General features: G+C 43.1%; 3 protein-coding genes across 4 annotated transcripts in view; 2 read left to right on the top strand and 1 right to left on the bottom strand.

Annotated features, from left to right (window-relative positions):
• DOT1L (DOT1 like histone lysine methyltransferase) overlaps positions 1-48,241 on the top strand; it is a 218,476-nt gene extending 170,235 nt beyond the window's left edge. Inside the window, exons 19-28 of the mRNA XM_075864436.1 lie at positions 14,233-14,358; positions 15,469-15,917; positions 16,413-16,548; positions 16,707-16,850; positions 28,972-29,086; positions 29,518-30,047; positions 30,948-31,153; positions 41,099-41,169; positions 41,291-41,905; positions 47,398-48,241. Coding sequence (XP_075720551.1) covers positions 14,233-14,358; positions 15,469-15,917; positions 16,413-16,548; positions 16,707-16,850; positions 28,972-29,086; positions 29,518-30,047; positions 30,948-31,153; positions 41,099-41,169; positions 41,291-41,905; positions 47,398-47,405 — 2,400 coding nt within the window. The 3' untranslated portion in view covers positions 47,406-48,241. The remainder of the gene's footprint in view (positions 1-14,232; positions 14,359-15,468; positions 15,918-16,412; positions 16,549-16,706; positions 16,851-28,971; positions 29,087-29,517; positions 30,048-30,947; positions 31,154-41,098; positions 41,170-41,290; positions 41,906-47,397) is intronic.
• Positions 48,242-87,221: 38,980 nt separating this feature from the next.
• PLEKHJ1 (pleckstrin homology domain containing J1) lies at positions 87,222-97,777 on the bottom strand. Of its 2 annotated transcripts, XM_075864429.1 has the most exons (7): positions 97,703-97,777; positions 97,490-97,613; positions 95,732-95,799; positions 95,457-95,523; positions 94,209-94,299; positions 91,572-91,635; positions 87,222-91,485 (listed from the first exon to the last, which is right to left on the bottom strand). In XM_075864429.1, exons 2-7 carry the CDS (start codon positions 97,581-97,583, stop codon positions 91,420-91,422), a joined length of 450 nt encoding a protein of 149 aa, XP_075720544.1. In that variant the 5' UTR covers positions 97,584-97,613; positions 97,703-97,777; the 3' UTR covers positions 87,222-91,419. The 2 variants fall into 2 exon arrangements, with proteins under 2 accessions (XP_075720544.1, XP_075720537.1); XM_075864422.1 differs by lacking the exon at positions 97,703-97,777 and having other exon boundaries at positions 97,490-97,682.
• Positions 97,733-128,394, top strand: SF3A2 (splicing factor 3a subunit 2). Its single transcript, XM_075864411.1, has 9 exons — positions 97,733-97,835; positions 104,367-104,529; positions 105,677-105,748; positions 106,162-106,208; positions 107,267-107,376; positions 107,470-107,519; positions 107,602-107,742; positions 121,297-121,365; positions 127,752-128,394. Exons 2-9 carry the CDS (start codon positions 104,404-104,406, stop codon positions 128,319-128,321), a joined length of 1,185 nt encoding a protein of 394 aa, XP_075720526.1. The 5' UTR covers positions 97,733-97,835; positions 104,367-104,403; the 3' UTR covers positions 128,322-128,394.
• The last annotated feature ends 15,785 nt before the right edge of the window (positions 128,395-144,179 follow it).

Raw genomic sequence — 144,179 nt, 5'->3', positions numbered from 1 at the left:
CAACAGGAGACACAATGGTCTCCTGCTCTGCCATTACGGAAGCCGATTTAGGCCCCGCCGGGAGGCGAAGCCTAAACGGCTTGCTGTCAGTGAATGACTGACAGATCTAATACATTGCACTACATAGGTAGTGCAATGTATTAGAAAAAAAAAAATCTGACCGTTGGACCTTCAAGTCCCCTAGTGGGACTTGAGAAAAAGTGTAAAAAAAGTATAAAAAAGTGTAAAAAAAAGTGCAAAAAATAAAAGTTTGAAAACAATAAAAGTTTCAAGTAATCAAATAACACACAATCCCCCTTTTACTCTTATCAAGTCCTTTATTATTGAAAAATAATAATAAACCATATGTATTTGGTATCGCCACGACCGTAACGACCGGAGGTATCAAAATATTATATTATTTATTGCACGCGGTGAACAGCGTAAAAAAAACCCGTAAAAAACGTTACCAGAGTTTCTGTTTTTTAGTCACTTTGCCCTACAAATATTACAATAAAAAGTGATCAAAAAGTCGCACGTATCCAAAAATGGTACCTATAAAAACTATAGCTCGTCCCGCAAAAAACAAGCCCTCATACAACTCCGTCGACAAAAAAATTAAAACGTTATGGTTCTCACAACTTGGCGACAGAAAAAATACATTCTTTTTACAAAAGTAATTTTATTGTGCAAAAAGTTGTAAAACATAAAAAAGTTCTATAAATGAGGTATCGCCGGAATCGTACTGACCCGCAGAATAAAGGTAACATGTAGTTTATAATGCGTGGTGAACTCTGTATAAAAAAAAACCAAAAAAAGCTGTGCCAGAATTGCGTTTTTTGGTTTACCTGGCATCCCAAAAAATAGGATAAAAGGTGATCAAAAAGTCACATGTACCCCAAAATGGTACCAATAATAACTACAGCTCGTCCCGCAACAAACCAGCCCTCATACCGCTACGTCTATGAAAAATAAAATTAGTTATGGCTCCAATAAGTCAGGAAATAAAAAAATATGCAGTTGTGCCCGAGGAGAACATTTCTTCTGTTTCAAGAGGCGATTTATCAAGGACCTAAAATTAGGGAACCAGGAAGGGAGGGCCCAATCATATCCGATGGAAGCGACGGTGCCCGTATTATACCAGGATAATACTTTCCCAGCAAAATTCCCCAAACTACAAAGGCGCGGAGTGTGGACCAAAAGGGGGATAAGAAATGACACCATTTATCAGTGCGACACCGGCCTGTGCAGAAAGGATTGCTTCACAGCGTAACACACATATATGGATTATTTTTATTTTTTTATACCACCTGACTATGCCCCTTATATACTCCGCCCCGCTTACATGTACCCCCACATTATAAAACACCAGCAATACTCAAACAAATATAGTACCAAGCAAAATCCGCTCTCCAAAAGCCAAATGGTGCTCCCTCGGCCCTGAACCCTACAGCGTGCCCAAACAGCAGTTTCCTTCAACATATATGGCACCGTCATACCCGTGAGAACCCTTTTAACAATTTTTGTGGTGTGTGTCTCCAGCGTCATAAGCTGGGCATGACATATTTGCCACTGAATGGCATATCTAGGGAAAAATATAAATTTTTAATTTGCACCATCCGCAGCGCATTCATTTATGGAAAAGACCTGTGGGGTGAAAATGCTCACTACACCCCTTAATAAATGCCTTGAGGGGTGCAGTTCCATAATGGGGTCACTTATCAGGGGTTTCTTTTTATTATTTCACATCTGAGCCTCTGCAGTTGTGAACCAATACTTTGTAAATCGCCAAATTAGGCCTCCACTCCGCATGGTACTCTTCACTTCTGAGCCCTGTCATATGTCCAGACAAAAGATTAGGGCCACATGTAGGGTGTTTCTAAAACCGGGAAACACCGCATAATAATTAGAGAGCTGTCTTGTTATGGTGGCACAAGCCGGGCACCACATATTGGCATATCTATGGAAAAAAATCCCATTTTCACTCTGCAACATTGAGCGCACACTAATTTCTACAAAACACCAGGGTTAAAATGCTTACTACACCCCTTGGTAAATGCATTGAGGGGTGTAGTTTACAAAATGGGGTCACTTCTGGGGGGTTTCCACTGTTTTGGGCCCACAGGTGCCCAGAAACCAATCCAGCAACATCTGCACTCCAAATGGCGGTCCTTCCCTTCTGAGTCCTGCCATTTGCCCAAACAGCAGTTTATGACCACATATGGGGTATTGCCGTACTCGGGAGAAATAGCTTTACAAATGTTGGGTTCTTTTTTTTCCTTTATTTGTTGAGAAAATGAAAAAATTTGCGCTAAAGCTACGTCTTATTGAAGAAAAAGGACTGTTTTTATTTTCACTGCCTAATTCTAATAAATTCTATGAAACATCTGTGGGGTCAAAATGCTCACTACACCCCTAGATGCATTCTTCAAGAGGTGTAGTTTCCTAAATGGAGTCCCTTTTTGGGCGTTTTCATTGTTTTGTCCCCTCAGGGGCTTTGCAAATGTGACCTGGCCTCCGCAAATCATTCCTGCTAAATGTGATCTCAAAAAGTCAAATAGTGCTCTTTCCCTTCTAAGCCTTGCCGTGTGTCCAAACAGCCGTTTATTACCACATGTGGGGTATTGTTTTACTCGGGAGAAATTGCTTTACAAATTTTGTGGTGCTTTTTCTCCTTTAGTCCTTGTGGAAATGAAAAAAAATTAGCTAAACCTACATTTTCTTTGAAAAAATGTAGATTTTCATTTTCACAGCCTACTTGCAAAAATTTCTGCAAAAAACCTGTGGGGTCAAATCGCTCACTATACCCCTAGATAATTTCCTCAATGGGTGTTGTTTCCAAAATGGGGTCACTTGTGGGGGGTTTCCACTGTTTTGTCCCCTCAGGGGCTTTGTAAATGTAACATGGCCTCCGCAAACCATTCCTGCTAAATGTGAACTCCAAAAGCCAAATGGCGCTCTTTCCCTTCTCAGCCACGCCGTGTCTCCAAACAACCGTTTATTACCACATGTGAGGTATTGTTTTACTCGGGAGAAATTGCTTTACAAATTTTGCGGTGCTTTTTCTCCTTTAGTCCTTGTGGAAATGAGAAAAAAAATCGCTAAACCTACATTTTCTTTGAAGAAATGTTGATTTTAATTTTCACGGCCTACTTCCAATAATTTCTGTAAAAAACCTGTGCGGTGAAAATGCTCACTACACCCCTAGATAATTTCCTTGAGGTGTCTAGTTTCCCAGATGGGGTCACTTTTGGGGGATTTTGACTGTTTTGGCACCGCAAGAGCCCTTCAAACCTGACATGGTGCCTAAAATATATTCTAACAAAAATAAGGCCCCAAAATCCACTAGGTGCTCCTTTGCTTCTGAGGCCGGTGTTTCAGTCCAGTAGCACGCTACGGCCACATGTGGGATATTTCCTAAAACTGCAAAAACTGGGCAACAAATATTGAGTTGCATTTCTCTGGTAAAACCTTCTGTGTTATAAAAAAAATTGTATTAAAAATGTATTTCTGCAGAAAAATATGAAATTTGTAAATTTCACCTCTACTTTGCTTTAATTCCTGTGAAATGTTTAAAGGGTTAAGACATTTTCTAAATGCTGTTTTGAATACTTTGAGGGGTGAAGTTTTTAAAATGGGGTGACTTTTTTGGGGTTTCTAATATATAAGGCCCTCAAAACCACTTCACAACTGAACTGGCCCCTGTAAAAATAGCCTTTTGAAATTTTCTTGAAAATGTGAGAAATTGCTGCTAAAGTTCTAAGCCTTGTAACGTCCTAGAAAAATAAAAGGATGTTCAAAAAACGATGCCAATCTAAAGTAGACATATGGGGGATGTTAATTAGCAACAATTTTGTGTATTATAACTGCCTGTCTTACAAGCAGATACATTTAAATTGAGAAAAATGCTAATTTTTGCAATTTTTCGCTAAATTTTGGTGTTTTTCACAATTAAATACTGAACATATCGAGCAAATTTTGCCAGTAACATAAAGTCCAATGTGTCACGAGAAAACAATCTCAGAATCGCTTGGATAGGTGAAAGCATTCCGGAGTTATTACCACATAAAGTGACACATGTCAGATTTGAAAAATGAGGCTCTGTCAGGAAGGTCAAAAGTGGCTAAAGAGGGAAGGGGTTAAAGAGGCTCTGTCACCAGATTTTGCAACCCCTATCTGCTATTGCAGCAGATCGGCACTGCAATGTAGATTACAGTAACGTTTTTATTTTTAAAAAACGAGCATTTTTGGCCAAGTTATGACCATTTTTGTAGTTAGGCAAATGAGGCTTGCAAAAGTCCAACTGGGCGTGTTTAAAAGTAAAAGTCCAACTGGGCGTGTATTATGTGCGTACATCGGGGCGTGTTTACTACTTTTACTAGCTGGGCGCTCTGAAGAGAAGTATCATCCACTTCTCTTCAGAACGCCCAGCTTCTGGCAGTGCAGACACAGCCGTGTTCTCGAGAGATCACGCTGTGACGTCACTCACAGGTCCTGCATCGTGTCAGACGAGCGAGGACACATCGGCACCAGAGGCTACATATGATTCTGCAGCAGCATCGGCGTTTGCAGGTAAGTCGATGTAGCTACTTACCTGCAAACGCTGATGCTGCTGCAGAATCAACTGTAGCCTCTGGTGCCGATGTGTCCTCGCTCGTCTGACACGATGCAGGACCTGTGAGTGACGACACAGCGTGATCTCTCGAGAACACGGCTGTGTCTGCACTGCCAGAAGCTGGGAGTTCTGAAGAGAAGTGGATGATACTTCTCGTCAGAGCGCCCAGCTAGTAAAAGTAGTAAAAACGCCCCGATGTACGCACATAATACACGCCCACTTGGACTTTTACTTTTAAACGCACCCACTTGGACTTTTGCAAGCCTCATTTGCATAAATACAAAAATGGTCATAACTTGGCCAAAAATGCTTGTTTTTTAAAAATAAAAACGTTACTGTAATCTACATTGCAGCGCCTATCTGCTGCAATAGCAGATAGGGGCTGCAAAATCTGGTGACAGAGCCTCTTTAAACTGGGAAGGGAGGCATAACCCTTCCAATTGGGTATCGAATAAGCCATAGACTCTTGAAACTAATTTTATTAACGATCCAGAAAATGGAGTTCTCATGATTTGTTGCAAAAAGGCTTATACTAGTGCGGTGGAAAGGGAGATATGAGGAAGTGCAGAGTAAGACCACCGCCAACGAGACACTCTAAACCGTTGGTAGAGAGTTGTTGAGATTCCGAAATCACATGGGATGACTATTCGCTATGGTTCTAGGTATCATTTGGTAGTTTTGAAAGCGTTCATAGATTCTTGATTTAATGTTGGCAGAAAGAATTTTACTAATCGGTCTCCACACTTTGAAGAAATGCTTAAAGGGGTTCTCTCATGACAGACATTTATGGCATATCCAAATGAGATATGATGTAAATGTCGTCTGATAGATGTGGGTCCTACCTCTGGACCCGTACCAATCTCAAGAACGGTGGTCCGCTGACACGGTTTACGACTGGTGAGGCTGCCGCTGCATCCAGGTGGAGAAGGTGGTGTCGCTGAGCTACACTGTTGCCGTAACTCCCAAAGCAGTTAATGGGAGATGCGGGAAGCGCATAGCACAACAAGCTACGTTGTTTCCATAAAACAGCCTAGCTCTCTATGCTAAACTGTAGGCGGGTAGAGCGATGTATGAGTGATGTAGCGAACTAATGAGGGCTGGGGGGAGCTGAGCGATCTCTGTTGTGGAGGGTGCATAGTTAGAGGAGTTTTTAATCAATCATGGATGATTCTGGCATTAGCTGTGGTATTGTATAGCCTAATGTACGGGAAGTATACTTCAACATTGTGTATTTGATGTTGGAGTATGTGAAAACCAATTCTGGGCCTTCTGCCCTGCCAAATGAATTTGTGGAAAAGACAGTTGTTTTTTTCTAGTTTTTGGGATGCAGGTAGATGAGAAGGGATTGAAATATATATAAAGTTTTTTTTAATTTAAATGAGATTTGATCTCCCCAAGAATGAGAGCGAAGCCTCTACAAATACCTATATCTGTCTGCACTGTTGCTAGAAATAGTTTAATATTGATGGAGTACAATCTGCAAGTGGTGTGTGATTTGGACACAGAGGTAGGCCAGGGTGTTTTCCAGTCGTTTAAGGGAGAAGTTCCAAGACCATGTAATTGTGGAGGGCCCATTAATAGAAAAGTTTCTGATTTTGTGAATGTTTATGAAAAAGCCCATTGTAATTCCCGCCGTTTCTATCTCGTGTAGGAGAGGTTCCAGGGTATGTTGAGAGAGGGAAATGAGAAGTAAATTTGTTAATGTGGTATGGCTCAATTCATCTGTGCCAAAACAAGCCCTCACACGTATGTAGGTGCCTTAATAGTGGGTCTAATGCAAGATTAGAGGAGTGGAGAAAGGGGGCAGCCCTGCCTGGCGCCTTTCCCTATGGGGCATCTCCCTATTCAGGGGTATTGGTGGTGAGTTGAGATTGTTATTGAGAAGTGTGGTTTGGACTTGGGTCTGTGTGAGATTAAGAAATTGTAGGAACATCTCAACAATTTCTAACGCAGCGTGTTGTGTTTAGAAAATGCCAGGAGACGGTCAACTGCTTTCTCCACGTCGAGGCTGAGAAGCATCAGCATAGGATGCTTTAGTTGTTTAGCGAGGACTGACTCTTCTACTGCGGAGCGCACGCCTTTTACTGAATGTCTCCGCCTTACAAAACCCAACTTGGAGGGCGTCAGGGGCCTTGGAAAGGACCTCTGGAATCGGTGTGCTAAAATCCACATTCCGGAGGGATGTTGAGTGATGTGCCCCAACATCCGTGAGGTCCTGGTTAGGCTTAGAGATATGTTTTAGGGGTAAGTTTATGGAAAAGCACCAATTTTTCCCTATTGGTAGACCGTGTGGAGTAGGAGGGCGAGGAGTCTGGTCACCTGTGATTGACTGACCCTAGAATACGATAAACTGCTCCAATTGGTATGAAAGGTAGTTCCTGAGGAATGGGGCCATTCAGTGTACAATTGTGAATGAGTAGATGTGTTATGGATGTCTCCAGTGATTGTGGCCAGATGTTGAAAAGAGGGGTGGGGAACCTTCAAGATCGTATTTTTGCTCAAAAAGGTCTACTAAGTTCTATGTTTGTATACCAATAGGAAGGTATCAACAATAAGCCAAAAGCCGCATATATTAGTGAAAATACAAAAATCTTTATTATAATTCTAGCTCACAAAGCCCACAATAAAAAGATATAAACGCACAAGACTAGATAAAAAGTTTACCTAAAGAGGCAGGTGGACATCACATGCAGGAAACGCTTAGAAGAAGCTAATGCGAAACGTGCGTCGGAGGGTGAGGTGGGAGGACGTCACCTTTATACATTTCTGGGTCAGTACGCTGGTCTCATTATGTTATAACCATTTGCTCATATTGTGGATAAGTTTCTATTTTTGCAACATATGTTTGGATGTGCAGGATACTTGATTGGAGATGGTTATAGACTCCATACTGGAGCGGTATATCTTATGAAACAATGAGCCTTCAAGTAGTAAATAGTCTATGCAGGTGTTGTGTACTTGGGAAAAGTATAGGCTCATTCAGTTGTATGAAGCAAGCACCAGGGGTCGCAGAGGGAAAGTTGTTGCATCATAGTAATCTATTTTCACGAGGCTCTGGTGTCATGTCGTGCAGTCGAGGTGCGATCCAGATGGGGTGAGAATTCAGCATTAAAATCTACAACTAGGTCAAGATTATCCAGCTTTTTGGTGAAGAGGAATTGGAATGAATTTGAAAAGAGTAGTATAATATACACTGGGTCACGCTCAGTGTGCTTAGCCAAGCTCTGGGAGCTGTGACCTACGGTGGCTGCCCTCAACCTCCATGTGGCTGACATCTCTACTTCTGCACAGTTAAAAAAAAAAAAACAACACAAACAGTCCTACCTATGCTGCTTATACCTCTTAAAGATGATCTGCCAGCTGTATCTCAAAGTAAAAATAATTTTTTATAAAAAGTAATTAGAAAGTTGCACCAAACATTCTGACATTTACAAAAAGAAAACCAAAAAAAAAAAGTTTTTCCCAATCTTGGACATTTATGGCATATCCACAGGATATGCCATAAATGTCCAATGAATGCGGGTCCTACATTTTGGGACCCGAACCCATCTCTAGAATGGAGCCCCCTAAACCCCGTTCTACTTTACTTGGCTCACGCTGCTTCCCGGACACTTCCTGGTTAGGTGGTCAGGAGTTAGGGAAACAGCCGAGCTTCAACGCCTTTCACTTGTTCTTTTATATACATCCCCGTTAACTAAAACTGGTGGGGAAATTGTCTCCTACCACCACCAAGATATTTATTTCCCGAAGCTCACCTATGAGCTGATAGACCTGTTGGAGGCTAAATTACTTTAACTGAAATCTCTTCTGCTATAGCTGCCTTCTCAGCTGGGAAAGCCCCCAGTCAAGATGGGCTCCCTGTGGATATATACATAAAAGTATTGTGATAAATTCCCTAATTTTTGACCATGTATAATGCAAGTTTCGCCGAAGACGCTTTGCCCACTCACGGTATGAGGCCTCTGCAATTGTTTTGCTGAAGCTAGGGAAGCACCCGACCTCATGTGGCTCTTACAGGCCTATTTCGCTGCTTAACTGCGAGTCTAAGATATTGGCTAAAGTTTTGGCACTCCGTCTGGTCTTATTGTCCATTATAGATCCGGACCAGGCCGGTTCTCATACATAAATTTCTGTCTGTCATGACCAGGCAAGAGACTGGGTCTTGGCCTCATTGTTCACAGCCAATGCCTTTTGGTTCTCGGGAGTGGCATTTTATCTGTGAATTTGGCCATAATTTCCACAAGTTGGTTAAGTTGCTCTGTGCATCCCCTGAGGCTTGTATAATGACCCATGGACATTTATCCTCTTATTTGCCCTCTCTCCCACCCTATTTGTTGTAGCATTGGAGGCCCTGACCATACGACTTAGTTTTACCCTTTACGATGCACAGACTGATATTCAACGTCATTGAATCCAAGTTATCGCTATAATCCGATGACCTTATCCTGTTCTTACAGGATGCAGGTCCTTTATTACAATCAGTCATTGATGAGTTTGGCTTCTTTTTAGGCCTCCTTATCAATTAGGACAAATTGCTTCTAGAGGCTATCCCCTCGCTGTGGCCTCTTGTTTCAATACTTATTTATTGAAATTACACGGTCTGCTTCTGAATTTACCCAATATAATATCCCCCACCTCCATAATAAACCCTCTCTTCACGTGCTGCTCCGCAATAGTACGTCCTGCGGAGGGGTTAGTTCCCGTACTATTGCGGAGTAGTTCCCGGTGCACACTGTCCTAATGAACATTGTCCGGGAACCGGGAGGTCAGCTGTCCCCGACAGCTGACACTCCAGCCTTGCCGGTCAGCGGACCATCGCCGCTGATTTAGGCAATTAACCCCATAAATGAGGCGACGGATTGCCGTCACCGCATTTAATGGGTTTGAAGCACATCGGCAGCCCCCACGAAGTGATCGTGGGGGCTACCGATGCTTGTCACGGCAATCGGAGGTCAGACAATGACCTCCGGGTTGCCGTGTACGGAAGCCTCGGAGGAACAGCCTCCGGCCGGTCCTCCGAGGCTTCCTGTCAGTGTGACTGTCACTGTGACTGTCAATGACAGTTAGAGTACATTACACTACGTGTGTAGTGTAATGTGTTCCAGCAGCGATCAGAGGTGCAAGTCTATGTGTGCACTAGTGGGACAAGTGAAAAAAGTAAAAAAAAGAATAAAAATGTTTTAAAAAAAAGTTTAAAAATAAAAGTTATGTTATATAAACAAACACTGCATTTTTTCCCTATAAGAAGTCTTTCATTATAGGAAAAAAATGAACATGTTAAAAAAAAAAGTACACATTTGGTATCACCAACTATAAAACTATAATGTTATTTTTCCCGCACGGTGAACACCGCAAAAAAATCAATAAAAACTACACCAGAATCGCTATTTTTTGGTCACCACCCCTCCCAAAATAGAGAATAAAAAGTGATCAAAAAGTCGCATGTACCCGAAAATAATAACGATAAAAACTACAACCCTTCCCGCAAAAAACAAGCCCTTACACAGCTTTCCTGACTGAAAAATAAAAAAGTTACGGCTCTCAGAATATAGTGACACAGAAAATAAATTATTTTATAAAAAAGTGATTTTATTGCGCAAACGCTGCAAAACATAAAACCCTATATACATATGGTATCGCCATAATCGTACCGACCCGCAGAATAAAATATAATGGTCATTTATAGTGCACGGTGAACGCCGCTAAAAAATAAACAAAAAACATTGTCAGAATTGCTTGTTTTTGGTCACCCGGCTTGCAAAAAAATTTAATAAAAAGTGATCAAAAAAATCGCATGTACCCCAAAATGGTACCAATGAAAAGTACAGATTGTCTCGCAACAAATAAGCCGAACCGCAGCTCCGGTGGTGAAAAAAGAAAGAAGTTCTGGCTCTCAGAATATGGCGATGCAAAATGTGCAGTGTTTCTAAAAGCGCATTTATCAGTGCGACACCGGCCACACATCTATGAATTATTATTTATTTACCGCATTTTTATACCCTCTTATTATACCCTGATGTACCCCGCACAGATTACATACGCCCCCACATTATAAACTGAAATTCCAGCGAAACCCAAAACAGAAAAACTACCAAGCAAAATCTGCGCTCCAAAAGCAAAATGGCGTCCCTCCCTTCTGAGCCCTGCAGCGTGCCCAAACAGCAGTTTGTGCCCACATATATGGCATCGCCATACCCGGGAGAACCCGCTTAACGCTTGATGAGGTATTTGTCTTCAGGGGCACAAACTGGGCACGACATATGCACTAAAATGGCATATCAGTGGAAAATCGCAATATTCACTCCATCCGCTGTGCATTAACCCCTTTGCGCACTTATGACTTAATAGCACGTCATGGTGCGGGGGTTCATGTATGGAGCGGGCTCACGTGCTGAGCCCGCTCCATACGCTGCGGGTGTCTGCTGTGTTTTACAGCTGACACCCGGGACTAACGGACAGGAACAGCGATCGCGCTGTAACAGGAGTCTGTAAAAATAACAATACACTACAATACATTAGTATTGCAGCATATTGTACCCACGATCCAATGAACGCTGGTACAAGTCCCCTAAGGGGACTAATAAAATGTGTAGAAGAATTAAAGTTGTTAGTAGTGAGAAAGAAAAAAGTTTAAAGTTAAAAAAAATAAACCTTTTCCCATTTTTCTTCAAAAGTAATGTAAAAAAATAAACAATTTATCGCTACGTCCGTAAAAGGCCGAACTATTACAATATACCATTATTTAACTCGCACGGTGAACACCGTAAAAAACTTAAATAATTGAAACCACCAAAATCGCTGTAGTTTTAGTTTTTACCGCACGGCGAAAGCTGTAAAAACGAAAACCCCAAAAAATTGAATCAGATTTTTTTCCTATATTTTCCTCTTTTTTTTCAGTTTCCCAGTACTTTTTATGGCACTTTAAATGGTATCAATAGAAACTACAACTCCTCCCGCAAGAAATAAGCTCTCACACCACTCTACTGACGGACAAAGAAAAAAGTTATGGCTCTTGGAAGGCGGGTAGTGAAAAACGAAAATAAGAAAGCAAAAAATGCATCAGTCCTGAAAGGGTTAATTAATTTCTAATGAAAAAAATGTATGACCACATGTGGGGTATTTCCGTACCCGGGAGAAATTGCTTTACAAAAATTGGTTGTTTATTTCTCCTTTATCCCTTGTGAAAATGAGAAAATTCCACATTTTAGTGGAAAAAAAATTGTGATATTAATCTTCTCCGCCTAATTCTAATAAATTCTGCAAAAGACCCGTGGAGTCTAAATGCTCAGTAAACCCCTAGAAAAATTCCTTGAGGGGTGTTTCCAAAATGGGGTAACTTGGGGGGCTTCCACTGTTTTGGTCCCCGCAGGGCGTTGCAAAGGCGGCATGGCACCGAAAAACAATCCAGCAAAATCCGTGCTCCAAAATCCAAATGGCGCTACTTCCCTTCTGAGCGCTGCCATGGGTCCAATCAGCAGTTTATTACGATTTATTGCCGTAATCAGGAGAAAATGCTTTACAAATGTTGTGGTTCTTTTTTCCTTTATTCCTTGTAAAAATTGAAAATTTCTATGCTTTTTCTGAAAAAAATGTTGATTTTCATTTTCACTGCCTAATTCCACTAAATTCTGCAAAAAACCTGTGTGGTCAAAATGCTAACTATACCCCTAGATAAATTCCTTGATAGGTGTAGTTTCCAAAATGGGGTCACTTTTGGAGGGTTTCCCCTGTTTTGGTGTCTCCAGGGCGTTGCAAACGCGACATGGAACCGAAAACCAATCCAGCAAAATCTGTGCTCCATAATCCAAATGGCGCTCCTTCCCTTCTGAGCCCTGCTGTGGGTCCAATCAGCAGTTTATTACCACATATGGGATATTGCCGTAATCGGGAGACATTGCTTTACATATGTTGGGGTGCATTTTTACAGACTAATTCTGATAAATTCAGCGAAAAACCTGTGCGGTCAAAATGCTAACTATACACCTAGATAAATTCCTTGAGGGGTGTAGTTTCCAAAATGAGGTAACTTTTGGGGTGTTTCCACTGTTTTGGCACCACAAGACCTCTTCAAACCTGACAAGGTGCCTAAAATATATTCTAAAAAAAAAAAGGAGGCCCAAAATCCCCTAGGTGCTCCTTTGCTTCTGAGGCTGGTGCTTCAGTCCATTATCACATTAAGGCCACATGTGGGATATTTCTAAAAACTGCAGAATCTGGGCAATAAAATATTGAGTTGCATTTCTCTGGTAAAACCTTCTGTGTTCCAAAAAAAAATGTATTAGAAATGAATTTCGGCAAAAAAATAACATTTGTAAATTTCACCTCTACCTTGCTTTAATTCCTGTGAAACGCCTAAAGGGTTAAAATGTGTCGCTAGAATTTTTTTTTTTTTTTGTTAAATATTATTTAAGTGATTAAACATTTTTTTAATTTTTTCACAAGTAAGGAGATATTATAAATTAGATTCTAATTTATAACATTTCCATGTGCTGGCCACTAGAGGGAGCAGTTCCCAAAATTGCAGCATGGTCAATGTGGTAAAACAACCTCATTGCTTTATGCTGCAAATTTGGGGTAGATACACTCGCTCTAGTGTCCTCACACAATCCCCCCTCCCTTATCCTGGCTAGTGCCAGGAGAAGGAGGGGGTTTGAATCTTCAAACCACCTACACTTTATTGCCAGAACTTACATTTCTAAAGGGTTGGAAGCTTTGGTGCAACAAAGGGGTTTTATGGATGGCACATTTCATTGATAACTCATGACTTGTCATTTGACCATCGTCGTGATAAATATGGCGTTCTGCATTACGCATTTTACTGGTTCCTCCAAATGAGACATGCCTTAAAGGCACAGTTGTCTGATTATCCCAGGAGTTGCTTTTGGGTTGTTTTTTTTTGTTTTTTTTGTTAAATTGCACCCACCTACTTCCCAGGGTAAGTGGTTGTAACGCATTCCATCTTATTTATTAATATTCCCTGCAGCCCCTCAGCTGACCCTGCTGTATATCACCCACCAAGTTTATCTAACCCCACTGCCCTTTCGTTGGACTGAACATTATTCCATCCCCCATTTGTCACCGCTGTGCAAAGGAGGGAGCTGTCTTCTGGCACCTCATATGGTCCTACCCCCAGTTGTATCTTTCTGGACTGACATAGTAGGGGTTGTTAGTTATTTTCTGGGAGCCCCTATACCGTTTAGCCGTAAGCTGTGTGTACTGCGCTATTTGGAGAACAGTGAAGTCTTTATTATGGAATCTCTCTTTATGGCTATTTCCTTACACAGGGAATTTATCTTTAGGGCTATTACCATACGCCGGGTGGATTCCTCCTTCTTTACGAAGTATTTTTGGTTACACATTTTTAACATACTTCCATTTGAGAAGGTTATTTATAATGTCGAAATGACCCCAACATTTTTACAAAATATGGGCCCTTTGGTGTTACTCTAATGACACCCTTACCCACGATGAATCAGACATTGGTTGATCACAGCTGATAGATGCCAGTCATCTCGTGTTCCCGATGATTCTTGGTCTTTAATGTTTGGCCTATTATGACTTGCTGTTCTGCTTTTTAGGTTGTATACCTTATTTCTTGTATTCGTCACAATTTCTCCTGTGCTTTGTAATATTTAAAGCTGAAAGCTCGTTGTGAAGAGTTAAAGCTGGATTGGAATACACTGTCCCTGGAGAATCTGATGAAGGAAAAATTGGCATTGAAGAATCAGATTTCAGAAAAGCAAAAGCACTGTTTGGAGTTACAGGTGAGAGTTAAGTTAAGATAGTCATTTCAGAACGGATGTTTTCCTGCACTTTACATATTTCTTAACATTTTAAATACTAATCCCTTTTATCCGCTTCTAACAAGTACAATGACTGAAGCTGAAAAATGCATAAAAAGTTCTGAGTTATGGATCAAATTTGCTGCTGCCCTTTAGCCATTGTCTACAAATACAGGCACCATACCATGTATGATAGGCGGTGTTCTGTAAATTTAGTTCTCAGAGGCAGCACGTAGTACTTTATAGGTCCATACACAATTCCTTGTTTTAGTTTTTCTTATTCTAGAACTTTAGCTATGAATTGGATTTTAAGGGCCACTTCACACTGTTTTTTTTTCAATGCGGAAACTGCATCAGAAAACGTGCCAAAAAACGGACGAAAATGACTCCCATTGATTTCAATGGGAGGCGGGGACGTTTTTTTCCCACGAGCGGAAAAACAGTCTTGCGGGAAAAAGAAGCAACATGTCCTATGTTTCTGCCTGCAAAAAAAAACTCCATGTGAACTTAACCTTTAGTGTGAGTTCAGACTTGGTGAAGTTGTTGAGGATTTTCGGTGCAGAAAAATCAGCGATAATTTACAATGCAATACACGCAGCAGAAAAAATCTGCATAGAATTCGGACTTTGCTCATTATTTTGCAATGACAAGTGACATCTGCCGCAAAACCCATATGTAACTCCTATCCGCCCGATGTAAACACGCCCTTTAGGCTAGGGCTACATGGCGGCTTTGAACGCGACACAGTTCATAATCACGTTGTCGCGCTGCCTGAATCGCAAGCGAAAAAAGTTATGTTACCGCCACACGACAGTCTGCAGGTTTGGATTTCTTAAAACTGTTGCGAGTCGCAACACAACTACATTCACTTTCATTACTTGAAATGCCGGCACCCGAAGTTGCCCTGTAGCGTAATGTGAACTTGTGCAGGTAATTTGATTTCCTTGCACCTGCTCTACCCTATCAACCAAATGGCTTCAGCTTGCAAAATTTCAAATATGTATTTTTGTTACGATTTACATACAAGACTATTCAAATAGTTAAGAGCTGACAAATCCATATGCCTAACTCTTTACCCATTCTTTGTTTTAGATTAGCATAGTAGAGCTTGAGAAATTTCAAAGGCAACATGAGTTGCTTCAGCTGAAGTCGACCACTATGTCAGAGGATCCGCCACCAAGTAACAGTCGCTCTAGGGGAGGTTTTGTTGCTCGATACCCACCAGAGGGATCACAAACACGTTTGCACCCTGCTCAATCATCCAACATCAATGGCATGAGCCCTGAACCCTTCATTAATGGTCATGCGTCTCATTATGAACTGTACAATTCATTTCGTGATGGAGGGAGTAGACCTTGCTCTAAAGAAAACACACCGTCCCGTGTAGATCACAATGATATGCATGCATCACGGCACAAGGGAGAAAGAACTGGCCAGTCTCAACCAGACTACACACGCTACTCGCCTGCCAAAATTGCTATGAGGCGCCATCTTAATCAAGATCCTGTTCCTAATTCCAGAGGCTCTGACATCACACACAGGTGAGCGTTTTATTATGGATGTTCTTCAGCTTATAAAATGAAAGAGGTTGTACCAAGATGTTATCCCCAGGATAGGTGATAACGTGTTGATCGGTGGGGTCCGACTTTTGGTATCCCCACCGATCATTAGAACGGTGGTCCTTTTTTCCTCTCTGAGTGAATAGAGCAGCATGTGCCTAAGTCTATGGGACTTCCTGAGATAGCACAGAGTACAGTGCTTGGCTATCTCCGGCAGTGCCATAGAAAATTAATGGAGAAGCAGGGCGCATGCGTGACCTGCCATTCCATTCATTCGGTTGTGCGGGACCCCCACTGATCAGCATGTTATCGCCTATCCTGTGGTTAGAGGATAACCTCTTAATCTTGGGACAACCCCTTTTTGTCCACAAACCTCTCCAGTCCGGTATTCAGAGTTATCATTTTAAAATCGTTGTGCATGACATGCATTCTTGGCGTTAAAATACTTTATTAATTTTGTGTAATGATCTCATCTAGGAGTGAAATGGTGAAAGAAAATGGCTTTTTGTCCTCCAGTTCTGGAGTCTTAAATGACATTCAGCTAAGTCCTCAGGAGTCACACCCTTCCTCTCCTGAGGCTGGACAGACTTCAATAGAAAGAGCAACTGATAAGGTGGGTTACCATTATGAATCTTTTTGGTTAGTAATCTGTTCTTTAACGTACATGGCTTCGCTTTTTTTTTTTTTTTTATTTTTTTTTTTCTTAAAGACTTGGCAGTCGACTGGCAGATACCTTGCCTATGTATTAACCGTGTATATTTTCTTTTTCAGATGTCCAGAGATCGCAGCTCTACTCCTAACCCTGAGACCATCACCAGTTTGCCTATTAGTATCCCACTTAGCACGGTCCAACCTAATAAACTGCCAGTCAGTATCCCTCTGGCCAGTGTTGTTTTGCCAAGTCGTGTAGAAAAGGTATGATAATCTCTTGTCCCCTGTGACCAACCTACATTACTCAAAATAAAGTGGTTAGGTTTTGAAATTAACCACACTGTATTGGTAGCTTTATTAATAGTGGTTGTCCAATTGGGAAAAGGCTTTTTTTAATTTGCAGAGGAAATGTTGCCTATTCAAGTGAATAGGCGACCATGTAGTACATGGACTTGTTGTATTAGAGGCTATGTACACCTTTTAACCCCTTAATGACCGCCGATACGTCTTTTTACGGCGGTCATTAGTGGGCTTTATTCTAGAGCGCCGCCAAACTACGTCGCTGCATTAGAATAAAGTAAACGGAGCAGGGAGCCGTGAAATCTCCCTGCTGTCAGCTGCCAGAAGCAGCTGAGGGCTGGGAGCGTCCCTGCTCTGCCGGGTGAGATCGATATTAGTATCGATCTCACCTGTTTAACCCTTCAGATGCGGTGCACAATAGCGAGCACCGCATCTGAATGGTTTTGGAGAGGGAGGGAGCTCCCTCTCATCTCACTGACACCCGGCGATAAAATCGCCGAGTGTCTGTGTCTTCTATGGCAGCCGGGGGTCTAATAAAGACCCCCAGGTCTGCCTGCAGCGAATGCCTGCTAGATCATGCCGCAGGCATGACCTAGCAGATGCCTGTCCGTTTTAAACGGACAGGCAGTAATACACTGCAATACAAAAGTATTGCAGTGTATTATAATAGCGATCGGAGGATAGGGAAGTCCCCTAGTGAGACTAGTAAAAAAGTAAAAAAAGTTTAATAAAGTTAATTTAAAAAAAAAGTGAAAAAAAATAAATGAAAAACCCAGCTTTTCCCCTTACAAAATGCTTTACTATTAAAAAAAACTACAATAAAGCAAAAAAGTTACACATATTTGGTATCGCCGCGTCCGTAACGACCCCGACTATAAAGCTGTTACATTATTTAACCCGCACTGTGAACGCCGTAAAAAATAAAATAAAAAACAATGGAAAAATTGCTGTTTTCTGTTAATCCTGACTTAAAAAAAATTTGATAGAAAGTGATCAAAAAGTCGCATCTACTCTCAAATGGTACCAATAAAAACTGCAAGTCGTCCCGCAAAAAACAAGACCTTATACAGCTATGCCGACGCAAAAATAAAAAAGTTACAGCTCTTCGAATGTGACAATGGAAAAATCTAAAAAATGGCTTGGACATTAGGGCCCAGAATGCCAGCAGGGGGAAGGGGTTAAAAAGTTGTGTGTTTTTGGTTTTTTTTGTACAAATTTTTAATAAAAAACAATGTGTACAACACATTTTTATTAAAAAGAAAATAAAAAGTTTCAAAGGTGTACAAAGCCTTTAAATGTAGCAAGAGACACTGTTTGCAGCAGCTTGCTGCTTTCCCTAATAGAAGGGTCATTGGTCAGATGAGGATGATTAATATCTGGTGTCTGGTGTTTCACTCTCTAGTTGCAGCTTGGTAATGTGACTTAAAGCGACCCTCCTGTCTCAGGACAAAATTATTAATATGTTGGTGTATATGGTGTAATGATATCTGGTGTCCTCCAGTTGTGCCCCTCGGCCGAGGATCCACCGTTTTAGGGTCCCCTCTTGTCTCAAAATAGCCACAGCGCTTCTCAGACTGAGGCTAAGATACTCCTGCTGTCATGGATTGGACAGAACTTCTCAAGTGAGCAGCTTTGGCCAATCCGAGAACAGTGGTAGTGTCTCTGGCTCATAGTCTTTTAAGTGCTGCATCCATTTTGGGACCGCACAGAGAGGACCCTAAAACGCCAGATCCACGGCAAAGGGGCACAACTGGAGGGCACCAGGTAACGTTTCTTCATGTACACTACCATACTTAAAATGTTATCCCAGAACCGGAGGGTCGCTTTAATATCTGTGTTATTGCCAGTAAGGTGTTCATGAAGGAAGGAACAGACGTGCTTAAAACCCCCCATAAAAAAAAGATATGGCTGCTACATGAATTGGGCATAAGTATACAGTAATGAAACTTTCTCCCATGGAGGATAAATTCGTTGTTACTTGGCTTTCCCAGAAACAGACCTAAGAAAACAACATTTTGAACTACTTGACAGACCACTAATCACCAATATATACTGTCAAAGTTCAGATATTCCTTATTACCCTGAGGACAGCTTAAAGGTCCTTTATTAGTAGCTTCTCATCAACCGTATAAAGGAAAGTTGCAGACCTGCGCGGCTCAAAATATGTATAATGAGGTTAGGTGGTAACAGCCCACACTTATTTCTCTTCCAATCTTAGATAGCTTCATGCAAGGCACATAGCGTAATTCGGATTACGGTTGCCACAGGTTACCTCACCAATATTTAGCCTTGTACCATCATATTTCATTAAGCAGAGGGAAATTCCCTGCAAACAGATTTATTATGCTCACAAGATCATGGAATATAAATACACATGTAAAATAAAAATAGCAGCACGCCAAATACTACTTTACGTGGGAAAGATGACTCAAGTGTTCACTTTTCATCTTCTTCTGGGGCATGACCTCTATTGCCTATCTAACAATAAGTACTATACTACTTCGGATGATACCTTTTTGAGACGCACCTACTATATATTGACCTAAACAATAGTTCATTTTCTCATGAGACACTCTCAGTTTAAGGCTGAAAAAAAAACACGTCGAACCTATAATCCTAACTTGTTGATCCAGAAGAAACCCTTAACCCGTTAGTGACCGCCAATACGCCTTTTTACGGCAGCCACTAATGGGCTTTATTCTGATGCATATGCTTTTTCTGATGCATACGCCGTTACGTCTCCCTGCTCTCAGCTGCCAGAGGTAGCTGGGGGCATCCCTGCTCGGAACGGTGAGATCGATATAAGTATCGATCTCACCCGCTTAACCCCTCAAATGCGGCGCTCAATAGCGAGCGCCACATCTGAGTTGTTTTGGAGAGAGGGAGGGAGCTCCCTCTCATCCAACTGACACCCAGCGAGAAGATCGGCGAGTGTCTGTGTCTCCGGTGGCAGCCTGGGGCCTAATAAAGGCCCGCAGGTCTGCCTGTACTGTATGCCTGCTAGGTCATGCCAGAGGCATGGCCTAGCAGATGCCTGTCTGTTTTAAACTGACAGGCACTAATACACTGCAATACAGAAGTATTGCAGTGTATTATAATAGTGATTGGATGATCGCATATTAAAGTCCCCTAGTGGGACCAGTAAAAAAGTTTAATGAAGTTAATAAAAAAGTTTAAAAAAAAAACTGAAAACCCCACTTTTTCCCCTTACAAAAGGCTTTACTATTTAAAAAACGAAATAAAGTAAAACCGTTACACATATTTGGTATTGGCGCGTCCGTAACGACCACGACTATAAAGCTATTTGCATTATTTAACCCGCACAGTGAACGCCGTAAAAAAATAAAATAAAAACCAATCTAAAAATTGCTGTTTTCTGTGAATCCTGTGATCAGTCGCATCTACTACAAAATGGTACCAATAAAAACTACAAGTCTTCCCGCAAAAAAAAAGCTGTCATACAACCGCATCGGCGAAAAAATAAAAAAAACTTATGGCATTTCGAATATGGAGACACAAACAAATAATTTTGAAAAAAAAAAAGGGTTTTTACTGTGTAAAAGTAGTAAAACATACAAAATCTATACAAACTATGCAATCACAACAACCCACTGAATAAAGTTATTGTTATTTATACCACGCGGTAAACGGTGTAGTTTTAGGATGCAAAAAAGTGGCAAGATTTCTGGTTCCTGCTCCCCCTGAAAAAAGTTAATAGAATTTATTGATTAACTTTTATGTACCCCAAAATGGTGCTATTGAAAAATACAACTTGTCCCGCAAAAAACAAGACCCTATACACAGCTATGTCGACATAAAAGTAAAAAAGTTAAAGCTCTTGGAATGATGGAAAAACGTAAAAAATAGCTTGGTCATTAAGGTTTAAAATAGGCTGGTCATTAAAGGGTTAAGTGGCGGATTCCATTTGCCCCAAATTAGGGGGGTAATTCCTAATAGGGCAATCAAATTAAATCCCTGGATGAAAGACTCATCTGCAGCGAACACTCATAAACTGTAATATTATATTTTTCAAGAAAGACATCTAGGTCCCTCTATAACTCAACTAATCAACCATCACAGTAAAGAATCCCCGTCTGTGATGGTGGTGAAACCTTCCTTTGTCCTAGGTGTAAAAAAAAATCTCTGTACTGCCCAGTTATATATTTGAACATTGTAATTAGATCGCCCCTAAGCCGTCTATTTTTTTTTTTTAATTGAATATCCCCAAGTTTGATAACGAACCTTGGTACTGCAATCCACCCATTCCCTTGGTTGCCCATCTTTGCACCTGTTCTAGTTCAGCCTTGTACTCTTTATACACTGGTTCCCAAAATTGTACACGATATTCCATGTGTAGTCTGACTAGTGATTTGTATAGAGGCAGAACTATTTTCTGGTCATAAGCATCTAATTCCTCTTTTGATGCATCCCAACATATTTTAACTGGTTGCCGACACAGGACGAGTGTGCTCGTCCTGAGCGGCAGGTACTTCGCGCATTAGGACGAGCATACTCGTCCTGTGTGACAGCCGTCCCTGTGCGCGTCTGTTCGCGCGACCGAGAGCGGGGCAACGGCTGTAATACACAGCCACGGCCCCGCTCTGACAGCGGAGAGAAGAGAAACATCTTCTCTCCGCTGTTGACCCTTTGAACGCCGCGATGACAGCTGATCGCGGCGTTCAAAGACGGGGGACTGCACATTGATCGCGTCACAGAAAATAACTGTGACACGATCAAAGCCCACAACTCGTATGGCCAGACAGCCCAGGGTCCAGTGAAGGACCCCAGGGCTGTCTGAACATATTTCCTGTTGTTAGGGCATACTGAGGTATGTCCTAACAACTGCCTGTGTACAATCAGTACACAGGCTAATGTACTGGCATATAGATCTATGCCAGTACATTGCAGTTTCAAAATCCAAATGATAAATCCCTTTATGGGATTAAAAAAAAAAGTTAAATGAATGTAAAAAAAAAATAATGGTAGGTAAATAAATAAAATACACAGAAACACACATTTCTTATAATAAATAAACTTTTTAAAATATAAGTCCCAAAACATGAAATAATATAGACATATTTGGTATCGCCACGACCGTAACAACCTGTACAACAAATGTATAACATTAGTTATGATCTGTGTATGGTGTAAAAACAAAAATATTAACTGCTGCGCAACTGCTTTTTTTTCTGCATTTTAATCGAATTAAAAATGTATAGAAATTAAACTATAATGTATTTGTACCAAAAAATGGTACCTACATAAAGTACAACTCGTCGCGCAAAAAACGAAGTCTCATACAACTACGTCTTACAAAAAATAAAAGTTATGAGCGTCGGGATGCAAAGAGGGAAATGTAAAAAAAATTGCTCTGTCCTCAAGGCCAAAATTGGCCGTGTCCTTAAGGGGTTAAGCACTGTTGTGGTTTGTTTACTATATTATAACATGCTATATCATTGGACATACATTGTAATATAACACCTTAACGCACCAGGACCCACCGGTACGTCCTGGTGCAGGGGGAGAAGTATGGAGCGCGCTCCATATGTTGCGAGTGTCTGCTGTGTTTTTCAGCCGACACCCAGGACTAACAGCCAGGAGCAGCGATCGTGCCGTTCCTGGCTGTTTAACCCCTCAAATGCTGCGCTCAATCGCACCTGCAGCATCTGAGGTGTGAAAGAGGGGGCGGCCCTCAGACAGGTCTTGACAGATGCCAGTAAAAATGACGATCTACTATAATGCATTAGTATTACAGTATGTTGTACCAGCAGTCCAACTATCGCTGGATCAAGTCCCCCAGGGGGACTAATAAAATGTGTAAAAAAAAAAAAAGTGAAAAGTTTTTAGTAGTGGAAAAAAAAAAAAAATGTGAGCAAGTTAAAAAAAAATCCCCTTTCTCCCATTTTTCCTCTAAAGTAATGTCAAAAATAAAAAAGTAAACAATATGCTCCGTCCGTAAAAGTCTGAACAAACCACATAGCATTATTTAACACGCATGGTGAACACTGTAAAAAATGTAAACCGACAAAATCGCTGTTTTTTTGGTCTCCTTAGCTCCAAAAAATTTTTTTATAAATGATCATAAAGTCATATATACCAGCAAATGGTACCAATAAAAAATAAGCCCTCACACCGCTCAATGCACAGAAAAATAAAAAAAAGAAATGAAAAAATACGGCTGCTGCAGAATTCCACTGTGGACTGTCCGCAGCGGAATTCAACAGCAATTCTGCCACTTCTGAACGTGGCCTAAATGCTACAAATAGAAACTACAACTCCTCCCGTAAAATATAAGCTCTCACACCACTCTATTGACCGAGAAATATAAAACGTTATGGCTCTTGGAAGGTGGGGAGTGAAAAACGAAAATATAAAAATGGCTGTGTCCTTAACCCCTTCCCGACATTTGCCGTATAGGTACGTCATGGAAAGCATTGACTTCCCGCTTCTTGACGTACCCATACGCCGTATGTTTGGGACGGGCTCAGAAGCTGAGCCGGTGCCTTCATCACCGGATCTCGGCTGTATCTTACAGCTGGCATCCGGCTGTAACGGCGGGGACCGAAGTTAGCTTCGATCCCCGCCATTAACCCCTTAAGTGCAGCGCTCAAACACGATCGCTGCACTTAAGGTGTTTGCAGCTCATCGGAACCCCAGCAATGAAATTGCCGGGGTTCCGGTGGCTGCAATGGCAACCGGAGGCCTAATACTGGTCTGCCTAGCACCGAAGCCGGTCAAGATCCGCCCGGCGGCGGAGCCTCATCGGCTTCCGTAGCTGCCGGCAAGATGGCGCCGGGTCAGGAGCTGATCCGGCGTCATCAGCGGTGGAAGTCAGCTGTACTGTACAGCTGACATCCACCTGTAATGGCAGGAACCAGAGCTAGCTCCGATCCCTGCCATTAACCCCTTCGATGCAGCAATCGAAAGCGATTGCTGTATCGTAGCGGTTACTAGAAGATCGCTAGCCCTGACAGGCAATCAGGACTGGCGACTGCTGTTATGGCAACAGGAGACACAATGGTCTCCTGCTCTGCCATTACAGAAGCCGATTTAGGCCCCGCCGGGAGGCGAAGCCTAATCGGCTTGTTGTCAGTGAATGACTGACAGATCTAATACATTGCACTACATAGGTAGTGCAATGTATTAGGAAAAAAAAAATCTGACCGTTGGACCTTCAAGTCCCCTAGTGGGACTTGAGAAAAAGTGTAAAAAAAGTGTAAAAAAAAAAGTGCAAAAAATAAAAGTTTGAAAACAATAAAAGTTTCAAATAAAACACAATCCCCCTTTTACTCTTATCAAGTCCTTTATTATTGAAAAATAATAATAAACCATATGTATTTGCTATTGCCACGACCGTAACGACCGGAGGTATCAATATTATATTATTTATTGCACGCGGTGAACAGCGTAAAAAGAAAACGTAAAAAAACGTTACCAGAGTTTCTGTTTTTTGGTCACTGCCCTACAAATATTAGAATAAAAAGTGATCAAAAAGTCGCACGTATCCAAAAATGGTACCTATAAAAACTATAGCTCGTCCCGCAAAAAACAAGCCCTCATACACCTCCGTCGACAAAAAAATTAAAAAGTTATGGTTCTCACAACTTCGCAACAGAAAAAATACATTCTTTTTACAAGTTATTTTATTGTGCAAAAAGTTGTAAAACATAAAAAAGTGCTATAAATTAGGTATCGCCGGAATCGTACGGACCTGCAGAATAAAGTTAACATGTCATTTATAACGCATGGTGAACGCTGTCTAAAAAAAGCTGTGCCAGAATTGCGTTTTTTTGTTTACCTGGCATCCCAAAAAATAGGATAAAAGGTGATCAAAAAGTCACATGTACCCCAAAATGGTACCAATAATAACTACATCTCGTCCCGCAACAAACCAGCCCTCATACCGCTACGTCTATGAAAAATAAAATTAGTTATGGCTCCAATAAGTCAGGAAATAAAAAAATATGCAGTTGTGCACGAGGGTAACATTTCTTCTGTTTGAAGAGGCGATTTATCAAGAACCTAAAATTAGGGAACCGGGAAAGGGAGGGCCCAAACATATCCGATGTAAGCGAGGGTGTCCGTATTATACCAGGACAACACTTCCCAGCAAAATTTCCCAAACTACAAAGGCGCGGAGTGTGGACCAAAAGGGGGATAAGAAATTACACCATTTATCAGTGCGACACCGGCCTGTGCAGAAAGGATTGTGTCACAGCGTAACACACATCTTTGGATCATTTTATTGATTTTTTTTACCCTATTATTATACCACCTGACTATGCCCCTTATATACTCCGCCCGGCTTACATATGCCCTACATTATAAACGGAAACACCAGTAAGACTCCAAACAAAACTACTACCAAGCAAAATCCACGCTCCAAAAGCCAAATGGCATTTCCTCCCATCTGAACCCTACAGCGTCCCCAAACAGCAGTTTCCTTCCACATATATGGCACCGTCCTACCCGGGAGAACCCTTTTAGCAATTTTTGGGGTGTGTCTCCCCGGTGGCATAAGCTGGGCACGACATATTTGCCACTGAATGGCATATCTAGGGAAAAATATAAATTTTGAATTTGCACCATCCACAGCGCATTCATTTATGGAAAAGACCTGTGGGGTGAAAATGCTCACTACACCCCTTAATAAATGCCTTGAGGGGTGCAGTTTCCATAATGGGGTCACTTCTCGGGTTTATTTTTATTATTTCACATCTGAGCCTCTGCAGTTGTGAACCAATACTTTGTAAATCGCCAAATTAGGCCTCAATTTTACATGGTACGCTTTCACTCCTGAGCCTGGTCGACTGTCCAGGCAAGAGATTAGGGCCACATGTAGGGTGTTTCTAAAACCAGGAAACCCAGCATAATAATTAGAGAGCTGTCTTGTTATGGTGGCACAAGCCGGGCACCACATATTGGCATATCTACGGAAAAAAATCCCATTTTCACTCTGCAACATCGAGTGCACACCAATTTCTGCCAATCACCTGCAGGGTTAAAATGTTTACTACACCCCTAGGTAAATGCATTGAGGGGTGTAGTTTCCAAAATTGGGTCACTTCTGGGGGGTTTCCACTGTTTTGGGCCCACTGGCGTACCAGAAACCAATCCAGCAACATCTGCACTCCAAATGGCGGTCCTTCCCTTCTGAGCCCTGCCGTGTGCCCAAACAGCAGTTTATGACCACATATGGGGCATTGCCGTACTCGGGAGAAATTGCTTTACAAATGTTGGGTTCTTTTTTTTTCCTTTTATTTGTTGCGAAAATGAAAAAATTTGAGCTAAAGCTACGTCTTATTGAAGAAAAAGGATTGTTTTTATTTTCACTGCCCAATTCTAATAAATTCTATGAAACATCTGTTGGGTCAAAATGCTCACTAGACCCCTAAATGAATTCCTCAAGAGGTGTAGTTTCCTAAATGGGGTCACTTTTTGGGCGTTTTCATTGTTTTGTCCCCTCAGGGGCTTTGCAAATGTGACATGGCCGCCGCAAACCATTCCTGCTCAATGTGATCTCCAAAAGCCAAATAGCGCTCTTTCCCTTCTAAGCCACGCCGTGTCTCCAAACAGCCGTTTAGTACCACATGTGGGGCATTGTTTTACTCGGGAGAAATTGCTTTACAAATTTTGTGGTGCTTTTTCTCCTTTAGTCCTTGTGGAAATGAGAAAAAATAAGCTAAACCTACATTTTCTTTGAAAAAATGTCGATTTTAATTTTCACGGCCTAATTCCAATAATTTCTGCAAAAAAACTGTGGGGTCAAATCGCTCACTATACCCCTAGATAATTTCCTCAATGGGTGTAGTCTCCAAAATGGGGTCACTTGTGGGGGGTTTCCACTGTTTTGTCTCCTCAGGGACGTCGTAAATGCGACATAGCCTCCGCAAACCATTCCTGCTAAATGTAATCTCCAAAAGCCAAATGCACTCCATCCCTTCGAAGCCCTGCCGTGTCTCCAAACAACCGTTTATTACCACATGTGGGGTATTGTTTTACTCGGGAGAAATTGCTTTACAAATTTTACTGTGCTTTTTCTCCTTTAGTCCTTGTGGAAATGAGAAAAAAAATCGCCAAACCTACATTTTATTTGAAAAAATGTCGATTTTAATTTTCACGGTTTACTTCCAATAATTTCTGTAAAAAACCTGTGCGGTCAAAATGCTCACTATACCCCTAGATAATTTCCTTGAGGTGTGTAGTTTCCCAGATGGGGTCACTTTTGGGGGATTTTCACTGTTTTGGCGCCGCAAGAGCCCTTCAAACCTGACATGGTTCCTAAAATATATTCTAACAATAATAAGGCCCCAAAATCCACTAGGTGCTCCTTTGCTTCTGAGGCCTGTGTTTCAGTCCAGTAGCACGCTACGGCCACATGTGGGATATTTCCTAAAACTGCAGAACCTGGGCAATAAATATTGAGTTGCATTTCTCTGGTAAAAGCTTCTGTGTTATAAAAAAAATTGTATTAAAAATTTATTTCTGCAAAAAAATATGAAATTTTTACATTTCACCTCTACTTTGCTTTAAAGAGGCTCTGTCACCAGATTTTGCAACCCCTATCTGCTATTACAGCAGATAGGCGCTGCAATGTAGATTACAGTAACGTTTTTATTTTTTAAAAACGAGCATTTTTGGCCAAGTTATGACCATTTTTGTATTTATGCAAATGAGGCTTGCAAAAGTCCAAGTGGGTGTGTTTAAAAGTAAAAGTCCAAGTGGGCGTGTATTATGTGCGTACATCGGGGCGTTTTTACTAGTTTTACTAGCTGGGCGTTCTGACGAGAAGTATCATCCACTTCTCTTCAGAACGCCCAGCTTCTGCCAGATCACGCTGTGACGTCACTCACAGGTCCTGCATCATGTCAGACGAGCGAGGACACATCGGCACCAGAGGCTACAGTTGATTCTGCAGCAACATCAGCGTTTGCAGGTAAGTCGATGTAGCTACTTACCTGCAAACGCCGATGCTGCTGCAGAATCAACTGAAGCCTCTGGTACCGATGTGTCCTCGCTCGTCTGACACGATGCAGGACCTGTGAGTGACGTCACAGATCTGCACTGCCAGAAGCTGGGCGTTCTGAAGAGAAGTGGATGATACTTCTCGTCAGAACGCCCAGCTAGTAAAAGTAGTAAAAACGCCCCGATGTACACACAATACACGCTCAGTTGGACTTTTGCAAGCCTCATTTGCATAAATACAAAAATGGTCATAACTTGGCCAAAAATGCTAGTTTTTTAAAAATAAAAATGTTACTGTAATCTACATTGCAGCGCCTATCTGCTGCAATAGCAGATAGGGGTTGCAAAATCTGGTGACAGAGCCTCTTTAATTCCTGTGAAATGTGTAAAGGGTTAAGACATTTTCTAAATGCTGTTTTGAATACTTTGAGGGGTGTAGTTTTTAAAATGGGGTGACTTTTTTGGGGTTTCTAATATATAAGGCCCTCAAAGCCACTTCACAACTGAACTGGCCTCTGTAAAAATGGCCTTTTGAAATTTTCTTGAAAATGTGAGAAATTGCTGCTAAAGTTCTAAGCCTTTTAACGTCCTAGAAAAATAAAAGGATGTTCAAAAAACGATACCAATCTAAAGTAGACATATGGGGGATGTTAACTAGTGACTATTTTGTGTGGTATAACTGCCTGTCTTACAAGCAGATACATTTAAATTGAGAAAAATGCAAATTTTTGCAATTTTTCGCAAAATTTTGGTGTTTTTCACAATTAAATACTGAACATAACGAGCAAATTTTGCCAGTAACTTAAAGTCCAATGTGTCACGAGAAAACAATCTCAGAATCGCTTGGATAGGGGAAAGCATTCCGGAGTTATTACCACATAAAGTGACACATGTCAGATTTGAAAAATGAGGCTCGGTCAGGAAGGTCAAAAGTGGCTAAAGAGGGAAGGGGTTAAAAATAGAGAGATTGTTTACAAGAATCCTGCTTGAATGTTTAATACGGAACCTTTTATTAGACCAGCCTGTAGACTTGGCAGCTCAGTGTATTTATAAGGTCATATTCCAATTGTTTGCTGTTACCCCATCAGGTATTTTGATGACTTCTGTTTTCTTGTTTCAGAGAAACAGTCCAAGTCCTGGTTGTCACAGCAGGGACAGCTCAAGTATGGAGAATCAATATGGTGCTACTACAAACATCAATTATGCTGCAGTCTCGAAGTCACTGGCTACCTCAGGTAACGCTTTATTTATGGTCCTTTATCTAGTTATGTCTTCCACATGCACTGTCTGCTGTAGGATGCACATGTTTCTAGTTGGTAATAGGATGGGAATGTTAAGTTGCCCATATGATGTACATCAACCAATGATGGATCTTACCTGTTTTAGTATCTGACAACAATCTAATATTTGAGAAATCCAACCTGCTTTATCCTTTGTTCCCCCGGGAGGTTAGTCTTGCAGCCTCTTATCCTTCTCCCCTTGGCTGATGCATGCATGTTAATGGGGCAGTCGGTGAGATTGTTCTACGTTCGAGAATTCGGCTTTAGTATTGCAAATGTGTATTTCTAGGTGTACTGGCTATTTACTAAAACAAAACCTAATTTGCTGCCTTGCTAAATTAGAAGGCTCCCTCTAGTCTGATTAAAAACATTCCACTTTCTTTCAGGTTTCTTTTACCCAGCCTGGCCATCATCTTTCAATGGACCAGTTTTGAACAGCCATGGATCAGAGACAGACTGCATGGATGACTCTTCAAATTCAGGCACTCTTTCAAACTCTGGAGGGTCTCGGAGTTCCACTCCTTCTCATCACCAGCAGATCTCTCAGCGGTCACCTGCTCACTATGCCATATGTAACAGTCCACGTGGACTTCCAGACCCCAGCAAACTTTCTGGTGATGGCGAAATAGACACAAGTGATGCAGAAGTTGAAGCCAAGAGGCGTATTATTTTTACTATAACCAGTGGAGGTGGAAGCTCCTCGGGGAGATCCCCGTCAAGCAAACATAGTCCACTGACTGCCACTATTCGCATGGAGTGTGGCACAGGGCAGGATGGTAGGAGAAGAGGAAACCGAAGGAAAAGATCCTCATCAAGCAATCATTCATTGATGGTTTCGCCCAAGCGCAGAGCCCTTCCAGCATCATTTGGGCTAAGCGGGTTCACATCAGGTTCTCCACTGAACATCAGCTCCATGGTATTTTGAGTTAAAAAATACTGTATTTAATCTTTACTACACAATGGCCGCTAGTCCGCTTGTGTCGTGAAAGACATATAGCAATTATTTCCTTTTATGTATTGCCAGTTTTTTTGCAGTGTACAGTAAGTAATAGGACGATTCTTTATTGGGTTTTTTTTTGTTAATATTCTGAAGCCATGTTTCAACACGTGCTTCGAAGCAATACAAAATAATTTAGCCTTATTCGTACTATGACATTTATATAATCAACTTTTTTATGAGCGAAACATACATAGTACATAGACCGATAGAAGAAACAGAAGAAATGATCCAGCGCAAATCTAATCATGGCAAAGAAATGTCTTTCTTTGCCATGAATAAGAGCACAGGACGTGCTCGAAACGCGTAGGCCAGGGCAGAACCGCCTACTCACATTCTTCTTGGGACTGCGTCTCCCTACAATTTTAATCTACATCACCCCAATAAAGGTGGGAACATCGCTTCCTTTTTAATTTACGACAAGACTCAGCGCTGGATCATTTCTTCTGTTTATTCCATTACATACCGCCAGCCGTAGCGGGGATCCGAGCGGAGAGTCTGGAGACGCATCAAACTGGTGAGCTGGTGGTTTCCTCCCTTTACTATTTCTTCTACATAGACCGATAATTTATCTAAACCTAGTATGGATGTAGTCTCCTCCCTCTGTTAATCCACAAATATGGGCGTAATCGGACGATGCGTTCTTACGAAGTCTTACGCAGCATAGGAGACCCTACAAATCTGGGACTGTTAGGAGGCTGAAAGCCATTTGTTCAAAATCCTCATACATTCAGGATGATCTGTTTTTTAAGCCATGTATCTATGGATGATATGTAGTTTATATGCATGATCATTAATCCTTGCTGTATTATTTTTCAGGTTAATAACATTAACCAACCTTTGGAAATCACTGCTATCTCTTCTCCGGACAACTCTATGAAAAACTCCCCTACTCCATACCAGGATCATGAATTGCCCCCAGTACTAAAAAAAGAAAAGCCAATTTCCTCCTCTAATGGGGTTCATTATTCTCCCCTTACAACAGAGGATGAGGTAGAATCTGAGGATGAAATCCACAGCGCAAGGTGAGTTGAAATAATAATCTTATTTAAGAAAACTTGGTTTACGCTGCACTTTTTTTTCTAACTTTTTTCAGAGCAAACGTTATGGCAGGAAAACATGTAAATCTGCTGCACAAAAATTGGAGGCTTTAATCCTCAAACATCAATCCTATTAGTCGTCAGTCCAAGCTTTGTGTGTATATCTGTAAGCAGCAGAGCATAAAAAGGCATTTGGCTGTTACGTGGACTGACTGCAAAAAAAAAAATATGGCACCGCAATATTGCACTTACCGGTCAACGAACTATATAAATGTTTGCTTATGAGTGGCTATCATGCCCTGTGCATGCTCATGAACTACAACCATGGTGGTGCCATTCAGTTGAAATGCCTCACTGCGGGCAGTCCACAGTGAGTATACTAAAGTTATTGTACTTCTATTGTTGCTTATCTAAAGCCTTCTCCCTTATATCCCTGGAAAACACCGTAAAGGCTGTGGACCTGTTTGGGGAATTTTTTCCGCAGTAAATACATAGTAAATCCATGGCAAAAATCTGCATGGGTTACATAGGCGTTTTGCCGCGGATCTCGTTGCAAAAGGTAAAAATCTGCCAAATTTCACAACCTAATGAGCCTTCTGTGGATTTTCAAATCTACAGCATGCACCGAATTCCACTCTGATTTTATTTATTTTTCTGTGTGGACAGATTTTTGGCGTGGAATCTTTACCGAAATCCATAACCATTCCACCTCTTCTGAGCTCACCCTTACTTGTGTGAAAATTCCTTTAAAATTTAAGTAATGCGTTCTCCGTGTTTACTTTCATATTATAATCTTGGTAGTGCAGATTGCATATGTGTAGTTGGATCTATTAGACCAAGATGACTCTGTGCTTGTTAATCTCCATTGTTCGGCGCCGTTCACATTGTCATTGTGGGCTACGTTTCTACAGGATCCATTAGGCCTTAACACAGGGTGTTTTTTAAACTGCATGAAAAAAATGTTTTTGTGGCTTTTTCTTGTTTTTATTATTTAGGGTCTATTTGTGCATGCATTTTTCAAGTCCTGCAGAGACGCCTACTGGAAAAACACCATAACCAGAGCATTCTGCGTTTCGGGAGGAGGATGGGGAACGCAACCGGAACATAAGCACACCACAAATTCCGCTGCGTATGTAGCCTTTTCAATCTAGTTTTGACCTAAAAAACAACAACTTGTAAATACAGCCTTACAGATGTGGGGGATCTGTTTTGAAAAAGGGCCTGTTCACATCTGCGTTGGGCTTCTGTTTGGTTTTTCGTTCATCTGTTCCGTCAGAGAAACAGACAAACCGAAAGATAGTTTTCGTTTCCATTTACCATTGACAATGGTAGTGTTTGTCTCCGTCTGCATTAGTTTGGCTCCATTCCGTTAGGTTTTGGGTTTTGTGGGCATTGTCCTGCTCTTCCGGTCATACAGTTCCCGGCATGCACTGCTTGTGTCCCAGCATACAATGCGCCGGCAGCAGGGACTAATCACGCCTACTACACCCAGCTATACACTATCTCAGTTTCCATTTTACTGCTCTCATTAGATCAGTGAGAGCTAACGATAAACCTGCAACATATCCGTGCTGTACCAAACAACACTCTTGTATGTAATGGTTAAAGAAAAACTTCATTTTACCCCAGAGCCGGAGTCCCAGAGCAGGGCAGAGCGCTAGTATATGACCATATATGGACAGTTGTCAGGGTCCTCCCCAGAGCCGAAATCCTGGGCAGCGCTAGTATAGGCTCTGCTCCGGGACTCTGGAACATATGGACAGTGAAACAAACTGTAGTTTCGATCATTACCATTTTAAGGTACATGCGACTTTTTGATCTTTTTATTCCATTTTTTGGGAGGTGAAGTGACCAAACAATTGTGATTCTGGTACGGTTTATTTTCTTTTACTGCGTTCACCGCGCAGAATACATAATGAAATAATTTTGGCGTTCAGGCCGTTACGGACGTGGCGATACCAATTATGTATAGTTGATTTGTTTATATATTTTTATTAATAATAAAGGGAAAAAGGGGGATTTTTACTTTTATCACTTTTAAAACGTTTATTTTCTTATTTTTACACCTTTTTTTTTTTTTACTTTTTTTTTTACTTTTTTACTTTGTCCCACTAGGGAACTTGAGGGCAGGAGGCCCTAATCACTATTCTAATACACTGCACTACATGGGTAGTGCAGTGTATTAGAGCTGTCAGCTACTTACTGACAGCAAGCATAGTGGGTCCTGACTTTGTCAGGATCCACTGGTCTTCCGTAGATTGCATAGCCGGACGCCATTGTTAGGTGTCCGGTTGCCATAGTCACTATCGCCGGCTGCTATCATGTAGCAGGCAGGCGATGGTAGCTTAACCCCTAGAAAGCCGCGATCACTATTGAATGCGGCTTTTAAGGGGTTAATCAGCGGGGACACAGTGATAGGTCCCTGCTATAGGAGCTGCGGCAACTGCTGTACGAGACAGCAGCTGTCACAGATCCTGTATGTGTCGGGAGGACGGCCGAAATGGCCGTTACTCCCGTGACGTACTATTCCGTCATGGAGCGCGAACGGGGCGGTTTCCATGACTGAATAGTACGTCACTGAGCGTTAAGGGGTTAAATAACATAAATTAATTTAAAAAAAATAATCATGACACTGTCTCTTTAAGGACAGAGCAATTTTTTTTTTTTTTTGTTTCTCCGAATCCTGAAAGCCATGGCTTTGCTTTTTTTTTTCCCGTTGATGTCGTTTTTATTTTAATACTTTTTTCACAATAAAATGACTAGTTTACAAATGAATCAAGTGTTTTTGTCTCGGCTCATTCCAAGACATACGAGATGTGGCCCAAAAGTAATGAGCCTGATTTAGAAAAAAAATCCTTTCATTCAAAAAACATACAATTAGCCTCTATCACCAGTAAGGCCCCTGGGACTGAACACAATGATTGCAGCGACACTGCCATTCTTCGTAGCAGTGCTGTAAGTCTTCATGTGAAGGGTTGTTCAGAGCCTTGATCGTGGCTGACTGGATGTTTTCAACAGTACCAAAACAGTGCAATATATAGGGTTGGTGAGGAAGGGTAGGGATGTTTTTTTATGTGCCAAAAACTCACAGCCAATGATGTTTGACTCGGCACATTCTCATGGTGGAGGAACCACATTTTGGCAATGGCTGCACGTTCGCAGAACGCCGTTCCCGATCCAGAGCATCCTTGAAGGTCGTTCTGAGAACTGTTCATGCTCAACGGCTTCCCTAACATCTGAAAACTTGGGCCGACGACAAAGCAGCTTCTCCATACACTGTCTTCAGCATCTCTAAGGTTCCTAAAGCGGTTTTTCAAGTTTTCACGCAAAATTTGATTTCATAACGCAGCTCTATGCTACTTTCATTTCCGTCTGTGACGAGCGGGAAATTCAAGGGTGCACTTTTGTAACGTACTGATTCTTCGAAAGGCTCGGACTCCACGGACGATTGTTCGGCCGTATACTTGATACCCCCGCAACAACCTTCATCTCCACTTGCTTCACGTAGCCCTCCTTGTAAGCGTAAAAAATAATTCTCATTTACTTTTGGAACGCACCTTGTATTACCTTTTTTATTTATGAGGGCTTGTTTTTTTTTTTCATTGGTACAACTTTTTTTATTTGACTTTTGAATCTGGCGTGGTGCTATGATGGGCTTAGAGAGTCTCCTTCCTCTGTAAAACCACTTTGCATGCATGCTGCCACTCCATTCAAAGTCTGTGAGAATGACAGAAACAGCCAAGTACAGCACTCTGCTGTTTCCGTCAGTTCCATGAACATTGAATGGAGCAACGGGCGCATGCTTGACTTCTGCTCCAATAAAGCTCCTCCTTACTGCGGTGTGTACAGAGCCCCGTTTTTGCGTACAGTGGGGGTATGTGCTGGAAGGGGTCCCCAGCGATAAGACAATTCTCACCTATCCTAATGGATAGGTGATTGTTCATACTAATAAAACTTTTAATGTACGTTCTTTCACCTAACAATCTTCACGTTGGGAGGTGAATCTGATATGTATATTTTGATATGACCACTTGAAACATTCAAATTAGGCCTTATTCACACGGTGCAGATTTATTTAGGTTTTTTCCTCTTCATTTTAAAGCCAAAACCAGGAGTGCATTGAAAAGAGGAGCATACATTTTTGCCGTTTAAACTCTGTTTAGGTTCCGCTCCTCGCTTTGACAAAATTTGCACTGTGTGAAAGTCGCCTTAAAAGGAATCTGTCACCATGACAGACCAGTCTTAACTTAGTCAAACACACAGATGTCCCATTTACACTTCCTTTAGTTAGTAATGTGTTCTGGATGAAACCATGAGGACCTTATCTGCAGAAAACTAACGTATACAGCTTTTTAGCAGCACCCTGAACACGAGTTTATGGAGAATCTCCGCTGTATTTTATTTATTTTTTGTCATGTAACAGAAGTGGTTGCATGGGATGTAAGAAACAAACATAAAAAAACCTCCAACAGTCCAACATTCTCTATTGCATAAGGTCAATAATGGTTCCGTATAAAGCCAGACTAATAATATATGTAATATGTTGGTGTAATACATTGATACATTACCGCACACTCCTGTACTGGAAGCAAGGTTAGTACCACTGTGTTCTAGAAAACCAAGTAACAAACCCAACTGGCTCTTAGTGTTGCACCATAAAATAGTGAATTTGTGCTGCCTTCGTTCGCATTCTTGTTTGTCAGCTTTTTCCCCAATTTTAGAAAGGGAATATTTCACTAATGGGGTTTGAGGTGAAGCTTCAATTGTGAAAGTGTATTTTACGTTTAAAGAACATATGTCACCATTATTATATCAAATCACTCAGTAATTCTAAATTTCCATTCGTTTTCCCCAACATGTATAGTTAAGATTATTTTCTGACCTGTTTAAAGAGGCTTTGTCACTACATTATAAGTGGCCTATATTGTACATGATGTGATCGGCGCTGTAATGTAGATTACAGCAGTGGTTTTTTTTATTTAGAAAACGATCATTTTTGACGGAGTTATGACCTATATTGGCTTTATGCTAATGAGTTTCTCAATGGACAACTGGGCGTGTTTTACTATATGACCAAGTGGGCGTTGTACAGAGGAGTGTATGACGCTGACCAATCCGCATCATACACTTCTCTCCATTCATTTACACTGCAGATAGTGATCTTACTAGATCATGCTGTGCTGTCACTCACACATTAACGTTATTCAAGTATCCTGACAGTGAGTAGAGATCACTACCAGCCAGGCCCAGGATGTGATGTCTATTCAGATTCCTGACACTTTGTTTAAATTTGTCTGAAATTTACAGCAAGGCAAGCGTAATCTCCTGAGATTACGCTGTAAACTGTGATTTAAAACGAGAACGCTTGCCTTGCTGTAAATCTTACACAAACGTTACAGAAGTGTCAGGTTTCTGAATAGACAGCACGTCCTGGCTGGAGGTGATGCCTATTCATTGTCAGGACACTTGAGTAACGTTCGTGTGTGTATGTGACAGCACATAGTGATATAGTTAAGATCACTATCTGCAGTGTAAATGAATGGGGAGAAGTGTATGATGCTGATTGGTCAGCGTCATGCACTCCTCTGTACAACACCCACTTGGCCAAATCGTAAAACACGCCCAGTTGTCCATTAAGAAAGTCATGACCTATATTGGCTTTATGAGAATAACTGCGTCCAAAAATAATCATTTTTCTAAATAAAAAACTGCTGTAATCTACATTACAGCGCCGATCACATTATGTACAAGATAGGCCACTTATAATGTGGTCCAGGAGATAGGGGGATAAGACCTGACGAAGAGGCCGGTACGGCCTTGAAACACGTTGTTGTTGTTGTGCAAACAAAAGCAATTTTCATTACAGCTGCGCCCTCGGATATTCCATTTTTTATCCCTCTATCTCCAGGATCTATATAGTGGATTTTTAGTAATCTTCGAACCGGAATTTGGGCTGCAACTGTCTAACCTAAGTATAACTTGGACATGCATCATGGGATGTTATGCTCCTAGCATAACAACATCAGGTCAGCATAATTGACCACTTTTTTCCATTTGTCCTCACATTTTACAGGCTCATGCACTATGTGCGCTTTGTTCCCTTTTTCCCTATAGCGTGATCACTTATAATGTGGTGACAGAGCCTCTTTAGGGGATATATAAATTGGCAGTCAACGCTTCACTTCCAATGTTTGTATCATAAGTATGTCCGCTTATACAAGATAAATGATACAATGTATCAAGAATGTGTCTAGTGCTTTCGCACTTTGCATTGACACAAGATAAATGAATCTAAAAAAAATAACATCACATATATTTATGTCCAGTTTGTACCTTAGATATATAAAAACAAATGAAAATAGATAGTAACTGTTTGTAAACTGGACATATAATATCAGAGATATAGGTGGGGCCCAATACCACACCTATAGAGATCTGCACATAGATTCAATCCAAGTCCAGCACATCCAAGTTTGGCCTTATTCACACAAACGTGTATTACGTCCGTGAAAATCACGTGCGTCGCACGGACCTATGTTAGTGAATGGGGCCGTTCAGACAGTCCGTGATTTTCACGCAGCGTATGTCCGCTGCGTAAAACTCATGACATGTCCTATACTTGCCCGTTTTTCGCACATCACGCACCCATTGAAATCAATGGGTGTGTGAAAATCGCGCACGGCACGCGGAAGCACATCCGTGTGACGCACGTGATTTGCGCAACAGTAGATAAAAGAAATGAAGGGAAAAAATAAAAGCACTTCCTTCATTTATTTTTCTAAACTTCAAAACAAAACTGTGTGTCATAAGCATGGCATATGCATGCAAATCATGCAGCCACGGAGCACATACTGATGACACACGCAACTGCAACGCGCAAAAAACACGTTTGTGTGAATAACGCCTTAGGTGCAAGGAATATTGTTCAAGTGCTAAGACCCTTAATTCCTACCCTATGCGTTTCTTTGCTATCTATTTCTGCCGCAAATCTTCAGGGGCCTACAACAATCAATCTATTGGATCTTCTAGCATTCTAGAAGTCTAAGTGTACAATGCACTGAATGCAACAAATCGTGCTACAACGTGGACATAGTAAGCTAATAAGGTGGAGGATACACACACACACACACACACGCACGCACGTGATTGGGGACTAAGCGCTGTCAATCAGAGCATGGAGCGTCCCCAGCAGCTGTGGGCTGAAACACTGTTCCAAAAACCCCTCCACGTCAGGGGAATGTGACAGACAATGCTTTCTCTAAGTATATATGCGCTGTGTCCACATTATGAACATTGGTAAGAGGGTAACATAAGGTGTGAGCAGGTGTATCATAAAATAAAGGCTATGATACTCTAGATTTATAATGATAGACGCAAATAACAAAATCATGCTACAAAAATTCTAGCAGTAGCTCAGATCAATGGTATTAATGACTACATATCCTATACTAGCTTTATTTAACATTATACATCACCCAGTCTGTTTATCTTCATCTCTGATCCACCCACAGTGGCTAGCTTACTATGTCCACGTTTTAGCACGATTTGTTGCATTCTGTGCATTGTACACTTAGATCTTCTAGCATTCTAGATTGCTGTAGGCCCTGAAGATTTGCGGCAGAAATAGATAGCAAAGAAAGGCGTAGGGATAATAGTGGTTAGGATAGGAATTAAAGAGGCTCTGTCACCAGATTTTGCAACCCCTATCTGCTATTGCAGCAGATCGGCGCTGCAATGTAGATTACAGTAACGTTTTTATTTTTAAAAAACGAGCATTTTTGGCCAAGTTATGACCAGTTTTGTATTTATGCAAATGAAGCTTGCAAAAGTCCAAGTGGGTGTGTTTAAAAGTAAGTCCAAGTGGGCGTGTATTATGTGCATACATTGGGGCGTTTTTACTACTTTTACTAGCTGGGCGTTCTGATAATTATCATCCACTTCTCTTCAGAACGCCCAGCTTCTGGCAGTGCAGACACAGCCGTGTTCTCGAGAGATCGCTGTGACGTCACTCACAGGTCCTGCATCGTGTCAGACGAGCGAGGACACATCGGCACCAGAGGCTACAGATGATTCTGCAGCAGCATTGGCGTTTGCAGGTAAGGACCTGTGAGTGACGTCACAGCGTGATCTGGCAGAAGCTGGGCGTTCTGAAGAGAAGTGGATGATACTTCTCGTCAGAACGCCCAGCTAGTAAAAGTATTAAAAACGCCCCGATGTACGCACATAATACACGCCCACTTGGACTTTTGCAAGCCTCATTTGCGTAAATACAAAAATGGTCATAACTTGGCCAAAAATGCTCGTTTTTTAAAAATAAAAACGTTACTGTAATCTACATTGCAGCGCCGATCTGCTGCAATAGCAGATAGGGGTTGCAAAATCTGGTGACAGAGCCTCTTTAAGGGTCTTAGCATTTGAACAATATTCCTTGCACCTAACTTGGATGTGCTGGACTTGGATTGAATCTACCTTGTGCAGATCTCTATAGGTGTGGTATTGGGCCCCACCTATATCTCTGATATTCTATGTCCAGTTTACAAACATATATAAAAATAGATCGTAACTAAGGTACAAACTGGACATAAATATATGTGATATGTTATTTTTTTTAGATAAATTTATTTTGTGTCAATGCAAAGTGCGAAAGCACTAGACACATTCTTGATACATTGTATCATTTATCTTGTATAAGCTGACATACTTATGATACAAACATTGGCAGTGAAGCGTTGACTGCCAATTTATATATCCCCTAAACAGGTCAGAGACTCAGTGAAAATAACCATTATTATATCACAATATGTTTACATGGGAGAATTGATATGCCTGTTAGAACACCAATCAATCGGCTATTACTGGCGAAGATTAGCTTTCATCCCATCCAGTCACTGCAGGGGAAATTTAGTATTACACTGCGCCAATTGAAGTGCCACTTTTTAAGATACAGCTTCTATGTATCCTGGATACATAGAAGCTGTATCTTGCGCCCAAATCCAAGTGTTATGTCATCGGGACTGACTGCTTCGGTGACCGCGGGAGAAACGTAGGATCAAGTTGCTATCAATCACCTCCAAGTTCAGGACTTAGATGTGATCGATAACAGCTGGATCCTGCGTATCAGACGGACCTGACACATGCGGGTTTGAGCACAAGATACATCTATGTTTTCAGGATACACAGATGCTGTATCTTAAAAAGTAAAAATAAAATAAAAATAAATCCTCTCATACGTTTTTTGTTTTTTTAAATGTGATCAAAGGTTTACATAGCCTTTAAGGGTTTATTTACACGCTACATGGTTTGTTGAAGACATTTCTGCCACTGAAAATCCGTTCCATACATTGAATGGGTTTGTTTCTGCAGCATGTTTACTCTGTTCACGTGAATGGGACAGTCACAAATTTCTGAACAAATTTGCTGCACCTTAACAGAAATGTGTTTAAAACTGGATTGTAGCCCCTTGGGTAAGCTTAATTTCACCAAAATCTGAATCGTTGGCAAACCACAGCATGCGGAGAGAGCTGATAAATTGGAGCTCTAGAGTAAAGAAAAGGCGTTCCACACCCTATTTCAATGTGCTATGACATTGAAGATTAAGGTGTTGAATGGGCACTCAAGTGGTACTATACTGAACCCAGTGTCTCCTATAAGAAAAGAAAGTGTGGTCTTCAGCACTTCCCACATGCATTTACATTTGGTCTTTTTTTGACCTGAGGATTCCGCATTATTACAATAACACCAGATCGGCTCCATAGAGATAAAATGTATAATTCTCATTGAGTTACATGTAACAAATGCCACACAAAAACAGTGTCTGAATGCAGTCTTAAAGTACTTAAATTAGCTCCGTTTTTAGATGTAGTTGAGAAAACAGCAGCTGTGGATATTATGCTGGAAAAAATTGACACCCCTCTGCTTCCCTCCAAGCAGGACAGAAAGGAAGAACTCCAACTTGTGTTTTGAGAATAAAGATTCTCCACAGAGGAGTGAAGGAGAGAGAGGTTAGTCTTTAAATGACATCTATTTTCATCAGTGGCCCTCTGTCTGTTCCAAAACAACTACTAAAACACATTTACCTCTTCCTCACATTATTGATCCTTACTTTCACCTCCCCCACTTTAGGTCTACCGTATCCCAGCAGAAAATCCTCTTGTGAGAGTATAGGCAAATGGAAATCTACCTTCTCCCCGATCTCTGATGTTGCTCCCAGCCGCACCTCTGACAGCCCTGCTTCACCCCCACGCTACAATACCCATTATTCATCTGGAGATGGGTTCCGTCGAGGTTCTGGGGGTTCAAGCCCAGGGTCAGCTAGCAGTCTTGGTGACCACACCAAAGTGGAAATGGGCAAAACACCAGATGGAAAATTGTTCCTGAATAAAAAGTGTGCATCCGATGGAAAGAGAGAGACCAGCTCCAGAGGTCCACGCAGTCGGGAAAGGGATGGGGAGGGCCGAGCCGGGAGCAACCTATTTATATCACAGGGAACGAGGGTTCTGAATGGCAAGGGGCCTGGACCTAACCCTCTCCAGACACACCACCAATTCTTGAGCAGCCTGACAGCCGGCTCCCAGCTTACGCTGCAGAGTAGTCTCAATTCAGTGGCCAGCAATTCAATGCTGCAGTCTCTCTTCAATTCCGTGCCTGTACATGTTTCTGGCCCAAGCAGTCGTCTAGTTAACTCCCATGGCATGAGCAATTTTACATCTCCTGGAGTCGCCGGCGGTATGGTAGGAGGTGAGTTACCCACTCCTCCCATCTGTGCGTTAAGATATAATAGTGATTTTCATATGCATGACTAGATTTGCGCGTACATCTGCAGTATGTCAAGGTTAAACTTAATACGTGACTGTATTCTGGTTGTACAAGTTAACATAACCAAGATTATGCCAAACCGGGGATGTTTTTTTTTCTATTGACGATCACTAGTAAACTATGTCACTATGTCAACATTATATTACAATACATTCACATGGGAGGATTCTTGTTTTCCGGTCTGTCTAGAAGCTGGAGCTTCATTGAAGACTTTAACTTTTGGGCAACAGTGATTGGTCAAAGGGAATGTATTTCCAGAAATGCCCAATTTTAAGTCACGTTTTCATTGTAAACTTTTTTTTTTGGGGGGGGGGGCGGGGGATTTATAATTTTTTACATTTTTCCATAAAAATCCTTTAAAACCCTCAATGTAGTTGAGGCACCTCAACATACTATCCGATCAAGGTACTTTGCAGGCACTGGAACTGTGCCACACACCTGGTGCAACGACCAGGATCGAAGAAAACGCCTAATATGTACTATGCATATAGACACTTCAGTCAATGGCAATGGCCAAGATTGAAAATTACTGCTGAGAGCAAGTCGTGTGTGTGTGTGTGTGTGTGTCTCTAACACACAGGCTCATAATAATATCCATCACATCTAAGGCCCCATGCACACGAACGTAAAAACGCCCATTGACTTCTCTTGGCCACAGGTACCTTGCCGTTTGCGTATGGGAAGGTGCCCGGGCCGTTGAAAAATATAGAACATGTCCTATTTCATGCTGTAATTACGGCACAGGCAGGCCCATAGAAGTCTATGGGGCTCCCGTAATCACGGGTGGCTACGTGTCTGCACCTGTAATTACGGGAGTGTTGCTAGGTGACGTCAAGGGATTTCAATTTTTGAATAAAGAGAAGCAGAGAAAATGGCGTCTGAGCGATCATGTGACCCTTTTAAGGGGTTTGGACATGATTGTGACATAATTTCCAGTGCCCTTTTTTTACAGGTCCGTAAATACGGATGACAACGGACCCATATTTACGGGAGGGAAAAAATACGGTCGTGTGAATGGGGCCTAAGTAGATGTGATCGATTTTATGGTATTATTGTGTGTTCGACACATACAGGACCCGCTCTCAGTTCAGCTGAGGTGACTGAATCAGCTCATAGCAAACGATATAGCTTCTATATACAGAGGATACATAGAAGCTGCATTGGAAAAACAAAACTAATTTTTTAATAAGTCCATTTTAAAAATGTTTAAAATCCCATAACACATTGATTTAATTAAAAAAAACTTTCAATAGCGTACATAGCATTTTAAGTAGCTTCTAGATGATCTATTTATCCAACTACTTGTATGGACATAATCTAAAATAACGATCTGAGATTACACAATCTCTATGTACTAAATTATTAGAAACAAATAGGTGATCGATACCTGATAGGGAAGAGAAATGTGTAACAAGCAAAAATAAATGTTCTAGTCCTCTGCACAACCCTTCGTTTTAGAGGACCCATCGTGCTCTTCATAAATTTACTGACCTAATTTGTTGCCTATTATCTTGGGCCCCATGGGATCCTCCAATACCCAAAATTATATTTCTTTGGAAAAAAAAAATAGGTCAGGGGAGCCATATTGTTCACTTCTAATAAAACGCTCGAGCTCCTATCACCCACTCCCCTCTCTTTTTTTTCTGTTGAAAGTTTGTCTTCGTACAATGATTTCGTTATCTGCCACGTCTTTCAATGTAAAATTTGACAAGACTTAACAGAGACTAGTAGATTTTGTTCAACTCCTTCCTGACTGCTAGCTGCCGTATATTACAGTGATACAATGTGCCAGTCTGCAGAGTGGCTGTATACTTAGTCGTCGTCCGGCTCTTGCAGAAAAAAGCGACATGTCCTTTCTTCGGGCGTTTACGTCTCTGACCTCCCATTGACATGGAGGCAGGAAAAGCGTATCCCGCTGCGTTTTTTGCCTGCAGCGCTCAATGGCTGCGGGCGGAAAACGCGGCAAACGGCATGCAGGCAGAACAAAATCTGGCTCTAAATTCCAGACGGAATTTTGAGGCAGAATTTTCTACCTGCATAAAAAACTGTGTGAACAGGGCCTAAGATTGCATAGGGGGACACGGTTGCACCATTATCTATACAATGTGTCCCAATATCCAACTATACAGACCTACTATGGTAATGGATCCTACAGTGTGGAGCAGCATATACTCCGCTCTCAAAAACAAAAAATGATGGCTGAGTAGGGCTGAGTGTAGTGGACCATAGTATGCACAATAAAGTCAAAGTATATGACCAATGAACTAGAACATAAAAGCAGAATATACACATACAAGAATGACCAAATGGGGAAAAAAGCAAATACAAAGCTACGGCCACGCTAAGGGTTTGGTCACACTAGGTGCATTAGCTGCGGATTTAACGTAACTGGTTTTATTGCGGAAAATCGGTAGCTTATTACAGTAGCCTCAAAATGGATGAGATTTAAACAAATCTCATTCACATGCCGCAGGAAAAAAAATCTGCTGAGAAAACCGCCATAAATTGTCTTGCGTTGCTGTTCTCGGTGCTGTCCGGCCTCCTGGGATGACGTTTCATCCTATGTGACTGCTGCAGCCAAACACGTATTCCTATGACTGCTTGTTTTGTGTGGGACAAGTTGTCTTTTTTTAATGGTAACTTTTAATGTACCCTATAATGTACTAAAAGTTTAAAAATGATTTGGTGGGAATTGTTTAAAAAAAATAAAAGCCATCATTTTTTGGGTTTCATTTTTATGGCGTTTTCTATGCGTTAAAATTACATGTTAACTTTATTCTGCTGGTTAATACAATTACGGCAATGATATTTCAGTTTTTTCACTGCTTTTACAAAGTAAGGCCTTATTCACACAAACGTATTTTACGTCCGTGAGACGCGCGTGAAAATCACGCGCGTCGCACGGACATCTATTAGGCAATGGGGACATTCAGACAGTCCGTGATTTTCACGCAGCGTATGTCCGTTGCGTAGAACTCTCGACATGTCCTGTACTTAGCCGTTTTTCGCGCATCATGCGACCATTGAAGACTATGTTTGCGTGAAAATCGCGCACAGCACACGGAAGCACTTCCGTGTGCAGCGTGTGATTCACGCTACAGTTGTAAAATAAATGAATGGAAAAAAAAGCACCTCCTGCTTTTGTGTTTGTAAACATAAAAACAGTCTCCTAACGATTCCATATGCAGCCGCGCACCAAATACTCATTCCACACGGAACTGCTATGCGCTTAAAACGTACATGTTTGTTTAAAGAAATTTATACGTTTGTCGCTATTGAGACCTATAAGGGTATGTGCGCACGACCAATTTTTAGGCGTAATGGAGTCGTTTTACGCCTTGAATTACGCCTGAAAAGATGGCTCCAATACGTCGGCAAACATCTGCCCATTGCTTGCAATGGGTCTTAAGCTGTTCTGTGCAGACGAGCTCTCATTTTACGCGTCACTGTCAAAACACGGCACGTAAAATGACGGCTCGTCAAAAGAAGTGCAGGACATTTCTTGGAACTTAATTGGAGCAGTTTTTCATTGACTCCAATGAAGAACAGCTCCAGTTACGTCCGTAAAAGACGCCGCGAAAAACGTCTGAAATTACGGAGCTGTTTTCAGTAGAAAACCGCTCCTGAATTTCAGACTTATTTGGCGTTGTGTGCACATACTTACTTTATTTTTATTTTTTTTTGCCGTTCTGTCAATGTGGCTGTGTGAGGGACAAGTTGGTATTTTTGTTATCATTTTGGGATACATACGACTTTTTATATAAAAATAAAAAAATTATTTGGGGTGAAGTGACCCAACAGCAGCAATTCCGGTATTGTGATTTTTTTTTTTTGTAATTTTATTTTTTCCTACAGCGTTCACCCTAACCTGATTATTTAAAGAGGCTCTGTCACCAGATTTTGCAACCCCTATCTGCTATTGCAGCAGATCGGCGCTGCAATGTAGATTACAGTAACGTTTTTATTTTTAAAAAACAAGCATTTTTGGCCAAGTTATGACCATTTTTGTAGTTATGCAAATGAGGCTTGCAAAAGTCCAAGTGGGTGTGTTTAAAAGTAAAAGTCCAAGTGGGCGTGTATTATGTGCGTACATCGGGGCGTTTTTACTACTTTTACTAGCTGGGCGCTGTGAAGAGAAGTATCATCCACTTCTCCTCAGAACGCTCAGCTTCTGACAGTGCAGATCTGTGACGTCACTCACAGGTCCTGCATCGTGTCGGCACCAGAGGCTACAGTTGATTCTGCAGCAGCATCAGCATTTGCAGGTAAGTAGCTACATCGACTTACCTGCAAACGCCGATGCTGCTGCAGAATCATCTGTAGCCTCTGGTGCCGATGTGTCCTCGCTCGTCTGACACGATGCAGGACCTGTGAGTGACGACACAGCGTGATCTCTGGAGAACACGGCTGTGTCTGCACTGCCAGAAGCTGGGCGTTCTGAAGAGAAGTGGATGATACTTCTATACACAAAGCCCAGCTAGTAAAAGCAGTAAAAACGCCCCGATGTACGCACATAATACACGCCCAGTTGTACTTTTACTTTTAAACACGCCCACTTGGACTTTTGCAAGCCTCATTTGCATAAATACAAAAATGGTCATAACTTGGCCAAAAATGCTCGTTTTTTAAAAATAAAAACGTTACTGTAATCTACATTGCAGCGCCGATCTGCTGCAATAGCAGATAGGGGCTGCAAAATCTGGTGACAGAGCCTCTTTAATAGTACTGACTTTTTTTTTTACAGACCTGCCGAAACCAATTACTTTTTTTTTTTTTTTTTTAGTGTGTACATTTTTTTTTTCATTGGATACGTTTTGTTTTTTCTTTTACCTCTTGGACTTTACTATGAGATCTCTGGATCGCTCATGCAATTCACTGCAATACTAATGTATTGCCTTTTTCTGTGCACTCCTATTAATGTGCGGCTGCTTGGCACCCCTCAATTTTGTTGGGGAAGGGGAGGGCGATCGAGGGACAATGGACTCTTGACTGGCATCTGAGGGGTTAAACATTTGGGATTGGAGTACTCTTTTCCCGGCGGGTCTCGGCTGTATAAAATGTCAACACCTGCCACATATGATGTGGGCTCAGCCCCTGAGCCCACAACATTAGGTTTGTATAGTGTTTTATTTCTGCCAGTTCTACTTTTTTTTTTTTTGGAGTCCAAAAATCCAGAATATTTTCCAATCTTCATCCAATATCGGGACAAATCAGGGAAACCTTTAATGTTTTTGTATAGAAGCTTTTTTCTAACTGGATCCAGCACTCTTCTGGGCACCATCGTCCAGTACAGGCCACATTATGACTTTCAGTTGTAATTGTTCTTGGTTTTAGGTTTATACTGTAGTGCTGTGATGTATGATCATGTTATGCAGTTATATTTTATACTAATATGTCGCCTCTCTCTCCCACAGGTATTTAAACGTCTACCTCAGTTGAATTCACCTATGCAAAAACGTGCTATTTCTTTTATTTTTCTAACTGAATAAAAAAAAAAAGGTGCTCATCAGTTTTGAGGAAGCAATTTTCTCCCTTTTTCTTTCCTTTGTAGCTACCACTGGTTAAACTTACAAAATCACTTCATTCTTTACTGATCTCAATGCCAGGTCAAACACCATTATTCCACTGTGAATGAAAACTCAACGGCAAAATCCGGGAAAATGACAATTGTACGTTATTTATATGAAATATATATATAAAAAAAAACAACTTAGATTTCTTTTGTAAGTTTATTTTTGTGGGTTATCTTTTGGAGGACGTAGCTCAAGAAATGAGCACAAAAGCAAAATGGCACATGGAATTTGGATGAACATGAGGCATGCGGCAGGGCGTCTGACTTCCCTCAATGCAGATTCAACTGGTGCTACGCATAAAAGATTGTGCCTCGGTTATCTGGTGCTGATAAGTTGTGGTGCTTTTTGAACAGTACACACTGGGACTCTGGATCCACTGTGTCAATTAAATGTGTGCTTAATTTATTAACTTCTAAATCTGTATTACCAAAGTACATTTTGTTCTTTCCCTAGTATGATGAGAAATTATTCTGTCTGCTCAGAGAACTGAACTCTCCTCCATGTTGTTTGTTTTTGTTGTTTTTTGTGGGGCCAGCCCCACCCCCCCCCAGAAAGTTTATATGGCAGCTAATTGTGTGATTGAAACAATAGGAACTATTTATCACAGGTTATTAAGGCACAGTAGTGATTCTAATATCCTAATATTTAAAACTAAAGCTAGAATTTGGGTTTTCAAAATATTATTTTTTTTGCGGCATATAACTTAAGCTATATTGCATACATGTACATATATTGTAAATGTGTGTATATTACATTTGTGTATAAGTACATATTTATATGTATATAGTCTTGCACATGTCACTAAATATCTTTATACAGTCCGGGATCTAGTACCCTTCCTAGTAGGACATGTATTCGAGGCCAAACATAATCTCTCTTGAACAGAGTTATATGGAACTTTTTTTTAATTTATGGGTTGAGCAAAGTAGGAATTTGATGCAGTATTTAACCAATCACCTTACTTTTTAGTAGAGCGAATTAGTTGGAAGCGAGAGCATTTGTCTTGAGTAAATTATCTGCCCCTTCATACATCGTACACATCTATACTAGTTCATGTCCTGGGAAGCGACCACTGATCACTGTGAAAGTGTGCAGGTTGTCAGCCCTCAGACTGTTTTTATGGATCTTTAAGTTTATCTTCGGGAAAATACTGTAAGACAATGCTCCAGGTGACCAGATAAGGGACTGCATCTGCCTAGTAGCGAAGCCTTATGGTGCTATGTCATTCAGTGCAACAATATTAACTTGCAGCCATGTTCCTGCTCTGTTCTTGTAGCTTTACTTATGTGATCAAATAAAAAGACAAGATGTTGCCTCCAAAACAAATTTTATTAGGGGGGGTAAATTTTAAGCTATTTTCTTAATGAATGATGAAATGGCCTGTTGGTATTCAAAACCTTGCATTCCAAACATGGATCTGTTGAGGAGTAGAGAGGTTTTACTTGCCTTAATAACCTGCTTATGGCAGCATTCTACAACTGTTCCTTGACTGAGTGTGAGATTTAAAAAATAAATAAATATATATATATATATATATATATATATATATATATGAGTTAGTGCTCGGCAGTTTGTATAATAGATTCCAATTTTGGTCTATTTTTTGTCTTGCATTAGAGGAATGTTAGATCTTTGTAAGAACAGTTAAAATTCCTTCTTGGTTAGTAATTCTTTTGATACTTGCCCTTATGCCTTGTAAAATGTTTTCCCATCTTTTATCGGAACTGTTTTACCTTGCTTTTTGTAGATTGTTGCTTTTGACATTTTGAAAAGTGATATTAAAAAAAATAAAAGTAAAAAAAAATCTTCCACCACAAATGTATTTTTATCTGTTTTGTGTCTTTAAAAAAAATGCTGTAAATGAATTTCATCCAAAATACGAGCAATTTTTAATTTATGAAATTGTATATAAATAAAACATGATTTAAATTTCCATTTTTCTTTGGTGCTAGAAACTGGAATGGACTTAATTTCTTGTACTGGTCAATAGAAATATGTTAAAGTAATTCATATCTCAATTCTTAGTCTTGTCTTTTATTCAAAGGGGTTGTTCCCATCTTGTTTGCATATGCCATACTAGGGCATATGGACACTATAGGGTAAGGTCCTTCATTCAGGACCTCCTCTATGAACCAGAGCGCAAAACGAACATGGACAGCTCATGAGTATACAACAGGAATTTTCCCAGGAAAAATCACCTGTTTGCTCGGGGGGGGGGGGGGGGGGGGGTCTCACGGAATATCCAAGCAACAACCCAATTAACATGACATTAACATCGGTGGAGGTCTGAACGCTGGGACACCCCACTGCTCTCGTAAACAAAAAAAAAATGTGGGTCTGTGTAAATGTGTGTGTGTGTGTATGTATGTATGTATGTATGTATGTATGTATATATATATATATATATATATATATATATTAGTCCTCAATGAATTAGAATATCATCAAAAAGTTTATTTATTTCAGTAATTCAATTCAAAAAGTGAAACTCATATATTATATGGATTCATTACACAGTGATCTATTTCCAGCATTTTTTTCTTTTAATGTTTAGGATTATGGCCAACAGTTAGGCTGGGTTCACACGAGCCTGTTCGGTCCGTAATGGACGGAACGTATTTCGGCCACAAGTCCCGGACCGAACACACTGCAGGGAGCCGGGCTCCTAGCATCATAGTTATTTACGACACTAGGAGTCCCTGCCTCTCTGTGGAACTACTGTCCCGTACTGAAAACATGATTACAGTACGGGACAGTTGTCCTGCAGCGAGGCAGGGACTCCATGGTTGTACATAACTATGATGCTAGGAGCCCGGCTCCCTGCAGTGTGTTCGGTCCAGGACTTGCGGCCGAAATACGTTCCATCCTTTACGGACGTAACATGCTCATGTGAACCCAGCCTTAATGGAAACCCAAAATGTAGTGTCTCAGAAAATTAGAATATTATAGAAGCCCAGTTTCAAAAATGATTTTTCATACTGAAATGTTGGCCTAGTGAAAAGTATGTACAGTATATGCAGTCAATACTTTGGTCGGGGCTCCTTTTGCATGAATTACTGCATCAATGCAGCGTGGGATGGAGGCGATCAGCCTGTAGCACTGCTGAGGTGGTATGGAAGCCCAGGTTGCTTTGATAGCGGCCTTCAGCTCCTCTGCATTGTTGGGGCTGGTGGTTCTCATCTTCCTCTTGACAATACCCATAGATTCTCTATGGGGTTTAGGTCAGGCTAGTTTGCTGGCCAATCAGGCGCAGTGATACTGTGGTTATTAAACCAGGTATTGGTACTTTTGGCAGTGTGGGCAGGTGCCAAGTCCTGCTGGAAAATGAAATCACCATCTCCATAAAGCTTGTCCGCAGAGGGAAGCACGAAGTGCTCGAAAATTTCCTGGTAGATGCTGTGCTGACTCTGGACTTGATAGGACTTTGGACCACTGAGCAACAGTGTTGGTCCACTGTGTTTGTTTACAGATGAAAGCAAATTTTGCATTTCATTTGGAAATCAAGGTCCCAGAGTCTGGAGGAAGAGTGGAGAGGCATTAATTCAAGTTGCTTGCGGTCCAGTGTAAAGTTTCCACAGTCAGTTATGGTTTGGGGGGGGCCATGTCATCTGCTGGTGTTGGTCCACTGTGTTCTATTAAGTCCAGATTCAATGCAGCCATCTACCTGGAAATTTTCGAGCACTTCATGCTTCCCTCTGCTGACCAGCTTTATGGAGATGCTGATTTCTTTTTCCAGCAGGACGTGGCACCTGCCCACACTGCCAAAAGTACCAATACCTGGTTTAATAACCAGGCTATGTACACCTTTTTGAAAGGCTTTTTATTATTTTTTTAATAAAACGGTCAGTCAGTGTGATTAGTGCAACTTTATCATTAGTTTTTATGAATTATTTTTACTTTTTAAGATACAGCTAGTCTGTATTCTCTATACAGTGCAGCTGTATAGTTCGCTGACCTGAAACCGGCAGTCCCGTGCACCTGACTGGTTCAGTGTCAGTGGGTCCTGCGTTATCCACCTGTAATCTATCACATCTAAGTTCATAACTTGAAGACCTGAAAGAGACTGGATTTAGCGCATGAAACAGCTGCTCTATATACAGGATACAAAGCAGCTGTATCTCAAAGCAATTTTTTTTTTTAAGAAAAGCTTTTTATAAAGTTGCACTAATAACACCTTTCTAAAAATAAAAAAAAAGCCTTTAAGGTTTACATAGCCTTTAAGAGTCCATTCTGTTTCTGCCTCCTTTTTTTGGTTAAAGTAAGTGATGTGACAATAGATGATGATGATTGTATTCCAGTGGCATTTTACTGGATACTTCAATCAAACCGGAGTGTTGTGAACTATCTATAAAGTCTTGAATACTTCTGGTTATACGTTATGGGTTTGTTTGATACAGAAGAGCTCCTGTACAACTTCTAAGGTCTCTAGCTCCCATACCAGGGATTCTGGTAAGACTAGCCTCTATTTCCCTATCTGCTTCCCCTAGTTCTAAGGGGCCTGCATCCAATAAGAGCCTGTACTTTGAACAGGCTTAATCGCCTTTCTCAGAAGACCCACTGACAGGCCTGCAAGCCTATCATGGCCCAGAGGGCCCACTCGCTACCCACACATGCTACTATCCCTATAACTGGAATTGTCAAAGGATATAGGAAAACTTTTTTGCATCAGCATCAGTCTAGCATCAGTTTGGGTGCTCGGACTAGCCATATTAAACATGAGGGCATTGTCTATTACTCATAACTGGTTGATGCGTATATCGAGCTGGAAAAAGTGGTCGACCTAGAAGATTGGTTGAGGAGAAATAATATCATTTACATGTGGCATCTATGTTCCTGGTTTTGTTTTTCCCCTATCGTTTCTTTAGCAACTGGTGCGTAAAAAAAACCAAAAACTGACCACACAGATGTCGTCCGTGTGCTATCCGTGTTATTCACGCAGCCGTGGACTTCAATGGGCTACGTAGCGCGCAAAAAACGGATCAAAATAGGACATGCAGTGAGTGTCACGCAATGGACACTATGTGAAACATCGCGAATGTGTGAATAGCCTCATTGATTTACATGGTTCCATGTGCTGTAAGTTGTGTCATCGGACAGCACATGAATGTAATTTATATTAGTCTGAATAAGGCCTACGAGGCAAACCTGAGGAAACCCTTCCTCCAGAACTACCGCAATATCGTTCCAGGCTCCACTCTGACCCTTCTTGCTGACTAACTTTTCTATTCATAAGATTCCAAAAGCCAGATCTGTACTTGAGGATGTGCCCAGGGACGTCTTGGCACTTATTAATATTCCATTCCCTTTTCTATATTGATTCAATAAATACATTTGATCTCACCCAGAATATGAACACATGCTGGAAAGTCAGTTGGGTTCATATTTTGAAGTTAATGCCAACTCTGTTCCTAACATGTTTGTTTGGCATGCCCACAAGGCGTTCATGAGCGGTGTTCTACTAAAATGCTGTGCGAGAGATCAGAAAAAGAGGGAACATGAGTTTTTGTGTTTTTGATTTTCAAGATAAGGGATGTGGAATAAACGCCCCTTTCCTGCATTTGTCAGAAGAATTCTCTAAATTTCATCTATGGTTACACAGACTACTGTCACAAAAGGGAGGATTTTTCTTTCTGGAAAACGCAAATGTGATTATACTGACCAGGTGGGGTTTGTGCTGCAGGGACAGGCACAGGCACCTGCTGGCACTAGAAGTTTCCTCAAACTGAGTTGCTGATAATATCGGCATCTTATTTGTTGGATTGTGTTAGTCAGTCTGGGGGGGGGGAGAGTCTGAACAACAGAGACTCTGTTAGTTGGCATACAGTCCCAAGAACCTAGTGTAAAGAACGGTTGTTTCCCTTTAAGTCAGCCTGTAGGTAAAATATAAATTCAAGATAAAGAAGAGACTGGTAATATTTGCGAAAATAACACACGAGAGATAGCTTTTAGAGGTAGGAGGTAAAGCCTATAGATAGCATTAGAGGTAGGGGGTTGAAAACCCATATTTAGTGGTAGGAGGTATAACCTGAATCAATTTAGTGGTAGGGGGTTGAAAACCCATATAAGTGGTGGCATTAGTGGTAGGAGGTAAAAACCTATAGTGGTAGGGACGAAGGAAGTCCTAAAAAGTGTGTTTAAAACAGGAGGAACTTTAAGTTCAGCGCGCGAAAGTTAGTTGAAGGAAAAAAGTATGTTGGTAAGATAAAGAAACTGATGGCAATATGCGGATTGCCCGCTGAAGGTAGATTGCAGCCTAAAAAAAGGCTGGGAATTGTGAAAGAATGTAAAGACAAGAAAGGACAAGTAAATCATTATTTGTATGGAAAGAATGAACAGCCACCGCCTTAAAATGGCTGCCAATGTTAGTTATGTCCACAATGTGGACAACAGAGCCCCCTAGTGGCAGAAATTTGTGCAGTATGTGGATTGGCCCGCCCATACCCAGTCCCTCCTTGTGTTCCACCAGGTGATGCAACTCAGGCCCCTCCACTGCAGCCCAAAACACTGGAAGCCCCCCCCCCCCCCCAGTACCGGTGGAACGCACCAGGACACTCCCCCCAGCGGCCATCTTGCTACCCCACAGGAAACTCCTATTCAGAAGCCATCCCCTTCCGCCCCCAGCGGCCATTTTGCTACTCCTTTCGGGCCCTATATGCCCATATACCCTCGCCTGACACCGGAAGGTACTTATTATGTACCTCTGAAGCCCGTAACACCTGTTTCCAGCAATGGAGACGGCGCCCACCACCCTACAATCCGCACTACTCAATAGTGCCTCATTCCAAAGTTATCAACGTCAAAGGTCAACGGAGACACCCGACCCGCCCATTTTGTCTCCATATGCACCAATGCGACTGAATATATGACACACAATCCATTGTCTCCCGTGTGTTACGGTCACCACACACTCCCTACAATTTATTGAGGACAGATGTACTCAGTGCCCTGGGAGCAGCATTGGACTTTTCTTCTGGCACACCTACATTAACTTCTGCCATTCCAGAGTCCCTGCTATGCAAACTCCTTAGTATGGCAAGTATGCTGGACACTGAAAAAGCCCCAAGTGCCCCTCCCCTGTGGTTGGCGGAGATCCCAGAAAAACTATGGGCACAAGATAAGATGGATGTAGGAGTTTTAAATGTGCCGCCTGTACAAGTAAATTTAAAACAAGATATGTAGAACCGTCCTGTCTGTATAAAGCAATATCCTCTGAGTCCACAGCAAGACGCTGCTATAGAAAAGGATATTAACTCCTTACTGGAAAACAATCTCATAGTGCCCATAATGTCGCCTTTCACACTCCTTTTTACCCAGTAAGGAAGACACTGCCCGGTCAACCTGTACAGTAGCGGATGGTACATGACCTACGGGCTGTAAATGCTGTGACAAGTGCATAATCCACATCCCCCGCTCAGCCAGGTCCCGGCACTGCAGTCTATGTCACAGGTATAACCCACATCCCCCGCTCAGCCAGGTCCCGGCACTGCAGTCTATTTCACAGTTATAGACTTAGCCAATGCTTTCTTCTCCATCCCGCTGGATAAAGAGTGCCAGCAGTATTTTGCATTTACACATAGGGGAAGACAGTACGCTTGGGTAGTGCTGCCACAGGGTGCTGCAAACTCCCCTGATATCTTCTCATATACTATGAAAGATATTCTGGACACCTGGCAGCCCACCAATCAGTCCTCAGTTCTACTGCAATATGTAGAGGACTTGTTACTTTGTAGTGAGAGTCTGGAGAACAGTGAAACAGGTTCTAAATCACTATTAATGTTCCTAGAAGAAGTAGGCTGTAAAACGCGCTAGCACAAGCTGCAATTATGTGCCAAAACAGTTGTTTTCCTTGGTCACTGTATTTCCCAAGGTATGAAACACTTAACCCCTGACAGGCTGGAAATCTTACAGAAACACCCAGTCCCTAGGAACCCTTAACAACTGAGAACCTTCCTGGGGTTAATAGGGGACTGCAGAGCCTGGGTCAGGGAGGCCTCTGCTATGACGCAACCATTATATGACTGTCTCACCCATTTGTACTGACACCTGAGGCAATTGACAATTTTCATTCCCTGAAACTGTCACTGACTACAAGGCCAGCACTGGGACTTCCTGACTACAATAAGCCATTGACTCTGTTCTGCCATGAACAGGCAGGCCAGGCCTCTGGAGTATTAGCCCAAGATCATGAAAGGCCAGATGCGACCTCTTGCTTATTACGCCCTTGCTCTGGATCCCATTGTACTAGCATCCCCGGCCTGTATACGCGCTGTCTCAGCAGCGGCAGCTTTACTGGATAAAGCAACAGATATTGTTCTCCAACTTGACATTATTGTGCAAGTCCCACACGCAGTGCAAGAAATGATGAACACAGTCAAGACAAAACACTTATCAGTTGCAAGACTTACTAAAATTTAACTTACTCTTCTGGCCCCTAATGTGACTATCAAACGTTGTGTTCTGAATCCAGCGACACTCCTGCCCCTAGATTCTGAACAAAAGGAGGGAGGAGTGGGGGGACAGGGACATGGACACCCCCTTATTTTTCAACTATCCACTGATGATGAACTATTTCATTTTGAACATGAACATGACTGTCAAAGCCTAGTGGATATGGAATCAAACGGCATAAACAGTATATTTGATGTTGCTCTGATTAACCCTTATGCTGAGTATTTTGTAGATGGATCTCGATATTGGAGCGAAGACAAAGGACATTTCTTCACCGGGTATGCAGTGGTCCACAATGGTAAGGCCGTCATACAACAGTCCCTACCCTCCAGCAGCTCAGCTCAGGAGGCAGAACTAAAAGCACTCGCTGAGGCGTGTAAATTGGGTAAGGGACAGCGTGTCAACATATACACTGACTCCAGATATGCCTTTGGAGTTGCACATGACTTTGGGACAATATGGAGAGCCAGAGGGTTCTTGACCTCGGCAGGTAAACCTATAAAGAATGCAAAAGCAGTAGAAGAACTTTTAGAATCACTGCACATGCCAGACCAAGCAGCTATAGTCAAAGTACAGGCACACACTAATAACAGTGATCTATCAAAAGGGAATGAGGCTGCGGATGCAGCGGCAAAGGACGCTGCTGCTCTCCCTCTGATGATGTGTGCCCTAGCCCATGGGAAAACACACTGTGCAAAGGGAGCTCTGAGCCAGCTAGTGTTACAGACATGGCGTGCTCCAGGTTTTCAAATGCAGCAGCCAAATATACAGAGGGCTGCATGACATGTGCACAACACAACCCTGGTAAAACCACCAAAACACCAGCTAAACACACTCCTAAGTCCTATTGCCCCTTTCAGCGATTACAGGTGGGAATGTACCAATATGTACTTTGCACTGATTTATTTTCAGGATGGCCAGAAGCTTTTCCAGTGGCTAAAGCAAATGCAGATACCACAGCAAAGACACTGATAGCTGAGGTAGTGTGCCGCTATGGAGTACCGGAGACAAGTGAAAGTGACAGAGGTACTCACTTTACCCAAGAACTATTGAGGAACATATTAAAAAGCCTTGGGATAGAACAAGCATTTTATACTCCCGATCACCCACAAAGCACTGGTAAGGTAAAAAGACTAAATGGAACTTTGAAATTAAAAATCCAAAAGGCCATGAATGAAACTTCTTTACCGTGGACACAATGTCTACCCCTGGCTTTATACTCTGTAAGAACCACACCGAGAGGGAAGGATAAACTTTCTCCCTATGAAATATTGTTTGGAAATATGCCAAAGACAGGACTGTATTTCCCTCAGCAGTTACAAAGCATTATGACAATATGACCACATACTTGGCTGCCCTACACAAACAACAGGAGAGGACACATAAACTAATCCTTTCTTCTATCCCAGATCCAAACTTTTTTTTTCAGGTACCCACTCACTACAACATGGAGACTGGGTGGTAACAAAGATACACAACAGGAGCAGTCTGGAGCCAAGGTACAGCCAACCAGTAGAAGTACAGCTGGTCACCGCCACATCAGTGAAGCTCCAAGGACGAGCCAATCGGATACATGCAAGCCATTGTAGAAAAGGTTATCAGCCCAGATGATGTCGTCTCGATCGATGATGTTCTCAAGGAGGAAGTGGACAATAAATTCATAAAATATCATCAAATTATAACAGCATTAACAAACTTATCTGATTGTTGGATATGCACACACAGTCCCATAAGCTCAAAATCCATGCCCTACATGGCTGTGCCCCTTAGTGAGAAAGAACTTCTTAACACTACATGTTGGGATCCCTCAAAGGTAAAGGATAACATAAAAAGGTATACATGGTCTAATAGCAGTGTCCCTTACCCATAGCAGGGTGGATGGAGGATCCCTGCTGGCAGGTAAATCTAACCCTGATACCTGGTAAGGCACTGATTCTCACACAAAAGGAAAATGGAATATGGGTCCCTAAAAAATGTCACTAAAACACTGACACTAGGTGAGATCCCCATAAAAGACAAAGATAAGCTTCAATAAAACCCAACATTTACCGGTTTATTTGCTTATATTTTCTGTATGAAGTTACATTATAAATTATTAAGTAGGATGCCAAATTACTTTGTTTGATTTAGTTTAAGGGCCTGTCATTATTATTGTATGTACTTGGAACAACTTTTATATTACGTAGATGATATCACCAAATTAGTATTTATTTTAACAATTGACAAGGGTTGGGGGTCCCCGGCAAGTGCCAGTAAATATGAACTAAAAGACTTTTAACACTATGAACTCCATCACTGAGGTGCAGCAGGTGCAGTCGGAGCCAGTACATTGCGTTTGTCATGAACTGACGGCAGTGTCACAATTCCAAGCAGCCGCCCAGACAAGTAACTTACCGGAGGAAAAGAACAGATACGGAGGGTTTGTGGTAGTCACAATAAAACTCCACTAATCCGTCTACGTGGGAACTCACCCCAGGCTCATAGCACGAGGTGTTCTGTACAGCCCGGTGACGTAAACTAAAAGAGACAGTGTCTGACAGATGAGAAGGACCAAACCAAGTCCTGATAACATCAGCAAAGATCAAAGTAAAGACCTGAGTGAATCCGTCAGCAGTATCAAGTGTTTTAATCAGAAGACAGGAGAAGAGGACAATGATATACAGGACTTGTCAATACACTGGTGGGACCCCATACCCAAACTGGACATTGGTGATGGTATCATATTAGTTGTGGCCCTATTGATATATTCTTTAAGTTTTATAATCATAATATTAAATTACAGAAATTATATATGCGGAAAGGGGGGTCCCAGATGAGTTCAAAGCACGTGATCAAGTGGCAGCAGGGTTTGAATCCATACTCCCAATAATTACAGTGAACAAGAATGTAGATTGGATAAATTATCTTTATTACAACGAACAACGCTATGCCAATTACACTCGTGACGCATTACAGGGATTGGCAGAACAGTTAGGGCCCACTACAATTGTGGCTTTCCAAAATAGGTTAGCGTTAGATATGGTTCTAGCCGAGAAAGGCGGTGTATGCGCTATGATAAAAGGAGTTTGCTATACATACATTCCCGATAACACCGGCCCTAACGGTAAAACTACTATGGCAATTAAAAAACTGGAGAACTTGTCAGCTAAACTTAAGCATAATTCTGGAATAAATAATCCTTGGGACCAGTATTTCAAATGTTTTTTTCCGACTGGAAGAGTGCCCTTGCACAAGTAGAGGTCATTATTTTAATAATAATCATTATTCTTTTGGTAATTGCAGGTTGTGTAGTTCCTTGTGTAAGAAAACTTATCACAAAGACTGTTGACCAGGCGGTTCCTGATGTTGCTTTAACCTGCCTAGAGGAAAAAGATCTCTACACCGACGCAGAATCTGCTATTCCCCTTAAAACAGTTGTGTATTACCAGAACAATTAATCCAAAGGTAGGGAAAGTTAGGATCATTCAGGAACCAGGATAGTCCAGGTACAAAGGGGGGGGGTCACTCATAAGGAGTGGCTCGTCTCAAGCTGGTGAAGAAATCCAAAACCCCTACCCGCCTGGTTCGAGTGATCAGTAGGTTGCTAGACTAACTCAGGGGCAGCAAGGGATAATAATAATAATAATTTTTAGGGGGGACTGTGAAGGATCACCACTATGTATATTTGTGTGTGTTTGCAAAAAGAAGTATTAACCCACAAACTTACTGAACAAATAAGAAAAGGACATGTTTGAACAAGAACCAATTAGCACCTTTGGAGGTGTCACAAGATCATATACTGATAATTGACGCCATTTTTGCTATATAAGTTTTACATTGTTTTATATAAAGTTGTTGTGCTCCTATCTCATCGAGAGAGGATATTCTACCTGAGCTCTGCTTCTCGTGTAATTCTTCCCGCGCTACTCGGTGAAAACCAGGCTGACTAACTGGGAACGAGGATCTAAAACTTCACAGTACTTTCGGCTGAGCTTGGTTGAGCGCATTTGCTCCTCTTTTTGAATGCCAAGAAGGCGTTCGATTGAATTCACGAACAGGTATACCATATGAAATTTCTATACTTGTCAGTTGTCTTATGTTATTTATTTTTTTAATGCAATGCTCATGCGGTTAGTTCTACATAGGGGAGGCAACACAAACTTTTCCGGTGCATGAACAGACATTAAATCTATGATAGGGAAGCAACTAATGGATCTGCCTGTGGGTAGACACTTTGCTGAAATGAAACATAACATTCCTCACTTAAATTTCAGAATTATTGACCCTATTCCACCTCTGAGGAGAGGAGGGGACAAGGAGCCTGTATTAAAATGTAAAGCGATGGAGTGGATATAAAAAAGTGACGCTTTGTCCCCAAAGTGACTCAATGTTGAATAAGCAGTGAGTCCTCATTCTTAGGAAGGTAATTTGCCATACTTACCTGTGTTTCCTGTTAAGCCCTCTTTGGTATATTAGTGTTTCTAAAATGTATCGTATTATAATTGTGGTTTATATTTGTTCATGTAAACTCTAGAGCAGTGGTTCCCAAACTTCCTGAGACCCTCTTTTGGCCGAGACTTTTGTTTGGGATCCCCCACTACCATACTTAGCCTCATTTCGTCTGACGTATGTCAACATCATTTGTAGTTCGATGCCTCACACAATAGTTACAGCAGACGCCAATGCAAGAGACGCACACAAGGCTGTCATGACAGCCACTCTATACTCTCTGCCTGGTAGAAGCAGTCTCAATGACCGCATCCAGCTCTTCATTTTGGAGCTTTGGCAAGGGGTTCAATAAACATCTGCGGGGTGACAACAACCCCTTTGGTAGACTTCTTAAATTATTTGGGTAATCAACTGTATTCTTGGAATATGTACCCTATCATTTAACTCATACGGGAATTGAATTCCTGGAGACAAACCCTACGTTTTGCAGGCAGATGTCAGTTTGTCGAAATGACAACCTTTCAAAGCTGCTATTTCAGTAAATAGCCTTACCCCCTATTCTCAAGAAACATTAAAAAAAAGACTTCTCAACAAGGCTTTCCATGGTTTTATTGTTTGGGAAACCAGTAGAGCCAGAGGAAAAGCCGGCTAGATTCCCATAGAGAGGCCCTCGTTACTGACTTTCTGTCTTGGAATAAACAAGTAATTGATCAGGAGGAGGCATTTTTTTTAAATATCTTGTGCTGCAAGGGCAAATATTTTTGGGTCTATTCATACAGCATAGTCAAATGCCTTATTTATTTATTTTTAAACTTATTTGCAAAACCACTGGCAGTTATTTTGCATGATCTGATTGCACATTGTAAATAGATCCTAAAGGTTTGTCCTTGTAATGAATTATTTTTTAAGCCAATATCTGGAGTGAATTGAAAAGGGAGGGAAAGTATAAGGGAAAGATTTTTTTCCTGATCGTCCTACGGCAGCGCACTTAAGGGTTAAGATACTTCATAAGACCTATTACTCAACAGTAATTAAACAATTAGGAGGTCCCAGGTAACCTTAAATAAAGGCCAAATCCCTTCAGAAAGCGTATTTTTTTTCTCTTCTATGAACATGAATAGTTGAAGACAGAAGACACCTATATCAAAATGCTTTATACAGGTTATATAGGTTCCTCTGCCCCTAAGCTGCGACCCATGAGGACATGGGGGGCTGTATACTTGGGGTTTCCTCGGTCCCTCGGCCTGGCTTTTGAAACTCTGACCTGGAGGTAATGAGAAGCAACGCTTCTAGTCTGGACGCGGCATACAGGTCTTACCTGTCCCTCAGCTCCTAAACGTGGATCCCATACACCTCCGGACGGGTGTCCCAAGGTGTACGCTGGATTCCGGCGCAACGGAAGTCTCGCGGGATCCCGGCGGTTCAATAAAGGACCGTGAATCCGGGGCTACGGGGCTGGTGCAGCTGCTCGACCCTGGAGATTAAGGTACCCAAAACTTTCATTGTGTAATGTGAGAAGGGTTTTTTGCTTCTATAGGCCACTTACAGATAAGATTGTAATTGCATGCCTTTTTTCCCAGATGGCAAGTCCTGCATCTCAAGGGAAACATAAAAGGAAATCCAAGCACAATATGTGTAAGACTGGATTCACACGAGCGTGGCGTTTTTTCAGACGCAAAAACGCGGCGTTTTGCGCACGCAAAAACCACTTGACAGCTCCGTGTGTCATCCGTGTATGATGCGTGGCTGCGTGATTTTCGTGCAGCCGCCATCATAGAGATGAGGCTAGTCGACGTCAGTCACTGTCCAGGGTGCTGAAAGAGTTAACTGATCGGCAGTTAACTCTTTCAGCACCCTCGACATTGAATTCCGATCACAATATCGAGCAACATGTTAAAAAAAACAAAAACGTTCGTACTTACCGAGAACTTCCCTCCCGGCCGTTGCCTTGGTGACGCGTCCTTGGAGACGCGCCTCTCTTGACATCCGGCCCCACCTCCCTGGATGACGCGGCAGTCCATGTGACCGCTGCTGCCTGTGCTTGGCCTGTGATTGGCTGGAGCTGTCACTTGGACTGAATTGTCATCCCTGGAGGTCAGACTGGAGGAAGAAGCCGGGAGTTATCGGTAAGTCAGAACTTCTTTTTTTTTTTACACGTTCATGTATATTGGGATCGGAAGTCACTGTCCAGGGTGCTGAAACAGTTTAACTCTTTCAGCACCCTGGACAGTGACTATCTCCTGACGTCACGTACCGGAAATTTTTTTGCCGGGTTCGGCCAAAACTAGTTCGGCCGAACCCGGTGAAGTTCGGTTCGGTTGTCCGGGTTCGCTCATCTCAAAGATGGAGTGGTGCTTTTATGTTTACATTAATCCTTTTGACAGCTCCTGCGCGAATCACGCAGTTCGCACGGAAGTGCTTCCGTGCGGCATGCGTGGTTTTCACGCACCCATTGACTTCAATGGGTTCGTGATGCGTGAAAAAACGCAGAAAGAACGGACACGTCGTGACTTTTTTTCAGCGGACTCACGCTGAGGAAAAATCACGGACATGTCAGCACGGCCCCATAGACACATATAGGTCCGTGCAACGCGCGTGCAAATCACGCGCGTTGCACGGACGTTTTTCCGGTTCGTCTGAATAAAGCCTAAAGGTTGTCAGCAACCGTTGCCAGGGGATTGGGACCAGAGTTTCTGCTCATCTTGCAGACCTACTGAACAATCCTTCCATACTGAAGCCATAGGGTTTCTTTCCTGGTTCAAAGATCATCTTACAGACACCTTTCAGGAGATTAAGTCGGCTGCTATGCCGAAAAAAATCTAAAGGTAGAAAGCGGACACCCTCTCCACATTCCTCTTCCGAATATGATTTATCGGAGGAGGATCTGGATTCCGAGGACTCTGATGGGGAACCCTTTGATAATATTTATCTGTTCGATAAAGACAGGGTCCCGCACTTGCTAAGAGCTGTCAAACTGACTGTGGAGACTGATAAAGATGTCTCATAGACCTAAAAAGGAACAACTTTATTATTTTCCGGTCAATAAAGAGAGTCCTTCCCTCCGATCCTGTTATTACAGACTGGGTCCAGAAAGATTGGGATAAGCCGGAGACGCATCGGTCAAGGGGCGGAGGTTTAAACACACCTATAAAACAGATCCTAAGTTCAGTTCTAACTGGGATGTTCTGCCCAAAGTTGATCTTGCTGTCGCCAGATTGTCAAAGAAATCTGTGTTTCCGTAAGAGGAGTCGCTCTCAAAAGGATCCAATGGATCGTAGAGCCGATTCCATATTAAAGAAAGCCTACTCTTCCTCGGCTGCAGCGTGTAAAGTGGCTTCCATAACGGTTGCCAGAGCCCTTCATACATGGCTTAGTCAGCTCTCTCAAGATCTGGAGGAAGGCGTACCGAGAGAAAAGATTTTACAAAATATCCCGCTCATGAAAGCGGCTGCAGAATTTGTGTGACGAGCCTCTGGATGTCTTGGAAGTTTTCTTCTAGATCCCTGGCTCTCTCTAGTATGGCACATAGAACCCTCTGGATCAAGCAATGGACAGGGGACGTGCCATCTAAAAATAATTTATTTTCCCTACCATTCCATCCCTCCTCTCTCTTCGGCCCTCAGCTGGAAGACATCCTTAAATTAATTAATGATGAAAAAGGGGTTTCCTTCCCACGTCCTCCAATGAGGCCGTCATTTAGAACCTTTCGAAACCGCTCCAAAAGGTCCCCTAAGGGTCAAAAATATTTTAAGGGGGGGGGGGGGGGTGTGACAGCGTATAGTCAAACGCAAACAAGAGGGTAACCCCTCCGTCAGGAAGAAATCACCCTTTCAAAAAAAAATGTTTACCTTTGACGCCAAGAGAGAGGAGTGTCCAGTAGGTGGAAGACTGGAAAAGTTTATTCACCTATGGCTAAAAACGTCCACAGACGCCTGGGTCAGATACACCATCCAGAATGGCTACTCACTGGAACAGATTCTGTATAAACAAAGGAAGAAATCCTATTGTTCTCAGCCTTATTCAGGACTTCATAAGGAAAGGAGCATTGGAAGAAGTCCTATATCATCATCAGCGGGGTTGGGGAGTGTACTCCCCTATCTTTGCCATTCCAAAAAAGGAAGACAAGTGTCGGTTAGTGATAGATTTAACGTATCTGAACCAGTTCTTTGTAAAGAAAAAGTTAAAAATGGAATCTATTCAATCAGTCATAAATATTATCCAGGAAGGAGATTTTCTAGCCACTATCGATCTGCAAGATGCATATCTTCATATCCCAGTCCTGAGGAAACACAGGAAGTTTCTTCAGGTAGCAGTTCTTGTTCATCATCAAGTCCTACATCTTCAGTTCACCTGCCTACCCTTTGGGATAACATCAGCGCCCTGAGTGTTTACGAAGGTAGCGGTGGTACTGTCTGCAGTACTATGCATGAAAGGGATCTTCGTATGTTCATACCTGGACGATTGGCTGGTGAGAGCCCAGTCAGAAGACATGCTCATAAAACACCTGAAGGTCACTCTAGACGTGCTCAGATCGCATGGTTTTATCATAAACCTCCAGAATTCTCATCGAACACCATGCACCAAGTTTAAAAACTTAGGCTTCATGGTAGACAATGTCACTAACTTTGTCCAGCGACCGGATATGTTCTATCCGTCAGGGTGTTCAGCGACTAACTTCATTGAGTCACTGCTCCATCTGTCAGGCCATGAGAGTGTTAGGCCTTCTAACATTGGCTATCGAGGCGATACCCTGGGCAAGGGCACACATCAGAATGTTGCAATCAAACATACTAAAAAGCTGGGACAAGAGAACAGTGTCACTCGACATCTTAATATCAGTACGTCTGGATGTGAAACGGGATCTGCAGTGGGGGCTGGTAGCCTACCATCTCGATCGAGGTAGATCTCTGAAACCAGTTCATCGGATACTCCTCACTACGGATGCCTCAGGCTGGGGTGCACATGTAGGAACATCATGGGTGCAAAAGAAATGGTCCACACACGACAGCTGCCTTTCATCCAACATGAAAGAGCTCAGGGCGATCAAACTAGCACTGTTACACTTTCAGGCTGTACTCCATCATCACGATGTACAAATTCAGTCGGACAACCTCCCCGCAGTGTTTTACATAAACAAGCAGGGGGGCACCAGAAGAAATTCTCTCAGAAAGGAATGCAGTCAGATCATGCGCTGGGCAGAACGCAATCTGAGATCAGTCTCCGCAGTCTACATTCGAGGAGTGTTGAATCTGAAAGCGGATTGGCTGAGCAGGAAACTGATTCACCCAGGAGAGTGGAGCTTGAATCCGGAAATGTCTTCCTCCAAATCAACAGGAAGATGGGCAAACCATCTTTAGACGTTATGGCGACCGCAAGGAATGCCAAATTAAGGAAGTTTTGCTCCCTCAACAGGTCAGATCATCCATATGCCATAGACAGCCTATCATTGAGTTGGGAAAAGACCTTCATATATGTCTTTCCCCCCTCCCTCTAATTCTTCGGGAGTTGAGGAAAATAAGGGACGAGAAAGTGAAAGCCATAGCGATCATTCCTCATTGGCCCAGAAGGGCATGGTTTCCGCTTATGTTGTAACTCTCGAACGGAAACTTCTGGAAACTCCCATTACGTCCAGATCTCCTGCTACAGGAGGATTGGTTTTATCCCACGTTAGACAGGTTACAGTTGACGGCATGGAAACTGAACGACAGTCCCTAAAAAAATTAAGGGCTTCTCTGATGAAGTAGTTAATACCCTATTAGCCTCCAGGAAACCCAGTACGACAAAAATATATTCTCGAATATGGCTTATATTTTCAAAATGGTGTCAGGATAATGACAGGTCACCAGATACAGTGTCCATAGTATTGCAGTTTCTGCAAGAGGGATAACAGAAAGGCCTCAAACCCAATACATTAAAAGTGCATTTAACAGCCATTAATGCCAATTCAGAGGGGAGGTTCTCAAACCATCCACTGATAATCGGATTCCTGAAAGCAGTTCAAAAATTAAGACAATACTATCACAATCCTCTGCTCTCTTGGAAATTGCCCATTGTTTTGAAGCACGTCAGCCGTGCCCCGTTTGAGCCACTCCACAGTTTAAGACTTAAACTTCTCTCATATAAAACCCTATTCTTGATAGCTATTCCCTCCGCAAGGCGGGTTGGCGAGTTGCAAGCTCTGTCCTGTAAAGAGCATTATCTTAGGATCTTACCTGAGTTTGTTATCCTTAGAACAATGCCAGGGTTCTTACCAAAAGTACCGTCTAGCTCCAACTTAAAACAAGAGATAGGACCGGGAAAACTATCTGTAGACTCAGCCTCTGATACCCCTATTGATTCACAATGCTAAGACGTAAGGAGGTCCCTACTTGCTTATCTAGAAATAACGGCCCCATTTAGACAATCTGAAGGGCTGTTTCTCCAATTTCAGGGGCCAAATAAGGGCAGAAAAGACAGCGATGGCTCAAAGAAATCATCAGAGACTGCTACTCCCTGGAAGGCCTAGAGTCCCCTTTAGATATTCAAGCCCATTCAACCAGATCTACATCCACATCGTGGGCAGAAAGATGCCATGTCCCCTTAGACCAGGTCTGCAAAGCAGCCACTTGGTCTTCTTCCTCACGTTCATTAAACACTATAGGCTCGACTTGTTTTCTTCTGAAGGTTCTTTGGCAGGAAAATACTAGTGGGGGCGTCCTTACCCAGATCAGCTCACCGTCGTATACGTCGGTTGTTGCATGAGCACCAACTGGTAGATGCGTGGCGGCTCCTGCACCCAACGACAAAAGACTAACACTTTCTTTTCGGCCCCTCACAACACATACTCCAGACTAGACTAGTTCTTCCTTTGCCACTCCCACCTATCCGACCTCTCCTCAGTCTCTATTGATGATATTACCTTTTCAGATCATGCGCTCATCACTCTTACCATTTGTCACCCAGCGGCCCACCCTCGCTCCTGGCAGTGGCGTTTGAATGATTCACTTCTGCAGGATTCGATGGTGGTATCAGATATACACAGGGATCTCCGGGAGTATTTTGACACGAATGTTTCCCCAGAGGTGGACCTGCTTTGTATTTGGGAGGCGCATAAGTGTGTGATCCGCGGTTCCTTCATCCGTATAGGTTCTAAACTTAAAAAGGAGTGGACTGCACACTTGCTTGGCATACATCTCTTGGAACAGTCCCATAAGGCCTCCTTGGATCGCGTCCTGGGGGCGTAGCTGGGGCAGCTTCGAGTTCAGGTTTGTTCCCTCTGCCTTGCCAAGGCTAGGGCCACCCTGGTGAAATGTAGACGACATTTCTACGAATTCAGTAATAAACCTGGTAAGACTCTGGCGCGGGCACTTAGGAAAACCCGATCAAGTACCTACGTTCCCCATATCCAGGCTTCCGGAAATAGGCATTTGCACCTCTCCCAGGACATCTCGGATGCCTTCCGGGCATATTACCACTCCCTTTATAATCTTTCTCGGGCCTCTGTCTGCGGATGGGGGGAACCGATTGGAGCAGATGGAGGCATATCTCCGGTCATCAGGGATGAAATTTATCCCCCAGGAGGCTATTGCTGTTCTGGAGGAGCCCATTTCCCCGGAAGAGTGGTCATGGGCCTTGAAAGATTCGCCGACAGGGAAGGCGCCAGGTCCTGATGGTCTGCCCATACAATACTATAAGGTCTGCTCAGACCTGCTAGCTCCCCATTTCTTGCATGCCTACAACTCACTTACTGAGGGGCACTCCCTCCCTCAGGACACACTGAGGGCCTACATCAAGGATCCATCCATATGCCAAAACTATCGCCCCATTTATTTGCTAAACGTGGATCTAAAGTTGTTTGCGAAGATCCTTGCCCATAGGAGGTGGAGAAGGCCTTCGACAGGGTCGACTGGGACTTTATGTTGGCCACTTTGCGACATATTGGGTTGGGCACTCACATGGTGCAATGGATTTCGAGCCCCATCTCTTCTCCCTCGGCCCGGGTTAAGATTAATGGTACCTTTTCCTCCCCGTTCGCTATCTCTAACGGCACGAGGCAGGGTTGCCCCTTGTCCCCCTTAATTTAATTTTGTGCCTGGAGCCCTTCCTATGTCAGGTTCGCTCCAACCCAGACATAGCGGGTGTATTGTTGGGAGGACGGTCCCATAAGGTCGCAGCATATGCGAATTACCTTCTTTTCTTTCTCACCGCACCCAGGATCTCCTTGCCCAATCTCATGGCGGAGATGAGTGGATACTCGAAGTTGTCCAACTTAAAAATTAACTACCAGAGGCGTGGCTTGGACATGGCGCTGACCAGACGTGCTGCTTGAGAGCTCCGCTCCTGCACTCCTTTAACCCGATCATAAGCTCATTAAAAAGCATCCTTTTACTAACCTAATGGTCAGGAAATCCAAGGCCTCCACGGGGACTCCTTATTGCACTTGGCAGATGTCTGCAGCCGGCTCCATCCAGCGATTTCTGACCGACGGTGCTGCTGGAACATCCTCTAAGATGGCGCCGACGGAGGAGAGGCGAGATGGCACCGGGTCCTTGCTTCCGGAGGGGATATCATCTGCGGCCGGCGCTGCTGCATCAGGTACCGTTAGTACCTTCCCCTCACTGTCCGGTTCATCTGGGCGGATTCCCTCCCGGCTGGATGGGGTAACACCGAGCTCTTCTGGGGCTGTGATGGCGCTGCCTGCGCAGGACTGCTCGCCACGTGGTGCCTGTCATGGCGGCCGGGTCTCTCCATCATCCCTCTCTCATGTGCTGGGGCATGCATTGCTGCCTTCTACCTCTCCTACAGATATGGTGGGTGTTGATACATTCCTCTGTTGAGAGAGAGGAGAGGGTGGATATCTGGCTGAGACCCTTACTCCTGACGGTGCCATATTATCAATGAATGCTGTCTCTGAGGCTTGCCCGGGGAGACGATCAACCTGGTGGTCATACTTACAGTTGCGTTCCTATCTCTCATCCATGGAAGACTGTTTGGTGTTGTTACAGGATAAGACTCCTTTGGAACGTTATTTGTCTTTATCAACCGCCCCTTCTCATGTCGTGTCCTATCTACATGCAGTTCTCCTGCCCAAATTTTCTTTCTCCCAATTGTCCTTCACTAAGGCATGGGACGAAGAAATGGGGGTTCAACATACTGAAGAGGAATGGGGTACTTCTTTCTTTTTAGCTCACAAACTACCAATGTCTTGTTTTGCTCAAGAAAAAAACTACAAAATACTCACTCGGTGGTATCGTTGTCCTGCTTTGTTGCATAGGATATTTCCTGATGTGTCTGCTGATTGTTGGAGGTGTGGGGAAGCTCCTGGAACCATGTTGCATATTTGGTGGGAATGTCCCCGGATACGTCCCTTTTGGGGAAAGATTTTTGACTTGGGAAATAAGCTCTTTCACACTGAAGTCCTGACCTCGGCCTCTATAGGATTACTCTCCATGGTTCCTGGATCACTCCCACACCTCAAAAGGGGGGTCTTTAGGCATTTCCTGACTGCGGCGAGAACGGTGATACCTAGGCATTGGAAGTCTCATACTGTTCCTTCTTTGACGGAATGGGTGACAGAGGTGAACAGGATTATGAGGATGGAGGAATTGCTGTCCACTGACAGGGGCAAGTCTGTGCTCTTTGTCCAAACTTGGGCAGTGTGGTCTGGATTCCGGGGTGGTACTGATCTACCTCTCTGGCTGGATGGAAGGTTCTGAGCAACTTCTGTGATCTTACTCCATGCGCTATGTTTGTCTGTGTTTCCCTTTGTTGTCTGATGTCTTGTGTTGGTGTTATATTATATTTGTGGCACTTATACGTACCAACTCTTACTTTACTGGGGCCTGGTCCCCATGTTTACTTATTTTACTATCTTGATGTGAATATGGTACAGTTAGTACCACTGTATTTTGATTTATACGCACTTTAGATGGCTGGGAGGTTACCTCCCATTGTGTCCATGCATTATATATACTGTTCATATACTGTAAAAATCTGTATTTTTTTTATATTGCGTACAAATCTTTCTGCCAATATTGTACAATGTTATATATGCTGTATTCTTTTTGCAAAATAAAAATCTTGATAAAGAAAAAAAAATAAATAATTAACTACCAGAAGTCAGAGGCTCTTAATGTATCGCTGCCACAGTCTTTGGTGGAAGATCTGTTGGGGTCCTTCTCCTTTAAGTGGGCTAGAGACTCGCTCAAGTATTTGGGGGTCCAGCTCTCCAGGGATCTATCTCGCCTTTATGCAGTTAACTATCCTCCCCTCCTTCAATGTGTAAAGAGCGATCTGGATTCTTGGACGACGGGTACCTTCTCGTGGTACGGCAGATGTGCAATCTTTAAAATGAATATCCTGCCGCGGATTTTGTATCTCTTCCAGGCCCTGCCGATTCATATCCCCCGTACCTTCTTTCAAGCCCTGTTGTCCTTACTCCATCGGTTCATATGGGTGGGGAAACCACCCCATATATCCCGCTCCATGCTTTTCCGTTCCACGTCTCGAATTCTGGACTGGTTCCGGCACACGGAGGTTAAACAGTGGGTGTCGATGGAACAGTCCTTGATGGCAGTTCCTCTGCAGGTTCTGCCTTGGTTGGGCAAGGGTGCTCCCCTACCGACGCGGACACACCCGACGATTGGACCCTCCTTGGCGGTTGCATCCCGGCTCTTTCCCCGGAAAGAGATCTCCCCATCTCCGTACCCCCTGTTCCCAGTCTTGGGCAATCCCGCATTCCCTCCGGGGCGAGAAAGGGGTCCATTCAGGCGTTGGTTGCAGGCAGGTAAGGGACATGCTTCCCATTTCATACAAGTAGAGGCCTGGATGACCGGGCCACAATTAGCATCTCTGACAGACCCTCTTCCTTTCACTCCTTGGCAGATCACTCAATTGAGAAATTTTCTCGTGTCCTTGCTTAACCCTTCTGAATATGCGCGGGACAAAACCCCTTTAGAGCTACTTTGCATAGGTACGGACACGTTGCGTCACTCACTCCAGGCTATATACACTACTGATTTTCCCATCCAATCTTCCCACATCTACCTATCTGCTCAACTGGGAGAGGGACTTGGGCCTAACACTCACAGCAGAACAAAAGGATCGGGTGTATACTATGACACATAAATCATCCATGGCTAGCAGGTCTCAGGAGGCGGGATTTAAGATCTTATCGCGATGGTAGTGCCTTCCAGATTGCATGCAATGATTCCTGCGGTTTCACCGCTGTGTTGGAGATGTAGAGACTAGATGGGCACGATTTTACATATCTTCTGGGAGTGCCCGCGGCTGACTGATTTTTGGTCAGAGGTGTGGCGTATCTCCTCCAAATTCACATATTTCCTCCTCCCGCGTACGCCGGCCTCCTTCTTGCTCCATCTGTGCGAGGCTCCGTTATCCATGTACCGACGTTCTGTGGTTCGCCATCTGGTGAATGCAGCTAGGGCATGTATCCCTGCGCTGTGGAGACAAACTTGCCCTCCATCGATTAACATGTGGTTCAGTAAGATACAGGAGATCATGAGAATGAAGTATCTCACGGCTTCCATGAGAGGCACCCATGCTAAGTTCCTCAAGACTTGGTATCACTGGGTCAGATTCCAATCTTCAGAACCATGGTGGCCTCTTGAATATATTTCTGAAGCTTAGGGGACACTGCTAGTTCTCTTCCCTCTCTCTGTCCTTCCTCTTCTCTTTCTTTATTCTTCTTTTCTGATATGTTTACCCATGGATCTCTGTGCATGGCTGCGGGTCCGGGATGCATAGGTGGTCTGTCTCAATTATAGTATCAGATACACCTTATTGTTCTTCTTGCACTTAATGTGAACACTTATACTGGCCTGCGAGCCGATGTGTGTATAGCAGATGCTTGCATTACTGTGTTTTGTTTTGAGAAAATCGAAAATAAAAGAATTTATAAAAAAAAGGAAGTGGAAAATGTACCTGAAATTTTAAGTTCCCTGAGTCCGTAGGCAGCACAAGTTTTCCACTAATATATATATATATATATATATATATATATATATATATATACACACACAGTGAAGGAAATAAATATTTGATCCCTTGCTGATTTTGTAAGTTTGCCCACTGTCAAAGACATGAACAGTCTAGAATTTTTAGGCTAGGTTAATTTTAGAGAGATAGATTATATAAAAAAAAAAAAGAAAATCACATAGTCCAAATTATATATATTTATTTGCATTGTGCAAGCACAGCAGTCAGACGTTTTTTGTAGTTGAAGATGAGGTTTGCACACATGTTAGATGGAATTTTTGCCCACTCCTCTTTGCAGATCATCTGTAAATCATTAAGATTTCGAGGCTGTCGCTTGGCAACTCGGATCTTCAGCTCCCGCAATAAGTTTTCGATGGGATTAAGGTCTGGAGACTGGCTAGGTCACTCCATGACCTTAATGTGCTTCTTTTTGAGCCACTCCTTTGTTGCCTTGGCTGTATGTTTCGGGTCATTGTCGTGCTGGAAGACCCAGCCACGAGCAATTTTTAATGTCCTGGTGGAGGGAAGGAGGTTGTCACTCAGGATTTGACGGTACATGGCTCCATCCATTCTCCCATTGATGCGGTGAAGTAGTCCTGTGCCCTTAGCAGAGAAACACCCCCAAAACGGCGAGTTGAGTTAATGCCAAGAGCTCAATTTTAGTCTCATCTGACAACAGCACCTTCTCCCAATCACTCTCAGAATCATCCAGATGTTCATTTGCAAACTTCAGACGGGCCTGTACATGTGCCTTCTTGAGCAGGGGGACCTTGCGGCACTGCAGGATTTTAATCCATTACGGCGTAATGTGTTACCAATGGTTTTCTTGGTGACTGTGGTCCCAGCTGCCTTGAGATCATTAACAAGTTCCCCCCGTGTAGTTTTCAGCTGAGCTCTCACCTTCCTCAGGATCAAGGATACCCCACGAGGTGAGATTTTGCATGGAGCCCCAGATCGATGTCGATTGACAGTCATTTTGTATGTCTTCCATTTTCGTACTATTGCACCAACAGTTGTCTCCTTCTCACCCAGCGTCTTACTTATGGTTGTGTAGCCCATTCCAGCCTTGTGCAGGTCTATGATCTTGTCCCTGACATCCTTAGAAAGCTCTTTGGTCTTGCCCATGTTGTAGAGGTTAGAGTCAGACTGATTCATTGAGTCTGTGGACAAGAGTCTTTTATACAGGTGACCATGTAAGACAGCTGTCTTTAATGCAGGCACCAAGTTGATTTGGAGCGTCTAACTGGTCTGGAGGAGGCTAAACTCTTAGGCTGGGTTCACACGACCACATTAACGTCCGTAATGGACGGACGTATTTCGGCCGGAAGTCCCGGACCGAACTCAATGCAGGGAGCCGGGCTCCTAGCATCATAGTTATGTACGATGCTAGGAGTCCCTGCCTCTCCGTGGAACTACTGTACCGTACTGAAAACATGATTACAGTACGGGACAGTTGTCCTGCAGAGAGGCAGGGACTCCTAGCATCGTACGTAACTATGATGCTATGAGCCCGGCTCCCTGCACTGAGTTCGGTCCGGGACTTCCGGCCGAAATACGTCCGTCCATTACGGACGTTAATGTGGTCGTGTGAACCCAGCCTCAATGGTTGGTAGGGGATCAAATACTTATTTCTCTGTGCACAATGCAAATAAATATATATCATTTTGACAATGTGATTTTCTTTTTTTTTTTTTTATATAATCTATCTCTCACTGGTAAAATTAAGCTAGCCTAAAAACTCTAGACTGTCTTTGACAGTGGGCAACCTTACAAAATCAGCAAGGGATAAAATACTTATTTCCTTCACTGTATATATTATATATTACGAAGGGATTTGGGCTCTATTTAAAGGACTGTGGCACGGGAAATTTTTTTTTGATGTTTTTGCTTTTAGTATGTTATTAAAATAAATTTGATTTATTTGTGTTTGTGTTTTACTTTTTTCTTTTTTGCGTCTTTTACTTCTCTATGGGGGCTGCCATTTTTTTTTCATCTCTGTATGTGTCGATTAACGACACATACAGAGATGGAATACGGCACATACATTCCCATAGTGAATGCGAACAGGAGCCGTTCCATTCACTATAGCGTACGCCGTCTGTGTGGGAACGGCGCATGCGCCACTCCCAAACAGTCCAAAAGGAAGGTCTTCGGCCGAGCGACATCCGGCGCCATTTTCATGTGGACCAGAAGCCGCGGCCGGACAGTAAGAGGACTACTTCCGGTCGCGACTTCCGTCCATATGTTCAGAAGCAAGGACTAGGAGTGGAGGGAGCGACGACGGCAGCGGCAGGAGCAGGTAAGTTATGTTTGTTCGGGTTTTACTGTGTGATTACCACTGTATCTAAGCCTACTACACAGTGCATTCGCTCAAAAAATGGCGGCACACAGTGTAGGAGGTTTGAACATTCAACCCCCTCCTTTCTCCTGGCACTAGCCAGGATAAAGGAGGGGGATTGTTTGAGCACACTAGAGTGAGTGTCTCTTCTCCAATTTGGCAGCATTAAGCAATGAGGTTGCTTTACCACATGCCAATGCTGCAATTTTGGGAATTGCTCCCTCTAGTGACCAGCACATGGAAATGTTATAAATTAGAATCTAATTTTATAATATTTCCTGACTTGTGTGAAAATTAAAAAAATTAGAACAATTTGTAATTATGTATATACTAACGAAAAAAATAAAAAAATAAATTCTAGCGACTCATTCCCTTTAAGGTTACCTCGGACCTCCTAATTGTTTAATTGATTACTGCTGAGTAATATGTCTCTTCTATCCGGGCAGATGAAGTATATTAACCCTTAAGTGTGCTGCCTACGGACTCCAGGAAATGAAAATTTCAGGTACATTTTCCACATATTTTTTTTTCTAAACCCACTTTTAGCTTTTGCATCAAATGGGATGACATTTTCGAAGTTTTGATCAGTTGAGACCCCACTATCTCTGAAACAAAGATGCTGTGATCGGCGCTTCTGGTTAGGCTGAAGACTGATTTCATAGACAGTCCGAGTCGTCTTTAGCATAACATGGTGTGCCAGTTAGGGTATGTGCACACGATGATAGGCTTTTACGTCTGAAAAGACAGACTGTTTTCAGGAGAAAACAGCTGCATCGTTTCAGACGTAAATGCTGCTCCTCGTATTATGCGAGGCGTCTTTGACGCCTGTAATCTTGAGCTGCTCTTCATTGATTTCAATGAAAAACTGCTCAAATTACGTTGCAAAGAAGTGTCCTGCACTTCTTTGCCGAGGCAGTCAATTTACGCGTCGTCGTTTGACAGCTGTCAAACGACGACGCGTAAATGACAGGTCGTCTGCACAGTAAGTCGGCAAACCCATTCAAATGAATGGGCAGATGTTTGCCGACGTATTGCAGCCCTATTTTCAGACGTAAAACGAGGCATAATACGCCTCGTTTACGTCTGAAAATAGGTCGTGTGAACCCAGCCTTACAACTAAAGAGGCAGAGCGCTCAGTTTAATGCGTCTGCAACTTAGTTTCAGCGACGGTGGGGGTTTTAGAACCCAGACCCCCCCAGTCAAAACTTCTCATATGTCTCTATGACATATCAAAAGTTTGATCAACGGGGGCGCATGCGCGAAGCTCAGGGCGGATGACATGTTAGATGTGAGCTTTGCACCACACGCAGTGACAAAGCGTTCTCACTGTTTTAACAGCTCCATCATAGACCTAAAGCCTTCTGAGCTACGCCATGACTACTTCCTCCAAGAAGAAAAACACAGAGCACACTTCTGCCCCATCTCAGACAATACCGGAGATCTTCCGAGCAACCAACTTCTTCGCCAGCGACTATGAATCCTACTGATCAAGAGGATCTCGTCAGGAACATAGAGGACCTTTTCCAAACAGAACTATCGCAGGCAGCAGCGGAGTTCTCCCACCAGATCCATGATATGCGGCAGAGAGTCTCAGAAATAAAGGCCAGTGCGGATGAGCTTGCTTACACGCTAAACCCTGATCACCGGAACATAGACTCCCATGCTCCACAGATTGAAGCCCTTCAGCTTAAAATCAAGGACCTGGAAAATAAGTTGAGACGGGGAACCTTCTAAAAATAAAAATGCCTGGGGCTACTACAGATTTCTCTTCTATTCTCACCACCCTGTTCCAGGCCCTGGTCCACCCAGGACGACCGCACACTATTTCACATGGACAGGGTACATAGGGCCCTAACCTGCTAGAGAAACTAGGATCTGCCACAGGATATTATCCGTTTCATTACTCTGAAGCTAGAAACCAAATTTTGACAACTGCCAGAAATCACCCTAACCTGCCGCACTCTGTACATCTATATGCTGATTTGGCACCATCCATGCACCAGCACAGGAGAGACATGAGATGTACTACACAAGCCCTGCAACGTGCACAGATTAGATATAGGTGGGGATTTCCCTTCTCACTCACCTTTCAAGCCAGGGGCGTAGCTAAAGGCTCATGGGCCCCGATGCAAGAATTCTTACTGGGCCCCCCCCCCCCCGCAAACTTCTCATGGCCGACGGTCCGCAGCTTTCAGCTGCATCGCTGGGTCTCCTAAGTGACCCAACAATGCAGCACTAGCAGCCGGGGGCGTCACTAAGGCTGGGTTCACACACACTATTTACGGACGTAATTCGGGCGTTTTAGCATTGAATTACGTCCGAAAATGCGGCTCAAAAGCGTTGGCAAACATCTGCCCATTCATTTGAATGGGTCTTACGATGTTCTGTGCCGACGGTCATTTTTTTTACGCGCCGCTGTCAAAAGGCGGCGCGTAAAAAAGACGCCCGCGTCAAAGAAGTGCCTGTCACTTCTTCAGACGTAAATGGAGCCGTTTTCCATGGACTCCATAGAAAAACAGCTCCAATTACGTCCGTAATGGACGCAGCTAAAGACGCCTGCACATGCCATTACGGCTGAAATTACGTTGCCGTTTTCTCCTGAAAACAGCACCGTAATTTCAGCTGTAACGGACTCTGCCGTGTGAACATACCCTCAGGGCTTAAAATGTCAGGGAAATAGCCCCAATACATATGTGTCCGCCCAAAAAAAAGTGTGTGTATGAGACAGGATAGCATATCTATAGCACTACGACCCTACAAACTATGGATAGGATTAGATACATTGGCTCAGCAGACAGTATCACACATGATAGGATTAGATACAGTGGCTGAGCAGACAGTATCACACATGATAGGATTAGATACAGTGGCTGAGCAGACAGTATCACACATGATAGGATTAGATACAGTGGCTGAGCAGACAGTATCACACATGATAGGATTAGATACACAGCTCAGCAGACAGTATCACACATGATAGGATTAGATACAGTGGCTCAGCAGACAGTACCACACATGATAGGATTAGATACAGTGGCTCAGAAGGCAGTATCACACATGATAGGATTAGATACAGTGGCTCAGCAGACAGTATCACACATGATTGGATTAGATACACAGCTCAGCAGACAGTATCACACATGATTGGATTAGATATAGGGCCCAGCAGACAGTATCACACAAGATACGATTAGATACAGGGCCCAGCAGACAGTATCACACATGATTGGATTAGATACACAGCTCAGCAGACAGTATCACACATGATTGGATTAGATACAGGGCCCAGCTCGCTGACATTGCGTCTCCAGCGCTGGACCCAGGAAAGGTAAGAATAATAATTTTGCTTCTTTATGTGTTACTGATTATTTTTGTGTTTGTGCTTTTTTACAGGTTCGGTTGTTGGACTTCGGATTCGAGGACTTCAATGACGGCGTTTTTTTTTATTCTCAATAAAATGGTTAATGAGGGTTGTGTTTTTTTATTTCAATAAAATATTTTTTCTAGGTGCTTGTATCTTTTTAAACTTTATTATCACCGCCTTAGTAATCGCCGCCGGCTGATTGACAACCTCCATTACAAAGGCGGGGCTTAATGTTAGCTGGTGCAGAGGCTACACTAACCCCCATTATTACCCCGGTACCCACCGCCACCAGGAGTACTGGGAAAAGCCGGTACGAACCAGTACCCGACCATCTGTAGTGACGGGCAGGCACCGGGGTGGCCGCTAGCTGGTAGTATTAGGCTGGGGAAGGCCAAAAACAGTGGCCCATCCCACCCTGGTAATGCTGCCTGCTGCTGCTGCTGCTGCTGCTGTGTTGCATCTGGCTGGTTATGAAAATTGGGGGGGACCCCACATCGTTCTTTCCAAAAAAAAAATTATTTTTTTTTAAATGACGTGGGGTCCCCCCCATTTTTCATAACCAGCCAGATACAATAAAGAAGCAGCAGCAGCCTAGCATCACCAGAGTAGGAAGGGCCACTGTTTTTGGCCTTTCCCCTCCTGATAATACCAGCCTGCGGCCACCCCAGTGGCCGACCATCACTACAGATGGTCAGGTACTGGATGGTACCCGGCTCTTCCCAGCAGCCCTGGTGGCGGTGGGTACCGGGGTAATAAAGGGGGTTAGTGTTAGCCGCTGCATCGGCTAACGCTAAGCCCCGCCTTAGCAATGGACGTCGTCAATCAGCCGGCGGCCATTACTAAGGCGGTAGTAATATAGTTTAAAAAAAAACACAAAGACATAGAAAAATATTTTATTGAAATAAAAAAAAAAAACCACACAGCCCTCATTAACCATTTTATTGATGACAAAAAAAAAGCCGTCATCAAAGTAGTCCTGGAATCCGCTGTAGTCCAATGACCGAACCTGTAAGAAAACACACAAAAAATTATTAGTAACACGTGTGTTAGGCTTAGATACAGGGCCCATGTGTGATACTGTCTGTGGGACCCTGTATCTAAGCTTACCACAACGTAGGCTTAGATACAGGGTCCAGCAGACAGTAATCTCATACAGTATAAGATTACTGTGTGCTGGGGCCCTGTATCTAAACCTACAGTGTGGTAGCCTTATATACAGGGCCCATCAGACAGGATCACACATGGGCCATGAATCTAAGCCTACCATGTGATTGGCTTAGATACAGGGCCCAGCAGACAGGATCAGGCATGGGCCATGTATCTAAGCCTACCATGTGATTGGCTTAGATACAGGGCCCAGCAAACAGGATCACACAGGCCCCCTAAGCCTGCTACATCGTAGGCTTAGGGGTTGTACAGTCCCTAAACATTGATGGCCTATCCTCAGGATAGGCCATCAACAGCTGATGTGTCGCACGGGACCCGCAAATCAGCTGTTTTGAAGGGGCCGCAGCACTCGTACGAGAGCTGCTTCCCCTTCATTTCACTACTCGCTCACACTGTGAATCGCCGACACGGATTCACAGCGTGACCGGAATGAAGTGACAGGAATGAAGGGGAGCAGCTCTCGTACGAGTGCTGCGGCCCCTTCAAAACAGCTGATTGGCGGGTCCCGGGAGTCGGACGCCGCCAGTCAGGACTAAGCTTAACTTCCTCTTCGGCCGCGGCGGGAGTTCTGTCGTCTCGATGCTGTGCGCGGCGCATAGCGCTGTGACGTCATGCGCTGCGCACAGCGCCTGACGTCAGGTCCTCCGCTGCCATCCGGAACCAGGAAGGTAAGTAAACTATGTTACTATAGTAACAGGGGCCCGCGTTACTATAGTAACTTTTTATTGATGTGGTGCGGGGGGCCGTGGGCCCCGCTGGCTTCGGGGCCCGGTCGCAATTGCGACCGCTGCGACCCCTATAGCTACGCCAGTGTTTCAAGCACATGGCCAGATGTATACTGTGCAGTCCCCTACTGAGTGTCAGGAGGCCCTCTAACTATCCCCCTCGAATAGTTATCTGCTTTGCCGCCATAACCTCAACAGCCTCCCAGGACCTGGATGACCAGACCACGTGGGTCCCCTCCATTGACCTAAATCACCCTATAAACTGGTCCCCGAGAAGAACTTTTCCAAATGATGAGTATCTGTATTGTAAATGTGTATTTTCTATGTGCAGATTCCTTTTATTCACGGTGGCTAGCTGGAAGCACTCCGGGCCTACTTCTTTCCAATGGCCTAGCGCTCTGGATTATTGTGTTGCCCTTAATATGAGACTATCTGCTGACAGGTCACCACCCGCATGGTCTTGCTGATGTGACTAAAGTTGCTTTATGTTTTAGGGTATGTTCACACGCTTAGAAAAAAAAATATCTGAAAATACGGAGCTGTTTTCAAGGGAAAACCGCTCCTAATTTTCAGCCGTTTTTTTAAGCAAACTTTTCGCAGCTGTTTTTCTAGAGCGTCAATTAAAAACAGCTTAAAAAATGGCTCAAGAAGTGACATGCACTTTTTTGCGGGCGTTTTTTTCAAAACGGCTGCATAAAAAAACGTCCCGTGGGAGCAGAACACCGTTTTTCCCCATTGAAATGGGCCAGGTGTTTGGAGGCGTTCTGCTTCCAATTCTTCGGCCGAAAATAAGCCGTGTGAACATACCCTTATAGTTCTGTTCCCCTTTGAGCTAATTCCTACTTGTATGTGGTCATATAGTCATTGGATTTAATATACTATTGTATGTGTATTTGCCATCCAAGAATGGGGTTTATAACCGCTCTACTTCAGCCTTTTTCTCTCCTGCAATGTGTAGGGTATTAAGCCATAATGTATGTGGGTTTAACTCCTTGCAAAAGAAGAGGAAGGTTTTCCTCTCACATTAAGCATGAATTTATTGTGCTTACAAAAATCACACTTTACACCTACATCCTATCCTAAGTATTTGCATCCTTCTAAATCTAGTTTTTACTCATCTACCTTTGCCTCTAAATGCCAGGGAGTAATTACCCTAAACAGGTACTCTTTCCCCTTTCAGGTTACTGCCTCTAAGGCCGAATTCACACGAGCGTATTTCACGTCCGTGTTACGCGCGTGAAACTAACGCACGTCGCACGGACCTATGCAAGTCAATGGGGCCATTCAGACAGTGTTTTTAATGCGTGTGTCCACTGCGTGAAACGTACTGCATGCCCTATACATGTGCGTTTTTTTGTGCATCACGCACCCATTGAAGTCAATGGGTGCGTGAAAATCACGGACAGCACACGGACGCACATCCGAGTGCTGTGCGTGATTCACGCAACAGTTGCTAAAGAAAGGATTTTGAAAAAGAAAAACACCTTCAGTTTATTTTGCAGACGTGAAACTCGTGACATACTGATGACATACGCGGGTAAAAACTGCAGACACGCACCATACACTGATGTCACACGGAACTGCAACGCAGGAAAAACACTGCGTTTTTTACGCACGAAAAACGGACATGTTCGTGTGAATAAGGCCTAAAATAGAGCTGTAAGGTCGGGTTCCCCCGAGTCAGATACGCTGCGTGTGACTGAGGCGTATCCAACCTGGAAACCGTCTTTTTTTTTTTTTTTTTCAAGCGCTGCTTTCCGCACCAAAAATTCAGTCCGAAAAGCTTACCCCCTCCCTCTTCTCGTAGTCCAGGCTCCTACGATGATATTGCAGGCCCTGTGACGCTGCAGTATGGGATTGGCTGCAGCGGACACTTGGGATGAAACGTCATCCCAGGAGGCCGGACTGCAGGAAGAAAGAGTGTTCTGGGTATGTTTTTTTTCCAGAGTTGCTTTTATGCGGTGTAATCGTTGCAGTTACGATGCAAATGTCACAACACTTGGCTTTCTGTTGCGTGTTTTGCATCCCCATTGAATTCAACGGGGAAAACCAGCAACAGAAAATCAACAAAAAGGCAGCATAAATGGACATGCTGCGGGATTAAACTCTGCACCGCAGATCGATTAACGTTTACACTGCGGGTTTTTTTCCCGCATCGTGGGCATGAGATTTTCAAAATCTCATCCACTTTACAGCTACTTTAAATGCTGTGCCGTTTTTCGGATGGAATGTCCACTGCAGAAAACTGCACTGAAAATATATATATTTTTAAAATGGCTACTTACCATGGCGACGTGTCCCTTCGTCGTCCTGCAGCCCTAGGATGACGTTTCTTCCCATGTGACCGCTGCAGCCTGTGATCGGCTGCATCGTCACATGGGATGAAACGTCATTACAGGAGGCTGGCCTGGATGAAGAAATACGGAATTCTGGGTAAGTATAAAGATTTTATTTATTTTTCCTTACCGTTTCTAGCGGCGGAATCGCTGCTTTTCTGCCGCAAAAAAAAAAGCAACATCTGCTGTTTGTTGTGGGCTTTACCTGCCCATTACATTTAATGGGGGAAAACCCGCACCAAATAAATACAATTGACATGCTACAGACTTAAAAAAAAACGCACCACAGGTCAATTTCAGCGTTTCAAGCATTTGCACAGCGTGTGCATGAAATTTGTTCAAATCTCATCCACTTTGCTGCTACTGTATTATGCTGTGGATTTTCCGCAACGCTACATGTGAACTGACCCTAAGGGTGGTTTGTGATACTGGTTGGCCTTTTGCATCTATTTGCTTGGTCAATTCATATGCCCTGAATGATGAACCCATTTCTTTCAAAGGTTACATGACATTCTATCTACTCTCTCCTACCAACGCTTTATCTGAAGCAGGGATTTTAATTTGGTTATAAACATCACCCTAGCTAGCTCCTCTACGGCACCATGCAGACGCTTGAGGCCCCACTCTGCAACCATTTCTCATGTAATGAGCTCATTATCACTTGCGGATACCTGGAGGGAGAACAATGGATCACAAAGAGGTTATGCCGATTACTCCCCAGCTCATCACCTATATACACGTATAGACATGGTTCTATCCACCACCAACTCACTTTCGCTTTTAGCTTATACGTGACATATGGTCTCAGTTTGGTCAGATCAGGATATGGTGCTCGCAGAATTTGACTTTTCGAAAAGGGGTAACTCTCTATTTTCCTGGAGAATCAATGACTCCCTGTTATCTAATCCCTCCATTAGAACACAATTTCTCACTGAATTAATTCAGTTCTTGAGGGAGAATGCAACAGCAAATATGGACCCACACGTTGTGTGACTGGCCCATGAGGCCTTCATCAGAAGTAATATTATTGCAATTGCATCGAAACTTAAAAAAAGGACGCTCCCAGACAAAAAAAAAAAAAAAAAACGCACTAAAATTAGCCTGTCTGATAGCGGCTAGCCAATGAATTCCCTCTTCAAATTGCATGCCATTAAGGACGCCAAAATGCAGATTGATATGTTTCTCACTTATAGAGCAGAAAAGGCTCTCTGTTGGACATAATCTAAATATTACAAGTGAGCCAATAAGCTCCTTGCACAACAATTGAAAGCATGTCGGAGTTAAAGAGGCTCTGTCACCAGATTTTGCAACCCCTATCTGCTATTGCAGCAGATAGGCGCTGCAATGTAGATTACAGTAACGTTTTTATTTTTAAAAAACGAGCATTTTTGGCCAAGTTATGACCATTTTTGTAGTTATGCAAATGAGGCTTGGCAAAAGTCCAAGTGGGTGTGTTTGAAAGTAAAAGTCCAAGTGGGCGTGTATTATGTGTGTACATCAGGGCGTTTTTAATACTTTTACTAGCTGGGCGCTCTGAAGAGAAGTAACATCCTCTTCTCTTCAGAACGCCCAGCTTCTGACAGTGCAGATCTGTGACGTCACTCACAGGTCCTGCATCGTGACGGCCACATCGGCATCAGAGGCTACAGTTGATTCTGCAGCAGCATCAGCGTTTGCAGGTAAGATCGACTTACCTGCAAACGCTGATGCTGCTGCAGAATCAACTGTAGCCTCTGGTGCCGACACGATGCAGGACCTGTGAGTGACGTCACAGATCTGCACTGTCAGAAGCTGGGCGTTCTGAAGAGAAGTGGATGATACTTCTAGTAAAAGTATTAAAAACGCCCCGATGTACGAACATAATACACGCCCACTTGGACTTTTACTTTTAAACACACCCACTTGGACTTTTGCAAGCCTCATTTGCATAACTACAAAAATGGTCATAACTTGGCCAAAAATGCTCGTTTTTTAAAAATAAAAACGTTACTGTAATCTACATTGCAGCGCCTATCTGCTGCAATAGCAGATAGGGGTTGCAAAATCTGGTGACAGAGCCTCTTTAATCATGTGTTCCTTATGCAATCCCACCCTGGTCAAACCACCTCCAACCCAAACCGTATCCATGATGCGATCCACTCTTTCTACCAAAAATTGTAGGCTAACCCAAGACCACGGTGAAGGCATTTCTTGTCAACATCAACATACCCCATATCCCTCTCTCTTTAATGGGGAGACTACGGCTGAGGAACTTGAACTCACCGTTAATTTAAAGCTAGGAAAAGCCCCAATGTCTGATGGCCCTATACTTTAAAAAAAATAAAAAATTACCAACAGCTATATCTGCACATACATGATGCTAGGTCAATTGACGTCCGCTGAATTTCTTCTCGCTATGATCACAGTAATACCAAAGCCACGGTAGGATCTCCTGCTGCCGACTAATTATAGGCCCATCTCTCTCCTCAATATTGACACTAAAATATTTACATCTGTCCTTGCCAAGATAAAGATCAAGTCGCCTTCATTCTAAGTTGAGAAACCCCAGACATTTGAAAAATCCTAAATATTATCTATTCTAACTAGTCTGCCACACAAATGACCCCCTTGAGGAAGCGGACATTCGCGAAACGCGCGTCGGGGCGCACACAGTGACCATCAGGACTCAGCCTAAGGACTTTTTATGGGTAAGACCATCCTAGGAATCCTACACACAGGGTCTGTTTCAGACCCATTACCTTTATTCTTTGATGTCTGTTTTCGGGACCATTTATGTCCTTTAAACAGCATCAATAATTATAAATAGATCCAACTAGCTTTATGCTACACTAGTGTTAGTCTTACTCCAAACCTACACTTCAAAGGTTTATTATACATACCTTGGCTCTCCTGACGTGTCTCTATGTCATTCTGTGATTGAGTTCTCCTACGGTTATACTTCTTTTAAATGTTTGTCCATTTTGTATGTTTAAATAAAGTTTTGTATTGATACTTTTTGAATATATATTGGCTATAGTTTTTCTCATGTTTATTTATGTATCATAGAGTTGCCTCATTAACAGATATGGGAGGTTGTTCCTAGGAACATTACCTAGCCCAATAATATTACTTGCTTTTGGATACCATTAGTTATCACACAAATGATCCTATTGGCTCTCCACATTGAGAAGGTTTATGACTGCCTCTCATAGGAGTATCTGTTTAGTTTCTCGAGGAATATGGACATCGAAGGATCCTTTCTTCAGGCAGTTTGGTCTATTTATCTAGCCCCGGAGGCTTATTTTAAGCCACAGTGTTTTATCTAATCTATATCCAGCAGGATACTAGGCAAGGATGCCCGCTGTCTGCTCTGGCCATGGAGCCCCTAGCTATAATGCTTCGATCAAATCCTGATGTCTTGAGGGTTCATCTTGACCAGAGGGAATACAAACCAAGTCTCTTTACCAAACCCCTCATCTCCCTTCTGAACTTGATGCATGTGCTGGATTCCTTTTCCAGTCTCCATATTAAATCACTCCAAATCTGAAACCCTTTATTGTAACATTCGCCCTCATATGCAAAAACTTAAGACCTCAATTTTGGGTTCCAAACTAAAAAAAAGAAGTTCCTCCCTTATTTAGGCATCTCCCTGGACACTCTGTATAACTACCCCCCTATGTACAAATCTATATGGGATGATCTTCTCAAATGGCACAAATTACCACTCTCTCGGTTGGGTAGAGTTCACACAGTTAAGGTGGTTACCCTTCCCCAGCTCCTGTATCTGTTCAGATCCCTTCCTATCCCAGTCCCATAGAGACCTTCAAGCCCTCCAGAAAGACATCTTTAGGTTATGGAGGACCAAAGAACAACCCTGGATTCCAAGGCAAACCATGTATATGTCCCATAAGAGAGCTGGAGGCCTATCAGTTTCAAACATTATAAGGCAGTTCGTGTAGCGCAATTATTAAAGGCATAACTACCTCCTTCTCAAGCTCCACTCTGGGTGTCTCTCGAATCAAACATTTGTCCTATTGGACTCTGATTTGGATGCCCTTGCTGCTACACAATAAAAAAAAAAAAAAGCTATCCCTTCTATCACATTATTCCTTGCTCCACTGGCGTACAGTGCGTTTCAAGCAGGGTCTCCAGGGCAGAGGCTCCCCAGTCATTCCCATCTTTGGTAATCCCATGTGCCCCTGGCGTTGAGGAGGACTGCCTATCACTGGTGGTTCTCCAGGGTTCATAACTTCCTGGTCTGATAAACCCTTAGGTTGGGTTCCCAGTGCAGATTTTGCATGCGTTTTTCAAGCCAAAAGCAAGAAACGGTCCCTAAACAGAAGAAATATAAGAAGAAAAGTTTTATAGGTCTGCTCTCCTGGATCCAATTCTGGTTTTGGCTTAGAAAATGCAGGCAAAAATCTGCAACAAATCTGCACTGTGGGAACCCAGCCTTAGTCATTTCATTTCTATTTTCTATTCACCCCATCAGAAAACTTCTGGAATTTTGGATGCGCTTTGTTTTCCACTTTTTTGCGGTCGTTAAATCGAATGCAAAAAACAAAAGGGCAAAAACCGCCACAAAAAAAAAAAAAACATACGCTCAAAAACAAACGCTGCAGGTTTTTTCTGCTTTCCACTGATTTCAATGGAAGGTCAGAGACAGTAACCGATCACAGAAAGAGCACGCCGGTTTGTTTTTTTTTTCCCCGCGAGCGGCCAAAAGCCACCTGGGAAATAGAACGCATCTGACTCCCATTGAAATCAATGGGGGGCGATTTGGGCAGTTTCCTGGCGCGGATTCAGACACACTTTCCCCATCAAAATCAGCGGGGAAAAAAAAACTCCCTGTGAACTGACCCTAATAGTTGTTATATTAAAAATAAAAACACACAAAATACATATACTGTCAACATACAATTTTATTCTTTTAAAAAATATATTTTTACACTCATATGAAAAAGAATTGTAATAAAATTTAGCATTTTTTTTTTTTAAATGCCATCATCTTACAAAAGGTGATTGTCAAAGTGATTTCTTTAGCCTACAAACTGATATAGTTAGACATTCACCCTCAATTTATAGACCACATCAGAGATAGGGAAAATCTAATTTAGTGCCCCTTCTCAAATGACTGCAATTAAAGAGTACCTGTCCCTAGATTTTATGAAATTAAACCATCACCATGATTGCTGTACTGATTGTAAATACCTATGTAGACATGCTGCTATCAAAATTATGTTTTAGGATGATGTATAAAATATGTTATAAATACGCGCATGCTTTATATAAATGGCTTACCCCGAGCCATCTGGGCGATGCTGGAGGAATGAGGAGTCACTGTGGTGGCTGTAATTACGCCCATTCTGCCTTGATCGACGCCCCGCTCGGCAGAGCTAGTGATGACTTCACACACCCAGCGGGACGTCAATCAAGGTATGCGGCATATGTGTGTGAGAGAGAGGGATAGGAGAGAAGAAGCTCCTTTCTGGAGAAGAGTTCTGGGAAAACGGATAATTAGTGATGGAGCCTATAAAAAGGGGAAAACCCCTGAAAATGTGATACAAGTCGTATAATGGTCAGGAATAGTGTTATTCCTCATATACACACATGACACATGCCAATTCTAAAAAGTCTCCTAAAACAGGTAATCTTTAAAAAGGGTTTGTCCCATCCGGAATTAGCCACGGAGGTGATCAGCTGATTGCCATAGGTTCGGCTACTGTTGCATTACATACATCCAATCAAATAAATAGGCAACCATGTAATACAGTCCTCCATTGTAAGACCCACTCATATGCCCCTTTAAAGCATCACTCTACTTTTGCTCCGACATGGTATAAATTTCTGCCAGCTGACCGATTCAAAGAACAGAAGACAAACCAATACTTTGCTATTAAATAAGGTGAATAAGATTTTTTTTTTTTAAAAAGGCTGATTTTTTTTTCTCTCCTAGAAATAGCGCCACTTGCCCATGGGCTGTGTCTGGTATTAAAGCTCAGCTTCATTTTTCTAGGAAAAAAAAAAGCAAAGTTCTACTTTATTCTTACACATCCCAACCGTTTTTTTCGGCAGATTATTGTAGAAATTTCTGCAACTGAAAATCCGTTCCATACATCTGCATGGGGTTGTTTCTACAGCAGATGCATGGATTTCTGCAAGTTCCATTCAGATGAATGGAACAGTCACACAGTTGAAGTCACAAGTTCACACACAGCTTACTCATATTCAAAAAAATCAGTTTTCACAATTCCTGTTATTTAATTAATCCTAGTACACATTCCCTCTCTTAGGTCCGTCACTACTATATTTCAAGAATGTGACAGGTCAGAAATTTTTTAGATACAATGAGTTATTTCAGCTTTTCTTTCATCACATTCCCAATGACTCCGAAGTTTCCATACACCAAGTGGACGGTGCCTTTTAAATAGCTTGGAATAATCCAGAAAACGATGTTCACGGCTTTAGAAACTTCGGATAATTGACATAATTTGAACTAATTGGAGGTGTACCTGTGGCAGGATTTTAAGGCCTTCCTTCATGGCCTACTTTCCTCTTTGCTTGACATCATGAGAAAATCCAAAGAAATCAGCCAAATAAAAACAGAAAAAGAATTGTGGTCCTCCACAAGTCTGGTACATCTTTGGGAGTAATTTCCAAATGCCTGAAGGTACCACGTTCATCTGTTCAAACGATAATATGCAAGTATGTACACAACATGGGACCACGCAGCCATCATACCATCCAGGAAGGGGACACGTTCTGTCTCCTAAAGATGAACGTACTTTGGTGCAAAGAATACACATCCAAGAACCACAGCAAACGACCTTGTGAAGATGCTGGAGCAAACAGGTCTAAATCAACAGTAAAATGTGACCTATATCGACATGACCCGAAAGGGAGTTCTGCAAGGAAGAAGCCACTGCTCCAAAACCACCATAAAAAAGCAACAGGTTTCTGTTTAAAACTGCGCATGGGAACAAGTTTTATTTTTTGGAAAAATGTCCTCTGGTCCAATGGAACAAAAATGACCATTGAAAGCCATCCGAACTGTGAAGCAGGGGGCGGCAGCATTGTGTTGTGGGGGTGCTTTACTGTAGGAGGGACTGGTGCACTACACAAAATAGATGGCATTAGGTGGAAAGAAAATGATGGAGAAGTTGAGGCAACATCTCAAGCCAACAGTAAGGACGTTAAAGCTTGGGCTGGGCACAAACGGGTCTTCCAAATGGACAATGACACCAAGCATACTTCCAGAGTTGTGGCAAAATGGATTAAGGACAAGAAAGTGAAGATAATGTAGTGGCCATCACAAAGCCCTGGCCCCAATCCCATAGAAAATAAAAGCGTGTGCAAGCAAGGAGTTCTACAAACTCAGCTACACCAGTTCTGTCAGGAGAAATGGGCCAAAATTCCAGCAACTTATTGTGAGAAGCTTGTGGAAGACTACCCGAAACGTTTGCCCCAAGTTAGACAACTTATAGGCAATGCTACCAAATACTAGCCACATGTATGTAAACTTCTGAGCCGCTATTTCATTAAAAAAAAGTTTAATGAATGTGGCTAAAATATATGTAAACTTATGACTTCAACTGTATATATCTGCAACAAGTCTGTTTGGGAATATACCTTTGGGCCTTGTTCACACTGTGCAGATTTGCTGCATATTTTACATGTATTTTTTTAAGCCAAAACCAGGAAGGCAGCCTAAACAGCAGAAATATATAAAGGAAGACCTAATATATGATCTCCTGCCTGCATCAAATTCTGGTTTGGGCTCAAAAAAAAAAAAATAATAAAAAAAAAAAGGCATGAAAATTTGGAGCAAATCTGCGCTGTGTAAACAACGCGTATTTTGTGCAGAAAATCTGCAGCGTAATTCAGTACCAACAAAGTAATCGAGATTTCAAGTAATCTCATCTACATGTTGTGGAATGTTTCCGCACATAAAAATTGACCTGCGGTGCGAATTTTAAAATCTGAAGCATTTATCTTGCCTTTCTCTCGCAGAATTGTATCGGACAAATGTATTTTTTATTTTTTTTTTAAAAACGCACCAAATAATCCACACCTGTTTCAGCATCAAAAATGTAAAATCTGCATCTAAAAACGCAATATTAAAGGGGTTTTCCCATTATGAAAATGTATCACCTATCTCCAGCAGCCCCGTAGAAAGTGAATAGAGCGGTGGCCGAGCACGCAAAGTACCACTCCATTCATATAGGGCACTCCGGGACCCTACTGATTAGAGATTTATCACCTATCCAATGGATAGGTGATAAATCCTAATAAGAAAACCCATTTAAAGGCGGTTTTCCCCATCAGAGACATTTATGACATATCCACAGGATATGTAAAAAATTTCAGATAGATGCGGGTCTCACCTCTGGGACCTATCACCCATCTCCAGAACGGTGTCCCCTAATCCCCATTCTACTGCTTTGTGTTGTGGCTGACTCATGCGATTTCCAACCATGAATTACAGAAACAGCGCCGTTTCCGTAAGTTCCATAGAACTGAATGGTAGCTACGCTGTTTTCTTGTTCATGGTCGGAAATCACAAGCTTCAGCCACAACACAGAGCAGTAGAACGGGGTTTAGTGCCCCCATTCTAGAGATAGGTGGGACCCGTAGCTATCTGACGTTTATGACATAGGTGGATATGTCATAAATGTCTCTGATGGGAAAACCCCTTTAAGTGCAGATTTTACCTACATGTATCTGCAGTTTTGAAGAGTATTTTCTGCATCAAATTCTGCAATATGTGCATGTAGAGACCAAAACCATCTTACAAGACTATTCTACAAAGAAAGCAGCAGTGTAGCATATTCAATGCAAACTACAGTGTGCGACAGGTTGCGCTCGCTTTCGGAACACAGAAATGTGATGTACAGTAAGTAGACAACTGGAAAGGTCAGTGCTGAAACTACTGATAGAAATGGAAGTGCACATGCATCTTTAAATTAAGACGTTCATCTAATAGAAAAACATTCGACTATCACAAGTGCAGGACAATGGGAAGATTCGGTTTGCAAATTCTCACATCTGGTGTGAACGGACTTGCTTCATCTTTCTTCCAGGCAATTTCAGTTTAGATAGACATCAGATGTTTGAGGGTTCCAGCTGAAACCGAGATTCCGCCGATATCCCATACTGTACTAAAGGATCCTGCATGTACAAGTCAATGTAAGTATCTCAACAATCAAACAGAAGCCCCAAGTAATGTTCAAAATAGCCCCATCCCCTTAACTCACCTTCCCACTAATCCTCAGAATTTCATTTCTATAAAACAGGAGACTTCTCCTCATGAACTCGTAGCTGAAACACAACAGCACATGCTCAAAGCACGCAACAAAGGAGCTCCAGAAGTTTGCGAAACCATCTTATGCTACACGGGGTATTCAGCTACCACCTCTATTTAGAGGTTACACATTTAAAACACCATTCATTGTGCGGCATACAAAATGCTTTTAGGGTGGTCACGCGTGGCAGATTTTGTTGCAGAAATTTCTGCGACTGAAAATCAGTTCCATTCATCTGAACGGAGTCGTTTCGGCAGAACACGGATTTATGCAAGTTGCATTTAGAGGATTATAAATGATTTTCAGTCACAAAAATTACTGCAACGATCTGCCGCGTGTGAATTCACCCACTCTTGCAACGCATAATCCATGAATTCTAAAATAATCGGAACAATACGTAGCAGATATATGAGCAGAGATTACCATTTTATTTTGTACTGCTTTTCTGCAGGTTCTTTACAGAAGAGATTTATAGAGTGGTAATATTACATTGGGATCACAGTTTTTTAGCTCATTTTATACACCCTAAAATCCCACTTTTGCAGCTGCTACTTGACATTGAGTGCTTCTGCTTAGCATACTTGTAACCAGAATACCCAGTGGAAATTAAATGAGGTAGGAGAGGCAGATGGCTGTTGTGCAGACCTGACCCGCTTTTGAGGCCTACCACTTGTAACGTCCATGGCCGTGGATCGTCGTTCAGACTTACCCTCTGATGGCTCCGGCCATGGACGTCTGTGTTCTCGGCGGCATCTCCCTCCAGGGAGATGCCGGCACTCACTTCCGGGTTCTGAGACTGTTTCCCGCAGGGCGCGCGCGCCCGCACGGCCTTAAAGGGCCAGTACGCGTCCAGTTGTTTATAAATCAGTAATTAGCCCAGGATGCTACTGGACTATAAAAAGGCCTCTGCCCACTTGTTCCTTGCCTAAGCGTTGTTGTATACCTAAAGTTTGTCTTGCAAATGGTCTCCCAGTGTTTTCCAGTTCCCAGTGTTACCCGTTCCTGCTGCCTGTACCCTGTATCCCGTGCTACCGTGCCTTTGTGCCATCTACAGTGAAAGTCAATTTGTGTCTCCGCCACAATCTATATTGCCTCAGGTCCCCTTTCTGGACTATAGACATTGTTTTGTGCCTAGTTGGCCAGCTGCTATTCTGCTACACGGTACGGCCTCAGTGAGCCACCCTCAGGTGAGTGGGGACACTGGTGGGGAGCAGTAGATGAAAGGAATCCCATAGGCTGATGCTCGACAGAGGAGCTTGCGCTTCTGTAGCTCGTCTTCCTGCCAATGAAGGCAACAGCGCAGGTTTGTTGACACCACGCACCCACCAGATTGGGAAAACAGGAGGACAACCTCAACTGTTGGAGGGGCTAGCACATTTTTGAATTCTTAAGTGTCAAACCTCCTAGAAACAACAGCATATACCCATGGTCTGTGTCCCCCAATGATATGGACGAAATATTTAACTGTATAAAATTTAAAGTATACCTATCATTTTATCCCATATGTACAATACAATAGTGTATGCAGATATATTAAACTTTGCAATATCACTCATTACAGAAGAATAACCAGCTATGGCACGGTCTGTAAGGATTCTCCCCCTTTGCTGTGATTATCCACACAATGGGTTCACCAGGACTAGGGCCTGGTTCACATCTGCATTGGAGGCTATGTTAGGGGCTTTCATCACAGGTCCGACCGAAACTACCAGAAACAATAGCACAGCAAGCTGCGCTATTGTTGCCAGTAAAACGAAGGATTCTCCAACGGAACCCATTAAACTCCATGGGATCCGTCGGGCTACGACGGTGTCTGACATACAACGGTACTGGCACTTCCGGTATTTTCGTTGTTCTGCTCCTCTGACGGAGAGAAGAACAGAAATACCAACGCAGATACGAACGATTCCTAACACATAGTTCATTTCAATGGTTATACAGAATAGCTCAACCTTTTACAATATACTTTTAGTAGTGATTCATACCTGCAATGGAAGCTCAAACATAGTAAAGACATCACATGCAACATGTTTTTTCATGCATATACAGATTCAAAGGGGTTTTCCGGGTAAAAAAATAAAATTTGGCGGCTTCAAATGACAAGGGAGGATTACTTATAAATGGACGCTGCGTAGGTCAAATGCGCCGTTCCCCCGTTTTCAGTGGCAGTCACGTGACTACGAAACTCAGTTTCTTAGTTTCGGGCCAATGAAGTGGGGGGTTCACTTGGAGCTTTTTTTGTTTCTTTCTACTAAATCCCTCTACATCCAAATGCTTCTGGACTGTACAGTGCATATGCGGGGAGACAGCAAGGAAAATAACACACAAGGACGGGGGATGTATTCAGATCGCATGCGGTTGTGACACGCCGACCAATTGAGGAGTGTTTAGCCCAGTGAAGTAGTCGACAGGTGGTCGTAACTACGGACTACCGTGGGCGCGGACATGGTACTGCGCATCTGACCGATGCGGCATCCAACTATGAGTGAGAAGTCCTCACTTGTCATTAATACGACAGTTATAATTTTAATAGAGTAAGTTACTAATATATATATGTTATCCTGCTTTATCCAACAATCCAATGCTCACCTTGCGTTAGTCAGTGTTTCTACCCATTCTTCACGCTGTTCTTGGTTGCTGCATTCAAACATGTACCTTCTGTCTGGCTCATCAATGAAGGCTAGAGATCAAAACATTTGTAAGAACTTAATACAGGAAAGAAAAAGCATTCAAAAAGCTAAGGCCTCAAGCACACGACCGTATTTTTTCCCACCTGTAAATACTGGCGTAAATACGGGTCCGGCGTCACACGTATTCCACCCGTTTTGCACCAGTATTTACGAACCCGTGCCCGTAAATATGGGTCCGGTGTCACACGTATTCCACCCGTATTTACGGGCACGTTTTTGGCGGCAAAATAGCACTGCACTAATCGGCAGCCCCTTCTCTCTATCAGTGCAGGATAGAGAGAAGGGACAGCCTTTTCTGTAATAAAAGTTAAAGAAATTCATACTTACCCGGCCGTTGTCTTGGTGACGCGTCCCTCTCTTCACATCCAGCCCGACATCCCTGGATGACGCGGCAGTCCATGTGACCGCTGCAGCCTGTGATTGACCTGTGATTGGCTGCAGCGGTCACATGGCCTGAAACGTCATCCAGGACGTCGGGCCGGATGTCGAGAGGGACGCGTCACCAAGGCAACGGGCGGGAGACCGGACTGGAGGAAGCAGGAAGTTGTCGGTAAGTATGAACGTCTTTTATTTTAATTTTTTACAGGTTTATACTGATCGGTAGTCACTGTCCAGGGTGCTGAAAGAGTTACTGCCGATCAGTTAACTCTTTCAGCTCCCTGGACAGTGACTATTTACTGAAGTCGCTTAGCAACGCTGCCGTAATGACGGGTGCACACATGTAGCCACCCGTCATTACGAGAGCTCCATAGACTTCTATGGACTGTCCGTGCAGTTATTACGGCCTGAAATAGGACATGTTCTATCTTTTTCAACGGCACGGGCACCTTCCCGTAAGAAAACGGGAAGGCACCCGTCGCCAATAGAAGTCTATGAGCCCGTTATTACGACCCGTAATAACGGGAGTTTTTACGGTCGTGTGCATGAGGCCTAAATGAAGATGGTTATTGATATAAGATTTTTGTTTGTGGTTCCTGATGAAAATCTCAAGTCTCTGAAGATAGTCGGATTGTCCTCTAACTTCTCCTGCCTGGGGTGGGGGAACAGGGTCAGATAGGGATTCCTCAGATTCTTTTCGGTCCCCTAAAAATGGCCAGCTTCAAACAGTACTAAGTAGTCAGACCATGTTCATGATGGCAATACATACATATTGAGAAACCTCTCTCCTCTTCCTTCTTCACTATGCAGTGTTCTAAAAGCAGCGCTCCAATGGGCTAGAATAAAACACAAACATACAATGAATAAGGGCATACAGATGTATGGCACAGGGATACAAAGAACAGCAGAATCTCTGTCATTCACCACCCAATGTCTGGATGAGATCTTGTAGAACCTGTGCCAATCATGGAAGTGCGGCACCAGAATGTACTGCAACAGAACAGACATAAAGAAAGGAGAAGGTAGTTAACTACATTTACCCACCTCCTCTTCATCTGCCCGGAAGTAAAACAGGAAATTCACAATCAATTTCACCAGACGCTTCTTCAGTACTGAACAAAGGAAAAAAAGCTATACATAAGCTAAAACAGCATTAAATTCAAGAAAAAGAAATAAAAGAAAAGAGCGAGTGAAACTGTTCCTGTACATAGGTGATACAGATTGTGTCAAGTGCATCAAAATCCATGCAACTGACGGCAGGGAGGATTGAAAAAGTGTAAAAAAGTCAGTCCCTTCCCCCACACAATAGCGCTGGATGCAATCTGGGCAGATTCACTATGGTTGCTGCGCCAGAATTCTGACCTATGTTGCACTTTTTTTTTTCCGGTACAAATCAATTTAGAAAAAAAATTGGAATTTATTTGCGCAAAAAAAATGACAATGTTTGAGCCTCACTAGACACTTTTCAAAAGTGTCTCAAAAAGGAGGTGTGGCTTAAAACGCTCTAACGTGCGCCAAAAAACAGGTGTAAATCTAAGCTAACCAGGAGGTGGTATAAGGAAGAGAAAACGGTCTAGCAAAATCTGCCAAATTTATCAAACAGCGTGCGCCCATTTTGATAAATTTGGCGGATCTACTGACTGCCTGATCGATGTTTACGCCAACTATTAGACCGCATTAGTCAATTGTGACTGATGTAAAGAGGACTCTTCCCAGAATGCAAATCCCCAAAACATGACCTAAGCAGGCACTAAGTCAACAAGGAAAGTTCGGAGATTTCAGCTGTAAAGCCTACAGAATGGTGGATGCCGCTCTGGACTATTCTACAGGCTGTAAGGGTCCTCTTACACAGCCGACGTGGGCCGTCTATACGAGCAGCGATCAATGAGACCGCTGGTTGATCGGCGCTCGTTTTCTCATTACTACAAGCGCTAGAAATATGAGCCGCAGACAATATTTTAGGCTGCATATACAACACTATCTTTGCATATGCGATACAAGCTTTGCTCGTACATCGGCTGACTGTTGCCCTGTTTACACAGGGCAATGATCGGGCACAAGCGTTCAGTGAACGCTCGCTTGCCCGATAATTGGCCGGTGTAAAAGGGCCTTAACGCAGGATTATTACTAGATATGTACTTTATTTACAAAGCTGCTATTGACCTCTTAGTGACCGCCACCATGCCTTTTCAGAGGTTACTAAGGGGTCTTATTCCGATGCATTACCCAGCAGTCAAACCCACCTCTATAAGCCCTGATTTTTTTTTCATAGCATGATGGGGGGTCCCAATCATGACAGTTATTACTATGGTGGGCAGAGGCTGGTGATGTAACTCCGTAGCGTCCACCCCCTGCACTTTATAGTACAGAGCAGGAGAGAACAGGAACTAGCCAACTCCATTTTTTATTCATTTCTAAAACGTTCTACAGGTTTTTTATTTTTAAATGGTGGCACAAAACTGAAAGTGGCAAAAGTAACGGTCCTCTCCCCTGACTGACGGGCAGAATACTGGTGCTTTTTGTGCCCATAATTCGGGCACAACACTTGGACCTCCTGCAGTTCATCAGAACACCATGGAAGCCTGTAGGGCTCTATCTTCAGTTCTAATGACCCGCAGGACGTCTGGGTGTGGTGCCCGAATTAGGGGCACACAAAAAATCACTCGTATTACGCCCGTCTGAAAGTGACATTACTATTCCACGTTCACGACTAGTACGGGAAATCTCCAGGAACGTTTCCTACCCTGACAGAACACAGTAATCACCAGCTATGGGGGAAGCAGTGGCCCTTATATCACTCACCACTGCCTTTCTTGGGGCCCCTCATATTCAGTTCCTCCGCTTTCTCCGCTCTCTGCCTGGAGAGGGACAGCAGCTCTTTCTCGTTGTACCGCATCCTAGGAACATGGCACGGCCCGGGGGCCTACTATGTAATAAAACCAAGACATGTTTAAAATCCGGACACAGTCGCGGCCAGAATAAAAACTTCACCCATATTTACACTACACCGCCTACCAGTCCTTGAAGCCGGAAATGTACGTTTTGTTCATATGAATAAAGTTACGTTAAGGACGACGTCATATCCGGCTAGTTACGACGCGCTTCTGTGGGAGAGCGAGGGAGCCGAGAAAGTGGGGACTAGAAAGAGGTGAGTAAGGAATAGGGTGGTCGCGGGTTGTGTGGGTAACTGTACGAGAGGCTTCCCCTGGCTGTTGGGCGTGGGTTTTATTACGTTCTGTGTACACCTCAGCGCAGAGCCGTGTTCACACAGAGCAGCCGCATGAAATACATAAGATCTGCTCTGGGCAGCAGTTGTAGGTTTATACCATATGCCGTACATGTGAAGCCATTGGAGATGGATAGTGCAGACACGACTGTATGACTGGAAGTGCCCCGATCTTCCTGGCTGTATTGGCTATGTATAAAGGGGTTTTCAGCAGAAGGGACTTCTTCGTACATTTCTAGTAAGTGGGGGTCCCACTTCTGGGACTTAGAGAGAGAGCGCAGGTTGAGCATACGTTCTGCCCCCATTTCTTTCTACCATTGGCCATTTTACTTGATAAAACAAATGTAACCCCTGTTCTCTTGAGGACCCCCAACTATCAGACAATTGATGTATCCTATGAACATGCCATTGTTGTCAGTGGTCGGAAGACCACCGCTTTCTTTACTGCTTACTTTGAACGCTGAGTTTAGGGCTCATGTATCTCGTCCGTGTGGGGACCGTAAAAACAATGGCCGTCACACAAACTCATGTATTTCAATGGGGTGTGTGAAGGGTCTGTGAAAAAAATAGGACATGTCCTATTATTATACTGCGTGTCACGCATCCCTCCATAGACTCTAGTCGATCTGTGACCACGCATCTCGCACGGGTGCGCCCTGGATATGGAAAACTTCAGTTTTTCACGTCCGAGGTTTGCTATGCTTGTCTGAATGTAGCCGAAGAGGGAGCTGAACTTTTCGGCTTCCTGTCCCCTTAGGAGAGTCAGGCTGACCACATCAGTCCAATCTTTATAATGGCAGAGCACTATACAGCACCGCGATCTACCTTACAAATGAATACTGTCGATATACACCCTGGAAATCATTGCCCCATGCTTCTGGGGTGTACTTCTACAGAAGCTAGGGGTTAAAGGAGTTTTCAGGGTGTCCAACATTGATGACCTATGTTTGACTGGTAGGTGTCCAACACCTGGGATCTGTGCTGATCTGCAGAATGAAGGGGCAGCGCCAATGCCCCTTAGCTGTTTACACTGGCACCATCACTGGAATGGGATTGCTCTTCATTATCCGGCACAGCCACCAAATGGCTAAGCTGCAGTGCCAATGTTAACAATAAACACTGAAAAAAGCACTGCTCTTTTCTGCGGTTTGTGTCTGGTATTTCATTTATTTAAAGGGTTATTCCCAACTCTGACGTTCATGGCAAATCCAAAAGGTATGATGTAAATGTCTGATAGATGTGGGTCCCAACTCTGAGACCCGCACCTTTATCGATAACTGATGTAATCTGACCGCTATTTCCCCCAGTGAAGCTGCCCCTAACTGGCAATTCCATAGTACCGTACAAATAGTCTTAAGCCGAATTCACACGAGCGTGTTCGGTCTGTGATATACAGACTGTATGTTGGCAGTATTTCCCGGACCGAACACAACACATTGCAGGGAGCCGGGCTCCTAGCGTCATAGTTATCTATGACGCTAGGTGTCACTGCCTACAGTGGGAAAACTATCCCATACTGTTATCATGTTTTCAGTATGGGGTGGTATTCCTGTGGGGAGGTAGTGACACTTAGCGTCATAGATAACTATGATGCCAGGAGCCCGGCTCCCTGCAATGTGTTCGGTCCGGGAAATACTGCAGGCATACAAACCATATATCGCGTACCGAACATCCTCTTGTGAATCTTGCCTACGACCCTATACCTTATCCCCATACCAGGTGCAATCCTACTCTTTACATTTGTTGCGCAGATTCATCCATTCCTTAAAGGGAAGGTGTCATGAATTTATTTTTATTTTTTATCATATTGCTTTTAATATATTAACATACATTTTATTTATTTGTGTTCTCATGTTCTACTTTTTACTTTGTTCTTACTTTTACTTCTCTATGGGGCTGCCATTTTTTTTCATCTCTCTATGTGTAGATTAACGACACATACAGAGATGCTATATGGCACATACAACCCCATAGAGAATGCAAACGGGAGCCGTTCCATTCTCAGAAGCGTACGCTGCCTGTGTGGGAATGGCGCATGCACCGCTCCCACACAGACCAAAACGAATCTCATTCGCAGAGCGAAATCCGGCGACATTTTCATGTGGACCGGAAGCCGCTGCCGGACAGTCAGATGACTACTTCCGGCCGCGGCTTCTGGCCATATGTTCAGGCGCAAGGAATAGGAGCGTAGACCAGCGGAGGCGGCAGGTAATTTATGTTCGTCTATGTGATGTGTGTATTATGTTCATGTGTTACTGTCTGCTGAGCCCTGTATCTAATCCTACACTGTGCAGTCGCTCAGAAAATGGCGGCACACAGTGTAGGAGGTATGAAGATTCAAATCCTTCCTTCTCCTGCCACTAGCCAGAATAAGGCCTCATTTACACGAGCGTAATATACACGCGTGCGACGCGAGTGCTTTTCACGCGTGTCGTACGCACCTATATTACTCTATGGGGCAGTGCAGACGATGCGTGAATTTTGCGCAGCGCGAGTGCGTTGCGTAAAACTCACGACATGTTCTATAATCGTGCGTTTTTCGCGCATCACGCACCCATTGAAGTCAATGGGTGCGTGAAAACCACGAAGGTCGCACGGAAGCACTTTCGCGCAAGAGCTGTCAAACTCTGAATGTAAACAGAAAAGCACCACGTGCTTTTCTGTTTACAAACATCCAAAAGGAGTGTCTTAGAGATGAGCGAACCGAACTTCACCGGGTTCGGCCAAACTCGGCAAAAAATGTTGCGGGACGCGACGTCAGGAGACATTCACTGTCCAGGGTGCTGAAATAGTTAAACTGGTTCAGCACCCTGCACAGTGACTTCCGAACCCAATATACGTGAACGTGTAAAAAAAAAAAAAAAAAAAGTTCTGACTTACCGATAAAACTCCCGGCTTCTTCCTCCAGTCTGACCTCCCGGGATGACAATTCAGTCCAAGTGACAGCTGCAGCCAATCACAAGTCAAGCACAGGCTGCAGCGGTCACATGGACTGCTGCGTCATCCAGGGAGGTGGGGCCAGATGTCGAGAGGCGCGTCACCAAGGACCCGTCACCAAGGACGCGTCACCAAGGCAACGGCCGGGAAGTTCTCGGTAAGTACGAACCTCTTTTTTTTTTAAACAGGTTACTCGATATGGTGATCGGAATTCACTGTCGAGGGTGCTGAAAGAGTTACTGCCGATCAGTTAACTCTTTCAGCACCATGGACAGTGACTGACGTCGGCTAACCTCATCTCTATGATGGCGGCTGCGCGAAAACCACGCAGCCGCGCATCATACACGGATGACACACGGAGCTGTCAAGTGCCTTTTGCGCACGCAAAACGCGTTTTTTACGCTCGCAAAACGCATACGCTCGTGTAAATGAGGCCTAAGGGAGAGGGGATTGTGTGAGGACACTAGATGAGAATGTGTCCACCCCAAATTTGCAGCATAAATCAATGAGGTTGCTTTACCACAGTGACCATGCTGCAATTTTGGGAACTGCTCCCTCTAGTGCCCAGCACATGGAAATGTTATAAATTAGAATCTAATTTATAATATTTCCTGACTTGTGAAAAAATTAAAACTGTGTAATCACTCAAATACTAATTGTTTAACTGAGAAAAAAACAAAAACTTCTAGCGACACATTCCCTTTAAAGGGGTTGTCCGGGAATAAATTTTATTTAAATTTTAACTTAATTAGTCCTATTTAATAACATTTCTAATATAGTGTGTACGTACCTGTGCCAGCGTTCTCCTGTTCTGATCTGCCGTCACGTGACCGCACCCAGGGTACATTTTTTATTTCTTGTGAGGTACCGTGTCTTTGCTCAGCCAGCACTTCCGGCTGAGAAAGGCAAGGCACGTCAACTACATTTCCAGGCAGTGGGCCGGGCGGATGTTTCATGAGCTCTGCAGAGCTCCGCCTCCTCTGGTCCCGCCGCCTGTAGATGTAGTTGATGACGCGCCGTGTCTTTACACAGCAGGAAGTGCTGGCTGAGCAAAGGCACAGAGCGTCATCAATCATAGTACACGCCCCCTCCTCCTGTCTCGTCGTCCACGCCTCCTTCTTCACTCTTGGAGCTCCCGGACTGAAGTGCATGTGAGGAGGAGGAGCGGAATCCCTAATCCGTGGCCAGGGGTTCCGCTCCAAGAGAAGTCCCTACCTTCACTGTCCATATATGGACACAGTGACGTCAGGGACTTCTGAAGCGCAATCCCCACCGCTGTGGCCGGGGATTCCGATCCAGGAGAATTCCCTCACTTCACTGTCCATATATACAGGAAGGGGGGTGACTATGTACAAGGGGCCCGTGTGGCATTACCTACAGGGGGGGGGGGCAGCGCCGTGTGGCATTACCTACAGGGGGGAGCGGCGCCGTGTGGCATTACCTACAGGGGGGAAATCACTGACAGTCTGAACGGCCCCATTCACTTACATAGGTTCGTGCGACGCGCGTGAAAATCACGGACGTATAACACGTTCGTGTGAATATGCCCTTAGTCACATTTAGGACAGCTACGCAGATAGAGAGATGCCTCAGCACACTAAGATAAATTAAAAGCATATGTTGCTCTATGCATAAGTGTAAAGTGCATCTCACGCCACTGCTCATTCACCATGGCCCTCCTCACTTTCTCCCACCCCTCCAGAATCTTACTTGAAAGTTCAGGGTCATCGAGCTCCACAATATTTTAACCTCTTAACACCGAAGGATGGATATATCCGCATCCTCAGCAGCTGCTAGTTCGCACAGGAGGATGGATATATCCGTCCTGTGATGGCGCGGTTACTGCCACTGTACCCACGCGATCAACGGCAGGAGCACGGCAGTTATACACAGCCTGGCTCCTGCTGCAACTGCCGGAATCGAAGCGCGCTCCGATTCCGGCAGTTTAACCCATTAAATGCCGCTGTCAATGGTGGCAGCGACATCTAAATTGCGGGGCGCCGTCTGGTTTCCATGGCAGCCGGGGGCCTAACAAAGACCCCCAGGTCTGTCTTCAGCAAATGCCTGTTAGGCCATGCCGGAGGCAATAATGCTTTGATATACTAAGTATACCAAAGCATTATATATGCGATCAGCAGATCGCATAGTGAAGTCCCCTGGTGGGACAAAAAAAAAAAAATGTAAAACAGTTAAAGTTTGTGAAAAATTATTTTTTTTTACAGTCAAAATCAAATAAAACGACTTCCCTTTCTCTCTACCCCCTCTTAAATCACTGCACAGAGTCCATCACCACTGCTCCTGCTCCACAACTTGGAGCCCATTCTACTGCTGCAAGTATCTGAATCAATACAAATCTGAAAGTTATGCTGGAAGTCGTTGTTTCATGTTTTCATGCTTCAGACCATTAGGGTACGTGCACACTACAACGCCAAATACGTCTGAAATTACGGAGCTGTTTTCAGGAGAAAACAGCTCCTCAATTTCAGACGTTTTTACAAGTGCACACGTTTTTCGCTGCGTCTTTTACGGATGTAATTGGAGCTGGCTTTCATTGGAGTCAATGAAAACCAGCTCCAATTACATCCCATGAAGTGTCCTGCACTTCTTTGACGCGGCCGTAATTTTACGCGCCGTGTTTTGACAGCGAAGTGTAAAATGAGAGCTCGTCTTCACAGCTCGTCTTCACATTGTAAGACCCATTGCAAGCAATGGGCAGATGTTTGCCAACGTATTGCAACCGTCTTTTCAGGCGTAATTCAAGGCGTAAAACGCCTCCATTACGTCTGAAAAGAGGTCGTGTGCACATACCCTTATAGTGACTGATGCACTGATCAGACACAGACCAAGGCAGAATAAGCAATGACATTGAGTGACCCAGGTAATGTCTACTCTGATTGTTCTTCATTTCTTCTCCATCCGGTCCAGACTACTTCCGGTCCCAACTCGTCTTTGCAGAGTTTTCTGTCCATATTGTTTGGCTCTTTGCTTTTGCAGCTCATCCCCACTCTGTGGTTCCTGAATGTAACCCCCAGAATAGAATAGCGTGCCCCTGCGGAATCACGCAGGTGGTGTGGTGACATCGACTGGGCATGAAGTCTTACAGGGCTCCCTGCAGTGCTGCTGCCATATTTAATCGTATTCGCGGTTTAAGGACGTGGATGAATTTTAATCTAGGGAGAGGGTATTGTGGCCGCAGCCTGCCTCTCCCCGGTGCTGTGAATCGGCTGTTCTTTTAACAGCTGGTTGACCCCTGCATAGCTAGTTTATATGCCAGAAGAGGCTTTGGTGAGAAAACGCCTTTAACTCCTGACGAAACCCTTTGAAGAATAGCATTATAAATGTTCTATAGTTGTATACAATTGTATGAACTAGAAAACGGTACAATAGAAAGAATCTTGTGTATAAAAAGTGACTTCTGTTTATTTTAGAATGTAACAGGATTATTTAAATTAAAAAAAACGGATTTATTCAATATTTAGAAGTGATGAATCAAAACAATTTTGTTGTCTTTTGTAGGTTTCTTTCTTAGTGTCTCCCCCAAGAACCGCCAACCATGGATTTCCAACACAGAGCTGGTGGGAAGACCGGCAGCGGAGGAGTTGCTTCTACATCCGAGAGCAACCGGGATAGAAGAGAGCGTCTCAGACAGCTGGCATTGGAAACAATTGATATCAACAAGGTGCGGACATGAAATGTATACAGTATGGGAGGCAGCAGTCCAGGTGGCCTATTATGTTCGCATATGTAACATAAAGCTGTGAGCTATCTTTGAACAAAGGCATACATTGTTTTGTTAAGTGAAAAGCAGATAGAGCATTGTGGTGTTTTTATACTCGGTTTTGACTTTTATATTCGCATATAATATTAGATTTGATCAATCCTGCACATTTTATGGTTCTGACTGAAGGTAATGAAGCAGTTAATGTAATAATCAGAATAAGCATTGATTAAAAAATGTATTTTATAATTCAATACTTAGGGTTGATTCTTCTATACCGGGCAGACTATTTTCAATAAACCTTTTTAGCTTTGATAAATTTTTCATTAAAGTAAACTTTTTCTAAATAGGCCCAAAATTCTCAACTGACGACTAATTTCTGAATATCTCTTCAGTAACCTCCCCTGAATATTCAGTCCGTGCCTCCATTTTGAATACATTAACACTGATCAGACTCTGTAGGAAAAGAACATGACCTTTCTAGCTTCTTCTCTAGTACACTCCCAGCCGATACAGACAGGGAAATGACACAAGTTGGAGTAAGATAAAATAATGTAAGTGGAATCTGATATAAAAAAAGTGTCTCATAATGCAGACTGTTTTCCTGACCAGAGTACTCGCCATAAAGTCAGACCACACCACGGCCCGTGGTGAACGTAGGGTCCAGAACTAAACTCCTGCTTCTCTACATAGAGACATAGCATTTTCCTGCAGCCACCCCTAGGGGTAGCTCAGAGCATAGAGAATTTTACTGTCTGCCCTGGCGATTTTAGCCTAAACTAGATTCTTCAATAGGGCTATTTCCCTTTTGATCAATCTGTTACAAGCTACAGAGGAGAGATACTGTTCTCATAATGCATCTGTGGTAACGGAGCCACCCCTATGTCTGAAAACTAGAGCTTCAACCCCTAGAAAGATCTGTTCTACAATTATGGTGAACTTTTAACTTTAATGTAATGTACAACTAAAAATTGCAAATTTGTCGGTGATCTCAGCGGAGTCCATACTAAGTTTTGCTATGGGACCCTATGATTTTTGTATATACTTCTGTTCCTGAAGCTTACATTATCTGTTATGTCGTCTTATACTTTTTTCCTTTGTCTTGTAGGACCCCTATTTTATGAAAAATCACTTGGGTTCATATGAATGCAAGCTGTGTCTTACTCTGCACAATAATGAGGTAAGTTAGTCTAAACCGTACAGAGGTCTCCCTTAAGTTATTAATGTATTCAGATCCATTATTGCTTTAAGCCAAATGCACACAATCCTTATTACCGGCAAATCCGCAGCGTTCTACATTACTAACAAAATAAGGTTTCTAGTAATCTCATCTACACGTTGCAGATTTTTCTGCACGTAAATTGACCTGCGCCGCAACATGTCAATTTCTTGCGTTTCCGCCTCAGATTTGTATCTGACTAAAAGAACTCGCCAAAATCCACCGCATAAACTGCACCTATTTCCACATCAAAATGTAAATAATTCAAATAAAGCACCGTTAAGTGGATTTTGTTTTTAAGGTGTCATCGCTACAAAATGTTTTGAATAAATCGTTCTGTTTTCATTTATTTAGTTATGCATTTCTCTCCTTAGGGAAGTTATCTGGCGCATACACAAGGAAAAAAGCATCAGACCAATTTGTAAGTTGCTCTGGTTTAGAGTGTGATGTGGGGAATCTGGGTATTTATTTCTTTATTTTCGAATTTATTCTATATACATTCACTACATTAATAATGATCAAATAACCATATATACCGTGTTTCCCCGAAAGTAAGACAGTGTCTTACTTTCTTTTTATCCCCAAAAGCCCCACTATGTCTTACTTTCGGGGTATGTCTTATATTGGAAAAAAATTGTCGAATTATTATTTTTTTTTCACAAACTTTATTTAACTGTTTTACATTTTTTTTTTTTAGTCCCACCAGGGGACTTCACTATGCGATGTGCCGATCGCATATATAATGCTTTGGTATACTTAGCATACCGAAGCATTATTGCCTGTCAGTGTAAAACTGACAGGCAACTTATTAGGTCATGCCTCTGGCATTGCCTAACAGGCAGATGCTGAAGGCAGACCTGGGGGTCTTTGTTAGACCCCCGGCTGTCATGGAAACCCGACGGCGACCCGCGATTTGTTTGCGGGGGCGGCGATCGGGTGACAGAGGGAGCTCCCCCCTCTGTCAAACACATTAAATGCCGCTGTCACTATTGACAGCGGCATTTAATGGGTTAAACTGCTGGAATCGGCGCGCGCTTCGATTCCGGCAGTTGCAGCAGGAGCCAGGCTGTGTATAACAGCCGTGCTCCTGCCGCTGATCGCGTGGGTACAGTCTCAGTACCCGCGCCATCACAGGACGGCGCGGTGACGTATGGAGAGGGGGGCGGCACGGAAGTGGGCAGGAGGCGGCAATACCCCCGTGTTTCCCCGAAAGTAAGACATATGTCTTACTTTCGGGGTACGGCTTATATTAGCCGACCCCCCCCTGAAACCCCCGATACGTCTTACAATCGGGGGTGTCTTACTATCGGGGAAACACGGTATATAATATATATATATTTTTTAACTTCTCTCCTCGATTTACAAAACGAATTCCATCAATCCTATCCAAGGATTGTGTTTTTTTGTTTTGGTTCTTTTTAAATCGGTATTGTGATTCTATTTATTGGAAATTTTGTTCACTTTCCTTGTATTATTTAGGGCTCGGCGTGCGGCAAAAGAAGCTAAAGAAGCCCCTGCGCAACCAGCTCCTGAAAAGGTTAAGGTTGAAGTGAAAAAGTTTGTGAAGATTGGACGCCCTGGTTATAAAGGTCGGAAAAGGCTTTTGATATTGTTGTTCGCTGTTTGACCATCTGCGTTCATTATGTGTTCCGCTTCCTAACGGCTAACATTTTCACCTACAGTGACAAAGCAAAGGGACCAAGAAAGTTCCCAACAGTCTCTGCTTTTCCAGGTAATGATTCTTACGTTGTGTAAAGTTCAGGTTTTGTGCTTGCCAATCCTAGCCCTAATGGTTTTAGTTGTTTTTTTTGCAGATTGACTATCCAGAAATAGCCGACAGTATCATGCCTAGACACCGATTTATGTCTGCCTATGAGCAGAGAATTGAACCCCCAGACAGACGTTGGCAATACCTTTTAATGGCAGCAGAACCCTATGAAACTATTGCATTTAAGGTTTGTACTTTCCTGCCCATAACTGTATTTACATTTAGATTATACAAAGATTGCCTCTTTTTAGAATAATGAAAACATGCAGTCCTAGCACATTATGGTGACCGGTCCAATAAAATATTATGTATAATATCCCAGAAAGAATACAGTGAACTATTCGAACTGTATTCTTCCTTCTAAAGCATGATTCAAAAAAAAAAAAGTATACTAGCTCATCAGACCTGTCATTATATTTTAACAATAGATCTGCTATAATGTGTATGTCTTCAATTCTACAAATGCCTTCGAACTACTTAAAGAGGCTCTGTCACCACATTATAAGTGCAGTAGGGATGTCACGATACCAGAATTTGGACTTCGATACCGATACTTCGTTTAGTATTGCGATTTCGATACTTTGGCAACAGTAATAAATTAAAATAAAAATTCTTCAGTTTTCTGATGTGAGGCGCGAGGTGTGATGAATTTTGAATGCGCCTCACATTAATAGTAATTAACCCAATCCTGTTTCTCAGTCCTAATGGGTTAATGTGTGAGGTACGTGATGGGGTTAATTACTATTAATGTGAGGCACATGGAGGTTAAATTCATCGCACCTCACATTAATAAGTGATAGAAAGCAGTGATTATTTTATTTTGTTACAGCGCACACATCATAAATGATGCAAAAAAATTGTTGTGCGTTGCATTACTGAATGTGTGTATTTTATGTATTGAGACTTATTTTAATGTTTATTGTAAAAAAGGTGAAGGTGTATTTTTTTTTTAATTTAACAATACTTTGTTTTTATTTTATTTTTAAACTTTAATGTACTGACATATATCAGATATGTGCCAGTACATTAGCCTGTGGACGGATAGCACACAGGCAGTTGTTAGGACATACTTGGGTATGTCCTAACAACATGAAATATGGTAAGACAGCCCTGGGGTCTGTCAATAGACCCTGGGCTGTCTGCCCATATATGGTATGGCCCTCGATTGTGTCACAGGAATTCCCTGTGACGCAATCCAGGGGCATCCCCCCCCCTTCTCATTTTCTCCTGAATGCTGCAGTCAGCTATGATCGCAGCATTCAGGGGAATAACGGCGGAGATGAGAGGTTTCTCTGATCTCCGCCGTTATAGAGTGGGGCTGCGGCTGTGTAATACAGCCAATGCCCCGCTCCTGACAGTAAGTGCGTGCGCTGTCAGCATGAGGAGATGTGGCCAGCGCTGCACTGATGAGTGGCGGTTCAGGCACTGAAGATAGAACATGGGGGTGTTTTGCAGTGCGCCCGCCAGGTTCTGTCTTCAGTGCCACCGCTCATTAGTGCAGTGACTGCCGCACCAACTCATGCTGATCGCGCGCGCACTTATCATGACTCAGGAGCGGGGCTGTGGCTGGATCACACAGCTGCAGCCCCGCTCTCGTACATTCATGTATTACTATACTGAGCTGTGCGGCTGCGCAGCTAAGTAGCGAAATACAGGAAATAGCGGTATCGAACCGTTTAGGGATGCAGAGTATCGAGGTTTCGATGCATCTTGCATCCCTAAAGTGCAGTATCTCCTACATAAGGAGATCGGCGCTATAATGTAGGTGGCAGCAGTGCTTTTTATTTAGAAAAATTATCTATTTTAAACCACTTTATTAGTGATTTTGGTTTATGCTAATGAGTTTCTTAATGCCCAAGTGGGCGTGTTTTGACTTTCAACCAAGTGGGCGTTGTACAGAGTGTATGACGCTGACCAATCAGTGACCAGTCAGCGTCATACACTCCTCTCCATTCATTTACACAGAAGCATCGCGTTCTTACAAGAACACGATGTGCAGCCACATACACAGACATTAACGTTAATCAAGTGTCCTGATAATGAATATACATGACCTCCAGCCTGGATGTCATGTGTATTCAGAATCCTGACACTTCTGAATCTTTTCTGTGAGATTCCAGCAAGCCACGTGTAATCTCTCGAGATTACGATGTAAACGAGTTTCGTTTCCCTTGCTGGAAATCTCACAGAAAAGATTCAGAAGTGTCAGGATTCTGAATACACATGACGTCCAGGCTGGAGGTCATGTATATTAATTATCAGGACCCTTGATTAACGTTGATGTCTGTGTATGTGGCTGCACATCGCGTTCTAGAAAGAACGCGATGCTGCTGTATAAATGAATGGAGAGGAGTGCATGACGCTGATTGGTCAGCGTCATACACTCCTCTGTACAACGCCCACTTGGTCGAAAGTAAAAACACGCCCACTTGGGTATTAAGAAACTCATTAGCATAAACCAAAATCTCTAATAAAGTGGTAAAAATAGATCGTTTTTTAAATAAAAAGCATTACTGTCACCTACATTACAGCGATGATCTCCTTATGTAGGAGATAGTGCACTTATGTGGTGACAGAGTCTCTTTAAGGTGCACCTCCAGCTTCCAGATAGGTAGTAATGTGTAAAAATAACATGATGCACTTTTGCAGTTTTTGTAATCATATACTTGATTTTATTGCCCTATCACATACATATCAAAGGACCGACTGCCCATTGACTGTTCTGCAAACTGTTTATATATTTTAACCCCTTCCCGATATTTGATATATCCATATGCCAAATTCGGGTAGGGGAAGTATGGAACGGGCTCACGGAGTGAACCCGCTCCATACGATGCGGGTGTCGGCTGTATGTTACAGCCGACACTTCAGAGTAACGAGCGGGATCGCGCTCGTCTAACTCGATAAATCCCGCGGTCAATGGCGACCGCAGCGTTTAAATAGTTAGAAAGTGGGGGGCGACCCCCTCTAACAGCTCATCGCGCCCCCCGTAATGCAATTGCGGGGTGTCGATGGTTGCTATGGCTGCCTGGGGGCCTAATGAAGGCCCCCAGGTCCACCATCTTCGTGCTCCTGTTAAGCGCTGCCTCTGGCAGGGCTTAATAGTTGCCTGTCAGAATCACGATATACTGCAATACATTAGTATTGCAGTATATAGTGCAAGCGATCTAACGATCGCTGGTTGAAGTCCCCTAGGTGGAACTAATAAAAAAAAAAGGAAAAATTAGTAAAATAAAGTTTTTTTTTTATGTAAAAAAAAAAAAATCTATATATTAAAAGTTCAAAAAAAAAACATTTCCCCCCCTAGAGCATAGTAAATAAACATAATTGGTATCGCCACGTCCGTAAAAGTCTGAACTATTACAATATATAATTATTTAACCCGCACTGTGAACACCGTGAAAAAAAAAAATATGTAAACGCCAGAATCTCTTTTTTTTTTTTTGGTCACCTCATCTCCCACAAAAAATGAAATAAAATGTGATCAAAGCGTCCCATGTACCCCAAAAGGGTATTACTAAAAAGTTAAGCTTCATACTTAATCGACGGAAAAATAAAAAAAGTTATGGTTCTCAGAATTTGGCAAGACAAAATAAATTTTATTTTTTACACATAGGTTTTTACTTGTAAAATATAGAAAAAACTATATATTTGGTATCGCCGTAATCGTATTGACCCACAGAATAAAGTTAAGATGTTGTTTTTATTGCACGGTGAATTCCGTAAAAACGAAGCGCAAAAAGCAATGGAGGAATCGCAGTTTTTTTTTTTTTTTTTCTACCCCACAATTTTTTCCCCCGTTTCCTAGTACATTAAATGGCGCTACGAAAACCAACTCTTCGACCAAAAATCAAGCCCTCATAGGACTATATCAACAGAAAAATAAAAAAAGTAATGGCGTTTGGAAGGTGGGGAGGAAAAAACAAAAACAAAAATCTGAATAGCTGCAGCGGGAAGGGTTTAAAAATGGAGTGTGCGCCTCTCCTGAGCAATAAAGTATTCACTGGGGGACACCGTACCATGGATTCCCACTGTTTGAGTGTATGCCCTAGGTCGATGTTACCCGCCTTGGTCACCCAGTCCCCTATTATTACCGCGGTTGAGGATGCTGAACCGCTATACCACGTGTTTGTTTTCAGAGTGGGTGACTGGCTGCTCCCACGCCACCTTCAGGTAACGTCAGCGGGTGCCTTTTAGGGCAAAGGAGGGGGGGGGGTCTGCTAATGACTTTTTTTTTTTTTTCTTTTTTTTGAGGTGCTGTGTCATTGCGAACAGGTTTTTAACCCTTATGTTTCGGCAGTTGTAGGGGGACACAGTACCTGTGCGATCTTCCAGCATTTCCAGGTCACGTAGTGGGGTTCCGCCGGTGGTGCCCTTAATTTAGGCCCTTGCTTCGGTTCTCTGCTAGGCCGCAAGCCTACGCCCTGTCGTTCGCCCGCCCAGTCTCTTCTCCGGCTTCCCGCGCTGTATTCACACTCTTGATTGGACACGGGACGGGATCCGAGTCACATTCCCGTCCTGTCCAACCATCGCAATCTCACTGGTAGTGAACGCCACAGTACACGAAGCTGGTGTGCAGTATTCATACAGTGCTGGGAAAGTTTTCTGCTTCTCGGGGGACGCAGCACCTAAGGGCTCTGGTAGGATAGCCGCTAGCTATAGTTTTTTGTGGGTACTTTTTTTTTGTTAAGGTCTCTTAATATGTCTTCAAAGAGCAAAGTTTATAAGACCGACCAACGGTCGGTTAAGGCCACGGCTAATGCAGTGAGTGCCCGCAGAGCCGTTTGGACTAGGAACTGGGATACTGATCGTGCCTCCAGGAAGATGGTTTTCGCCCTTCTGTTTGCCCAGGATCTCCTTTTCAGACCTGACCTGGTCCAAATAGTTTCTGAGGCTACAGGAGAAAGGAGCACCTTATTGCCGAAAAGTCGTCAAAGGCAACACCCAGTTCCCTCAGCCAGAAAACAAAGGTGGTTTAGTTCATTTCAGAACTCGACTCCACTCCACGTCAGAGACAAAACTGTCTCCCGCTCCTTTCGGACGCAGAAGTACTCCTTTCTGGTCTAGAAACTCCCGGCAGCCCTGCAACAGACCCGCCAGACCTGCTCCAGCCCAGTGGGCTACTACAGCCTGAAGGCTGTAAGGTTTGCCCTCACCCGAGTTGCTCCCCCGGAAGGGGGGGGGGACAGCCGCTCTCCTTCCAGGAGACATGGCTCGAAAACTTTGAAGACGCCTGGGTGCGAGAGGGAGAGGCTGTCTCGACAGGCTATAAGATAGTGGTTTGTTTTGTTTTTTTACTCGCCCTCCCGGGCGGTTTTTCTTGTCGATACCCCTTAAGGGCCCAAGCTTTTTTTTTTTTTTGAGTCATTCAAAGCCTCCTCCGAGGAGTGATTGTTCCAGTGCCAACACCAGAACTGTTCAAAGGGTTTTATTCAAATCTCTTCAGCGTACTAATGAAGGTCGGATCCCTTCAACCCATTTTGGATCCGAAGGTTTCGCATGGAGTCCCTTTAATCTGTGGTGGCCTCGTTGGAGGTGGAAGAATTCCTGTCCTCAATAGACATCAAGAATGCCTATCTTCACGTTCTCATTGCTCAGTACATTCGTTTCCTGCGCTTCGTGGTGGGTTGCGAGCATTTCTAGTTTGTGGCTCCTCCGTTTTGGGCTGTCCAAGGGTCTTCACCAAGTTCATGGCGTCGCCAATCACTCATCAGATCCAGAGGCATAGTGGTTATCCCATACTCGGACAATATTCTGGCAACTTCCAAACAGGACAATTTGGACAGTCTCGAAGATTCAGATAGCTGATCAACAGCACCAAGTCCTCTCACTCCTTCTCGGAGAATGGAGTTTCTAGGGATGGTCCTGGATACACAAGTTAGCCAGGATATTCTTGCCCAAGGACGAGATCACCACTCTCCGACAAGGAATGAATACTCCTTGTTCCATCCGCTTCTGCATGAAAGTTCTGGGGATGATAGTCTCAACTTTCGAGGCAGTCCCATTTGCTTACTTTCGCTCCCGATCTCTACTACTGGCAATCTTATCACGTTGGGACAAGTCTCTGGACTCCTTGGATCTGATGATCTGTCTGCCCCCTTCAGTCAGGAAGGAACTGTTGTTGCATGTCCTTCCCCCAACATTTCTCAGGGAAAGCCCTTCAACTCTCCACTGGCAAGTCATCACAACGGACACCAGCTTGCTATGGGTAGGGAACTCCCTCCGGGTCACTGCTCACTCTAATAGGGCAGTTGGGGCTTCCTGAGCGGTGCGGCATCAGTCTGACTACTCTAGGATATCCCATAGTCCTGTGTTCCCCACGAGAAAATAGGGTTTTTGTACTTGCCAGCAAAATCCCTTTCTCGTTGAATTCACTACCCTATTTCTGTTTTGATTATGTTTTTGGGCTTCCTGATGTTGCTTTTCTCATTGGAAACATTGTGTTAAACCTTCTCTGCTCTCCTACTGCTCTTTGTACAAACTGAGGAGCGGAGCGGAGTGCAGAGCAGAAGGTATAGCCCACTGGGCGGAGCCACACTTTTATTTTTTTTATAATAACCTAGTCTCAGCGGCATATACCCATGGTTACTGTGTCTCCCAGTGACTTCAATGAGAGGGATTTTACTAGTAAGTACAAAAATCCTATTTCTATATAGCGTTCAGCTTGACGACATCTGAGAGGCTCTGACTGCAATATCTTTAACCCCTTCCCGCATTTTCACGTACGTGATGGGAGATGGCCTTTTCCCGCATCTCCACGTAACTGTACGTGATGGAGATGAAGCTGGCTCAGGAGCTGAGCCAGCGACCTCACCACCGGGTGACAGCTGTATGTTACAGCTGGCACCCTGAGGTATCGGCCAGGACCGGAGCTAGCCTCCGATCCGACCGATTAACCCCTCACATGCTGCGTTCAATAGAGATCGCAGCATGTGAGGAGTTTATAGCCACCGGCGACAAAGCAACGTGATCGCTGGGTTGCCGGTGGCTGCAAATGCGATCGGAGGGGTAATACTTACCTCCCGGTCCGCCAGTAACGGAATCCTCCTATGCCCCGTCGTCGGCGGGGCCCAGGAGGCTTCCGGTACCATCGGCAAGATGGCGCCGGCTCAGCTTCCGGTTCAGAAGCTGAGCCGGCGTCATCAGCAGTGGGTGTCCGCTGTATGTTACAGCGGACACCCCGATCTATCGCCAGGAACCGGCGCTAGCTCCGATTCCTGCCATTAACCCCTTCAATGCAGCGATTCAATGCAATCGCTGCATCAAAGTGGTTTGTATGCAATCGGCAGCCTTACCACGCGATGGCAAGGCTGGCGACTGCTACTATGGCAACAGGATGCCTAACAATGGCTTCCTATCTGCCATTACGTTAGCCGATTAGGCCCCGCCCGGAGGCGGAGCCTGATCGGCTTGCTGTCAGTGAACAACTGACAGTTCTAATACATTGCACTACATAGGTAGTGCAATGTATTAGAACATCAATAAAACAGTTGGACCTTCAAGTCCCCTAGTCGGACTAAAGAAAAGTGTAAAAAAAGTAAAAATAAAAGTTGTAAAAAATACAATAAAAGTTTTAAATAATAAAATAAAACACAATCGCCCTTTTACCCTTATCAAGTCATTTATTATTGAAAAAAATAATAAAGCCATACATGTTTGGTATCGCTGCGACCGTAACGACCTGAACTATAAAAATATTATGTTATTTATCCAGCGCAGTGAATGCCGTAAAAAAAAAAACTAAAAAATACTGACATAATTGCTATTTTTTGGTCACTTTGTCTTCCAAAAATTGAAATAAAAAGTGATCAAAAAGTCGCATGTACCTAAAAATGGTACCAATAAAAACTATAACTCGTCTCGCTAAAAACAAGCCCTCATACAGCTCGGTCGACGAAAAATGTAAAACCGTTATGGCTCTCACAACTTGGCGACAGAAAAAATCCATTCTCTTTACAAAAGTAATTTTATTGTGCAAAAAGTTGTAAAACATAAAAAGTGCTATAAATTTGGTATCGCCGGAATCGGACTGACACGCAGAATAACGTGAACATGTAATTTATAACGCATGGTGAACGCTGTATAAAAAGAACTAAAAAAATATGCCAGAATTGCTGTTTTTTGGTCACCTTGCCTCCCAAAAAGAAAGGATAACAAGTGATCAAAAAGTCGCATGTGCCCCAAAATAGTACAAATAAAAACTACAGCTCGTCACACAAAAAAAAAAAACAGCCCTCATACCACTACGTCTATGAAAAAATAAAATTAGTCAAGGCACCAATAAGCCAGGAAATAAAAATATGCAGTTGTGCCAGCCCGAGGGGAACATTTCTTCTGTTTCAAGTGGCGAATTATCAAGGCCCCTAAAATTAGGGAACCAGGAAGGGGAGGGCCCAAACATATCCGCTGGAAGTGAGGGCGCCCGTATTATACCAGGACAACACTTTCCTGCAAAATCCCCCAAACTGCAAAGGACCAGAGTGTGGTCCAAAAGGGGACTAAGTAAAGACCATTTATTAGTGCGACACCGGCCTGTGCAGAAAGTCACAGCATAACACACATCTATGGATTATTTTATTGTTTTTTTTTTACCCCACTATACCACCTGACTATGCCCCTTATATACTCCGCCCGTCTTGCATGTACCCCCACATTATAAACGGAAACACCAGTAAGACTCAAAACAAAACTACTACAAGCAAAATCCACGCTCCAAAAGCCAAATGGCGCTACCCCCCTTCTGAACGATACAGTGTGCCCAAACAGCAGTTTACTTCCACATATATGGCATCGCCATACCCGGGAGAACCCTTTTAACAATTTTTGGGGTGTGTGTCTCCAGTGGCACAAGCTGGGCGCCACATATTGGCATATCTATTGAAAAACCCTTTTCACTCTGCAACATCGCGTGCACACCAATTTCTGCCAATCACCTGTGGGGTTAATATGCTCACTACACCCCTAGGTGAATACTTTGACGGGTGTAGTTTCCAAAATGGGGTCACTTCTGGGGGGGGTCCACTGTTTTGGTCCCACAGGGACTTTGCAAATGCGACATAGCGACCAGAAACCAATCCAGCAAAATCTGTACTCCAAAAGCCAAATGGCGCTCCTTCCCTTCGGAGCCCTACTCTGTGCCCAAACAGCAGTTTATGACCACATATGTGGTATTGCCGTACACAGGAGAAGTTGCTTTACAAGTGTTGGGGAGCTTTTTTTCATTTATTTGTTGAGAATATGAAACATTTTCAGCTAAAACTACGTCTTATTGAAGAAAAAGGATTTTTTTTATTTTCACTGCCCAATTCTAATAAAATCTATGAAACACCTGTAGGGTCAAAATGCTCACTACACCCCTAGATGGATTCCTCAAGGGGTGTAGTTTCGTGAATCGAGTGACTTTTGGGGAGTTTCCACTGTACTGGTACCTTAGGAGCTTTGCAAAAGTGACATGGTATCAAGAAATCAATCCTGCAAAATCTGTGCTCCAAAAGCCAAATGGCGCTCCTTCTCTTCTAATCCTTGCCGTATGCCCAAACAGCAGTTTATGACCACAAATGGGGTATTGCCGTACTCCTGAGAAGTTGCTTTACAAATGTTGGGGTTCTTTTATTCCTTTATTTGTTGAGAAAATGAAAAATGTTGAGCTAAAGCTACGTCTTATTGGAAAAAAAGGATTTTTTTTATCTTCACTGCCCAATTCTAATAAAATCTATGAAGCCCCTGTGGGTTCAAAATGCTCACTACACCCCTAGATGGATTCTTCAAGGGGTGTAGTTTCCTAAATGGAGTCACTTTTTTGGTGTTTTCACTGTTTTGGTCCCTTAGGGGCTTTGCAAATGCGACGTGGTCTCCGCAAACCATTCCTGCTAAATTTGAGCTCCAAAAGCCAAATGGCGCTCTTTCCCTTCTAAGCTCCGCCGTGTGTCCAAACAGCCGTTTATGACCACATGCAGGGTACTGTTTTACTCGGGAGAAATTGCTTTACAAAAGTAGTGGTGCATTTTCTCCTTTTAGTCCTTGTGGAAATGAGAAAAAATAAGCTAAACCTACATTTTCTTTGAAAGAATTTAGATTTTCATTTTCACGGCCTACTTCCAAAAAACCTGCGGGGTCAAAATGCTCACTATACCCCTAGATAATTTCCTCAAGGGGTATAGTTTCCAAAATGGGGTTACTTTTGGGGGATTTCCACTGTTTTGGTGCCGCAAGAGCCTTTCAAACCCGACATGGTGCCTATAATATATTCTAATAAAAAGGAGGCCCCAAAATCCTCTAGGTGCTCCTTTGCTTCTGAGGCCGGTGCTTCAGTCAATAAGTGCACTAGGGCCACATGTGGGGTATTTCTAAAAACGGCAGAATCTGGGCAATAGATATTGAGTTGCGTTTCTCTGGTAAAACTTTCTGTGTTACAAAAAAAATTGATGAAAAATGAATTTCTGCAAAAAAAAAAGAAATTTGAACATTTCACATCTACTTTGCCTTAATTCCTGTGAAACATCTAAAGGGTTAAGAAACTTTCTAAATGCTGTTTTGAATACTTTGAGGGGTGAAGTTTTTAAAATGGGGTGACTTATTGAGGGTTTCTAATATATAAGGCCCTAAAATCCACTTCACAACTGAACTGGCCCCTTTAAAAATAGCCTTTTGAAATTTTCTTGAAAATGTGAGAAATTGCTGCTAAAGTTCTAAGCCTTGTGATGTCATAGAAAAATAAAAGGATGTTCAAAAAACGATGCCAATCTAAAGTAGACATATGGGGGATGTTAATTAGCAACAATTTTGTGTGGTATAACTGCCTGTCTTACAAGCAGATACATATAAATTTAGAAAAATGCTAATTTTTGCAATTTTTCGCTAAATTTTGGTGTTTTTCACAATTAAATACTTAATGTATCGAGCAAATTTTGCCAGTATCATAAAGTCCAATGTGTCACGAGAAAACAATCTCAGAATCGCTTGGATAGGTAAAAGCATTCCGACGTTATTACCACATAAAGTGAAACATGTCCGATTTGAAAAAATTGGCTGTGTCCTGAAGGCCAAAACAGGCTGTGTCTTGAAGGGGTTAAAGTGGACTAATTCTGCGGAAAAACGTAAAAAATTTACAGTAAAAGAAACCTTAAGAATTATTCCCTATACATATCCTACGCAGAATAGAGGATTTCCCTCCGTTTTTAAAGGACACTTTCAGCAGATTAGCTCAAAAACTCAAGAGATTCTTATCTCTGGGAGGTAGGCGCTGATTCTATACGGCATCTGAATGGCAACGTGGTGTCGTTTGCTAAGATCTGGTCCAGATTAGGGGTGAGCGAATCAATTTACCTGTTTTGTTGACTTGCTGTTCCATATAAAAGTGGTTTAATCTGTTAATCTATTCTCATAAATTCGCCAAAAGCAAATCTCAAACCTAGTGAATTCCTCTATGCATTGTGATGTTTGACAATTCAGAAAAGCGCAAATCGGTTGAACATTTTCTTCACCTTCTTCAGCCAGTAGCCTGAACTTTACTTTATACAGAATATTATTTTATCAGACTTGTAATAAGATTACTGTACACTTCCTATGGGTAATATTTAGGCGATATGGTACAAATCGTGCCCAATGCCTGACACAGTGCCCCAATACAAGGCCAGTCATAGATATACAGCCACCCTCTCTGAACTCACCAGACCTCAGAGGTATGTAGAGCCAAGGGTTAATGGTGACACTGCTTGAGAGTTGCTGTTACCCCCCCCCCCCCCCCCCCTCACCTTTTTTTTTTAATTATATTTTTTTGTGTACAAATGTCTTATTTGCTCACTGAACTGTCTGATTTTTAGCGCCTTAATATCGAAGGTATTTTAAACCTTAATGACTGAGCAATTTTTTAAGTTTTTTTTCCATCGTGGCATTCAAAGATCTATAACTTTTTTTTTTGCGTCGACATAGCTGTATAAGGACTTATTTTTGCAGGACAAGTTGTATTTTATAATAGAACCATTTTGGGGTACATATAATTTATTGATTAACTTTTATAGTGGGGTACTGGGGAAAAAAACAGAAATTTAACTTTTTTTTTTGTCTTAATATTACACCGTTTACCGTGTGGTATAAATAACATAATAACTTTATTTAGCGGGTTGTTACGATTACGGCGATACCAAATTTCTATGGATTTTGTTTTCCTACTTTACACTTTTTTTTTTTTTTTTTTTTTTTTTTGTGTCGCCATATTTTAAGATCCATAAAAAAAATGTTTCATTTTTTTTTATTTTTAACTTTTTGAACGATGCAGCTGTATGAGGGTTTTTTTTTTGCGGGACGACTTGTAGTTTTTATTGGTACCATTTTGGAGTAGATGCAACTGTTTGATCACTTTTGATCAAATTCTTTTGAAGGCAGGATGAACAGAAAACAACAATTCTGGCGTTTTTGGTTTTTATTTTTACGGCGTTCACCGTGCGGGTTAAATAATGTAATCGTTTTATAGTTTGGTTCGGTACGGACGCTGCGATACCAAATATGAGTAACTTTTTTTTTTTTTTTTTTTTTTTTCCATAATAAAGTATTTTGTAAGGGGAAAAAGTGTTGTTTTTTTTTTACTTGGGACATTTATTTATTTATTTCAAACTTTATTTAACTTTTTTTTACTTTATTTGTAGTCCCACTGGGGGACTTTACTGTACAAACCTTTGATCGCTATTCTAATACACTGCAATACTCCTGTATTGCAGTGTATTATTGCCGGTAAGTGTAAAACTGACAGGCACCTGTTAGGCCATGCCAGAGGCATGACCTAACAGGCAATTAGTAAAGGCAGACCTGGGGGCCTTTGTTAGGCCCACAGGCTGCCATAGAACCTATCGGCACCCTGCGATGCACGCTGGGATGCCAGTGGGATAAGAGAGGGAGCCCCCTCCCTCTAAAATCACTCAGGTGCTGCGCTCACTATTGAGCGCCGCATCTGAGGGGTTAAATATGATCGGATACCACCGCTACTGATCTCCGATCGTTGCCCTGAAGCCCGAGGCAGTTACTAACAGCCCGGACTTCAGCAGCACCTCGCACGATGCGGGGAAAGTTCTTCTAAAGTGGCGACGTGAAAAGGCGGCGCTTCAGAAGAACTACCCTGAACGGTCGACGTGAAAAGACTATACGCCGGTCGTTAAGGGGTTAAAAAAAGGTGATGGGTAAGATGTGGCTGCTCAGCAAGATAATGCAGATATTCTCTACACACAGCACAGGGCATGCTGCGTACGTAACTGCAAGTACCTATGAATTACGGCGCTCAGTCTCCTGCCTCTTCATACACTAGCAGCTGCCTGCATTCGCGCTATTAGATGCAACAGATAATTAGAGCACCGTTTTTAAAACAAAAAGTGCATCTAATAGTCTGAGAAATACAGTATTTTAACTAGATGTAATATTTTGAAGAGAACCTTTCACCTACCCATACATGTGCAGCATGTAATGGGCAGGGCTGTACAAACCCTGTCTCACTATACATTATTATTTTTTCCTATCTTTGTTATTTAGATATTTAAATAACTCCGTGAACTTTCAATGGGGCGTGTAAAGGGCAAGGGGGCGGGTTACTATCGCTGTGACATTGTCCAATCCGCTACAGACAGTGTCACAGCACGAGCTTGTGTGTGTGTGTGTGTGTGTGTGTGTGTGTGTGTGTGTGTCAGTGCCTGCTGTAAAAAGTAACATTTCAACACCCTTTTATATTTGCAAAATTATTTTTGTCTTTGTTTAGGTTCCAAGCAGGGAGATTGACAAAGTAGAAGGGAAATTCTGGACACATTGGAATAGAGAAACTAAACAGGTAACAAGGTTTTTCTAGTGTGTATTTAGCAGTTTTTCCCCATAAATTTCAGTTTGAGAGATCGGTGTCGCAATATCATTCCTATATTGGTGCAAATTATGTTCTGTTATATCGTTTGGCTAAACATGACCCGTTTAGTGGAATGCCTACGGTCTGGGGCTTCTGCAAACATCATTAGCTGTAGAAAAGATTTAGGGCTTTGATAATTACCCTTTTTTCATTTATAGAGGAAAAAGTGGTGACTGCTTTTCAATATGTCTAAGCTGAAAATGTTGCATTAGGGCATTCTCTATAGGTTCGTATAATTTCTCATGAATATCATTCGGGAACAATGCACCATGGGCATAGGCTCCTGCCACTAGGAGGCGTACACTAGGTGGGAAAGCGTCTTGGCACCGTCCAGGCAGTTCATATCATTCTCAGATACTGGCTTGTTCAGTTTTTAGCCTAGTGTCCATAGGAGGTAGACATGATCTGATAATCCAGGTCTGTGTTGTTTTTTTTTTTTTTTTTTTACAGGTTAGTTGTATTTCTCTTTCTCTCCTTAGCTGCAGGTGGGTTGTCAGACTGTTTACAGCCTAGTCAACATGCGGATCCCGGGAAACCAGGCAGTCTTCTGCACTGAATTTCCATCACCACCGGTTACCTAACCAAATTTTGTGCATCCGAAGGCGGAGTGCCAGTAACGCCACTATTAGGCCGGGTTTACACGAGTGGGTGCGTTTTGCACACACAAAAAACGCGGCATTTTGCGTGCGCAAAAGGCACTTAACATCTCCATGTGTCGTCAGCGTATGATGCGCGGCTGCAAGATTTTCGCGCATTCGCCGTCATTATGACACTCTGTTTGGATGTTTTGTAAACAAAAGCACGTGGTGCTTTTCTCTTTCCATTCAGAGTTTGACAGCTGTTCGCACGGAAGTGCTTCCGTGTGACATGCGTGATTTTCATGCACCCATTGACTCCAATGGGTGCGTGATGCGCGAAAAACGCCCAAAGATAGGACATGTCGTGAGGTTTTTTTCAGCGGACTCACGCTGCGCAAAACTCACGGACTGTCTGCATGCCCCCATAGACATACATAGGTCCGTACAACACGCGTGAAAAGCACGCGCGTCGCACAGACGTATATCACGCTCGTGTAAACGAGGCCTTAGTGTGAGGTAACTGAAGAGATGACCCTGTGAACACCTGAAGAAATCCCTGTCCCAACCCTTAAAAAAAAAAACACAAGACTTCTCTTTGGATAGAGACCCTATCTATGTAGGGCCGTATCCTTATTAGAAAAATTAAGTCCCTATCTGAGCCAAACATTCCTTGGGGACATAATGGCACCTTTTTTTTTTTTTTTTTTTTTTTTTCCCCCCCCCCTTGTAGAATTCTTTCACCTAAACTTGGGACGTTTTCCTGGCGGTGGCGAGACCAGCACCACGTAGTGCTGTGTGCCACTGGCAACGCTGCATCATGGGTCTGTTAGCCAGTCTCTGCTTTTTCTGAGACCTAGGCTGCACGTTCTGCCCTTGCCTGTCTCGTTCTTCCTCTAGAGGCCAATCGGCCTCCCTCCATTGTTACAGGCTGCCTGGAGGGTGGTTCCCCTGAAAAGGAAGGGCTCCAGATATGGCATATCTGTTTTAAATTGTGGGCTTCTGATTTTTAGAGGGGTGATTCTACCTGCACCATCTCTTACCTTACTTTGGGCGCTGGCGCTTTTTTTTCTGCCTTTAACTCCTGGGGCTACAAAGACCAGACTTATCCAGTCCTTCGTTCCCTGACAGGTGCTACTCTGCAGCAAGGGTCTTTTTTTTTTTTTTTTTTTTTTCTTTTAAGGGAGGGGATCACTTTTTTTTCTCACTAGTGCAGCTTCCTCAAGGTTTCTCTTCCCTTAGACACTATTATTTGCCTGTATGCAACATGCGGCCTTCGCTACCTACGATAATTGTGGCGGTTGCAATAAAAAGTTGACGTGAGGCCAGTCTACCCCATTCTTTTCAAAATGTATGCAACCCAGGACCCCACCCCCACCCCAGGACACTCAAAATGGACCAGGCCTTTTGCTCACCAACAATTGAGTATTTTCAGCGTTTGTTTTCCCAGATAGCGGCCAAACTCATTGCCCCTCATTCCTCTCCCATAGATGACACACAGTCTACCTCTCGTGGTAGATCCCATAAGAGGTGTAGAATACCAGGGGTGGGTAGAATCCGAATCCTACTCCTAGAATCAGTCAACCTCCACCTATGTATTCAACTCAGATTAAGAAGCTGAGCAGGACTCGCGACCGGCAGCTGCCATGCAGGAGTCATCTTTGATGTCAAGAATGATCCTGTTATCCCTTCTCAAGACAAGTCGCCATTTCAGTGCCCATGGCACCAAGGGCTATGCTTCAGGTCTCATTGAGTTTTAGAAGATTTTATGAAAAGAATGAAAGCATTCTGACAAGCTACTGTCTATTTCAAGAGGCATTATTCTAGGTGTCATTTTCAGGAGGGCTTGATTTCAAAGTGGTCGGTTACTCCCTCCGTGGCTACACCTATCAATCTCGGATGCGGCATCACTCAGTGACCCTCTTGCCAAAAAGTTGGATTCCCAGGCTTAGCCTACGTTCAGGGCAGCAGGTTCTTCTCTGTGCCCAGCCTTTGCAGCTGCCAAGGTGAGTATGGCTTAAACCAATGCATCGTGATATCTTGGAGGATGGGCTGCAGCAAGATATCGCTGGGATAGCATCTTGAGTTATCCAAGCAACCAAGTTCCTGTTTGAGGCTTCCCTTCAACTCCGCCTGCTTTAATGCCTGTCCTTTGGAAAATTTGACTGCCGTCCAGAATTCTATTTTGGCTGAGATCTTGGGCAGCCGTCCAGGCTTCCAAAAAAACTCCTGTTTGCCACCAACAAAAGGAAGGCCGACTTTTTGGAAAACCTCTGGAAGAGATTATTTCTCAGACTACTGACCAGAAAAGTTCTCTACTGCCTGCATCGCCCGCAGTCGTATTAGGCAGAACGCTTTCAGCGGTTCTACTCTAATCTGTTCACAGTACTAAGAACATTACCGCTGAACCAATAGGTTTCCGAAATCACAGAACAGATCTAACACAATGGTGGCCCTGGATTCTACCTAACCCTTGCAGGGCCCTTCAGGAATTACAAAAGAATTAGAGCGCAGAACCGAATCCGTTGCAGTCAGAAAGACTGACTGCTCTTACCAAATCAAGACAATCTAAAGGGCTGCTTGCTCTGTTGAGATGGGGAGAGGAAAAAAAAGATGACGCAGCAAAAAGTGTCTCAAAGGTATGTCCTGTCAAACCTTTGAGAGACTTTTTGCTGCGTCTCCTTTTCTGGAAGGTGACTTTTCTGATGGCTGTCACCTCCTTTAGACAAATTTCGGAACTTGCTGCCTTGTCCTGCAGGTCTCCCTTTTTGGTTATCCATAAGGATAAGGTGGTGCTCAGACTGTGCCTTTCATATAAATGAAGAGATTGTACTCCCTTCTTTTTGCCTCTCCCCATCTCAACCGAGGAAGCCGCCCTTTACATTGTCTTGATTTGGTAAGCGCCGTCAGTCTTTGACTGCGACTGACTCGGTTCTGTGCTCTAATTCTTTTGTTATTCCTGAAGGGCCCCGCAAAGGTTAGGTAGCATCCAGGGCCACCATTGTGTTAGATAGGTTTCTGAAATCACAGAACAGATTGGTCTAGCCGTAAAGTTCCTCCCCTTCGGGTTACTGCCCATTCTTCAAGGGCTGTTGGTGCCTCCTTTTGTGGTCAGGTATAAGGCTTCAGTTGCTCAGGTCTGCATGGTTGCTACTTGGGTTTCTGTGCACGTTTTTGTAATGGCTTCAAATGTCCTTTTAGAGGATCTGTCACTAGTTTATTAATTCCCTATCGCCTAACTAATCTAATAGGCGCTATAACTACAGTGTATTTTGGTTTTTTCCAAAAAGTCTTATTTGCAAAGTTGTGTGCATCTTTCTTTTCACTCTGGGCGGTTGATATTTTCTGTATGATTCTGTCCAATCGTCATACAGTTCTCCTCTGCCCAGCCCAGCATTTCAAGTTATTTCCTCCCCCCCCCCCCTTCCCTCTAGACGGTCTCTCATACTGTGTGAAGCCGCTTCATGCTGATAGGACAGCGTCCGAGGCTGTGACGTAGCGCCACCACAGGAGAATCGCTGCTGTTACCTCCCACTTGTCTAATAAAGGCTCATTTACATATTTAGAAAAAAAAGCTCATAACTTTTAAAATCTTCTTGGGACACAATTTTCACTAGCATTATCAGTGTCACAGCGCCTACTAGATTATTTAGGAGATGGGGAATTCCTAAACTAGTGACAGATCCTCTTTAAAGAGGCTCTGTCACCAGATTTTGCAACCCCTATCTGCTATTGCAGCAGATCGGCGCTGCAATGTAGATTACAGTAACGTTTTTATTTTTAAAAAACGAGCATTTTTGGCCAAGTTATGACCATTTTTGTATTTATGCAAATGAGGCTTGCAAAAGTCCAAGTGGGCGTGTATTATGTGCGTACATCGGGGCGTTTTTACTACTTTTACTAGCTGGGCGTTCTGACGAGAAGTATCATCCACTTCTCTTCAGAACGCCCAGCTTCTGGCAGTGCAGACACACAGCGTGTTCTCGAGAGATCACGCTGTGACGTCACTCACTTCCTGCCCCAGGTCCTGCATCGTATCGGCACCAGAGGCTACAGTTGATTCTGCAGCAGCATCAGCGTTTGCAGGTAAGTAGCTACATCGACTTACCTGCAAACGCCGATGCTGCTGCAGAATCAACTGTAGCCTCTGGTGCCGATGTGTCCTCGCTCGTCCGACACGATGCAGGACCTGTGAGTGACGACACAGCGTGATCTCTCGAGAACACGGCTGTGTCTGCACTGCCAGAAGCTGGGCGTTCTGACGAGAAGTATCATCCACTTCTCTTCAGAACGCCCAGCTAGTAAAAGTAGTAAAAACGCCCCGATGTACGCACATAATACACGCCCACTTGGACTTTTACTTTAAACACGCCCACTTGGACTTTTGCAAGCCTCATTTGCATAAATACAAAAATGGTCATAACTTGGCCAAAAATGCTCGTTTTTTAAAAATAAAAACGTTCCTGTAATCTACATTGTAGCGCCTATCTGCTGCAATAGCAGATAGGGGCTGCAAAATCTGGTGACAGAGCCTCTTTAAGAAAATAAACAAAACCACCAGAACTTGCCAATCCTTGGCGAACCAGCACTGAAGCTTCAGCAGTACTCGCAGTGACTGTTTACATGCAGAAAGCATGTGACCGCTGAAACCAATCAAAAGGCTCAGCAGTCATGTGCTGTATTTCTGGCATGATGCCAGGAACATGATTAGTCACCCTCTGGCTGCAGCGGTCACATGCTGCCTGCATGTAAACAATCAGAGGGGGCTGCTAAAGTTATGTGTCCCGGTACGCAGTGATTAAAAGAATATATATATATCGATGTCCTCAAGGCCCAAAATAGATGCATCCTTAAGGGGTTAGAGATTTATTGAATATCATTTCTGTGATCAGTGATAATGAAAACTAAACGCTGTCTTATATGTATCCCCAAGATGGTACTGAAAAACAACCAAAAAAATAAACCGCTCGCATAACAAGGAATGTGAACTAAAAAAATTATGGCTGTGAGAATGTTGGGAGACCAAAGGAAAACATTCTTGTGGTCCTTAAATCGTTGTTCCCATTTTTATGCTGCGGAAAACTTTTTGTCCTATGGGTAAAATATTCCGCAATTGAGAAATCCGTTGCCTTTCTAAAGAGCCTTTTACACCTTGATGAGCTTAAATGTCACAGTGTAACTATTGGTTCAATAAATGAACCGTGGAGAAGTCTATAGAATTGAACTTTGAGCGGGGGAATTGCTCTAATTAACAATGTGGGCACCAGATCCACGTCCATGGCGTTTGTACTGCGCTCTCCTCTCTTGCTGTATATATATTTAACTTTTATCACTAGTGTTATAAAATCTAGACACGGGTGTATATTGCCCATCGTGTGCAGTTGTGAAAAGCTTCCCCAAAACAGATAGGGCTGGATGCTCAAGATCAACTTAGAGAGTCTGTCAGCCATTTGGAAGTGTAAAATCTACTTACACCGCTAGGTAGCGATCAGGTAACTGATTAGGGACATACCTTCTGTTATTGCTTGCATTAGTGGAGATTCAACAGATAATCAACTGCATAGGAGACAGGAGAGATTGGAGCGCTAGATGCCGGACTAAAACGTGCAACAGAATTAAAAAAAAAAAAACACTAATTTTGTATGTGTGTGTGTCTTCATACAGATATTATACTCTAATTTTGTTTTTAGTCAATATGTCTATCAGTACATCAGTTGATTACCACCTTTTTGTATTTTTTAGTTCTTCTTACAGTTTCATTTCAAGATGGAGAAACCACCAACTGTAGCCAGCATCACCCCTGCACCTCCAGGTGTTAAACGGCCCCCACCACCTCTGCTGAATGGAATGCCACCTCGACCACCCCTACCAGAAAACATGCCTCCGCCACCTCCAGGTGGAATGCAATTACCTCCCATGCCTCCTGGAGCACCAGCTCCCCCAGTGCCACCACCCCAACTTCCTCCTGCCCCTGGAGTTCCCCCACCTGGTGTACCACCTCCAGCTTTACCACCTCCAGCTTTACCACCTCCAGGTGTTCCACCTCCTGGTGTTCCACCTCCTGGTGTACCACCACCACCTAATCCTGCAGTACCACCTCCTGGTGTTCCACCACCAGGAATTCCTCCTCCTGGTATTCCTCCACCAGGGGTACCTCCGCCACCAGCACCTGGAGTTCCTCCTCCTCCAGCTCCAGGTGTGCCTCCTCCAGCACCTGGGGTTCTACCACCTGGACCTATGCCCCCAATGATGAGGCCTCCTTTACCAAGTGAAGGACCAACAAATATCCCCCCACCACCTCCAACAAATTGAGTATGTATGCTCATGGATATGGGCGCTTTTTGTTTTGTTTTTTTAAATAAAAGTAAATTTTTTTTTTTTTTTATGTAGGAAGTGTTGTGTGTTTTTTTTTTTTTTTTTTTTTTTAAATCCTTTAATAACATTTAATTAATTGATAAAGACCAAGGACTGGTTTCATTATTTTTTTTATTTTATATATATATATATATATATATATATATATATATACATTTAAGGCTTTGTTCACATCTGCCTTCCGTTGTAGTAGATCATCATCATCAAGGACCACAAGAACGGATGTGAACGTTTGTTAAAAAAAAAATGTTTTCATGTTGCATCAGCTGTGGTCAGTTTCTGTTTTTTTGACCAGAAATACAATAGCCTGCTGCGCTATTGTTTCCGTAAAAAATTACAGAAACCTGGCCGGTTTTTGTAACATTGAAGTCAATTGATGACGGTACAAACTAACATGCCATCCATTTGAATCAGTTATGCATTACGTTTAAGTGCCTGTTCACATCACCGTTCGCTTTCCGTTCCGGAGTTGCACCGGAGGTTTCCGTCGGAAAGTGAATGGTGATGTGAACAGGTCCTAACTGATCTGGTTTTTTTTCTTCTGCACATGTGCAGACAAAGGCTATGTTCATATCTGCGTCGGAAGCTCCATTAGGGGCCTCCGTCGCAGATTTGGCAGAGTTTGCCGAAGCTTACCAGAGACATGGTGCAGCATGATGCGCTATTGTGTCTGGTACAATCATGGAAAGCCGACGGAACCCATTAAAGTCAATGGGTTTTGTCTGCAGCCAATGCAGGTGTGAACCCAGCCTTAAAATGAAAACAAGAAAGATGCAAAGATAAAAAATAAAAACGTCTGAATCTCTTCTGAAGAAGCTTGGATTATACGAGGGTTGTCCTGCAGATTGTACAATTTACTATAGTAAGATGCAAAAGCTTCAGCAATTTTCATAGGGTCTCTGATTTGTTCGGAATTGGAACCATCTAGGTATTCAGTTTTAGTTCTAATAGTTGCCTGTTTAACTCTTTCGGCCAACAGTGCGTCTCCTATAGTATAGTATTTTGCTTTACATTTTTTTTATATTTTGTTCATATTTATAAAGTAAATGAGATCGTGGGGGAAAACTCAAACGAGCTAGTTTTGAAGAGATATCAGTAGAAGGAGCAAATTTATTTTGCTCCTCTAATGAGGCAATCTCAAATGAGGGAGGATGATTCTTCCTCTCCATTTTTTTGACACTGAGGCTAGTTTTAAACAGAATCCCCCTAATATATGCTTTGAGAAGCCCAAAATGTCTGTTCTGAAACCTCCTTATTGTCATTGAATGAGAAAAATTCTAATAATTGTTGTGATATCCATTCCACATTAGTTTTAGATATGAGAAGAGAGGAATTCAGACGCCACATAAATGGGGCCACTAGCGAATGATGTTCTACTAAACATAAGAAAAGAGGGGCATTATCAGCCCACGTAATCATACCAATGAAGGCATAAAGAAATACTATTACGGTCAACTAGAAACAGGTCTATACGTGAGTAAGACCTGTGTCTCGCAGAAAAGGACTAGTCTCTCTCAGTGGCGTGATGGTAACGCCACATAATGTAGATCAATTTCCAAAAGTAAGCGACAGAGTTCCTCCCTAGTTCCAATTGCTGATGTGGAACAGTCCAAATTTTTAGAGACCGGAGCATTAAAGTCTCCACATCAAATTAATTGGCCCTTAGACAAATGGTTGACTTTTTTTAAATATAGACTTTGCAAATCTCAATTGGGCTGTATTTGGGACGTAGACTGAAACGATAGTATACTGTTTGCCATTAATACTACAAATTAATGACATATCGACCGCAACTATCGGAAACATTACATGTTACTGTATTCTTAAATACATACTCCAGCTACTTTAGTGGTGACATTTGAATGAAAAAAATTCGTAAAATCTTTGAGCCAAACAAAAGTTATCTTGTGCAAACAAGTGGGTCTCCTGAATACAAAGTATGTCACACTTTGCTTCAATAGCTTCTTTCCACGTCAGAGACCTTTTGAAAGGGGAGTTTAGTCCCCTAACGTTCAAGGATAAGAATTGCAAAATCATCTCTCATCTGCAAGACAATGCCTATAATATGTGGGTAGCCTAAAATGACATATCTTGTATGTGCAAAACATGAAATAAAAAATAAGAAAAAAACCACAAACACAGTACTTAAATTTTTTTTTTTAACCTAACAAAATAAGTATTTGATCCCTTGCTGATTTTGTAAGTTTGCCCACTGTCAAAGTCATGAACAGTCTAGAATTTTTAGGCTAGGTTAATTTTACCAGTGAGAGATAGATTATATATATATATATATTAAAAAAAAAGAAAATCACATAGTCAAAATTATATTTTTATTTGCATTGTGCACAGAGAAATAAGTATTTGATCCCCTACCAACCATTAAGAGTTCAGCCGCCTCCAGACCAGTTACACGCTCCAAATCAACTTGCATTAAAGACAGCTGTCTTAAATGGTCACCTGTATAAAAGACTCCTGTCCACAGACTCAATTAATCAGTCTGACTCTAACCTCTACATCTTTGGCAAGACCAAAGAGCTTTCTAAGGATGTCAGGGACAAGATCATAGACCTGCACAAGGCTGGAATGGGCTACAAAACCATAAGTAAGACGCTGGGTGAGAAGGAGACAACTGTTGGTGCAGTAAGAAAATGGAAGACATACAAAATGACTGTCAATCGACATCGATCTGGGGCTCCATGCAAAATCTCACCTCGTGGGGTATCCTTGATCCTTAGGAAGGTGAGAGCTCAGCCGAAAACTACACGGGGGGAACTTGTTAATGATCTCAAGGCAGCTGGGACCACAGTCACCAAGAAAACCATTGGTAACACATTACGCCGTAATGGATTAAAATCCTGCAGTGCCCGCAAGGTCCCCCTGCTCAAGAAGGCACATGTACAGGCCCGTCTGAAGTCTGCAAATGAACATCTGGATGATTCTGAGAGTGATTCTGAGAGTGATTCTGAGAGTGATTGGGAGAAGGTGCTGTGGTCAGATGAGACTAAAATTGAGCTCTTTGGCATTAACTCAACTCGCCGTGTTTGGAGGAAGAGAAATGTTGCCTATGACCCAAAGAACATCGTCCCCACTGTCAAGCATGGAGGTGGAAACATGTTTTGGGGGTGTTTCTCTGCTAAGGGCACAGGACTACTTCACCGCATCAATGGGAGAATGGATGGAGCCATGTACCGTCAAATCCTGAGTGACAACCTCCTTCTCTCCACCAGGACATTAAAAATGGCTCGTGGCTGGATCTTCCAGCACGACAATGACCCGAAACATACAGCCAAGGCAACAAAGGAGTGGCTCAAAAAGAAGCACATTAAGGTCATGGAGTGGCCTAGCCAGTCTCCAGACCTTAATCCCATCGAAAACTTATGGAGGGAGCTGAAGATCCGAGTTGCCAAGCGACAGCCTCGAAATCTTAATGATTTACAGATGATCTGCAAAGAGGAGTGGGCCAAAATTCCATCTAACGTGTGCAAATCTCATCATCAACTACAAAAACTGTCTGACTGCTGTGCTTGCCAACACGGGTTTGCCACCGAGTATTAAGTCTTGTTTGCCAAAGGGATCAAATACTTATTTGATTTTCTGTTTTGTTTTTTTTTATATAATCTATCTCTCACTGGTAAAATTAACCTAGCCTAAAAATTCTAGACTGTTCATGACTTTGACAGTGGGCAAACTTACAAAATCAGCAAGGGATCAAATACTTATTTCCTTCACTGTATTCCAACACATCCAATCTTTACAGAACCGGTCATGTCTTTGTATGCTACAGGCATAAATATATTCATATTGATAGTTTGTATTATGTCTCAACTGTTTAATAAAGACATATTGAAACAGAAAATTACACATGACCATATATTAACGCTCATGTACTGCTTATGTTTAATCTATTTGCTATAACTAGAGTTTGGGTAAGAGTACAGTAACTTGATCATATATTTCTAATTCGATTTTTTTCCCATATTATCGGAAGTTTAGTTAATGTTTTTAATGATGTTGGATTGTCTGCTGTAGTGGCAACGGGCCATCCCCACTCCAGGAATCTTTTTTTATCTCTGTGACTGACTGACATGTATAGGATTTTTGATCCTTGGAAAATAAAATCTTGAACGGATATCCCCATCTGTAACGCATATACTCTGTAGTTAAAATATATGTAAATTCTTTAAAGTCTCTTCTTTTAGCAAGAGTAGCAGGTGATAGGTCTTGAAGGAAAATTAAATCTTTGTATTTGTCCGGTAATTCTTCCTTTAGCCAAATTGACTTCAAGATTTCTTCTTTGATATGAAAAAAGTGAATTCTAATAATCACATCACGCGGACTCATTGTCTGAATATATTTAGGTTTACTTATCCTGTGGGCTCTATCGATCATCAGATCTATAGCAGTAGCCTCAGGCAGGAGTATAGAAAGGAGATCCCAGATCCTAGAACAGATTCTGGTATCCCTCTTATGCGTATATTGTTACGCCTAGCTCTATCTTCCAAGTCCATTAATTTGATTCTATTAAGGCATTGCATGTTACAGCGAAGTCCGTAGTATGCGATTCCATTGCAGCCGTACGGGTAGCCAGTTGTCCCAGGTCAGATCTAATTTCTTTTGACATGCATTTAATATCTGCTTGAATGGAGCCTTGTAATTTGTCAAGCATGCGTTGTAAACTTACTTCAGTTATACCTTGATTATCCACTTTGGGGTCACATTTAGACCGTGTTGACGCAGGCTGAGAGGAGAGAGAGCTTTCTCCAGAGTATGATTCTTTTGAATCCATTGATAAATTAGTCATATCAGAGGGATTGGTTGGTAATAGGGGCACCTTCTTTCTTGTGCTTGACATATTTTCCCCCTGATCTTCCGCATTTAGGGATTGTCTTGAGGAAAAATACCCAGTTAGAGCACCTCCTTTAGAGTCTTGTTTTTTTTGAACATCCCATTTTTGGTACTGTTTCACTCAGCTCCAAGAGGATTCAGAATGTATCACAGATTTTTACAGCAATGAATATCTAGTTTTATTTACTTGATTACCTCTTAGTACAACTGACTGTGGAAACTTCACACTGGACCGCAAGCAACTTGGATTGAAGCCTCTCCACTCTTCCTCCAGACATTGGGACTATGATTTCCAAATGAAATGCAACATTTACTTTCATCTGAAAACAGGACTTTGGACCACTGAGCAACAGACCAGTCCTTTTTCTCCTTAGCCCAGGTAAGACGCTTCTGACGTCTCAATGAAAGCGACTGTTGTCGCCCATGTCTTGGATACGTCTGTGTGTGGTGGCTCTTGAAGCACTGACTCCAGCCGCAGTCTACTCCTTGTGAATCTCCCCCAGATTCTTGAATGGCCTTTTCTTGACAATCCTTTCAAGGCTGCGGTTATCCCTGTTGTTTGTGCACCTTTTTCTACCACACTTTTTCCTTCCTCTCAACTCTCCATTAATATGCTTGGATACAGCACTCTGTGAACAGCCCACTTCTTTAGCAATGTCTTTTTGTGGATTACTCTCCTTGTGGAGGGTGTCAATTACTGTTTTTTGGACAACTGTCAAGTTAAAGGGAATGTGTTGCCAGCAAAACATGTTTTTGTTTTTTTTAATTAAACAGTTAGTGTATAGGTGATTAAACATTGTTCTAAATTTTTTTTTTTTTTCACGAGTCAGGAAATATTATAAATTGGATTCAATTTATAATATTTCCCAGCACTGGTCACTAGATGGAGCCATTCCCAAAATTGCAGCATTGCATTTGGTAAAGCAACCACATTGCTTTATGCTGCAAAATTGGGTAAAAATCCCTCGCTCTAGTGAGCTCTCAGAATCCCCCCCTCCTTTATCCTGGCTAGTGCCGGGATAAACGAGGGGTTTGAACGGTCTAACCTCCTACACTGTGTGTCGCCATTTTTTGAGCTAACACACAGTGTAGAAGGTTAACATACAGTAGTAAACACACTGAAACACGAACATACATAGAAATAACTTACCTGCTCCAGTCGCCGCCGCTCCCTCCGGTCCATCCGCTCCGTCTGCTGCCGCTGCTCCATGTGCACAAGTCCGGAAGCCGCGAACGGAAGTAGTAATCTTACTGTCCGGCCGCGACTTCTGGTCCACAGGAAAATGGCGCCGGACGGCGCGCATTTCAAATTGAACTGTGTGGGAGCGGCGCATGCGCCGTTCCCACACAGCGGCGTACACGAAAGTGGATGGAACGGGTCCCATTCGCAGTCCCTATGGGACTGGAGCTGCCGTATTCCATGTCTGTATGTGTCGTTAATCGACACATACAGAAATGGAAAAAAAAATGGCAGCCCCCATAGGGAAGAAAAAGTGTAAAAATAAAAAAAAGTAACACACAAACACACAAATTAATCCAAACGTTTTTAATAAAGCACTAACATCTTTAACGTATAAAAATTACGCTACTTCATCGGCAGATAGTATCGTTTAAGCAACAGAAAATATTATCGTCGGCAGCACATCTCCTTCTGTAGTAATAATCGCTCATCCCCCATACATTACTGATCATAGCTCCTTGTGAAAGGAGCAAATGAGCGCTCATCAACACAGGGTTAGATTCTTAGTCCCTACTCCTTCAACACCACCACTTTTTTTTCTTTTTTTTATACAAAGTCTTAGAGAAAACAGTTAGCGTTAGGACCCAGTAAATAAAATTAAAAAGGTTGTCCAAAAGACTGACATATATGAAAAATGTATTATGACATGCTATAATAGTAGGACAATTGTGTATCAGAATAAAACTATTCTGTACTTGCGACCCCCATATTTTCTGGGATGTTTACAATGGGAGCACATGGGACTTCTACTGTGTGATTGACAACTGCATATATTTGATTCTGTATTTGTTAGTTAGTTAGGTGGAGGTCATGGAAAATGGATCCATATCTACAGTTTTCAAGAACACTAAACCTAGAAAAGAAGGATAAAACTAAAGTCAATAAATTTGCTCAGTCTGTCAGTCCGCAGGATTTTCTGCATGTTCCTGAAACAGTCTTCTAGAAATCCTGCAGAGAACACACTGGTTAGTTTTCTGCTGATCTGTTCCAGTTTCGGCTGGTGAACATCTGAGGGGGTGGGGGTTCAAGGGTCAGCTATTCAAAAACTAAAATCCCACAAAGTTTTGTTAACCTAAATGGTGCCATTATGATTTTACAATGATGACTACTCCCCTGCAGGATACTACTCGGACACCAGTGATGATGAGGCTTGGATAATGTTAAGAAGATCTATAAATACCTCAGTCAGGCTCCATGACTTAGGGCCTATTCACACGAACAACGTCCGTGTGCTGTGCATGGAAATCACGCGCAGCACACGGACCCATCGATTTCAATGGGGCCATTCACTGCATGTGCTATATTGGTGTGTTTTCATGCACCTACGCGCCCATTGAAGTCAATGGGTGCGTGAAAACCATGCACCGCACACGCATGCACATCCCTGTGCGGTGAGTGATTTGCGCATCAATTCGATTGAAAAAAAAATAAAAAATGTGCTTTGCGAGTGCATGAATAACGCATTCCACTCGCAAAGCACACTGATGCAAAACTCTACACACACGGACCAGATTCACACATGGTTTTCACGCGCGTGAGTCTAATACGTTTGTGTGAATCTAACCTTATTGCTTCTAACTGCCAGTTGTAGGTTTCCCAGCCTTGGAGGGCCTTAGTTGTGTGCACCTGCCCACTGATATCTATGGAAGGAGAGAAAAGTAACATGCAGCTGAATCAATTGTCATGGAGATAGAAGACACTTGATTCTGCAATGTAGAAAACATGTAGTAACAGTAAATAACAGAAAGTACAAAGACTAAACAATGTAAAAATCAAGGAATACGTATAAACACCATGTGCTGGATGATTTTTTTTTGTATTTTTTACCAGAGTGCTCCCTTAATGATCTGTGAGGGAGGAAAGTAAGGGTATGTTCACACGACCTCTTTTCAGACGTAATGGAGGCGTTTTACGTCCAATACGTCTGCAAACATCTGCCCATTGCTTGCAATGGGTCTTACGATGTTCTGTGCAGACAAGCTGTCATTTTACGTGTCGCTGTCATAAGACGGCGCGTAAAATTCTGGACGCGTCAAAAAAGTGCAGGACATGTTTTCTTATGTCCTTGGTGTGGGGCAGTTACCATATAGCATGTATGATGCCACTATTATTGTCCTGTTAAAACCTGATAAAGATCCTATGGAATGTGGCTCCTATCGTCCGATATCGTTATTAAACAATTACTACAAACTACTTACTAAAATTCTGGCAAACAGACTTAATAAAGTCATTTCCCAAGTTATTCATGATGACCAGTCCGGCTTTATGCCAGGGAAGTCTACCTCCGATAACATCCGGAGGGTGCAGATTCTTGCTCAGATAGGGTGTGCTATAAAGGCTGATTGGGCAATGGCGTCTCTGGACGCCGCAAAAGCCTTTGATTCCATTGATTGGGTATACCTGCTGGAGACTTGAGAGGTTTGGGTTTGGTCCACAGTTCCTTAGATGGATTTCGCTCCTATACAAGGCGCCGAGGGCACAAATTCTTGTGAATGGTGAACTATCCCCATATTTCAGTTTACAGAGAGGTACTAGGCAGGGATGTCCCCTCTCTCCATTGCTTTTCGCTCTTGCTATTGAACCATTAGCTATACGTATACGACAACACCCTGCGTACAAAGGGATTTGTTTGGGGGGCAGGGAGGATAGAATTGGCTTATATGCAGACATGGTTCTTTTTATCTCCCAGCCAATTGTGACGTTACCCCTGGCGTTTACTACTCTGGAGATATTTGGGAGGTTCTCTGGACTCCATATCAACTGGACTAAGTCTTTTTTTATGCCCTTACAGGGGGTGGGATGGCCAGACTCCATACATGGCTTACGGGTGGTTTCCTCATTTAAATACTTAGGTATCATTATCAATCGGGATCATGGGGATCATCATGCCACTAATATATTGCCACTACTGGAATACGTAAAGGTTAAGTTTAGGATCTGGAGCACTCTTCCCCTAGCAGTGACTGGCAGAATAAACTTAATTAAAATTGTTATTCTTCCAAAATTTCATTATGTCCTCGAACACGCAGCGACACCAGTGTTTAAAACATTTTTCAAGCAGATACATCGATCTAAGCTCAGTCTCACTACTTTTCAGCGTCCCAAAACATTAGGAGGAGCAGCCTTGCCAGATCTCTACCTCTATTATTTGGCGGGGCAATTAAGATATTTGAAAGTATGGGTCGCCAACATGACCTTGCCAAATAGGGAACATCATCTGGCGTTTCATCTGCAAATGACCACTCTCTGGCCAGTATTAGAGGGGTCCCTGACTGCAATTCAAAACGTATTGCCCATTCATAGGGTGGCGTCTCAGGTGTGAAAAGCATTTAGAGGTACTCTGATGTACAAACTGATATGCCGTTATGGTTTAAAGAGGCTCTCTCACCACATTATAAGTGCCCTATCTCTATATAAGGAGATCGGCGCTATAATGTAGGTGACATTAATGCTTTTTATTTAAAAAAAAACATCTATTTTTACCACTTTATTAGTGATTTTGGTTTATGCTAATGAGTTTCTTAATGCCCAAGTGGGCGTGTTTTTACTTTCGACCAAGTGGGCGTTGTACAGAGGAGTGTATGACGCTGACCAATCAGCATCATGCAATCCTCTCCATTCATTTACACAGCAGCATCGCGTTCTTACTAGAACGCGATGTGCAGCCACATACACAGACATTAACGTTAATCAAGTGTCCTGATAATAAATATACATGACCTCCAGCCTGGACGTCACGTGTATTCAGAATCCTGACACTTTTGAATCTTTTCTGTGAGATTTCCAGAAAGGGAAACGAAATCTCATTTACTTCGTAATCTCGCGAGATTACGCGTGGCTTGCTGGAATCTCACAGAAAAGATTCAGAAGTGTCAGGATTCTGAATACACATGACATCCAGGCTCAAGGTCATGTATATTCATTATCAGGACACTTGATTAACGTTAATGTCTGTGTATGTGGCTGAACATCGCGTTCTAGTAAGAACGCTATGCTGCTGTGTAAATGAATGGAGAGGAGTGTATGACGCTGACTGGTCACTGATTGGTCAGCGTCATACACTCTGTACAACGCCCACTTGGTCGAAAGTAAAAACACGCCATTTGGGCATTAAGAAACTCATTAGCATAAAGCTAAAAGTCGCTAATAAAGTGCTTTAAAATAGATCGTTTTTCTAAATAAAAAGCATTACTGTCACCTACATTATAGCACCGATGTCCTTATATAGGAGATAGGGCACTTATAATGTGGAGACAGAGCCTCTTTAACCCACTCATCTCCAAGATGTCAAATGCTTTGGCTCCCTCCTTTTGGATTCAGCACGTAGTATGCACTGTTGGGGATATGTATGAGGATAATATTCTTAAATCGTTAACACAACTGCAGTCTGACTTTGCAATACCTAGGACTGCCTTTTACAGATACCTACAACTGCACCATGCTCTCAAAGCCCAATACCCTTCCTCTGAAGGGTGAATTTTTAGATCCCAAGGCCCCAGAGGTTTGATATCTTCTGCCATATCGGCCAAATTAGCCAGTACACCCCTGCAGGTAAAAGACAAATGGACTACACAGATACCTGACCTTACGGAAGGCGATTGGGACGAGATCCTATCCTCTCCGCTATTTGTGTCTCCAGCCGCTAACAATAGGATGATACAAATATCCATAGTCCATCAAAGTTACCTTACTCCTGTTAGATTACACAAAATGGGTAGATACCCGAGCACAGAATGTCACAGGTGGCGGTACCCTAGGTCAGACTTTTGGCACATGATCTGGGCAGGTCCATTTATTTCCTCTTTTTGGGAAGAGGTAGTTGGGGTAGCTACTGGAATTCTGCATATACCAGTCCCAGTTAGTCCACAAGTTTGTTTCTTTGGTATTCTACAGGATGAACATTGGCCCCATTATTTGAAAATATTTCTCCGGGAAATATTGTTTATGGCACGGAAAACTATTGCTTTAAGATGGATGGACCCACGTCCTCCCACTGCGGCTAAATGGAAATCACTTGTGAATTCTATCATTCTGTATGAGAGGATAATGTATAGACAGATAGGATGCATTGATAAATTCTGTAAGATATGGGAAGCCTGGTGCGACTCTGCGGTGACTCAGTATACCCCACACAGGTATAATGACCTCCGCCGGTCATTGACACGCAATTGAAGCTACTGGGTTGTGGATGTATATAATTCATAAAATCGTGTCTTGATTTGTTTTGTTCTTTTGCCTTTGGATACATGTTAAACGTCTGAATACATGTCTGAATTTCTCCTTTATTTGAAATGTTGGTGTGTTATGTCTCACACACATCTCTGCCTTATTTTGTGTATTATGTACATTGTATGATTGCATTTGTACTACGATTCTTCAATAAAACGAGTTAAAAAAAAAAAAGAAGTGCAGGACACTTCTTGGGACGTAATTGGAGCCGTTTTTCATTGACTACAATGAAAACCAGCTCCAATTAGGTCCGTAAAAGACGCCGCGAAAAACGCGTGCACTTGTAAAAACGTCTGAAATTCGGGAGCTGTTTTCTCCTGAAAACAGCTCCCTAATTTCAGACGTATTTGGCGTTGTGTGCACATACCCTAAAAGTGCCCTCCTCCAAAACCACTAGTCGCAGCTGGCCATGAAGTGTTGCTGCTCTGGACAGTGGGTACGAGCCGGGGATTAAGAGGAGCCACTGTGTTGATTGAGCCAGTACTGCAAAAAGAAGGGATAGCTGTGGTCAGAATGATTTGTACAGGCAGCAGGGCAGATGCTGCGGAGAATGGAAAATGTCACCAAGCATGATGTGACCCTTGCATCCTGGGAGATGTTACCAATCAGAGATGACAAATTTAAGCACGAAACGCCCTGGCGTATTGAGGTGGCAGATACAGGCACTGTTACTTCCAAGGTGTGCTAAGTCAGTGCGAGGTGAATGACGACTACGGAGAACAGCTACTGAAGGAGGTACAGCTGGAAGGGGCGGAATTGTTCGCTGCTGAAATGGAGGTGACTGAAGTCCTGGGAGCGCATCAGAAAAGCTTTCTCCCAAAGAGTAACTATCATTTATCTTTTTTCCTCAGTAAACTCTTCACACCTTTATGCCATGATACTTTAAAATATACTTTATAATATAGTAAACAAAAGATTCCATGAACGTGGTCATGCAAAATCTGTATACCAATCCGATTTCAGTGAAGGCGCACTTCCTCCTATTAATGCAGCGTCATTCTGTACATGCACGCTCAGTGTAATATCCAAAGTAGCGCTACTGATTGATTTCAACTGTTGAGCTACAATGAGTACATTGAGTAACATGCAATCTTGGACTGCAGCTGTCACGAAAGAGTTAAAATCAATCTGTAGTACTACAAAAAGTCTAGGTGTAGCCCCGGCCTAAGAAAAAAAAAAAAAGAGTGCGGTCAAAGCAACAAACCACCACCTTATGAGTGCCTACTGATAACAGAGAACAGACACTTGCCCATTCATCTGCCATTTCTTTTACAAACAGCAAGTTTTCTTTGCAATTACACCATTTCCCTATCAACCTTTGCCACTAAGGAAACTGAGCGGTTTCCCCATTACACACCACACAGTCAGTTACTGATCTCTCCTCTCTTCTGCAGACAACGTCCTGAAGCGAAGGTAGAGGTGAATATGTTTGGGCATCAGAGAGATCTCCTCTTTTTCCAGGAGACTACCAGATGTTTCTGGAGAGTTGGCAGCTATGGCCAAAATGTTTATGTACTGGGTGACTAGGCTCTTTAGTTAGGCCTCATGCACACTGCTGTGCCCGTAATCACGGCCAGCAATTGTGAGCACGGCCGGCTGCGGGACTCATTTTCGGGCCGTGCTCCCATACAAAGTATGCGAGTACAGCCCGCAAAAAAAACTAAAAGTAGGACATGCTCCATAATTCCAGACACGGTTCTACGGCACGGCCACCCTCCCGTAGCGATATGGAAAGGTGTCTGTGGCCAATAGAACCGGGCGGGTTTATAATTGCGGACCGTATTGCGGTCCGCTATTACAGCGTTTTTTTACGGTCGTGTGCATAAACCTTAGTCCGTATAGCAATGTGGTTAAACCAATAGGCCAGTGCCAAGTATGTAGAGACTGTGACAAAACACTGCAGTATGATACACAAGGAACAGCATCACTGGGGATATGGCACTAAAGTCTAGTTTGTAAGGTGAAGGTGGGCTATGGTCACAGATCAAAGTACAAAGTCATGATAGCTGTGAATAGAATAACATTAGGCATACCTGATGTAGTATAACTAGTGCATGTGGCGATCAGCTCTGGAGGGGCAGGGGAGGCAAGCCTCTTTAAACAGCTGCGTGGAGCAGAATACAGAGATGCATTGAATGCTCAGTGGTCACTCAATCGCAGTAGGAGGAAAGCCCTCCTCAGCTGAAGGAGCCTGTAAGTGTGCATTGGAGCTCAAATCACACTGAGGGTATGTTCACATGATCTATTTTCAGCCGTTTTTCGAGCCATAAAGGCCCCGAAAGACGGCTAAAAATGCAGGGGCTGAACGCCTCCAAACATTTGCCCTTTGATTTTAATAGTAAAAACGGCGTTCCGTTCCCACGGGGCGTTTTTTTACACGGCTGTTTTTAAAAACAGCTGCGTAAAAAAACGCCTTGTAAAAAGAAGTGCATGTCACTTCTTGAGCCGTTTTTGGAGCAATTTTTCATTGACTCAATACAAAAACAGCTCCAAAAACGTCCGTAAAAAAACGCCGCAGAAAACGCAAGTTTCTTAAAAAACCGCTGAAAATCAGAGACGGTTTTCCCTTGAAAACAGCTCCGTATTTTCAGCCGTTTTTTGTTAAGCGTGTGAACATACCCTTACTTGCTACTCCAGGGGCCGGAGAGGGGTGAGTTAAAATGCTGTGTGGCGAACTTATCAAATACTCTAGGTTTTCATATAGTCTTAAAGGGCAGGAGTAATACTGACCAGCATGATGATTCTCCAATACAATTGAACCTGGTGAGAGACCAAACAGATCCCTCCCAGGGTTTTGTCCCAACTTTACAAATTTTTACATATCTTTTAACATTTCCAGCTTGTACAGGGAGGGTATTTCAAACCTCTTTATTACATCCAGACCTTCTTTTAAAAAAGCCTTAGTTATCAGCATAAAGCAGTCTTCAGGGATCATTCGATAAGGGGAGCGACTTCCTCAAAAGCTGCAGTTAAAGGAGCGCCTCTCTCCACTATCCTTATGAGAGACATGTGGTCCTCTGGGAGAACCTTCATAATATTCTATTGGTGTCCATCGGAACATGAATTTCTAGAATTTATGAGAGCTACCACAAGGTTTATGCTACTCCACCCAAAAGAAGGTGCTAGGTCGCCGAGTAACAAAGCACAGTTAGCAGTAATCTTTGACCCGTAAACGGTTTTAGTTCTAGCTATTAGGACAGATACCTAGTAACAGTGCCACCCTCCCACCTGCAAAAAAATAAATCAACAAATTACACCTTGTCTTAAAGGGGTTTTCCCATCTTGGACATTTATGGCAACCCCCCCCTTCCGGATGAGGCTCATATTCAAGTTCTAGCCATGTGCCAATTTAAAAGCTAATTGTTCTTCTATTACTCTTCCAACCTACATGTATTTGGTCTTGTTTTTCTCAGCACATGTTGGGCTTCCTTGTGCATGCCCATGGAGTACAAGGCAATGGCGCATGCAAGAAAGTTGGAGGAGACTGGTAGTGATGTAGAACAGCCAGGGGTATGTCAATCAAGCAAGAAAAGGTGGGTTCAGAGCAGGGCCGGCGTCAGCACCCAGCAAACTCAGGCAAGTGCCCGGGACCACTACCCTTCGGGTGGCCCACTACCCTTTAGAGGGCCTACTCGGCCGCCGGGTGCTGACGCTGCCGTGATGGCTTCTCCAGGAGTAGAATCCCTGGCCAGAGTGTTGCCGATGGGATTCTGCTTCTAGACGTAGCCCCTGCAGCATAACAAACGCTATAGCAGCCATAGCGGCTTCTATGGGGCCCATGGCATGAGAGGGTCTGTGCCGCTCGCTGTCATGGCCCCCCCCATGCCCAGAGGCCCCGATAGCAGCCGCTATGGCTACTACAGTGGTAGCGACGCCACATTCAATAGTATCTGCATCCTTAGGACGCAGATACTATTTAACGCTATGGCAGAGCAGGGAGGAGCTCCCTACTCTACCATTTACTAGGTTGCAGACTCCCAGGCAGAGTGCTAATAGCTACTAGCGCTCTGCCCGGGACTCCAGCTCTGCGGTTGCCCCCGACATCCCTGTCCATATATGGACAGTGATGACTGTCCATATATGGACAGTGAAGCAATGAGGAGAGAAGGATTCCCAGGCAGAGCGCTAGAAGCAGCTCTGCTCCGGGACTCCCTCTCTGGGGAAGCCCCTGACATCACTGTCCAAATATGGACAGTGATGTCCGGAGCAGAGCAGCGACCCAGGCAGAGTACTAGTAGCTCTCTGCCCGGGACTTTTGCTCTAGTATTGCCCCTGACATCACTATCCATATATGGATAGTGATGTCAGGGTCTTCCCCAGAGCTGGAGTACCGGAGCAGAGTCTTTGCTAGTGCTCTGCCCGGGACTTCAGCTCTGCTCCGGACATCAATATCCATATATGTACAGCAACGTCAGGGGCTCCTCCTGAAGCGGAATCTCCGGCCAGAGCATCGGCAATGCTCTGCTTGGGGATTCCACTCC

This window comes from Rhinoderma darwinii, chromosome 1 (genome assembly GCF_050947455.1).
Source record: "Rhinoderma darwinii isolate aRhiDar2 chromosome 1, aRhiDar2.hap1, whole genome shotgun sequence".
In the NCBI taxonomy this organism is placed as follows: Eukaryota; Metazoa; Chordata; class Amphibia; order Anura; family Rhinodermatidae; genus Rhinoderma; species Rhinoderma darwinii.
The sequence above is the reverse complement of the archived record's forward strand: the minus strand, read 5'-3'. Positions and strand labels throughout refer to the sequence as shown.

Bases quoted from the DNA above. Each gene is read 5' to 3' on its own strand.
- SF3A2 (XM_075864411.1), top strand. From the start codon at position 104,404: ATGGATTTCCAACACAGAGCTGGTGGGAAGACCGGCAGCGGAGGAGTT. The intron at 107,520-107,601 runs GTAATGATTCTT...TTTTTTTTGCAG, and splicing joins AACAGTCTCTGCTTTTCCAG to ATTGACTATCCAGAAATAGC. The intron at 107,743-121,296 runs GTTTGTACTTTC...GTCTTTGTTTAG, and splicing joins ATGAAACTATTGCATTTAAG to GTTCCAAGCAGGGAGATTGA.
- PLEKHJ1 (XM_075864429.1), bottom strand. From the start codon at position 97,583: ATGCGGTACAACGAGAAAGAGCTGCTGTCCCTCTCCAGGCAGAGAGCG. The intron at 91,636-94,208 runs GTGAGCATTGGA...GTTGTGTTTCAG, and splicing joins GAAACACTGACTAACGCAAG to CTACGAGTTCATGAGGAGAA. The intron at 91,486-91,571 runs GTGAGTTAAGGG...TTGTACATGCAG, and splicing joins TTCTGAGGATTAGTGGGAAG to GATCCTTTAGTACAGTATGG.